At 31.7% G+C, this 144,179-nt stretch overlaps 3 protein-coding genes across 6 annotated transcripts; all 3 read left to right on the top strand.

Moving 5' to 3' along the window:
- The first annotated feature begins 48,120 nt into the window (after positions 1-48,120).
- On the top strand, positions 48,121-70,051 carry LOC127734924 (microtubule-associated protein 9-like). Of its 2 annotated transcripts, none has more exons than XM_052244965.1 (12): positions 48,121-48,231; positions 51,466-51,683; positions 52,510-52,849; positions 53,796-53,896; positions 54,818-55,127; positions 55,960-56,622; positions 57,561-57,677; positions 59,197-59,416; positions 60,242-60,403; positions 60,761-60,906; positions 63,778-63,922; positions 67,651-70,051. In XM_052244965.1, the coding sequence occupies exons 2-12, from the start codon at positions 51,518-51,520 to the stop codon at positions 67,756-67,758; spliced, it is 2,478 nt and encodes an 825-aa protein (XP_052100925.1). In that variant the 5' UTR covers positions 48,121-48,231; positions 51,466-51,517; the 3' UTR covers positions 67,759-70,051. The 2 variants fall into 2 exon arrangements, with proteins under 2 accessions (XP_052100925.1, XP_052100924.1); XM_052244964.1 differs by having other exon boundaries at positions 48,136-48,227.
- Positions 70,052-85,354: 15,303 nt separating this feature from the next.
- Positions 85,355-142,204, top strand: LOC127734932 (arrestin domain-containing protein 3-like). 3 transcript variants are annotated; one of them, XM_052244982.1, is made up of 8 exons: positions 85,355-85,531; positions 88,477-88,623; positions 91,813-92,030; positions 93,414-93,593; positions 94,061-94,243; positions 94,988-95,174; positions 97,272-97,402; positions 142,104-142,204. In XM_052244982.1, exons 1-7 carry the CDS (start codon positions 85,414-85,416, stop codon positions 97,391-97,393), a joined length of 1,155 nt encoding a protein of 384 aa, XP_052100942.1. In that variant the 5' UTR covers positions 85,355-85,413; the 3' UTR covers positions 97,394-97,402; positions 142,104-142,204. The 3 variants fall into 3 exon arrangements, with proteins under 3 accessions (XP_052100942.1, XP_052100940.1, XP_052100939.1); XM_052244980.1 differs by lacking the exons at positions 88,477-88,623; positions 142,104-142,204 and adding an exon at positions 90,952-91,098 and having other exon boundaries at positions 97,272-103,497; XM_052244979.1 differs by lacking the exon at positions 142,104-142,204 and having other exon boundaries at positions 97,272-103,497.
- On the top strand, positions 136,180-140,397 carry LOC127733533 (arrestin domain-containing protein 17-like). Its single transcript, XM_052242883.1, has 4 exons — positions 136,180-136,428; positions 137,408-137,587; positions 138,335-138,521; positions 140,384-140,397. Exons 1-4 carry the CDS (start codon positions 136,180-136,182, stop codon positions 140,395-140,397), a joined length of 630 nt encoding a protein of 209 aa, XP_052098843.1.
- Positions 142,205-144,179: the final 1,975 nt, after the last annotated feature.

Here is a 144,179-nt window from a genome sequence, read left to right as displayed (position 1 = left end):
TTGTGAATTTGAATTTATATTGTAATTTGTATAATTCATAATAAAATATTGTTTACACTAAAGGAAACACGTACAATTGTATATCTTATCATTTTTCCAGCCTCTCTCCCAGAAAAATATCCATTAGGCTCTCAATGTCCTGTACTACATGGGTAGAAATACCAGTCAGTTCATGTCTTCAAATAATGTCTTCATCGACGATCTTCAAATAATGGGTAAGTCAATTATTAGTGAGAATACCTTTTGATATAACTGAAATATCTTACAATTTATCATTCAAATAATAACTTTCAATTATCTAAATCTATCTTTAGCCATTTTCTTTTTGTGTATGTGTATGTGAATAGTTACAAAAATATTGTCATCGTTCTGAACATCTGATTTCTAATCACGCTAATATTTCACGCTTTTGTAAATATGGTTGAATTTTTCATTAAAAAAAAATTTAAAATGTCTTCCATTTTTGGAGACTGTCGAATAGGAAAAAAAACATTCGGTACGAATTTCATGTAGTTTTTGTATTGCAAGCTAATTCGTAACATTTAAAAGTTTGACGTCTATGGTTAAAAAACTTATGGAACTCCTTTATTGTAGAAACCTATAGTATAAAAAAACGTGTTTCTCTCTGTCATGTCTTTTTAATCAGAGAACCAGAACTCGGAAATAGTCTTGAAATTTAAAAAAAAATAAAAAGACCAATATGAAGATTTAATTCATAGAGGCAGAATGTAAGACGTGATCAAACTGGATTTCATTAAAAAGTTTTTTTACTGTTATTTTTCTATTGTCCTTTTTGTTTCGGTCAAGGTTTTGTGTTTATTATCTCTTTTTAGATTTGATTTGTTAATTAGAAATAAAAAAATCCGAATGATGACATGATATTTTTGTATAACCAGTCAAATACAATTAAAGAAAAAAAAATAATGATAAACGATGCTATAGCTAGTTTTTCTTTTGAAAGTTATCACGATTGAAGTTACTTCAATATTTTATTTCTAAATTCTACCATTTAGTTTTCTTTCTATTCACATTATAATACTTTTTCTCTGTATAATCCATACAAAACATTTTTTTTTCACAAGCTGAAGCTTGAAAACAAGCTCGGCGACCTATCACTTTTATTACTAGTATATTTTTGAACATACCACAATATGTACTCCAATACCACCTTAATACATCTAAGTTATTATATTTTCTCTGATCAAAAACTAAATCAATTAAAATAACGATAAAGATAATATTACTACAGTATCAAATTGATAACCTTTAAGAATAAGTTTATTCAAAAGATCAATAAGTTACAATAGAACATATCTAAGTTATGGGCTCTATGAACAACATCACCATTAAAGTTTGGATGTGATATAACGCTTTAATATGGTCTTGTCATGAACAGCCTAACTTCGTAACAAAATATGTGCATCTGTAAAAGAGAGGCGAGACATACCAAAGGAATATTCAAACTCTTAAGTCGAAAACAAACTGACAATGCCATTGCAAAAAAGAAAAACGTCGAAAAGATAAACAGTACACAAAGCACAACATAGGAAACTAAAAACTGAGAAACACGAACCCAACCAAAAGCTGGGGGTGACCTCAAGTGATCCGGAAGGGGAAGCAGATCCTGTTTCACATGTGGCACCCGTCGTGTTGCTTATGTTAGTACAAACCCGGTGATAAGTCTTATTCGATAGGTCACATTCGAGGAAAAGTGAACAGGATTGTATTTACGACAATTGGAACATATCTGATGTCATCTGTGAAACAGATATTCCATTATAGTTATAGTTTTATTTCCTATATAGTTTTAGTTTTATTGTAATTTTTCAATCAAAAATATCATCACAATTATTTGTACACTCTAATTTAAAAAACTGTAATTGTTCTGCTTGACAAATAAAATTGTGGTTGTTGTTGTTGTTGTTGTCATAACGGCCAACCAACTCGCCAAGTCCCTTAAATTTTCGAAGGGAAGACTTTAACTTCACTACTTGCATGACTTGGAACCCTTGGTTGAAAAGCTTTCTTGTAAGCAGCAACCCTCTAGGAAATCATGATAGGAAATGCAAGCGCTGGAATATCGTGTCTACGGGGAGATATATACCCCATATGCAGGCGCTGCTGGAATATTATTACATAGAGCTGAAAACAAATAGGAAGCTGAAATCATCTCTTTTGTCGTAAAGTTTTGTTCTCATCCGACCCTGATTGTCAATTTCTAGATGTATGTCAAGATATGAGGCCGTCGTAACTGTATCCGTATCCTTTATTTCAAGATCGATGGGATAGATGCGTTTAACATAGTCATCAAACTTTGAATTATTTAGTGAGAGGACATCATTTATCTAGTGGAACGTGGAAGTTAATGGATAATGCTAGCTTCTGTTCATTTTCGTAAGAAATAATTCGTCTTTTAAAGGAGAGCCGAAAGATACCAAAGGGATATTCAAACTCATTAATCGAAATTAAACTGACAATGCCATGGCAAAAAATGAAAAACGACGTTAAGACAAACAGTACACAAAACACAACAAAGAAAACTAAAACCCCTATCAAAAACGGGGGGTTATCTCACGGGCCTTGGAAGGGTAAGCGTTTCCTGCTCCACATGTGGCATTTCAGTTTTAATAATTGTGTAAATGGCATTTTAGTTTTGAATGGGAAATAATTGTGTAAAGGGTAGAAAAGTCTTGTTTTAATGCTATTGCAAGAGGAAAGTTGTATGTACTTTAACAACAGATCTTTTGAATCTTTAATTATCAACGTCTGGAACACGCCGACCCTGGAGTAGTTAGTTTCACAATATCTTTTAAGCCAGGCTTTGATTGCTGATAAAATTGATGTTAATAATTTATAAAGAATTCAGTAAAGTTTAAGTAATTTGTGGTAAGAAAATCCTTGACCTAATAATTTACCAGTTATTCTTATATTATGCTGTTACACGACTGTCCAATGTTATGTGGATGGTTTTAAGCGCTCACAAACATGTTTAATCCCGCCTCACTCTTTATGTGCATACCCCGAGCCAGGATCCTTTCGTTCACAGATGACTACGGATATTTTCCAATAGTCGTAGCCACGATCCCCTTAACTTTTCCTCGATTGTAACATCACTGAATTTTCCTTGTGAATAACGATGGGTGCCACGGATTGAAAATTATCTCCTAAAACTACCGGAGCACCTTGGTTCCCGCCCAAAGTTTATAGTGATTCGTGTTGCTCAGTCTTTCGTTTTTATATAGTATTTTTTTACTGCTGTTGGTATTCGTCTTTTATTTGATTTTGCAATGGCATTGTCGATTTTACTTCGTATTTTCTGATTTTCAATTGTCCGTCTGATAATTTCTGTCTCTTTTATCTGCAGACTTTTTTTAACTTTTCATAAGCATATCTGAAATGTCGTTTTAATAATAGGAAATTACTCTGCAAATCTTAAATGATTTTCCAATAATGATTTTCTTATACGTCAAATTAGCGCAATAAAGAAAATAACACTAAATATATTTGGTCCGTCTTAATCGCTTTTCTGGAGTTACCTTCATCATCAGGAACGTTCAAAACCAAAAATGTCAAAGCCAAGATGTATAAATCCTTGAATACATGAAGAGATCATGACTTAAAAGGACCTAACATCAAAAGCCAAATCTTTTACCAACATTGCTTGAGAGGGTTAGTACCGAAATTTTATTTATAAGTTTTAAATTTATAAACGGAGAATTGAAGAAAGGTTTTCTATAGCAGTTTGAAATATTATCGTCTTTGTGTGTTAATAGCTATGAATGAATACATGTATACAGTTTCTAGTGTAAGAAAAAGCTATCAAAAATAGCCTTCCCCTCTAACAGTTTCTAGTGTAAGAAAAAGCTATCAAAATAGCCTTCCCCTCTAACAGCTTCTAATGTAAGAATTAGCTATCAAAATAGCCTTCCCCTCTAACAGCTTCTAATGTAAGAATTAGCTATCAAAATAGCCTTCCCCTCTAACAGCTTCTAATGTAAGAATTAGCTATCAAAATAGCCTTCCCCTCTAACAGCTTCTAATGTAAGAATTAGCTATCAAAATAGCCTTCCCCTCTAACAGCTATATTTTTAATCTAGATTTTTGTTTCTCGAAATGGCCTTCCAGTTTGGTTTTTTTTTTTCGAACTCCACTGATGAGTCTTATGTAGATGAAACGTTTGGCTGGCATATATAATAAAATGCTTAGTATCTTGGTGAGTTAGTTCATCACAGCAGTGCAATGCTTGCTGAAGGGGAGAGGCGAAAGATCCCAAAGGGACATTCAAACTCATAAGTCTGAGTATTTAAAAAAAGAACTTTACGTATGGATTTTTTCTCATTGTTGAAGGCTGTACGGTTCCTATATTTGCTTACATCAACTTCATTCTTCATTTGATCTTTGGTGGATAGTTGTCTCATTGGCAGTCATACTACATCTCCTTAGTTTTATGTTTATAATAACGTTTCATAATCAGTTTAAAACTTGTAAACATTTTGGACTTATTTCTTGTGTTAACTAATTTTCCCGAAAAGCTCTCTCGAAAGTTATTAAGTGTCATTTGCATTTACTAGCAATAGGTTGATGCCACTGCTGCTGGTCTTTTAGCTCCAGGTTATCATCAGCTCTGTAGTCAGTGCTTTGGAGCTAACATGACTTTTAACAATTTCCTCAGGCTAAATTCATCTTAGATGAATTTAGCTATTCATTTTACGCTCCTTTTGGTCATTGAGATTCATATGTTTCTACATAAATATATACGTCTAAACATGTGACAACTTTATGACAGACATTCAATTCTCCAGCGGCTAACACCAATATATATATATAATTCGTCTCAAATTTAGCCAACGATGTTAGATCTGTAAATTTGAGTTTGCATATGTTTGTTCTTCCCTCATCGGGATTTGAACTCTTGCTTCTGTGACATCGTGGCACCTCTGCCTGCACTGTGTCCAGCGCCTTAAATCACTCGACCAACTAGGCTATACAAAATATAGCTTTCGTTAGTCGAGTAATGCCTTTCCTCGTCGGCTTTATTTAGGGCTGTAACACAGTACATGATGTATAGTGGAAGGTAGGATGGTATATCTTTCAGATCAGCTATGTTTTGTCCGTCTTAAAGAATGATAATGTAATTACGATGCCGCAACATCAAATTATAATTTTATTATTGTTATGATATATATATATATATATATATACGTCTAAACATATGACAACTTTCTGACAGCCATTCACAAAGGATAGCCCGTAGTTATACAGCTGTAATTTTACTGACTGTGTCCTATTCCCGATTTTTACATTTAGGGTTTAAGCGGTCTCGATGAAGTTTAATCATGAAAAGCGCTTCCTGTTCCTATAATCTGATTGATTCTTCTATTTGCATGTAATATTGTTTGTAACAACGAAAGAAAATTAAACGACAGAAGTTTACCTATGTTCAAATCTCGTAAATCGGTTAGGTAGAGACAAATCAAGGTAACAAATAGAAACTGAGGGAATTGCATGAACTCTTAACGAAAAAAAGACCGGGTGAGTCTACAGAGTAGCATCTCCTGCTATGCACGAATCGCCCGCCATGCAAATTAACACTCAGTCAAAATGTAAAAATCGGGAATAAGACACAATCAGTAAAATTACAGATCATACAACTATACTTGTATCTAATGCGTTTAAAGCGACATTAGCTGTCAAATTTTGTCCATGGAAGAGCCTCAGACCTTTAATTTGATTTATTAATACTAAAACCTATGATCGAATTACAAAAGTTCCAAAAGAAACCGTGATCGTAAACATCTCATTTAATTAATCATCGACATGACCTCCGATATGTGTTTGAAACTGATATGAATATAAATACATATCTTGCATATATGTAACAATCTGTTCAATGTAAGATATATAAAAGAATAAATAACACGAGCAATAGCAAATGACGATTTGTATGTTTGTTTCATATCATATTAAAAAAATTTGTACAACATCGTCATTTCTTGCCACATATACATGATATATACAAATGTTTTTTGCAGGTCGATTCTGTCAACGAATTAGGTCTTCATGTTCGCTTCCCTACTCTCACTTCACAGCTGACGATTCTGTTCGTTAACTAAAATTCTAAACACATGTGCAATCATTTTCTAACTGAGGTAACATCACAAGTTGCATGCATATGGATCCAAATGAAGTCTCATCATTGCAAAAAGTTAAATCACAAAAATACTGAACTCCGAGGAAAATTCAAAACGGACAGTCCCTAATCAAATGGCAAAATCAAAAGCACAAACACATCAAACGAATGGACAACAACTGTCATATTCCTAACTTGGTACAGGCATTTTCTTATGTAGAAAATGGTGGATTGAACCTGGTTTTGTAGCGCTAAAACTCTCACTTGTATGACAGTCGCATCAAATTCCATTATATTGACAACGATGCGTGAATAAAACAAACAGACATAATAGGTAAAAATGTCAAGATAGGGGTACAGCAGTCAACACCGTGTCACAATCTTAATCACAACAAAAACAAACAAATATTTAACAAAGAAGCACAAAAAACAGCAAGCAAGACAGTTATGCATTTTCGAGGTTTTGGACTGATTTTGACAAAATCAATTCAAACGACGACTGCTAATACGGAACTATTATTCAATATTTCACTCATGTACATAATCAAAACAAACAAAACATACTTTTTTAACTTAAAGTTTCGAAATCGAATCGCCGCTTTAGCATAATCATTTTATCATAATGACTGTTACTGGTTTTAAAGGTCACGAGGTTTATCCGCTTTTGCAATTGTGCATGATTTCCATTAAATATTTTGATTTGTCAGTTTTGAACAATTCGTTCAAAAACCGCAATTACAACTTGTAATTCCCTTCAAATGGTAACTTGAAATCATTTAAAAATGAATGTTGCTCTTTTCAATCATGTCAATAGAAAAATGATTTACTGTTTCGAAAACAAATCAATTATTTTAATTGCATCGACAATCAAAAGGAAATAATGGGGAAATATATAGAACAGTAGTTATGTTTTTGTATCCAAATGATCAAATCAGATGTAGGGATAATTTACACTACCTACGTTTCACTTACAGGGTTAAACTCTCAAAGGTTTTAACCTAATAGTATTCGAGTATAAAAGGGTCTTTATGATATTCTCATATGAATTATCGACAATTTAAAATGTTTCAATCAAATAAATTTTGACATGTTTTTTGTAAAGTTTTTCGTCAAAGGTTGCCTCTAATCAAACAATATTTTAATCTCTTCTTGCCGACTTGTTCCTTTATTCATATGAGGCTGACTTCATACAGGAACTTCTTCGGAAGAAAGAAAAAAGGTTAGCAGTATCCTTTAAGTTTACTTTCCGCTATACAGATGATGTTCTCTCACTTAATAATTAAAAATTTGGTGAATATGTTGAACAGATCTATCCGATCGAAATTGAGATAAAGGATACAACAGATACAGTTAAGTCTCATATCTTGACTTACATCTAGAAATTGACAATAAGGGTCGGTTGAATACAAAACTTTACGACAAAAGAGATGTTTTGAGCTTCCCAATTGTGAACTTTCAATTTCTATGTAGCAACATTCCAACAGCGCCTGCATACGTAGTATATATCTCCTAGTTGATACGATATTCCAGGGCTTGAATTTCCTTTCATGAATTCCTTGATAGAGTGTTGCTGCTCACAATAAAGCTATTAAACCAAGAGTTCCAAGTAGTGAAGTTGAAATCATCCCTTCGTAAGTTTTACGGACGCCATCACGAGTTGGTTGACCGTTATGGAATATCCGTTTCACAGATGACAGCAGATATGTTCCAATTGTCGTAAGTACAATCCCGTTCCCTTTTCTCCGAATGTGACCTACCGAATAAGACGTATTACCGTGTGTGTACTAACATGAGCAACACGACGGGTGCCACGTGTGGAGTAGGATCTGCTTACCCTTTCGGAGCACTTGAGGTCACCCCCATAGTTTTCTATGTTGTGTTTTGTGTACTGTTGTTTGTATGTTTGTCTTTTTCTTTTTTAGCCATGGCGTTGTCAGTTTATTTTTGACTTATGAGTTTGGATGTCCCTTTGGTATCTTTCACCTCTCTTATATAGCTCTACTACTTACATAATTATTGTTTGGGCTTGGGATATTCTGATATTTTTTAGCATAATCACTTAAAATTTGCAAAAAATCTGTAAAACTGAAAGTTTTTAGCATATTTATGTTTAGGCATTAGAAATTTGGCCATATGTTCGAAAATACACCAACATGTTGTAAAAGCCTTAAAGTACACATTTGAATCTATAATACTGACTTTTAGAAAATTGCCCTGGTGTGAAATAAATTCAGAGGAAATTGACCCTACCTCTTTAATTTAAAGTCAAATCCTTCTATTGAGATCTGCCAATCATATCTTCTTCAAATTTTCTTTTCACTTTAGCCTAAATAAAGCTCAAAAATTAGCCAATAGATGTTGACTTGTAGTTATTTAAATTGTATTCTTTACTTTTCAACCAAAATGTCAATGGGCGAGGGGTGGCGCCACATATGAAATCATGAAATAAGGCGGAAAAAGATAATGAATTTCTAGAAAAGTAGACAAAAATGAAATCTATTCCTATTTCAGACTGATATATTTATAATATATGAAGCAATCATACATTTTTTTCTTATTTTGCTTAGAAAAATAATGCATAAGCAATACATACACAGTGGAATTACTCAAACAATTGAAGTTTAAAAAATACACCGTTGCAGGGCCGTTTAATGGGGTTACTGTCTCTACTTCTTCGGTAACATGTTCTGTAAAAGTCTTCAAATGCATTTTTGAAACTATGATACTGTCAATTTCAGAAAATAATTCAAAACTATCACATATCATGAGGGAGATATAAATAATGCGGGAAATAGTTTATAGCAATATATCGTCATCAATTGTCTATCAGAACATGGTATAGGATTTAAAATATTACACTTTACATAACTACAGGTCCTAATTATTAATCTTCCAATAATAAGTGTGGGTGTTAATTAGAGTATATTCAAATGGCAGTGTTCAATACGAGAACCTAGATCAGCTTATATAGGTTGTACGTCTGGATATAAATAGTCTAGCTTATAAGGTCATTCTTTACCATAACGGCTGGTCCTGTCAAGCTTTAAATCTTTTCCAGGTTCACAGGTTAATCTGTTGTAAATTTTATTCTGTAAAAAAAGGGCAGATGGCACCAAAGGGATATTCAAACTCATAGGTCGAAGACAAACTGACAAAGACATGGCAAAAAAACAAAACAAAAAACGACTAAAAGACAAACATTTGGCAACAAAATACAACATATTGAATAAAAGACTGAGAAACACGAAGCCTTCCAAAAACCGGAGTTTATCTCAGGTGCTGCAAAAGGATAGGCAGATCTTGCTCTACATATGGCACCCGTCATGCTGCAAGTACAAATTCGGCGATAAGTCTAATTCGGTGATGTCACATAAGAGGAAAAGAGGACAGATTGTGGTAATTAGTACATATTCGTCGTCATCTGTGAAACAGGTATTCCATAACGGTCAACCAGCAAGTTATGTCGTTATTACAAATTTTCGAATGGGAGACTCAAACTGCACTAACTGGAACCCTTGGTTTTATAGCTTCATTGCAAGCAGTACTCCTATTTTAAGTAAATCATGATAGGAAATGCAAGTTCTGGAATAAAGTACCGACTGGGAGATATATACTCCATATGCAGTCTAATGTATCATTTATTTCAAGTTCAATGGGATAGACGCGTTCAACATAGTCACCAATCTTTTGAATAATGTAGTGAGAGGACATCATCATCTATAAAGCGGAAAGTTAAAGAATAGTGCTAGCTTCTTTTCATTATATCTAAGAAGTTCCTGTTTGAAATCTGCATCATATTGATTAAGGTACAAATCGGGAAGAAGATGACCACAGTTTGGAATGCCGAAAAACAAGTCTTCGAAACGTAACAACAATGTTGTCAATTAAGAATTAAAATACACCTGAATCTTTTGTTCAAACTCTCCATTATTTTTCAGGAATGGAGAGTCATTTGCTATTGTTCATCTTCATTCATCAAGACGTTGTGCCCTTTGGATATTTCCACGGGCACTTTCTTCACCCATGGAAATAATTCTAAAGGACGTAAGGCGATATTGAATGAATATGAAAACGTACACATATTTTTTCTAGGTGGGATCTTAGTAATACATTGAACACCAAACATCTCATTATTAACAAACAGCTTTTATTTGCGAGTCGTAATTCCATCGTATAAAATATAGTATCGTATTCACTAAAGTTCAACAACAATATCTGCAGTTTGTTTTCCGATGCAAAGCTTGGCTGAATTTCTGTCAGGGATAGTATCCAAGCGTGTAAAAACCTAAATTGTCCATTGAGTACCATTCCCCTTCTAAGCATCTACAAGATATTAACTGTGTTAACTCAATTGAATTCTTTCACATTGATATTATTCAATAAAGAAAATGAGAGAAAATATATATTTCACTCTAATGTTTGCTTTTAATTTTACCGTTTAAGATATCATTTCCTTGAAATTTGAAATGTTGTATTTTGATTTTGTACAACAAAATCGTTTGTTGCATTTAAATACATATATTAAAGACAGAAGAATTACCCGGATAGTTTCTGCAACAATATTATGGTTTAATAGAATAAAAACTGAAATGGTCAATATGGCGTATTCAATATAGCACTTAATTGTTTGTTGTCATGTATAATTTGAATATAGTACTAATGAATAGTATTTCAGGGGGGTTGGATAAAATTTATATTAAATAAGGCTTCTGTTAAATATTGGGCGCGGTTAATATTCAATTTTCGACAGAAACGCGTAACATAATCAAATTCATTCACTGTTGTTATATGTCCAGTGGCAAATATAACAGTTATATCGGAAGTGCAAATGACGGTGTGTATCTTGAAATGTTTAAATTAAATTGAAAAGTAGTTTTCCACTTAAGTTAAAGACATAAAAAAAACGGAATCCAGAAATATTTTTAATCATGCGGATTTTTTTTCTAAAACTTTTTTGTTTCCTTTCTGATAATTGAGAAGAACAAAAAATACTTTCAGTTTGCTTGGATTGCTATTTAAGACTCATCTAAAAATGCATAGCATTTTTGTTCCTTGTAATGAGCAAAGAGAAAGCAAATATGTTTATAGTTATGCATGAAACACTGTTTTCTTGTTTAATTTTATTTCATCTTATAGAATGGTTTAAAATATAGAATCACATTTTGTTTCCGTTATGACTTAAAATTGAGGACAACCTTATGGTTAAATAACCTAGACTAAAGTGTTACATACCTGGAAATTTATTCTAGATGTACCATTTCATTTTTCTTAGACGATTCTTATATACATCCAATATTTATCAAACGAAAACTCATAATCCATTAACATATATGCATACTTATTAGGTTTTTTCTCTCCCGAAATGCCATAAAAAGTAAAACAACAAAAATACCGAGCTCCAAGGAAAATTCAAAACGAAAAGTCCCTTTTCAAATGGCAAAATGAAAAGCTCAAACACATCAAACGAATGGAAAACAACTGTCAGATTCCCGACTTTGTACAGGCATTTCCTTGTGTAGAAAATGTTGGATTAAACCTGGTTATATAGCTAGCTACAAAAGACAAATAAATATCCTTTCAATCCCTCTACAAGAAAAACGTGCGAATCCAATGACTTAAAACATAAACCCTGGATGAACTTTATTTAAGATCTTTTCATAGTAATTAATCTACTGTTCATAAATACTTCGTTAAGTGAGTAGATGGTCAGTTTGATATCCAATTTTGCCTGATTAGTGGGTATAACACGGGGAAAATGAAAAGAAAACCTTTACAAAATGAAATATAATTCTTTGAAATGTTATTATCTGATGATTCATTCTTAATATTTAAGGTGTATTTTTAGTTAACGAAAGTCAAAATAACTGTGCATTCCTTGGAAATAATTGGTGTCGGCCCTACGGGCCTCCGCTCAATTATTTTCCAGGAATGGACTTTCTCTATAACTATAACATCAGTTTTAAAGCATTAAAGAGTGTTTATGATTTGTCACTCCATAAACAAAAGATATTTGTATCTACGTAGGCCATTCTTTTTTTATGAAACAAAGTTAGACCAGTTCTTTCAGTTTTGTTTCAAATACAGTCATCTTTATCAATGTCTTCTAAAGAATCTTAGTCTGTCATTTATATTGTGTACGTTTATTTATGAATAGTTAGGTGACAGTATCCAATGAAAAACTACTAGTATATAAATTTATTCTCACTGCGCTTAAAATAAAAGTTCATATTGTAATGCCGCTGTTTAATTGAATATGATTACGATGACAGGAAGTTCGCTGTCATTGCTCAAAGATGCTAGCTTGCCAACTTATTGGATTGAGAGTAGTAACGTAGTTGTATGCCTTCATTTAATATTTTTGATCTTTGGACCTAAAAGCTTAAGAAAAAAATTTACCGCCACCTACTATTCAATATGTTTTGTTACCAAAAGGTGCCAAGGTTAATATTCAATGACAAAACTCAACAATTTTCTAGATCAGTGATTGCAGTCAAAGTTTTCTTTGAAAACAACTGCTATAGTCGATTAAAGAGCTCATTAGAGATCATGTTTCTCAACTATTGTGTACATATATGCCAAATTTAAATAAAATTTACTTACCTGCTTACTTACTGCCATAAATTATGACAAATTCTACCAATACTCTCGTTTCAACATATTGGACATAAGTTGTAATGTATCTTGTGATATGCCAAAAAGAAGTTATTTTGTATAGCTGGTAATGTAACAACTACATTTGTATTTCTATGTAGAATTTTTAGTACTTTGGCAGGATTAAAAAAACATCTAAATAATAGGGTCAAATTTAATCCTTTGCCGTTTTTAGCATACAACTTTGGCATTTTTATTTCTTACTAAATATCGAAAGCTAAAATTTAATTAAGTGAAAATCCATAAAATATCTTAAGTTTCGTATAGAATGTATGTAAAATCTATTCAAAACTTGATGAAAATTTTCTTTGAATACTCCTTTCTCTATACACAGTTCATTAATACTTCTTAACAAATTAATATGCTTTAGCCAGATTTATTTTCGTTTGAATGATGTAAATAAAGGCAACAGTAGTATACCGGTGTTCAAAAGTCATAAATCGATTGAGAGAAAACAAATCCGGGTTACAAACTAATACCGAGGTAAACACATCAACTATAAGAGGAAAACAAAGGAACAACAGGAACACTGAAGTGCAACAAAACCAAACGCCAACATACATAGAAATGACAACACTACGTGACAGAAATACAGAAAAACACGCGCAAGAACACTCATAACAGAGAAACGCACAAACAAATAATATAATAGTCGACACAACATGCAAACTGCAGAACAACAACAAACATCTTCCACCAACGACAGACACCACAGGAAATCACAAACAGTGACGCACTTACGTAACGAACATGCAATCTCGAACTTGATACAATTATTTTCACAATACCAGTCCAAACAATTTTCATTACAATGATGGTATTGAAATAAAATTGAGAATGGAAATGGGGAGTATGTCAAAGAGACAACAACCCGACCATAGAACAGACAACAGCAGAAGGTCACCAACAGGTCTTCAATGCAGCGAGAAATTCCCGCACCCGGAGGCGTCCTTCAGCTGGCCCCTAAACAAATGTATATACTAGTTCAGTGATAATGAACGCCATACTAAACTCCAAATTGTACACAAGAAACTAAAATTAAAAATAATACAAGACTAACAAAGGGTAGAGGCTCCTGACTTGGGACAGGCGCAAAAATGCGGCGGGGTTAAACATGTTTATGAGATCTCAACCCTCCTCCTATACCTCTAGCCAATGTAGAAAAGTAAACGCATAACAATACGCACATTAAAATTCAGTTCAAGAGAAGTCCGAGTCTGATGTCAGAAGATGTAACCAAAGAAAATAAACAAAATGACAATAATACATAAATAACAACAGACTACTAGCAGTTAACTGACATGCCATTTTATAATTATTTGGACTACAAACGATAAGACGTAACACATTATCTAACCGAAACCATAACAGAAACATCAAAAATAAATACATGAATGTTGGATGTACAAAATACCGAGACACGTCGTACAGCAATGTAAATTCACACTCGGTATAACAGTCATATTAGGGAATAGGTCACGTTCGGTACTTAGCAGACAGACGACATAGATGTCAAACAATGATAGAGTCGCCGGCTTCAATTTTTGGATATACATCAGTCACAGTAAGAGTACTATTCTCGGTGAACAAAATGCCTCGACACGTCGAAATAAGCGTACCTTAGTTATGTTGTAGAGTAATAAAAAGTTACTTTTCGATTCGACGTTTTACTACCAAAACTAAAACAGGTTGGTAAATAAATCAAAACGAAGTCGGTGATTTTTATTATTTTATATCAATCAAATAATAATTTGTGTAGCAAAAGCATATCAATTTTGAAGAGAAATCTACGCATTTTTTTGGGAATGAATGATTTTGAGACCATTTAAAGAACGTTTTCGACCAATTCTAATTGCTTTTTATACAAATCCTCATCTATTTTGAAAAAAAAATCAATAAAATAATAATTCAGAAATAAATAAGGATAATAAATTTCTTTTTTATATGTTTAGCATACTGTAGTTGTGTTCAACATTAAATAAAAAAAAACTGTGACATGACCCATTTTATGTAACTTTGCTTCAAACTGCTAATGTGTTAATATGCCGTTTTACACTCTAACATCGATGAATTGAATTCATACGCTCATCAAAAGAGCAACTTCATAGACAATACCAGGAAGACAATGAATAGAACAAATTGTACAATATTAAAAAAAAAAAACGTTTTAAAAATTTATGAAATATCCCTTTTATCACATTCCTGCATGTTAAATCATTCTTCAACAATAAAATCCTATGTTTTTGATGAAATTACAGAATTAATTTACCAATAAATGATATATTTATTCGAGCTATAAATATGTTTAGTAATGAAAACATTCATTGAATTATATAAACCTTCAACGATAACTCACGAAATATTTCAAAACATAAATGGCATAGCCAGATTTAGCAAAACGATTTATAACTGTTGGTTTTCAATGATTTTCAATCTCGTTATCACTGTATTGTTTCGATGTCACACTGATGTATCGTCTTTACCCGAAACGCGTGTCTGGCATTCTAAATTATAACCCAAATATCTTTGAAAATTTAAGACCTAAATCGAAAGGTATTTTGTTTTCATGCTCATACACTTTTTATGTATTCAGGTTCTGGAGCATACCCTCTAAAGAGTATGGTCTGATGTAATTTTCTGATGTAAATAATATCATTAAATAAGGGTGAATGTATATAACAAATTGATATATTACTTTCTTTTATACTTATTACGATACTCCTTATTAAATTTAAGAAAAAAGTAATTCTTTTGTTGTGGTAGGATGGAATATCTTGCCATGTCAGTAACTTTTATAGCTGAATGTGGTATGGGTTTTGCATATTTTTGAAGGCAATTAATGACATTTGTCTAGAAAATGCACGTCAATAGGAAGCTAATGGATTGTTGTTGGCTTGGCAACCACATTTGCTTATTGTCACATTTTCTTCTTTCTAAACAAAATTTCAATCTTTAAAACCGTGTTTTATAAAAGAGAGGCGAAAGGTACCAACGGGACATTCAAACTCATAAGTCGAAAACAAACTGACAACGCTATAGCAAAAAACGAAAAACGACCAAAAGACAAACAACAGTATACAAAATACAACATAGAAACACGCATTTTATCAACATCCGGGGGTGATCTCTGTTGATCCGTTGTGATGCTCATGAAAGTACAAACTCGGAGATAAGTCTAATTCGGTAGGTCACATTCGAGAAAAAGAGGACGGAATAGTGGCTTCTACAATTTGAACATATCCGTCGTCATCTGTGAAATAGATAAAGAAAGATAACTTTGAGAATTTTGTTTTGTAAGGCTTGTGCCATGTAAAACGATTGATTAATTGATTGTTGGTAGCTTAACGCAGGTAAAGCAAAATGAGTACAAGGTACCAGTATTTCTTTTTTATTTCCTGAAAGCGCTTTATAATATCTCTCTTCTTTTCTCATATTTTACTTCCAAACTGTACTATTTATCATTTTCATGTGTATAACTTACAATTTTCCACAACCGATTAAACAAGCTAGGTGACCTATACTATTTTTGGAAGAAAGCATTATCTACACAACAGTTTTGGCAAACAAAGTATGACTTAATCGATTTCTTTTGGTTTATTGAACTACCCTCCCACCTTGAGTTTGAAATTAAGATGTGTTGAACGGAATATACACTATCTCGGTTTTAAGGTTCATGAGATTTAGATAAAACATTTGTGATATAACAAACGCTTGCGGCTTTTATTTAAGATATATTTAACGCATACTTCTCCTTTTGAGCTATTTACCTGAAATTGTATACCTCATTTACTTGTCGCAAGGCCATATAGCAAGAAACAGAAAGAGAGCAGCGTAGGATTTTGCTTGTTATTAATGGGATTGGTTCTAAATATTGGATGTCAAGTTAACGTCTAGTTGATGCTTAAGGACAGATTTCGATTTATATAAAATAATTGTAATCTTATCCTTATTTGAATAGGCGGATAGTCAATGAACGGTTTTTGCGTAGTTAAAAATATGACCAAAATGCCCTGTGGTGTAATAATCTTGTTATATTGGTTCATATGTGTTTTTTTAATATTTGATTTCCGTCTTATTCCAATTAATGTATTATAAGAAAGAATATATATTCAGTGACTGTTCTTTTCATTAATATATATGTTGAATTGCAATATATGGTCTGCTCTTGTCGTGATTGGTTTCTGTCCAGTTTTCTAGTTTTATTTCGGAATAATTTTACCTTATACAATTTGTTTTGAAATAAATTGAACTAAGTTAACTCAACGAGTAATAAACACTTTTCTATCAGTTTGAGTGTTTTCTTGTTTCATAATGAAAACTAGTAATCTAGGTCACCTAAAAAAACCAAAACAGCAAAGCGATCAATGGGAGGAAACTTTAGAAAATTAAGCTAAAATATATTGAATTTTCAAAATTAAGGAGGACTTCTTTCTTTTTTTCCGGGGGCCAATTGAGTCACTACAGAACTTTTATTGATATACTTTAAACTGTCATCTTGCCATCTTCTGTAGATTTTGCACTGATTTCTTGTCAAGGCTTGGATTGACCATTGGTCCTTTTTGTTTTTATCAGCACTTTATTATGTTTTTGATTATAAATTATGTAGCCTCGTGCATCACTAAAGAGGCATTAATAGTCAAAATGCGCATCTGGTGCAGTAAAATTGGTACTGTTAATGAGTTTTTTCTTTAGTTTTGGTCCATTTTGATTTTATCAGCCCTTCAAAGTTTTTATCATATTTTGTATTTTTTTAATATTTGGCCTTGAGCATCACTGAAGCGACAATGAATTGTCGAAATGTGCATCGCATCTGATGCAATAAAATTGTTTCCGTTAATATTGTTTGTACAGATCGAATAAGAACATTCCGCAACATCATGGTTGTATACTCGTTAACGCTAATGGATTGTAGCATTCTTAAATTAATTTTTGTTTTATTTAGAATTACAGCTACTGGTCCATGTGTCATCGTGTAAGAAAGCATGATTTTGTTTATAGATTTAACAAATTTGAACTTGACTTCAACAGCTGATAATTGGTATCACATAGTACTGCTTGTATTCAGTTGTAGTTTGATCGCCTGTAGTACCAGTTATATACCTGCATGTGCATATGAACATTAGCTTTTGGTTTTCGTCTAATCAATATAAACGAGAGGTTTGTCGGGTGCCACATGTGATGCAGGATCTGCTTACCCTTCTGGAGTACCTGCTCAGGTTTTAGTTTTCTATGTTGTGTTTTGTATACTGTTGTTTGTTTTTTGATCGTTTTTTTTCAAATATTGCCATGGCGTAGTTATTTGTTTTCGACTTACGAATTTGAATGTCCTTTTGGTATCTTTCGCCTTTCTTGTGTGCTCATAGAAATTTTAAGAACAACGGGACGACTTTTCTACTCCATTATTGTTATGTTCTGTTTGCTCCCTCTTATTGGATGTACATTTAAAGATACTTGCGTGTTTGGAAAGATGTCTCAAATTGCAATGAGAGTTATAGTTTTATGACTGAAAACTTTAAGAACAGGACTAATGAAAGCATAAATTGGTTAAAAAGGTCTGCTGTCACAAATAGTGAGATTTATTTGGCAAGAATTATTTTACTTGTTTTTATATAAAAAGTTTGAAACAAGACTAAATATTTCTTTTGTTATTTTTCCTACATTGCAATTCTGTACAAACATAATCAGATTATTGCACAAGATCGCATCTACTAGTATCTGTACTTTTTATGACGTTACTGTTAACTATATATATTCAGAACTTGCGCTTTCCACTTTAATCCGTAGTTTCGCTTGCTTTCCCATTTCAGAAACGATTCTTTCGTATCTTGCAGATCATCTTGCCCCAAGAAATAATAAAAATATCAAGTTTCGTGAATGAAATTTAAGTTGATGGTATCCAGTTTCATAATTTATGGTGACTTATCGGAGGATAAATAAAAGTGAGTTGTTTTTACCAGAACTGCGTTAACGCGCATCCCTGAATTTTAATAATCTCATACACAAGTTTTTTTCTCTACACAGTATTTTGAAAAAGGATTGATAAATCAGTTTTCGAGAGAACCATCAGCCCAGTAGTAGGCACTCTTGTGCTGACATAAAATAGCGTTGATATGATCATTATCTGTAAATCTACTGTTTATAAAATGTTGAAATATCATAACAAAATCCCAAGTTAGAACACACAATAGATATAAGAAGATGTGGTATGAGTGCCAATGAGACAACTCTCCATCCAAGTCAAAATTTATAAAAGTAAACCATTATAGGTCAAAGTACGGTCTTCAACAAGGAGCCTAAGCTCACACCGAACAGCAAGCTATAAAGGGCCCCAAAAATTACTAGTGTAAAACCATTCAAACGGGAAAACCAACGGTCTAATCTATATAAAAAACGAGAAACGAGAAACACTTATGAACCACATCAACAAACGACAACTAATGAACATCAGATTCCTGACTTAAGACAGGTGCAAACAATTCCAGCGGAAGTCCATTGCCAAAAATAATAACGATGAAAAGACAAACAACAATAACAAAACATAACATAGAACTATTGCTATCGTTAATTCTATTACTGCCACTGGGTCGATGCCTTTGTTGGTGGACTGTTAGTCCCCGAGGGTATCACCAGCCAAGTAGCCAGTAGTTTGGAACTGGCATGAAAATACTTTTTTTGTTTTATTGAAATTTGATGTTACAGAATTTTAGAAATTATTTTAAATCAAATGGTTTATCTCCTTCGTGTAAAGCTCTAATTCCTTTTCCAACTTTGGCTATAATTTTTTGTCCTTTTTGGTTTTATCAGGTTTTCAATTTTTAAATACGTTTTTGAATTTCTAATATTTTGGCCTCGAGCATCACTGAATAGACATTAATTGTCAAAATACACATCTGGTGCAATAAAACTTGTACCCGTTAATGTTATAGAAAACTAAAGACTGAGTAACACGAACCACTAAACACCGGGTTGAACTCAGCATACTTATATATATTTCATTGAAGAAAATCTTTCCATTACTTCTTATAACAAGGTAAACAGGACTATAGAGATCTCAATGTTTTCTGAATACAAGTTTATTCATAAATAAACTTTTAGTTCGTTTACAATGATTGAAGCTTACTTTTCTTGACATAACGCATTTTCAAAAGAAATAGAGGAAATGTGTATGGAAGTTTGGTGTGAACCAGAAAAATTCCATCCAATTTAATAATGTAATTATATTTCGTATGACTATGTTTGAATTTTATTTGAGGCGAATCCACGTTTTTAAGGGGATGGACAAGGGCATAGCAAACTACTGTCTTTTAATGTTTAAAAACAAATATCGACTGCAAAAATTATAAATGTCCTAAACACCTTGTAGCCCATGAATCTTATCTCTTTTTGAAAATTTTAAAGATCTTCATTTTATACCTATGATAAAATTCAATTCATTACTTTATTCTTTTTTTTTGCATATACTTAATTTAAATGTTATTGGTATTGTATTGTAAATTCACATAAGCCAGCATTCCACCTTGCATTTTCCTTAGAAAAAAATTGTAAATCGCAACATTATGCGTTTAGTTCATCAACCAGCTTTCGGAATAGATAAAGAACTTTTTATATTTAGAATTGACATTTGGAAATAACAGTCTTGCTTTTGAAACATAAAAATCATGACCAAAAAGAAAAGTAGCGAAAACAACCAACAGTCTACAAAATACTTAACAGAAAAGAAACCTTATGACTGAGTAATACGAACCCCACCAAAAGTCCGGGGCGATCTTGGGAGCTCCGGTAGGGTAAGCAGATCTTGCTCCACTAATGGCACCCGCCTTGTTATAAGTCTTTTTCAGTATATTCAATGTAAAAATCACAATTAACATACTACTTTGACTTGTTTCTTTTGCATGCTTAGAAAACAAATGTCGTATGAAAATGAAAAGTAGGAGATATGGGTACTATTTTCAAGTTCGTTTGGATAATAATTGACATTCAGTATAAAAGTAAGAATTACGTTGAGATTTGCATTGGCTATCCGAAAAAGTAGCGTCAATTCAAGAAACAGTGCGTTTTCTTTCTGGTCGTGCACTGTGTTTTCAACCTCGGCAATTATTTCGCATTGCCAATACTACTACCATTAACATAATTTGTTAAATAGTGTATTAGAGTCTTATGCTTTCATGGCATTGTTGAAATATATAACGTTCAATACAAGTTATGGAAGTGTGATACATTAATACATTATTCGGTAATATTTTTGTTTACGCAATTAAAACTACACATAACAAATTATAAAATAAAACCATAGGTGCAACATTTCACAATCCTTATAGAATACGGAATGTTTGAATTTCGATTTATTTTTCGCTCGAATTATTACCATTAAACTAAAAAGAAGATACCTATAGGAAATGAAATAGCATAGTCAAAGAATAACGGACAATATGATTTTGCCCAAAAAAAACGTATTCGACTTTTTCGAAAATAATAGAAGGACAGAGAGAACCATAAAGGCGTTGGGAATATATTTTAAGATCTAAAATGCAACGGCAACACAAGAAATCAGAAAAACATAATTAACGATCGGAATAAAAGAAACTTAACAATGAAAGGAAAGATAACTCTTTGTCAAATCATTAAATCCTACTGAATATCACTTATGTTGCATCAGTAAAGATACTGATATAGAATACCTGGCAAAATTTAAAAAATAATTTCTAGTTTTATATGGAATAATAAAACTTAAAAAGTAAAAAGAACAATTTAAAGTTAAGATTGTTGTGTTAGCGGGCTCAAGTAAATCGATGAAGACAAATATATTGAATCTATTTATATCAATTGGGTAGGAAATATAACTGATAATGAAGACTCATCATCTTATTGGAAAGTCAAAGCAAATTTTACTTTAATGAATACGAAAAAGAATTATTTTTTTTATCTTCAGAATGAGTTTTGGCAATGTTAATTTAGTTAATGAATTAAAAAAAAATGTTCCAAAATTTTATATAAAAATAATCAAAACCTAGTTAAATTCAAAGTCTGAAAAAGAACTAAATCAATTATAATATTAGCATATTCGACAGCTCCTTCGGGGAAATAAATACATCCAAATAAAGAGAATATGACTTTTCTTAAAAAATTGGATAACAAATGAGGTTCAATTTGTCAATTATATAATTAATGATAAAGGAAAAATTAACCAATATACTGTATAGGATAAATATAGTTTCTTATATTGGTACCAGTGGATAAATTATCGAATTGTAAAGTCCGAGCCTCGGATTTAAATGTCGAAATTGGATAAATCCGATAATCCAAGAGTAACTATATAAGAATCTGTTTCCCTAATGTTTATCAAATAAATTTTCATTTTTGAAAAAACGAAAATCCCTTCGAGTGTCTTCCACATTACAAAGAGTTGTCAATTTCACTAACACCTGTTAGCACATTTTGACTCATTTAGTGAACTGATAAAGGTTTTTATTTTTGGCCATGGCGTTGTCATTTTGTTTTCGATCTATGAGTTTGACTGTCCCTCTGGTATCTTTCGTCCCTCTCTTTTTTAAACTCATCCAATCATCTTCTGAGATCATCGGCAACCACACGTTGATTACTTTTTTTATACAATGGATCCGGAAAGGGTTTAAATTTCCAAAAGAATTAGAGAAAATTCTCATGTTAATAGGTTTCATAATACCATCAGTTAGTGAAAGCAGTACAAAAAACAGTGTTTGCATGAGAATCAATTAAAAAAAAGTTGCGACTGATTCTAATTTTGATTTTTTAAATCGGGAAGGAAAAAGGTACCGATTCAATATTTATTTTCTAGAGACATTTATCTTTCCATCTTGACCAGATATTATGAAAAAGAAATAGGACAGACAGATTACTTCAGATGACCAACCAAAGAAAACAGAACAAATGCTCAATTTTATTTTCAATCATTAACATGAAAATATATTGAATTTTGTTTGAAATAAAAGATATATTTCAAAAACGGGGGATATTACCCTCCAAACAACTACTATTGTCCTGAAAAATAGAACAAAAGTTGTTAATGGCATATATGTAATGTTATGGAAGATTATGAACATTATTTTTTAACATAAAAATATTTGAAATTTTTATAGGGATAAGATATAACTGTTACTTGGTACAATTAGAATAGGACATCATATTATATCAATAAATAATCTTTTGTATTGATACAAGATAAATGATAAAAAAAATCATGGATGTAATTGCTTTCTGTCTATTTGACTTTTTAATTTGTAGAAAGTCTATTGTGTGTCTGAACAGAAATCAAAACAAATTGATGTATTTGAAACTGATAAAAAAGAGCTTAATGAAATAAAAGAACAACGATTCAACTGGCAAACATACACGCGACTTAATATTAATCGTACAGAAAACTTTAAGTACATATTTTTGACACAGATTACTTTTGCACTATTTATTAAGGTCGAATGGTTGGTTTTTTTAGTTAAAAACATGGACATGAAACGGCCGGGTATTTTCTATATTTACATTATAATTTTGAAACTTAGTTAAATTGACTTTTTCAATTTTCGAAGGTATTTTCAAAATAAATTATAATATAAAACCTAATATGTATAGGCTTATCATTCATAAACTTAGACGACTGTTTCGTCTACATAATGAAAATAACACTATTTAAATTATGTGCGCCCGAGGCGTTTTTTTTTTTTTTTGATTTATCTTAATCATAGATGTATGAATTGATGAGAAGCTACGAGACCAAAAAGGGTCCTTTAATAAATAACCAAATCTACTTTATGTCAACTATGTCTGAAGGAGTTTGCATCTCAAGCTGATGAGGAATAATCCTGAAAAGCGCAGCGGACACACGAAATTTTTAGCACTGTTATTTTCATTTAGTTTCGTAATCATTTCTAAATCTATAAATGGAGAATTTAAAAAGGGTATGTTATAAATCATGTCAGTACCGATGCACACGACTGATCAATGACGATCAACTCTAACAAATTAAATGGCAAAATCAATACGGAAGTTGAAGAGTATCAAAACTAATCTTAATTTGTAGATACATCATGGGCATACTCTGAAAATTTTTATGTGTCTGTCCAAAGGCAGAAGCCTGTAATTCATTGATTGTCGTTTGTTGCTATATCATATTTGTTTTTCGTTTATTGTTTTGTTCATGAATCAGGCCGCTAGATTTTTCATTTTAATTGTTTTACATTTGTCATTTCGGTGCCTTTTTACAGCTTGCTATGCGGTATGGGTTTTGCTGAAGGCCGTATGGTGACCTATAGTTATTGACTTCTACGTCTTTGGTCTCTTGTAAAGGGTTGTTTCATTGGCAATCATACCACATTTTCATGTTTTGATTATAATACATAAAAAGGAAAACAGGAATTACCAGAAATTATCAACAGAGCAACAGATAACGCCAACTACCAACGCCAGGTTTTGATCAATAAAATCGTAGTTTTAAGTAAAGATTTAATCTGCTATTAAAATCTCTGCTTTATTTTTCCAGGTAACAAATTCTTTAAATTGAGACTTATCATTGAATTTATACTCACAAGAGCAACACGATGGGTGTCACTGAATTTACACTTACAACAATAACACGATAGGAGACACGTGGAGCAGAATCCGCTTTCCCTTCCAAAGCACCTGATATCACCCCTGGTTTTTTGGTGGAGTTCGTGTTGCCAAGTCTATGATTTGAAATGTGTTCGTTTTTAGTTTTTTGCCATTCCGTTGTGAGTTTGTCTTCGACTTTTCAGTTTGAATATTACATTGCTCTTTAACTTCGTACTTTATTTGGCCCTTTTAAATTTTTTGATTCGAGCTTTACTGAGGAGTCTTTTATAGACGAAACGCGCGTCTTTCGTACAATATTTTAATCCTTGTATATATGATGAGTTAATTGTATCTGCAGCCTCTTTTTCATGAAAATTTATTTCTCACCCATATGCATGTATTTGGTTATATATGCAATTAAATAAACTATTCAACAACATAAGTGTAAAAGCCCATGTGAGAAGAACAAATCGTAACTTCTATAAATTTTAACAAAAAATAGTAATTTGAGTCTCTTCCAAATCATCTTTAAAATAAAGTTGGAATTATCAATTATAATTTCCCATTGACGTAGTTAATATATAAACATTGATGAATTTTCATTTTGTCTATATCAGCAACTGTCTTATCCAAATGAATCAATATCATTGAAAATCACAACTAATTGTCCGTTTGTTACTAATGCTGTATATTTATTAGATAATATAATAAGTCAGTAGTTGCATTATTAACATGATTGTGAACAGCACCATGCCTTTGTCAAATTAGAAGAAGAGTCTGTGAACAACATATTAATGAATTGTAATTTATAACAAAGGTATATCAGGTGCTTTCATTCACCAAAACATATTTATTGCTAAACATATATATTAAACTATTGCCGTGACGTCAGTCTATTCATTTACCGTGGATTCTTTTTCCTTAAACCGTTGCATTGACGTCAGCCTACTCATGAACCATGGATTCTTTTTCGTTATATACCTATATGGAGTTATTTTCTTTTAGAACGACAGGTCTTTCTTTGAAGAATCAACCCGGACGATACCAAGTTTCAATATAATTTTTTTCAAGGCATAAGGCATTACCTGTGTAAGGTCATTATTTTCCTTGATTAAAATGCAAACTATAATTTACTTAAACATTAAATTCGTTTGATAGTTATCGTGTGTTGTTGATTAAGGCAGAAACAATCCTGTCCTCCGTTTATTAGAATGAAATACAAAAATACATTTTAATTTTCGAAACAAATAATATGAAGTTTTGTTAATTTATCGTTACAATAAAGGAACATTATTTGAAATGAATTTGATAATGCACAATTTTTCATAACACTTTTAAATCAAGACAGATTTAACACTTTAGTGTGTAGGATTTTGAAAATTTTATTAATTCACACTGTATTGGAAATCATACTTTGACCTATGGATATTCGTTTTTCGTGTTATATGAACATGTATCACGATTTCGTGCTCTATTCGTGTCAGTTCTTAACTTTTCACTATCTATATATATATATATATACCCTTTACTCTATCAAATGATCAATTGACCAAATATTTCTAATTCTATAGAATAACAGCCACTTACTTTATGATAGGGTTTGGGAGGGGGTATAAAATTTAATTCTGATTAAGTTCTCTGTTTCAAAAAAATGTATTCCATTCAAAAGCGAAGAAAACAATTACTCTGAACAGTTTGTTAAAAATTGTTGAAAAAATTATCTGCTTTTCCGCGATGAAAATGTTATGAAAAAGAAGGAAACATAGCTTCCCCCTTTCATAAACTAATTTGATACAAAACATTACTTACAACGTGACTTGTATTGTTCATACACCGTAACAGTTCATTTGCATCTTGCTTCATGCAGCTACAGTGATATTTCTATTGTAAATGGATAATGCTTGCTAACGTTTACATCTAGATTAATTAGTAAGTTTTATTTCACATTACAAATGAGCCAAAGGGCGTATTAATATCTGAACGCATCAGAAAAGAACATCCCACTTTAGTTTGGTCGGTAAAATAGGATGCAAATCCTGCATATTTTAGCAGCAAATAATAATAAGCAGATAATGCATATTTTAAGGTTTTTCTTGTCGTATAACACACCGAGGGGTGTCAGGGTTGATCAAATGAAAGACCGACCGTAGGGAGGTCTTTCTTTTGGCAATCATGACACCCTCTGTGTGTTATACGGAAGAAAAACATTAAAATATGCAAAATCTATAACAGAATCAACGCTTCCTAAAAATGTCGCTGAAATGGACTCACCAAATTATATTCGATTGTTTCCTTTGTGTACCTAATTTCATTAAGTTTGAATTGGCTTATTTACTGATTTCTGTTCACTAATGGACTTACCTTTAATTTTTGTAATTTTTATATGCCTTCACTGGGAATCGAACCACATCTTGAAATCTGTTATGTGTGACTGACATCATTACATCGACGAAACCTCTCGGTTACCAAAGGGTTGCAATTTAGATTTCTATTTTATATATATAAATGAACATATGATGCACCTCGGTACAATGGACACACAGGGCTTGCACCTTTATATATACATAATAGAAATCCTATAGTTTAAGTTGGTAGCCGCGAGTTTAAGATCAATGAGTAATAGAGTCAAGTTAGAAGTAGGAACTTGTCGGTTTAGGTTAGAATCCCTGTTTTCTCTTTGTTGTCCCTATTCTTAAGTTTTTACGTTTTTCTTTTTTTGTATGTTATTGGTGATATTTTTGTTATAATAGCGGGTTTTCCCGTTTTTTGTTTTTGATTACATTCAATCTGTCCATTTTTGTTTTTTAAATATAGTTTGATTTCATCAGTTTTACTTCGTATCTTTACGCATGAAATTAATACTGTGTTGTTTACATTTTTTACAGCACTGGGTCGATACCTCTGATGGTGGACTATCAGTCCACGAGGGTAGCATCAGATAAGAAGTCAGTACTTCGGTACTGACTTGATTTCATAAATTTTTATAAATTTTGAAATTATAAAGGAAAATAAGGTTTCAACTCCCTCAGGCAAGGTTGACCTTAGATGAAATTTATAGGTACTTTTTGGACATAAAGCTCTTCAACTGTTTCGGTTCTAATACATCCTCGGCTTTCAAATATTTGGTTTGAACGTTCCTGATGAAGGTAAATCTAGAGAAGCGCTTCGGAAGCATGAAATTAATAAAGTGTTGTTTACATTTTTTTACAAATGTGTATCGTGAAAAGTAAAACGTGATGTGCCTAAAACTAGGTTTCTTGCTAGAAATTTCGGTAACATACTTATCATACATACTTAGAAATATTTTCCAATTTATCCTATTTCGTAAATTACGGATAATATTCAGATGCATAATAATTTAAAGAAAGACGTATTATGCTATATTTGTATTTCTCTAACCAATTAATTGTGAACTTAAGGCTCCGTGTTGAAGGCCGTACTTTGACCTATAATGGTTTACTTTTACAAATTGTGACTTAAGTGGAGACTTGTCTAATTGGCACTCATACCACATCTTCTTATATCTATTTGTTTAAATAATACATCGTTGAATATAATAACATGGTTATTTAAACTCACTAACAATACCTTCTAAATAAGAAAAGACTTTAGTTTGAAAAGATATCAATACAAAAGTTTGAGTTAGAGACACAATGGATAAGCGTTGTTTTATGAAACACAAACAGAATCAAAGCTTATCCATTGTATCTTTAATTCATAATGACGTCAATTACTAATTAAATAAACTATTCGTATACGTAAACACTTGATTTTCTTAACTGCTTAATGAGGATTTGTTTTGACTGCATATCCAATATATTATATCTGTCGATGAATATTTGTATCTTTTACAACTTGTTCATGTGTTCTTAAATACGTAAATTAATTTATTATTCATAATTCGATATAATACATTATAGTTTATAAATCAAATTATAATTTACACAGAACAAAACCGGATAAACAAAAATCTATGATTTCCCCCTGAATTTTACAACATAATGGGATATTTCGAAACATGTGTTCAAATAAAATAACTTAAATAAACTGCAATTTTGGTTGTCAATCCTCTTCAACTTTATCATTGATTTAGATTCCAACTGTTTGAATTCGAGTTCCACTGATGAGACTAATGTAGTCGGGGGGGGGGGGAAATTATGAGCCTGGTATCTTTAGGGAATTTTCACAACCACTTGGTCAATGTTAATAATGGTAAACGCTTCGTTCAGGAGGATATCATCCGCTCAAAAGCAAGCATATTTGAAAACTTACTGTTCGTAAAATATTAGAGTAATTCGTAACATTAATAATTTCCAATCTCTAGACATAGATAGTTTTAATAAAAACTTTTGAAATTTGAAAAACTAAAATTCTTTTTTTTAATTTAAATTCTCACGGAATTAGATATCTATGCATCTTTGACTTTCAAAGTTTTGGGTTTGAACGTTCCGAATGAATGTAAACTTAGAAAAGCGATTCGTACTTACTAAATTTATGACGTGATATTCATATTTTTAATAATGTTGGGTTTTAAATGCTCTTTAGCTTCTTCGTTTATTTGATTTTCAAACTGTTGTTTGTTGGAAGTCAATAAAGTATCAGATCTAAACACGGTAAGAGATATACGACCAATGGGATCTAAACAAAAATAGCATAAACGACTGTCTATTTTAATTGCTGACCATAAACCAAGGGAAATTCCAAAGAGTGATGTATCCATACGGTTTATATCTTTATTTAGGCATCGGAAAAGTTAAAGAATGTAAAATATAAATTAAAATTTAATACATATATTATTGATTCTGCGGTTGCTCAGAAAGAAATCAATTATGCTAGACATGTTTTATTAACAGGATTAGGCAATTATAAGCTATAAAAAAAAACTATTTTTCTAAAAAGAATAATTATATGTGCTTCAGATTTTGCATGTATGGTATTTTTAATGTCGGCTTTGGTTTAGGTTAAAATGAAGTAATTATTTACATAGGCGACAATGTAGCCTTATTTGGTTCTGCGTTTTCACTAAAAAAAAATCAGTTGAAAAAACTGTCAAATTCTGAATTTTCAACACTTTTGGCTGTGCAAAAAACTGCAAAACACATATGGTGCCGCAATTTTTTTGTTAAAAAATGGCATTTCTTAAGGGTACTTTATGGTTCTGGAATTTTCGAAATGGTATGAATGAAGAACACCCCTTGTTTAATTTTTAGCGGAACATTTTATTCATCACAGAGTGTTTCCTCCAAATTTCTCGCTATTTCTTCAACAATATCCAAAACTCATTTCTCACTATTTCAATTTTCTTTTTTTTCTAATTAACAGGGCAGCAGAAAATGAAATTACTTTTACCTTTTATCTTGGATGTAAAAACTAAGTGACGGAAATCATCTTTAATATCTTCCTTTTAACCTAAAGATTAAATTTTTTTAAAGTAATCATATATTTTCTCTCAGAGAAAATTCAAAATATTGAAAAGAAAGTAAATTTTGGGAAAAAAATTTTAAAATGCAAATTTTAGAAAAATAAATGCGAAAAACGAAATATGAAGCAAAACTGTTATTTATGGTTACAATTTCTTAAATGTACGAGCTCTGGTTAAGTTTATTTTTATGTAATGTTCTAATTATAAGTATTGATAGGAAGGGAATATTTGGATTAAATATGTGATTTCTAGCAGTATATGCGAAAAATAAAAAAAAGAAGAAAAACTCGATTATTCATGTGTAAGACTTTTGATAGGTAATTTTCTCAAAGATAGAGCTTATTATCATATCATATATAATGTATTCCTCTAGCTATAAGTATTGATTTAAAGATAAATTTTGGATAAAATATGTGATTTTGGGATATGCTAGTGTAAAACTAGGATGGAAAAAAAACAGTGGCTGATTTGGTAAAAAAGTAAAACAAAAATACCGAAGTCCAAGACAATTTCAAAAAGGGGAAGTCCATAGAAACTGACAAAATTAAACGATATCAATCAACGGAATACGTAAAATACAACTGTCATAAACCTTTCTTTTTCACGAATGTGACATACCGAATAACACTATTTACCGGATTTGTAATAACGTAAGCAACACGACGGGTGCCACATGTGGAGCAGGATCTGCTTACCCTTCCGGAGCGCCTGCGAGCACCCCCAGTTTTTGGTGGGGTTCGTGTTGCTTAGTCTTCAGTTTTCTATGTTGTGTCATCTGTACTATTATTTGTCTGTTGATCTTTTTATTTTTGGCCATGGCGTTGTCAGTTTGTTTTCTTGTCCCTCAAGTATCTTTCGTCCCTCTTTTGGAACAGGCATTTTCCAAAGAAAATGGTTGGTAAAGGTATTTTTGATGTAATCTTTATCAAAAGTTTGACATTTTATCGCATGTTTAAGTGATGTATTTTTTTCTTCAATGTTATGTATTGTATGTCTAGTAATATATCAAAGACTTATAAAACTTAATAAGTCTTTAGGTAGTTTGTGTTATCTTTTTCGACTGACAATGTCGCATTTTATAGTATATAGCTTAACCGGAATTGGTAGATGTGCATTTTACAAATACTGTCACAATTATAAAATAATTGAATTGATTTAGATGAAATCATTACAGACAGTTTATCATCTCGTTCTCAATGATAACATCATGGGAATTTATGACATATCAAGAACCGGTTATGTTAACATTTTGGATATAGTTTCTAAAATTGTACGTAAAAACCGTTCTTATGGTCGTAGAATAAATCGCAGTAAGAGAAAATTCTGTACTAACAATACAAATATTTCGGACGTAATAACTTTTTCTTCCAAAAAAAAAGCGGCAAACATCATTATTACGTGGAATGAGTGTCGTAACATCATCCATGACCCACTCCATACTTACTGTATAAAATGAATAAAATGAGAAAAAGCTGACAAAAAAATCCTTAAATTCTTTTTTCATTTTATTAATGAAATGGTTGATATTCTTATTAAACATTTGAAAAAACGATTTTTGTCTGAAGGTGTTGGAATCTCAAGCTGATGAGGCAAAATCACGAAAAGCGCTTCGGACGGAAAAAAATGTTAATGTGTTAATTTTATTTAGTTTTGTGATCATTTCGAAATCTATCAACGGAGAATCAAAACAAGAGACATGTCAGTACCGAAGCACACGACTGTCAAAACGCTCGAATCGAAAAATTTAAAAGGTCAAATCAATACGGAAGTTGAAGAGTATCAAAGCAAAAATTTGAAAATGTTGAGCAAGATCTGACTATCGCTATTCATTTGTAGTATGACCATAGCTTCCTGAATGATTTTCGCATTTTAGGAATAGTGAATTTACAGAAAAATTACTGAAGCTATGGTATTTTATTCCGGTATATGTGTTGGTAAATACTTTTGGGAACAGAATGCCCGTCAGCAGTGGCAATGACATAGTGAATGTGAAAACTCAATAAGGTACTACTCATATAAAAGAGGTGCTCGAATAAAATCAGTTTAAATGGGAGCTAAATAATGAAGTTGAAGAGAGAGAATTTTAAAAACACTTTAAATGTGAGATATATAATAAAGTTGAAGAGACTTTAAGACCATAATAATTATTGTTGGGCCGAATCTGACTAAGAGGTCATCTAAGCTTCAGGGTAGCAAAAATTAATATTTTCAAATAATGTAAAACATTTATTAACAGTTGATTTACAGAAAATGACATTACTAATGATTTTCGTGTAAAAAAAAAAAGAGCTTGGCGCTGGTGATCAAACAGTAGAAACATCAACCCAGTGGTTATAAGATACTAGGCTAATAGTTATGTAAACCCGACGCTCAATGCAAATCAATGGGAGGTCCACATCTATAATGAGGATAAAACCATTAAAATAAAAAAACAAAATATAACTTTTGATTGACATTATTGTTTGGGTGGACATTGATTATCTATTAGTTGAAATTGAACTTTGAACTAGCTTTCAGTAACTACGAATATTCTTAGATCGGTACTTTTGTTTTTGGTCTTTCGTTGTTTTTGTATTTGGCACCGAACTGATGAAGTAAGCTTTTTCAAACTGATTTGTACAGTTTGTTCTGTTGTGTTGTTACACCACTTTTCCAAATTAGGGGAGGATTAAGCGCTAACTAACATCCTAAGCTCCGCCATATTCTTTATGTTTCTGTCTTATGCCAGGAACCAGTAACTCAAGGGTTGTCGGTGGTTGTTGTCTGTCGAATTTGCTTTTCGTTCATTGTTGCATAAATATTATCGGTGGTTTTCTCCATTGATCTTTTTTTTTACTATTTTGTAATACTAGGGCCTTTTATAGAATACTAATCGGTAAGGGTTTTGCTCATTGTTTAAGGCAGTACGATGACCTGTTTGTACTTAATGGAAAGCGGTCTCTTTGGAAATCATATCACTTCTCCATATCTTTCATTTCAATTTCAGCACATTTTATGAAATTCATCCATCAATGCAATTTCTTTTTGTATGACGTTTTATGAAATTCGACATGGCCATTCCAATGGCGTACGGTATTCGTCGGGACGTCGTTCATTTCCCTGTATTTTTGTACTATATAAAAGGAGGGACTGTAACATTTGAATTGCATATATAGTAAAATGCAAATTATAAGGGTGCAGTCCCTTTGCAGCCCCGGATTTGCCACTGAAAATTTTGATAATGTAAAGGAACTGCATACTGTAAATGATTTTCAATTCATCAGTTTATTTTAAAAATGAATAAAATTGAGAATGGAAATGGGGAATGTGTCAAAGAGACAACAACCCGACCACAGAACAGACAACAGCAGAAGGCCACCAACAGGTCTTCAATGCAGCGAGAAATTCCCGCACCCGGAGGCGTCCTTCAGCTGGCCCCTAAACAAATATATATACTAGTTCAGTGATAATGAACGCCATACTAAACTCCAAATTGTACACAAGAAACTAAAATTAAAAATAATACAAGACTAACAAAGGCTAGTGGCTCCTGACTTGGGACAGGCGCAAAAATGCGGCGGGGTTAAACATGTTTATGAGATCTCAACCCTCCCCCTTATACCTCTAGCCAATGTAGAAAAGTAAACGCCCATATATATCGGTTATTTTCCAGAATTTTGACTTTTTATGATAGAGGAGTGAAATATTGTGATAAATGTTCTTAATTAAACATAGTTCAGTTTATCTACTTTTTGCCTCTAGCTAACCTGGTCAAGGTTAATCTCAACACACGTGTTGTGCACACTAATATATGTAGCATATTTTGAAAGAATCTTGAAAGAATCGTGCTCAATACATACCAATTACCGGATATACCCCTTAATCTTAGAATATTTTAGAGAAAAGAATACAGATATCCGCCTCCAATTTATAACTTCATTTGGTGGCTGAATGACGACAAAATACGAATATGCCTTAACTAAATGACCTTTGTTATAGTTGATTGTAAACTTCACACCGTACTGTAAAATACATTTCTGACGCAATAAATATATAAATTGTTATTTTCATTAGCGTTCAATAAGTGATTGTCTTTATTACTAGTAAAAATATGAAATTAAATTATTAAAATTGTTTTTATTTTATAGATTTTAAATTAAAAAAAGATATGTTCCCAGTCAAACTTAAAGGTTTTAGCCATTTAAAACCAGCGGGAAACATAACCGTATCAACTATGTGCGCTTTATGAGAACTTTTTCGAAATTTTACTAAATAGTTATTTGAAATGATTTACTTTATGGATATGAACTCATTTTATTATAATCAGAACAAAATTAGATATAAAATCATGTATTTAAAAAAGTAGATTTATGGTTTTTTATTTCCTTAATCATTGAAATACTTTGTAAATATTCAGTTTTTCTTTTTATAGTAAAATACTCTGAGGAACTCATACTTTTTATTTTGTACATAAATCATTGACATTATCTGTACATACTCTGAAAAATTCTTTGTGTCTGTCTCCAGTCAGAAGCCTGTAATTCTGCGGTTGTCGTTTGTTGCTGTATATCATATTTGTTTTTCTTTTTATTGTTTTGTTCATATATCAGGCCGTTAGTTTTTTGGTTTGAATTGTTTTACATTTGTCATTCCGATGCCTTTTTAGCCTGTTGTGCGGTATGGGTTTTGATCATTGTTGAAGGCAGTACGTTGACCTATGGGTCTTAACGTCTCTAATGGAGTGTTGTCTCATTGGCCACCATACCACATATTATTTTGATATTAATACATAAAAAGATAACCAGAAATTATTGTCAGAACAAAAAATACTAGGAACACTAACCACCAACACCTCATGTTTATCAATAAAATCGTAGTTTTAAGTATCGACTTAATCTGTTATTCAAATCTCTGATTTTTTTTCACGTAATAAATTCTTCAGATTGAGACTTATCATTCAGTTTATACTCACAAGAGCAATACGATGGGTGTCACAGAATGTGTACTCACAAGACCAACACAATGGGTGTCACATGTGGATCAGTATCTGGTTATCCTTGTAGAGCACCTGATATCACCGCTGGTTTTTTTTTTTTTGGTAAAGTTCGTTGTGCTCAGTCTTTGAGTTTTTATGTCGTGTTCGTTTTTTGGTTCTGCCATGGCGTTGTGAGTTTGTCTTTGACTTATCAGTTTGAATATCCTTTTTGTATCTTCCACCTCTCTTTTGTGAAAATTTATTTCTTACTCATATACATGTACTTGGTGAGATATGCATTCAGATAAAATATTCAACAACATAAGTATAAAAAAACCATGTGAAAAGAACAAAATTAACTTGTTCTAATAAAAGAATGTTGGAATTTTTCAATTATGGTGTCGCATTGACGTAATCTATATGTAAACATTATTGATTTTTATTTTGTCTATATGAGCAACTGTCTTAGTCCAATGAATCAATATCATTGAAAATCACAACCAATCTTCCGTTAGTTACTAATGCCGAATAGTTATTACAAGCTTCAGATACCCTGAGATAATATGTCGATAAATGCGAAACATTATATGAACAGTACCATGCATATGTCAAATTATAAGAAAAGTCTGTGAACACTACTACTAAATAGAGTTTAACAACACATTAATGAATTGTAATTTATGACAAAGGTATATCAGGTGCGTTCATTCAACGGAAAATACTATTGCTAGAACATATATCATAATGACGTCAATTATTATTAAGATAAACTATTCGTTTACGTAAACACTTGATTTTCTTAACTGCTTAAATAGGCTTTAATTTGACTGTATATCTCATTTATTATATCTGTAAATGAATATTTGGTTCTTCTACAATCTGTTCATTTGTTCTTAAATACGTAAATAAATTTATTATTCATAATTCGATATAATACATTATAGTTTATAAATCAAGTTATAATCAACACGGAATAAACCCAGATAAAGAAGAAACCATAGTTTTCCCTAACTTTATTCCATAACAGGGTCATTTGCAATTTGTTTCTCCAAACTTTTTCTTTTGAAAAGTATCATTAATCAACGAAAAGCCAAGGCAATTATGTAACTGAGACGATAGAGGATGTTTGTAATATATCACATACTATTTCTCTAAATGCAATTCATCGTCAATTGTTTATTCAAGAATCCTCATATTTTAAACTACTACGTTTTAATTCTAAATTCAAAGCTGATTTATTAAGCACCATTTTTTTAATAAAAAGTGTCAACACATATACCAGTTCCTTGTCTTACAGACATGTTCTTACTTTGGTAGGGACCACTCTTGTTCGAGTGAAAACGTTAACAACTGAACCATGCTTCATTAAATTGACGAATTGTATCATTTTAAAATTACATCCACCAAATCAGATGGATATTCAAGCATAGAATTTCACACTAAAGACAATTTTGTAAAAAAAGACAGAATGTACTAAGCGGCCAGTAAAATAATAAGAATAATAAAAAATCAGGCAACACAGTGGTTTACCAGAAAAACGATGAAAACAAAAAGTCTACAAAACACGACACAGAAAACTAGACTCAGCTACAAAAACCCCAAAACAGGGGTTGATTTCATGTGCTTCCAATAGTGAAACTCGCCATGTTACTTTTGTTTAAACAGTAGTCATGATAGTATTCCTACCAGGTGATTTAACATCATATAATGGCAAATTCGTGCATATCTCTTGTTTAACAATTGACACAAGAAAATTGTCTAGCCCTAAACTTTTTCCAAATCCGTAAATTTGAGGAAAACAACAAAATAAAGAAATATTTGCCTAATGTATAATACTTACATTGATGTAGAGTTGAGATTTGGTTTGCAATGTATTGTATTTCATATAATAAGTGATAAATATTTCAAAATACTAAAGATATAGCAATTTTTTGTAAAGTGCAGTGCTTTTCCGAATTCCACTTCAGCAGGAGATTGACAAAAAATGAACGAAATTTTTGCATAGTGAAGTTAGCCATCTTGATTTGCAACTTTCTTAACATTTATACATCACGTCTTAATATAAATCTACAGAACACACAAATGTATTAAAAAGTAAAATAACAAAAAACCGAACTCCAAGGAAAATTCAAAACAGAAAGTCCCTCATCAAATGTCAAAATCAAAAGCTCAAACAAATGGAAAACAACTGTCATATTTCTGATCTGTTACAGGCATTTCCTTGTCTAGCTAAACCTCTCACTTGTATGACAGTCGCATAGAATTCCATTATATTGACAACAATGTGTGAGCAAAAACAAACAGACACAATAGGTAAAAATGTCAAAAACTGGGTTACAGCAGTCAACATTGTGCTATAATCTTAATCACTATAAAAACAAATAACTATTTCAACAAAGAAAAACAAAATGGCATATGGACACTCCACAGACAAAGTTCATAAGCAAAAATGAAAGACAAGAATACAAAAAATTACATAGCACAACAACACAATGGCGGGATGTATAAATACCGAGCCACGCCAAAAGTATATTACCAAAAATGGACTAAATAGCAAAGGTTAAAAATATACAAAGACAAATAAAAAGAACACTATAACACGCAATTAAGATGATAAACAATGTCAGTACCTATAATCTATACTTCAAGACCATCATGTATCATTTGTGAAGTTGATACGGAATATTTATCTAGAAGGTCTTGGTATCGTCCGATGAACTTCTTTCAAAAAAAGGACGAGACGCTCCCTGAAATAACCCTAGTATATCAACTTTCTGCTCAGACACTGGTGACGTTTTATAAAGTCTGAGTAGAAGCTGCAAGCTCTTGAATACCAAATGAGTTGGGAAATGTATATCCAATATACAGGTGAAGTTGGTATATTGCTGCTAAGTTAAAACAGCGATGTCTTTATGAATTTATACAAAACTTTTAAGATTGTGTCATATATCAACAATCATGTTTAAAACTGTCGTTAGTTCTCCAAATGATTCTTTGTACGTGAAGCTATGACAGGTAAGTGGTATATTTGCTTCATATACATAAGATATGAAATTAAAGTATTACTAGTTTTTTTTTTTTAATATAATGAAGAATGTTATTCATGCCTAAGTCCTTAGTTGTGAGACCAATGATTAAATCAGGTAGTACATAAACGCATCATAGATACCAGGCCTACAAAAGAGTGGCGAAAGATATCAAAGGGACATTCAAACTCATAAGTCAAAAATAAACTGACAACGCCATTGCTAAAAAATAAAAAGACAAACAGACAAACAATAGTACATAAAACACAAAACACAACATAGATAACTAAAGACTGAGCAACACTAACCCCATCAAAAACTGTTGGTAATCTAAGGTGCTCCAGAAGGGTAGGCAGATCCTGCTCCACATGTGGCACCCGTCGTGTTGCTCATGTTTATACAATTGTGTATGCCAGACAAAAGTTTCGTCAACAAAAACACTCTGAAAGTATTAGACGTTTTAGCTTGGTACCGTGCATTCAATTTCATTATATAGTAAAAACACTGCCTTGTATCGTTTTGTTTATTGACTAGTCTATATATATGTATACACAAAACTAGATTGTGTTATATTAACAGTGTCTTTTTCAGTAGAAATAAACTCATCAAAGATACCAGGCTTATAATTTTGTACGCCAGTTTCGCGTTTCTATATTACCTTGAGATAAATGTAATGAATTATAGTTTGCTTTTAAGAGATAATTGTCTGTTGTATTTATTTTCCTTCTTTTAAGTGTTTGATTTTTCTTAATCTTCCAAATTTAGTCTTACCTTATATAGCTCATTCACTAAAATGATTATTGTTGTACGTAAATATTGTTTAGTAATTGGAGTATCTTTGAAGTCAATATATTTATAGATATATTAATCTTGTCTGAAAAGTTCAATGCATTATCTGAATTAGAAAAAATATATTCTAAAAAAAATGGAAAATAAAAAAGAAGCAATTAATCAGCTAACGCACCTGGTAAAATTTGATAGAACAAAATCTGGATACTTCAGTACAGCAATGTCATTTGTAATGTCATTTTGATTTTGTAAAAACTCATTAAAGATACCAGGTTAATAATTTGTTACGCCAGACGCGCTTTTTATCTACATAACACTTATCAATGGCACTCGAATCAAAACAGTTGGAAGGAGTTGTTTCGAGTGCCACTGAAAATGAAATACGAAGTCAAAGAGCATTTAAACCGAATCCCAAAAGTTTTGCCAAATACGGATTAGGCAATATATGCCTGTGGAATATAAAACCCTCAGGATTTCGAGTATTTTAACATTTTTTAAACATCATATTTACCGAAAATAGACATTTCAAGGATATTTCCTGTTAACACAAAAGTGTACTGAGCTGGTGCAATCTTCGGGGTTCAAAATGTTCACCAGCAGTGGCATCGACCCAGTGGTTGTAAGAAACTCATCAAAAATACCAGGCTACTAGGTACGCAAGACGCGCGTAAGCTCGAATGTAAACAGTTGAAAGGTCAAATCAAATACGAAGTAGAACAGCTTAAACCAAATTTTGGAAAGTTTTGCCCAATACGGCTTAGGCCGTAAAGATGATATATTCGACCTTAAATGATAATTTTACACCATATTATTGGGAAAATGAAATATGAGCCACAGCCATGTCTAAGCAGATTTTGTTTAGCATTGAAAGTGAATTAAGAGCATGGGAATAATTTCAATGGAGTTTTAGTATCACTTAGACATAAACGCGCATGATAGACTATCAGTTCCCTAGGCTACCAACCGCCCTGAAGTATTCTTAATTATTGTCATGATGTAAAGAATACATTTTGTCCGTAAATTTCAAGTTTATGAAATTATTTAATTGATATAAATCTATAGATTATGCTATATTTATCGTTGATGCGCGAATTTACAACACCCCCCCCCCCCCTTTCCCCCTCGAATCGAGGTTTGTGCATTTACATCGTGAAAATGTTTCGCACAAAAGTTTACGTTTTAGTTATGTTCGGTCATAACCTTATTAGCCACTTGTTGTTTCTGAAAATATGGATGTGCTGTTCTGAATTTCAGTTTTATTCTTTTGTTTCACTATTCAGATGATCGTTGTTCCGTGGTCCTTCTGTGTGATAATAATTCCACGTACTGTGTTTTTATCTTTCGTTAATCCATGTGTCAGTCACATAATATGTCAGCTTAGTATATGCAGCTCTGTGTGGTTCTAATTCCAAAATTTTATAAGAGGTTACCCAGCTTGTCGAGTTATTTTTGATAATTTTTCCATGTATCCTTTGCATAGCGGAATAAATTGCAAGAAGCACATTCAAAGTCAAAGTAACTCATCCTAGGGAGAATTAAGGTGGTATCGCTTTAGTGAGAAAAGTCTGATGTAGGTTTCTGTGTATCTCTGAGACAGTTCTAAACACACCAACAAAGGTATGGGTAATGAAGATAATATCGATCTTTGGTAGTGATGTGTGTGACTATACCACCAGAGAGTATTCTTTCAGCGTTACAAAACTGTTGAAGGTTTCTCTGCAGTTTTAAAGAGAGTATCTTGTCACCTTCTCCATCATCCCCTTGTATGAACTCATATAAGATACCATGCTCATAATATATTACGCAAGATGTGCATTTAGTCTGTCTGCATAAGAATCATCATTAGAACTCGAATGAGGCAGCTGGAAGACCAAATCATTTAAGTTGAAGACCAGTGATAAAAACAAAAAATTATAAAAATAAAATTGTGCTACATCTGGTTAAAGCAATGTATGCCTGAGGGTAGGAATGTCAGTTATTCAAGTGTAAAAGAGAGGCAAAGGATACCAAAGTGACATTCAAACTCATAAGTCGAAAATAAACGAATAACGCCATGGCTAAAAAAGAAAAAGACAAACAACAGTACACAAAACACAACATAGAAAACCAAAGACTGAGCAAGACGAACCCCATCAAAAACTGGGGGTGATCTCAGGTGCTCCGGAAGGGTAAGCAGATCCTGCTTCACATGTGGCACCCGTCGTGTTGTTCATGTTAGTACAAACTCAGGGATAAGTCTAATTCGGTAGGTCACATTCGGGCAAAAGGGGACGGGATTGTAGTTACGACAATTGGAACATATCCGTTGTCATCTGTGAAACGGACATTCTATAGCGGTCAAACAACTCGTGATAGCGTCCGTAAAATTTACGAATGGATGATTTTAACTTCACCACTTGGAATTCTTGGTTTAATAGCTACTTTTTGAGCAGCATCCCTCTAAGGAAATCATGAAAGGAAATACAAGCCCTGGTATATCGTGTCAAATGGGAGATATATACTCCGTATCACTATGCAGAAATGCTTTCTTCTGGTTATTTTGTCTGGTTTTCCTGAATTGTATACCAGTAGATAATCTGGTGGTATTCAAATACTTATACATCCACAAAAATTTGCATTTGAGCGTTCCTAGTAAAAAATAAATCCTGGAGAGCGTTTCGGACGCACCAAATTTATAAAGTTATTTTGATTAGTCTTGTGGTAGTTACTGGAGGAAGTAATTTCTGTCTGTTTCAGTAGTCTGACGAACTTGTGGAGTCAAATATTAGAAACTTTAAAGCAATCCCTATGGTATGATTATCACTGAAACTAGCAATTTCCCCTGAAATAAACAATAGTCGTCAACTTAATTTTAGGCAGGTGATTGTGTCCTTGACCTAATTTAGTTTTGTATATCTTGGCTTTTTAGTTTTTTGGTCTCCAGAGGAAATCTAATAACACTTGTTGAGCGATCATATCATATTTGTTTACCCACATTCGCAAAATCTTTTTGGAGCAATGCTGTGGCTCTAAACTACTAGTACATGACATGATTTCAAAAAGAATCAATTTTGGCAGTTTTAGTATTTCGCCACATCGTATTGCGTATACATATATCTCAGTTAATATCTTACGCTCGTATATGGACTTCATTAACAGGAGGTGTGCTTCTGCAAAAAACACTGTTCTAGCAGAGTTATGAGGAAACACTACTAAAATCGACACTGCATGAGTTTTACAGTCACCATCACGAATTAATTGACCGATACGAAGTTACTGTGTTTCAACATTTTATCGGTTATTTGTTTGCGGTCTTAGATCTTTAGATACCAGAAAATTATAAACGTCAGTAAACTACTGATGTCTAGAACATTTAAGTAGTCCTAGTCTTTCTGAAAGGGGTAGTGTAGTAGATCATTTCGATTTGTTTTGTTTTTATGCACTATCTTAAATTTTCTTTTTCTTCTAAACACCAAATGTAATGCTCGTGAAATACGTTCATTTACCGGTCCTCTCGTGTGAAAATTTAGAACGGTAGTCTTTTATTTACTACTGCTTTTAAGAAGACAAGACAAGCCAAGTCTATTTGAACAAATTATCGTGTCCATTGTCTTAGCGGAACAAATGAATTATAGTTAACAAGAATACACATGATTATCATGATTGATATCAAAGACAATATTAAATATTGAATGATAAATGCATCAATTACATGCAATATCTCCTTACTGAGACCCGGATTGTTGATTCATTGTTGGTGTTAATTCCACTTTAAGCACTGTTATCTATATCATGGCGGCCATTATTTATTAGTGGAGGAAGGCGGAATAACAGTTTAGAACCACCCACTTTCGGCGGGAAAACTGACAATTCTCGCAACCTAAGTGTTGACAGGCTAGTGATACAGTAGATGAACTACTTACACCACTTGGCATCTTGGATCCCGAGAATTACGTAACAAAGTAATAGAATAAGGAGATTTTGTATGTTTGCAAACTATCCACCAAAGAGCAAAAAAACAGGATGAATAGATCTACATGCAGGTCATCGTGTGGTCGTAAAAAAATACCAAAAACCAAAACCGTATAGTAAGATATAAAAAGCCCACAGGCACTTGTCTCTGAAAAAAATTGCCTATATACTTTGTAATTTATTTTTTTCAGAGACAATGCTTGTGAAAAAACCCCTTAGATTACGAAATGTGAAACCATCCATATGAAGGGGAAAAGGCCTGATTCATACTACAATAATTAACTCAAAACAATCAGGTCAATCAACCACAACCATTTGAACACAGGTTCACGGCGTAGGACAGGCATATGAATAATTGGCGGGATTAAATACGACTATGGATGATTTATCCTCCTCCTAACTTGGGACAGTAGCATAACAGTACAACATAAAAATAAATAGTAAAAATGTGAAACCATCCATATGAAGGGGAAAAGGCCTGATTCATACTACAATAATTAACTCAAAACAATCAGGTCAATCAACCACAACCATTTGAACACAGGTTCACGGCGTAGGACAGGCATATGAATAATTGGCGGGATTAAATACGACTATGGATGATTTATCCTCCTCCTAACTTGGGACAGTAGCATAACAGTACAACATAAAAATAAATAGTAAAAAAACAGTTAAAAAGACCAGACTCATCAGCTAGGTACTAAGCATTATTTAAATAACACAAACTTATTTGTTGTAATAGACTTGAGAATTTAAGTGATTATCAAACTTGTGATACTTCTATTCAATTACATAATAAAAGTGAGTTCTACTATCTCGTTTTATGTTCTGATTGTTACATTATGGTGGCTTGAATCGTATCTTTTTAATGTGTGTTACTATAAAACAGCAGCCAGGTGAGCATAATATCCGGTAATTAGATATAAGCAAACAGGATGAAATATGAATACAAAAAAACGTGTGATTTTACAAGACGGCTACTTCAGTTTGAATTCTAAGATAAACAAAAATATCATGAATTTATACGGAAACGTTGTTTTTCGAACTCTTTTAACTTAATAAACTTGCACAAATTCAAGAAATGTGCCGATCTTGACGTCATATTAGTCACGATAGCAAGATTTTTTGTTATGTCTAGCATATAACTAATTTTACAATTAAACACCACGTGACTTCATTTGTCTGACATGATGATAAAATTGTAACTTTATATTTTGTTGTTTAATTAAATTCAGAACCTTCGGAGTAACCACTAAGCAAATTTCAATGATCGCTGTCAAAGGATTTCATATGTTGCGTCTTAAAATTACAAAGAGCTTGCAGATGGACACGGGGGAAAACCCTGACATCGTGTTCAAATGAAATATAAGGTTATATCCATTGATCATATTTATTAGAAAGCATTTCGAATACTGGCCTTGACTTTATAATCAATTTTCACTAAATTGTTCACGACGTGAACATGACATGATCAGTCGCTGTATCATGTTGCAATGGAAATGGAGCTTAAAGCTTTCACAAGTGAGAATTAAATATCGCTTGATACCAACTCGATTTGTTTAATTTCAGTATAATAATAAACAAGCCTTTTGCGAATTAAAATTATGATTGAAATTAGGTAACGAAGGTTGAAGGCACATAAAGTAAAAGTAATGTTTTATGGGTAATATTTGGTATAAGTTTTGACAAATATATTTTGTGGACAATCTGCAATAAACTTATCGGTTATAAAGGGAGCCGATCTGGTTGGAGGTCTTCATAAGTACGTTAGAAGATATTTTACATTAAAAAAAAGTTCTCTGGTAAATATTTGACTAATGATGCAATAGTTCACGTATTTTTTTGTTATTTCATTTACATACTGAGAAATTCCTAAACTGTTACAAGAGCCCTTACCATCTAACTCCATATTGAATCAGCATAAAATTAATTACATGTCCTGTCCTGATATAAAAATTGTCTATAATAAACTAAACATGTACAGAATGTGGCGAGGTTAAACTAATCTGCTGGCGTCAAACCCTCCCCTTAACCTGGGACAGTGGTGTAACAGTACAACATAAGAACTCATTGGTATTTGCTTCATACCAGTATTGTTTTCGAAAGGCTTTTGAATCTTTACTTAATCATAGTCACAGTATCGATATTCTATTCGTGCATTTGTGATTTCTAAAGAAAAACGTAATAAAATGCATTTATGAATACGTGACTAAATTAGGAATGCCTAAAGATGGTTAAAAATTGCAATTTTTATAGATCATGCTAAACTGCTTTTGCTGTCTATTCAAATAACGAATTAGAGGGACAAGTTTTTATCCAAAACCAAGATTAGATCGCAAGTAGAGGTATGTATTGTATAACAGATGTAAATTATTTCATTTGTATATATATATATATCTGTTATGTATGTTTTTCGTTGCAACTATTAAAAACATGAACAATGTGCAATTGTGTATCAAAAAGTGTGCATGTGAAGCGCTTAATAACAAATGTGGAATTGTCATGTAAAATTCGTCTCTCTAAATTCTAGGGGGTTAAAAAATTTAACAACTTTCTAATTTGGCCCTATATATATATATGAGTGTATTAAATGTAATGGAAATTAGGGCCTACGGGGTATGTTTTGTCACATGATTTTGCAGAGCTGAGCATGCCTAGTTTTACAATTGTTTGCTGAACTGGGCATGCATTGTATTATAATTTTCATACGATCTGTACACAATGAACAATTCACCTTAGAAATTGCACAAGTGAGCAGTTCATATATACATGTATATAACATAAGGCATCTATATACAAAGTATGAAGGACCCAGTTCTTCTACCTTATGAATATTAAGCTTTTTAGTAGTTTGTTAACGCTGCTGCCGCCGCCGGATCACTATCCCTATGTCTCGCTTTCTGCAACAGAAGTTGCAGGCTTGACAAAAACCATTTCTCATCATAATGCAACTTATATTTGCAAAATTCAAAGCTTAATTTAAACTGACTGTAATGTATGACTTTAAAAAAAATAATTGAAATTCAATTTCTGACTACAGAAACATAAAATTTCAATATCAAGATGAATTTTGGTTGATTTTGTCGTGTTTTTCCTACTGCTGTAAAGTCTTTTTATAACTTTTATATTGAGTTTAGTAAAAAAAAATCATAGGTAATGAAGTGTCAAGAAATATTGACCCCCCTTTTTTCATCAGTTACCAGTAATGGACCATTAATTGATCAATAATACATTTATGGTCATGAGACATTTTTCATTTACTATAAGTCAATAGTATTTAAGGACTTTAAGGTAGAAAACTTTTATTTGAGACAATTTATTAAGGTATCTAACACGTGTGCGGCATGCTTGATTCCTTAGACTGTTGGTATTTAAAATATTTTGCAGTCCATGCATATTATCATTGATATTTTTAAGTAATAGAATGGCAATAAACAACATCGTCTAGTTGGGCCGGTTCCCTTTAAAAAGACAAATAGATAACTATAAATAAAATACATGTTTACCACCCCCCTTTTCCCTCCTTCCCCCTTCCCGATTCACACTATATACTCCCAAGTACAGACAAACACCAAACTTGTGTATCTTGAAAGGTTTTCTCGCAGGACAGAACAGAAAATTGAACACTTTTCTGGATTATGACGTGCATTTTTTTTCAAATCTGCGGAGAAAGGTTAAATAAACTATAGACACATGAATTTCACTTGTTACCGTCCAATCAGTTGCAAAGTTTAAATCGCCCATTGTCAAGTTGTGTAGATATCTATTGTCCACATTTTGTCAATTACAATGATACAAAGAATAAGTCTATACTACAATTATTACACGCAGATCGATCGTTCCCAACATATATAAAAATGATGTGGTATGATTGTCAATGAGGGAACCATCCACCAGAGTTAAAATGAAGTGTTAGTAAGCAATTAGAGGCTACCTTTCGTCCTTCAACAATGAGAAAACCTATACCGTATAGTCGGCTATAAAAGGCCCCGACATGAAAAGTGTGAAATAGTTCAAACGAGAAACTATAACGGCCTAATTTACAACAAAACAATTCTACGAAAGACAAATATGACAAACATGAACCAACGACAACCAGTGTACTACTACAGGGTCATGTTTTTTTTGTTCTTCGGTAGTGAGTCAGAAGAGGTCCATTTCTGTTTTTTTTTTTTTTTTTTTTTTTTTTTTTTTTTGCATTGGGAAGATCTTCTCTTCTCCCTCTTCCTTATAGATAGGTAGTTTAGACAGCAGAGTCACATAACAAACATGGCGTCGCTTACTCTAAATGACATTAATAAATTTATGAAAGCATATATAATGCCCGGTAGAATGTGAGCTGTGTGATAAACGTTTTTATGGTATGGAAGCCTTAGTAGGACATCCAAGTACAATACGGACAATAACTGTCAGGGGACGACTATTTGATATTCTGGGGAGGGGAGGGGAGGGGGCAGGAGGATTTTTTTGCGGATTTATAATTCATTTTAATTTGCCGCTAATCATGCTTATTTTTTCAGCTCTGACCAGGCCACCATATTCATATATTTAACGTCCAGTGACAAATATTTCATGCATGTTCAGGAAAACACGGGTTTAAATGTCAGGTATAAATATAAAAATAAGGAGATATGGTATGATTGCCAATGAGGCAACTTTCCACCGGAGTTCAAATGAAGTGGATGTAAGCAATTATAGGCAACCGTACGTCCTTCAACAATGACAAAACCCCATACCGTATAGTCGGCTATAAAAGGCCCCGACATGAAAATGTGAAACAATTGAAACAAAAAACTAACGGCCTAATTATATATACTAGTCAACAAAAGTAACGATACACTGTGACAAGTTTGAATTCTAATTTATCATAAAATATAATAAATAGGAAAAACTGTTAAATTATCCAATGGAAGACATTCATTTGCTATGATTAAAACAATCTGTCCGAATTGGAAAGTGAGAAAATACTGTGTTATTGAACACAGGGGTCAAATTTATTTTGCGGAAAATAATGAAAAAAGTCGGCACTTAATTTCGAAGATGAGAATTAAGTATTCAAATATCTGCAAAGGCCGTGATTTAAAATTTTACGCAGATTTCAAACTGTAATTGATTTGAACCACCATCTAGCAAATCCAAGTTAGCTTAAACGTACGATACCCCGCTTGAACTTCTAGATTGAACGCGGTCAAGGATTTGTATAGTGTATACAGAAATCCTTGACGAGGTTTATTTACAGCCGAAAAAAAAAAACCCAAAAATAATAAAAGAAAAATCTTCGACTCTGTTTATTTATATCTTTATTTAATATTATTCATCTTAAACAAATGAAGATGATTCAGCATGGCTTAAAACAAGATTTGGTAGTAACAGAGGGGGAAATCACCGGAAAATTACATTGTTACTGTCTGCCTAACTCATTCCGCTTCTCCACATGATACGGGTACCAGGTAAAAAGCACCTGTCAAATCCTTTTTAGAAAGCGAATTTAAATTAACAGTGAGTAGGGCAATAAAATGGGTTAAATCATATAAAATTAACTTATTTGTATATATTTATATCTTTAAGATATATAGTACAAGCATCGGGGTAAAAATAGCTTTGTGGTAAATATTTAACATTAAAGTTCGTTTCCTAAAAAAGTTGATTGACCTTAGTAACGTATGAAAATGGAGTCGGACAGATATTTTCTCGATATCTGAATACTTCAAATTTAATTAGCTGACAAGTATTTTAGAAGCATATGTAGGTAAATCTCTTAGAATTGAGGAAATGTATAGATTTACTTGTAGAAATAATATGTGCTTTAGGGAATTATCACGTTTTCTTACCAATTTTGTACATTGTTTACTTTTAAATTTGCACAGACATGTTTCCAGTATTTGCAAATAAGATTAACTTACAGGGTGTCGATGGTCAGAATAATTTGATTATATTGCAAAGTGTAGATTTTTCATCAAGAAGAAGGAACATTCAAAACCAAAATCAATACATTGTGCAGACAGTGAGGCCTTTCAACCTGTATCTTACCTCCCCTTGCATTCCCCTACTCCAGTCTCCAGTTAATGTATAAAAAATAATAAATTGTTATAAACTGGTTTGAAAACCGATTGGCATTTTGGCATATTTAATGAGACAGCTGGCACAAGGAACTTGTCACTATTTTAGAATAAAAAAAAAATGTACAGAGCAGTCCAGTTGGACTGTAATTTGGTCAATGTTGGTAAACTCGTAAAACTAATTATCAGATAATGTTTTATGAACAAATTCAAGACATTTTTAATTTAATCTCATGAAAGATTAAGGAATTCAATATTTGGATTTTGTGTAAACATGGTAAAGTGTGTCTTAAATTAAGGAAACCCCTAGGCCTGTTTTGACAGTTATTCAGATATCTTGTGATTCCTTGCATGCCTTCTAAAAATATTTAATTTTGAATGGAGGAAAAATTTATACTACAAAAAATAGTTCAGTTTAAACTAAACAGACTGTCAAGAATGCAAAGCAGAATATTTCATTTGATTAAATTTGCCTTAAACATGTTAAAATGAAACATTTTTTTCTGAACATGCTAAAGATGTCGTTAATTTGAATGGAAAATGGTTAAACCTGGGATTGCAATTGTAAATAATGCTTGACCTTACCAATTTAAAACTTTTCTGTTCCTTTAGAAGACTAAAACAAGAACAGTTTTATTTATGTCACATTTTCGATATGACGAAATCAGGTAATTCATAATATCAACATGGGATTCCACTGTAATACTTTTGTTTTTACAATGTACACTTGAAGAAATAATCTCATTGTGAGGACTTTTCAGTAACAATGGATACATATGACATGTATAATAAACATATTTTTAAAAATGTTTGAATTTGTAGTATTTTTGGGAAAAGGAGAGTAAGGTTTTTAGCATGATTATAAAAAACCAACGGCTTTAATATGCTATTCTGAATATTTGAAGTAATCCCTCTTAGGATTCTGTGTAAGGAGCGATTTTCTGATTTGGCTGTCCTCAGAATCCATTATTAAGCCTTATAAAATCTATTTGGGAAAATATTTACCAACCACCCCTGGAACTTATGCCTGTTACACCAACAGCAGCAATGATTGGCTCATTAACTGCATTTACTAATTTACAATGATTATAAAACAATAATTAAGCCATAATCAATAAATAAGCACCTATTTGATATATATGAGTGATTTCATTTTGTAATTGTAAAGAAAACACATTTACAAAAGTGCAAAGATAGAAATCACCAATGCGTTTTACCATTTCAAACAGAAGATTTCGTGGAGTTTTAAATGGAGATTTAGCATTTATAAACCTACCATTGCATACGAAAGAAAACAAATTTTATGAAAAGAATGATACAATGTTCTAAAAGGAAATCGATTTCTGGATTATCATTTTGATATTCGAAACTTGGTACAGCTGCTACTCAGACTTTATAAAATGTTACCAGAGTCTGAGTAAAAAAGTCAATAAACCAGAGTTATGTCAAAGAACGTCTCATCCTTTTTCTAAAAAAGTTCATAGAAAGATACCAAGACCTTGTTGATAAATATTTCGTATCAACTTCATAAATAATACATTATAGTGTTTGAAGTTTAGATTCTAGGTACTGACGTTGTTTATCATCTTAATGACATGTTATAGAGTTCTATTTATTTGTCTTTGTTTATACATTGATATTATTAACCTGTACTGTTTAGTCCATTTTTGTTAATATACTTTTGGCATGGCTCAGTAAATATACATCCTGCCATTGTGTTATTGTGCTATGTTCATTTTTTATTCTTGTCTTTCTTTTTTGCTTATGTACTTTGCCTATAGAGTGTCTTTATGCCATTTTGTTTTTCTTTGTTGAAATAGTTATTTGTTTTTATAGTGATTAAGATTAAAACACAATGTTGACTGCTGTACCCCTATTTTTGACATTTTTACCTATTATATCTTTTTGTTTTGTTCACACATTGTCAATATAATGGAATTCTATGCGACTGTCATACAAGTGAGAGGTTTAGCAAGCTATAAAACCATGTTTAATCCACCATTTTTTACATTAGGAAATGCCTGTACCAAGTCATGTACATGTATAGTACGCTCTATAAAAAAACCCTGGCATGACAAAATGTAAAACAATTCAATCAAGAAAACCTATAGCCTGATCTAATTTGTGCCTGAAAAAAAACAAAACAAATATGGCATTTGGTTTATGTACATGTATATACATCATGTACATGTGTGAATGTATTAAGGGAGCTACCATTTGATTTTTACGGGGAGCTAGGATGAAATTTGAAAAAAATAGGCAGGACAGGAGTTTTGAGTAAAAAAAAAGGCAGGATGAGATTATTTGCCAAAAAAAAAGGCAGGATGACAATTTATGTAAAAAAAACCAGGATAAACAAAAAAAAGGCAGGACCGAATAGAGTGAAAAATAAAAAGGCAGGACCGAATAGAGGGAAAAATAAATAGGCAGGACAAATTTTTTCATGCTAGCCCCTTATAAAAATCAAATGGTAGCTCCCTAAGTTATTCAAAATATGAAGTTTTTATGGCAATCTGTGAGGGTTCATATTGTGAACAAGCTGACTTCTCATTCTGCTTATAATAAATGCTTTTTAATTTATTGTTTTCTAAACATAGAAATAAGAAGATGTGATATGAGTGCCCATGAGACAACTCTCCATCCAAGTCACAATGTGTAAAGAGTAAACAATTATAGGTCAAAGTATATTTGTTTTGAGGTTTTGAATTTGCTTTGATACATTTAACAGTGGGCTAGTAAATTAGGACATCATAGTCATCAGTCAGGTTAAAATATTCAAAATTTTTACTTTGAGGGAAAAAACAGAAGAAGTAGTTTATTTTATTTTGGTTACATGGTTATGAAAAAAAAAGAATATCTTTTCGCTTTATAAAAATATTTGAATGAAGATGCATAATATGTTTGATGAGAATGATATTTTGTAGATAAGATAAAACATTCCACACCTGTTGTTAGCAGAAGATATTCTTCACCAGTATGACTGATGTACTTGATGGACCATTAGGGTCCTTGAAAAAGCGAGCTGATCCCCATGTGTCAGAACTGCAAGCCAAACTACGGGAGAGAAAAAAGCTAGGATTGACCCATGATTTGAGTGATAGTGATGTTCTGGAGGACAATGATGATGGAGATAGTGAAGATGGTTTGTTTCTGTTTAATACTAAAAATGTAGTTTGTCTTTACTAACTCCATGGATATTATTTTAATCCCACTTATACATGTAGTATGAGTGGTACTAAAATGTAACCATTATCATTTTTCACCATTTTCGGCATATTGATAAGTACATTGAAGTATGAAATATCAGCTGCAAGTCACAATATGAAGCTTGCTGTCAAGTGAGTGCTATTTAAAAAGGCTGCAAATTGTGTCAATGTTTGATCATATCATTCAAAAAATTAAAGTAATCTATGAAAGACCCCAACATAACAAGATGCATAGCAATTTAAATTCTCAAAAACAAAAACTAAAACCATAAAGTAGAAATGCAAACACCACCAAGCCTGGGGCACATTTTACTGCATACACACAGCATGAGCAGCAGGCACAGATGTCGTTTAACTAATTTTAAAACATAATTTTTCTTTCAGTTGCATTAGGATAGAGTCAACAGTATTGTATTTGATTATGAGAAGGCATGTTTGATTTGATGATCCAAAAATGATGCTACAAATGTTCAAATACTAATATATTATCTCCTTAATGGCAGGTTTAGGAGCAAAAATATAATTAGGATGAACAAATAAAAGGACACGTAGGTTAATGTCAATCAGACAGCAACCTAATGCTACTAACACATACATGTCAACATATAGTCTTCATAATCCATTTGAGAAAATAGGTTTCAATGCATATGGGTAAAGACAAAATGTTGTGAGGGGCCAAACGGAGTAAGATGGGGTCAAGACTCAAGAGTTTATTAAACCATAGAAAAATTGTTATTGATAAATGTATGTTATTTTTTCTAGATATCCTGAACCAATATAGAATAGAATCTAGTAGCCACAGGAGAACTGATCGTCCTAGTTCAGCAAAAAGGAGGTCACCTGTATCAACTGGTGCCTATGATAGTGGAATTTCATTAGGTGATACACTAAGGCCAGGACAGGGAAACAGATTCATGAAATCATCAAGAAGTACAACCCTGAGTTCTTCTCCTTCATCACAACGTAAATCAGAAATGCCATCAATTGCTTCCCCAAAACAGTCTCCAAAAGATAAACAAAGTTTGCTCTCTGACAGTTTGTCATATGAACAGAAAGAGGCTATCATCATGAATAGAAAAACTCCAACTAAAGATCTACAGCAGTAAGTAGTGATGGGATGATAGAACATTAAATCTACACTACAGCACAAGTGAATTTCCTTATTGCTTCCTGGCCACCATGGGAGGTCCACTCAAATTTTATTTTATATTTTGTAGAAATATTGAATGTTCAAATTTTTTAATGGCACTACATGGATAAAACCAGAAGATTCCAAATATCTGAGAAAGGTCAAAAACAAGAGGAGCAAACATCCTTAAAAGTCAATGTCAAGGCCATGCATCATAGATTTTTATAAATTTTACCTTCTGTCAGAAAGCAATATAATTCACCTACAATGTAGATGGAAATTTTTAGTGCAAAATTTCAAAGATGAACTCTTTTTTTTAAATGTGAATCTTTGCTACAACACAATCTGTGTTTGGAGAGAGAGACAGTAAATCTTCTCTCTGTGTAATGCATGCTTATATATATAGCACATTATATGTTTATTTTGCAAAATCCTTTAGATGTAAATTTTAAATAAAGTTACTTTAACACTTATTTGATATCAATATTTATTTAAAATTATTAATTTTAATTATGCTGTTATTTTACATAAATTTGTATTAATTAATATAATGTGTTGAATAAAAATATAATGAAAAGATATACATTTTGTAGTGTCACCTTTAATGAACTCATTCTATTGCTAATTAAACTGAATGCATAAGTTGCAAAAGGTCAGTTGTCATTAGATTAATTCATTTACTCTGGCATTATTATTCTTCATTTAAAACTGTTTTGTCTCAAATTTCAGCATGTCATTTGCCAATCAATCTATTCACTCAGGTAATGAAACACTTTCATATTTTCTTTAAATCAGATAAAATGTATCAAATATGGGAAAAGGTTGGAAGTAATTTATATAAAACAATGAAATTGTAATTATTTATACATAGCAATGCATGTATTTAAATATTATGGTCTTAAAAACAATCATTTTACAGAAGACAGAGCCCTGTTGACCTTTCCAAACCATGGCAGCCTCCATCCTACAGAAAAGTTAGTGCAACACCAGAAGATGACATAGGTGACACTGCAAGTTCAGGTATGTATTAGGTTTATATTTGTTCCCAGGCGTCTTGAAAATCCAGTCCCACAGGGAACAGGCCAAGGTAACAGTTGTTTAAAAGCAAATGAACTGGATGCTGATATAGCGATAAAAAAATTTCAGAACTTTTACACATTATAACTTCTTTATTTTCCCCCAAAATGCTGTAAAACAAAATATTATTTTTTTTCAATCCTTGTTCATAACAAGCATAAATAGTATAAAAAAAGCAAATGAAAGTATATTGAAATGTGATGGGATAATTTGTTTCTGGTCTTTAAAAATATGACTAAAATAGGAATAATATACTACATAAAAGTTAAAAAATATCATTTAGGGTTAAATATTTTATTTTTACATTTTGAAATTAGAAGTCACTTAGGTCAAATTATCAGATTTTTTTGTTCATTTTCTGAAACAATAATCCTTAAAATTCTTCTCCAGAAGCACCTTAGTTTGTGCAGTATAATTGAAACATGTCTTGTTACATAATTTAAACACCAATCCTAAATTTTTTTTCTAAAAGCACCTCAGTATTGCAGTTTGCACATCCATTTCATAAGAATTTTTAGAATGCACAGAGAAAATTATTAAGACGCATATTTCATCATATTTTAGAAAATTCAATTTGTATATCACCTATAAAAAAAGCGACAAGTGTATACAACAGAAAGATTACACATAAAATTGCTGATTAAATTCATTTTTCAAAGGTATAATTATCTTCATATTCAAACTGCACTAAATGAAGAAAAAAAATGACATGAATACACTTTGTATTAATTAGCAATAAATCAGTATAAATTATCCAGTTGAATTCATTATAAAAGCAAAAAGAAAATTTACCACTAGAAACTGTATGTTCTTACATAAGTATATTTGCAACACTCAAATTATAAATGTTTCAAAACATTTCAGGTTTAATGAGAGGAAGAAAAACTCCACAAGACCCATTACTTGAATCCATCAGTGAGACACCATCTCCTAGGTACAGGAAACAGAGTCCCAATTCTGACAAAAAGATGCCTTCTATGCCAGGGTTGGACGGGAAAAGTCCTGGACTGGACAGAAAAAGTCCTAAACTAGACAGAAAAAGTCCTGGTTTAGACAGGAAAAGTCCTGGTTTAGATAGAAGAAGTCCTGGTTTAGATAGAAGAAGTCCTGGTTTAGATAGAAAAAGTCCTGGTTTAGAAAGAAGAAGTCCTGGCACAGATAGAAAATCACCCAAGTATGTTATTACTCACATTTGTTAACATCTGCCAAGTTTTTATGTAATTTTGGTAATAAGCAGTATTTAGTTATAGATTTTTTCTTCGCCAGAAAAAAAATTCTAGATATATAAATGTATAAGAAATATTACCATTGTCCTTGTACTTACGTGTGATGAAATAGGGTCATTGCATGGATATTTGTTAAAGTGTCCTGAGTAGATTTTTATATTGCCCAAGCTCGTGAGTTCAATATATGTTCTAGGAGGGATAATAATCACCAATATTCATGCAATAACCCTTCTATTGTATAACAAATTTTGAAAAACATTTAACATGTGTTTGTCACTAATGATGTCACTAATTTGAAGCTTTAATGTGGAGTGATGTAATATGATATGTTATTGCATGCTAACGTTTGGATATGTTCTGTATGAAATATGTTTTTCCTATACAATAAATTACATTACTGCGCTGGTATATCTTTCATTCATCATTATTGTCTGACATCTGTTCAACATACTTTTACAATGAAAATCGACGATTTGAAATGGAATGAGCTAAAAAAAGATACCCATTGAAGCTTTACAATGTCTTACCTTCCAGCAAATCTAAATAGATAACTAAAATGAGAAAGCAAAAGTAAACAATAATGATGTGTCTGATTTTATTCATGACCTACATTTTTTAAGATGTTTTATTTTGGTTTGACTTTTTTGAAGAAAAATATTAGATGTATCCAAATTTTGCACTTTTCAAGAAAAATATAAAGATATACTTACAAAAAATTGAAGGAAAATGTAGAGGATGGTAGACTAAGGATAATTAAGGATAATTTTCTCTGCTTTACAGGGCATTAAACTTAGATGATCCTCTGATGTCTGTTAAAGGTGCCACACCACGACCAAAACTTAAGACAGATGTTTTTGGAAGCTCCTCAGCTATGGATGCATCCCTAGATGAAGAGCCTACACCAAAACCTAGAAAGTCAAGATTTTCTAGTGCAGGACAGAAAACAGAAAGTGATAGAATTCCTGGGAGAAAAACTCCCACAGAAAAAGATAGATTTGGTGGTCGGAAAACACCAACGGACAAAGATAGATTTACAGGTCGTAAAACTCCAACATTTGGCAAAAAGTTTGAAAAAGAAGAAAATGAAAAAGCCAAGGAAAAAAGTGAAAGAAAGCAGGAGCCAAGTTTAATGGATTTTTTAACTGGTGATGTTACTGAAAAAGAAACACAGAAAAAAGGAAAGAAAAATGGACTTTTTGATGAAGATGATAGTGACGAGGAAGAGGGAAGAAAACAAAAGGTCAAACCTAGACGACCACAACATGAAATTCAAAAGGAGGAGGAGCCAGAGGTAGACAGTTTTCAAGCTCTTTTAGCCAAGAAAAGTTATCAAAAAGGAAGGAAACCACAAGCAGATGAAAGTTCTATTTGTGAAGAATATGAATTTGAACCAGGCCTGAAAAAAACTACAGATTTGCATATGGAACAGAGCCAAACACTCAGGTAAAAAGAACATAATATTGAATATTGTTACAAATTTATCGTGTTATTATCAAATATGAAATGTAAATATGATTCTCATATTTTTACCAAAAAATCTATAATGCAGCAGATTTAACTGTATACTCCTGTTTTTTCCATTGTATTATTCAAAAAATCAAGACCATATATAGCTTGAATCTATTATGTGAATAATTTCGTTAGGTCAAAACCACAATTCCTGTTAATTTTATGAAAATGTCTTGAGAAATAATTAATATTATACTAACCTAGAAAAAAATGCAAGTATTTTTTACAGTTAAAAAATGTGAAGAGAACCCTTATTTTTGTCATTTTTGTCTTGCCCATGACAAATACTATGGAAGCAAGACTCAGCGGTTTCAACAATTGTAGAAATCTGTGATTAGCTATCAGTCACACACTCAAGTCATATCTCCGTGTCAACAGTTTATTCAAGCATGTAATTTCAATATTTTTTGTTAATTGTGTATATAATTTCTCTTACATTTAATATTTTAAGTCAAGAGGAATCCCCTATAGTATACATGGACAATGCATGAAATGGATTTGGTACAATTGAAGAAAAAAACAGATCTGAGAAATTTATAACTATCAAATCAAACAAAATTTCAAAACAAAACTATGAAATTAAACAGTGAAATTTTTCTGGTTTGAATTGTTTTACATTTGTCATTATGGCCTTTTAAAGCTGACAATGCGAAATGGGTTTTGCTAGTGTTGAAGGCCATACGGTGACCTATAGTTGTTAATTTCTGTGTCATTTGGTCTCTTGTGGAGAGTTGTCTCATTGGCAATTATACCACATCTTATTTTTATAAGCTACATATATAAGTGAAAAATTCTAAAAATCTTTATTTAAATCAGAAAAAAATGCAATGCACCAATGGTATGTATAAATGTACATTGAATTATAATTAAAGGTCATACAACAAACAGAGGTCAGATAAACAGCAAGCTGAAGATGCAATAGATATGGTGGCAGGTCAACAGAGAACTCAACAAATGAAGCCAATAGAACGCCCAGATAGTTCTAAAAAGTAGGTCACTTTATACAAAAAAAATCCAACAACAAAAAACATACTTTGGAGAAAGATCTGATCAGATTCTTCTTTTGTTGAAATGTTTTATAAATGTGCTCATTTATATTCCATAGATCAACAAATAAAAAAAAAGTTGTCAAAATCTGAAGTTTCTGGCTGCTTTCTCAAATATTTATTGATGGTACACTGTAGCTTACACACTTATAGCAAGAAAGAATTAATTAATGCAGTTTAATATCCAATTAAATTTGTATGTGTCACAGTGTCATAGAACTGAACCGCTCTAAAATTATAAATATTCTGAAGCCTTTGATATAACTGTAGAATTTAAGAAATTTTTGGTAGATTTGATATTTGTCTTTTCTTTGTTGGATTATCATGTAAATGGGTATAGTTGTGAATTCATAAAAAAATTTATTTGGAAACTTGAACACAAATATCAAGAAAAAGTTGCTGCAGTTTGCCTGAGTATCCATAGAAGGTTGTGTTTTTGCTGATTTTTTGTCTCGCCCTGACAGAGTCAAAAAGTGTAACATACATGTAGGTATGCTGTTTCCAGCAGCAGCGGCATCAACAATGTATTAGTTTGTGATTAGGTCTAGTTTATGGTGACCCACTAGTGGTAGGTCAATGATATTTGGTATGCAGTTGTATTAGCATTGGCACATCTCATTACCATGGAGATTATTTATCCCTGCCCCCTTACTCATGGTCTATTGACTTTGAAACTTTGCTTAGTTTTAAATACATGTATTAGTTTGTGATTAGGTCAGTTTATGGGGAACCACTAATGGTAGGTCAATGATAATTGGTATGCAGTTGTATAGGCAATAGCACATCTAATTTCATGGAGAATATTTGGTCCTTACCCCTCAGTCATGGTCTATTGACTTTGAAACTTTTGCTTAGTTTACTTGTATTAGTTTGTGATTAGGTCAGTTTAAGATGAACCACTAATGTTAAGTTAATGATATTTCGTATGCAAATAATACATTTGCAAGTTTCATTTCCATGGAGATTATATAACACCACCCCCTCATTATGGTTCATTGACTTTGAAACTTTTACATAGTTTACAAGTTAATGTTTGTGTTTAGGTTTATTTAAAGGGAACGACTTATGAAAAGTCAATGGTATTTGATATGCAGTTGTATAAGCATTGGCACATCTCATTTCCATGGAGACTGTTTATAAACCTGTACCTTCAGTCTTGGTTTATTGACTTGGAAATTTGCATAACTTACATCTTAAAGTATTGCTATTTTAATTTCAACATTTGCATTATCAAAATAACAAATAGGCGAGACATATCTCTGTCTTAACAGTTTATGTGTTCTTTTTTCTCTGTCTTTTTTTATTTTGTTGTTGTGTAAAAATTTGTCTACTTAGTGAACATGATTTTTTATTATAATAGTAAATATTCTTTTACTGAAGAGCTCTTGAGATTATATTGGTGTCTTAGGTTGAAACAGGTGTGATATTGAAAAAGTCATATGATATTCTCTATTTATTTTAGAACAACCACAAGCAGTAAAATTGTGAAGCCAAAACCTCGACATTCCCTACCTGGTACCCCTACTCCTTCTTTAACCCTGTCTGAGACAGAATTTAATGATACCAAATCTCTGAGGGAAGCTATCTTTAATGACTGGAAGAAAGAAAGACTGAATTCTGCTCGACAAAAACAATCTGAAGAAAAGAAGAAAAAAGAAGAAGAGGAAAAGAAAAAGAAACAGGTATTGTAAATTTGAATGAAATGAGAGTTGCGGTAAACATCAATGAGACAGCCACCGAACTGTACAAATTATCATTGCAGACAGTACCTTTAAAATATTTATACAAATGGGGACATGTGATGGTCTGAATTTGGGAGCAGAGTTTTAAAATAATTTATTAAGTCTATCATTTTTTTTGTCTTTTTTTTTCAGGCTGAAGTTTTTGTCTGTTTTTTAAACAAAGGTCTTATAATGCCTTTTTTGTGACTGTCTGTTTTTTGGTAGTAGTTATGATTATAAAAGTCCTTTGTCAGCTATAATTGTAAGAATTTTAAGGAATTTAAGACTGTTTACTTTATGAACTAACAAATTAAAAAATCCAGCTCAGCATGTCGGTTTTGTACAAAGCAGGGTAAATATTCATATTACATTAACATGTTCTCTTCCTGAATATGCATATTAATTTGCTGCTGGACGTTAAGCAGCCATCCATCGTCATCATCCTACAAAAATATGCACATTGTAAGAGATATCAGTGAATGTATAATGAGTATATCCATGTCGTCAGTAGGCGTCTGTCTTGATCCTACTTTAAGCAGCTGTTGAGATGGAAAAAAGCAATTAAAAGATGTTAATATGATAAAATGCTAATTAATGAAAAAATGTCTCTCACCGTATATTATGAGCATATATCTATGTCTTGTTGGTTTTTTTTAACAAGTCAAAAAAATATAATTGTCTGTATATGTTGAAAAACCAGTATGTACCTATAAAAGTAGGTTTATTTAGTTTGATGTAAGAAGTATTTGCTTAAACAGTATTTATTTTTATTTTTATTTTTCAAAGGATTTACAAAATAAAAGATTAGAGAATGAGGCAGCATATAGAACTTGGAAAGAACAAAGAGAACCAGTAATTAAAGATAAAATGAAGGAAAAACATAGAGAAGAAAAGAAAAAGAAATTAGAGGAAGAGGAAAAATTAAAGAAAAAGAAAGATGCAGAAAAGGTATGTTAAATGTTTTTATTTCCATGTCTGATTATTGCCCTAGTCAATTATTATCCATACAGGGGTTCTAGTCAGTATGAGTTAGAGGTATGGGATCTTTCATTTCTCTGAGGGAACTTTCTGAATAACAAAAGTCAGTGACCTCCCATCTTTGATATTGTTCCTCTAAAAAAGGACCTATGCTTTTTTAAGGAGGGCCTTTATTTGATAATACAAATGCCCATGAACTTTTCGTTCTTTAAAGAAAATTTGAATCCCTGCCATAACAGACATTTCATTATAAATCAGTACCAAAAAAATAGCATGTTTCCGTGCACCTAGGACAATATTTTAAAATGTGAAAATTGATTTTTAAAGGAATTCAAGAAATGGAAAGAATTAAATGATGAAAAGTTGATTGAAAAGCAAAAAGAAAAGAAACGAGCTGAGAGAAGAAAAGAAGAAGAAGAAAAAAAAAAGCAAAGAGATCGAGAAAAAGATAATGAAAGTGCTCTCAGAGTCTGGTAGGTATTATTTACCTAGAAAGATTGTACTTTACTGGTTTTTTCACAGTACAGTAGTAACCTTCAAATCAAAGGCACTTCATGCAAATTTTATTCTATGAATTTTATCTTGTAAATATTGAAAGGCTAGGTCCAATTAAATACACCTGTCTATTATTGAATGATGCCAAGCTTCTAAGTTTGTAAGACATAGATTAAGACCATGATAAGTAATTTTAATGGGGTGCTAACTTTTTGCTTATTTTTAAGTTGGATCAAATAGGTTGGTAATTAGTACTATTTCACATATATTTGACAATTTACACACAAACTCATGCAAATCAATTCATTCTAATTTTTGTTTGTTAATGACTGACTTGTCTATCATTATAAACATTTCTAATGACACACCACTGTTTTTGATTATCCCAAGCTCACATTTCATTCTAAGTTATAAGAGGGTTAAGATAAGAATTAGTTTATTAAAGTGTCATAAAAGTCAACGATATAATTTAAATATGCATACAAAACAATAATTTTTCAGCCATTGATACGATATAATTGACACTATATAACTAACAAAATTTATAAACATAATTAAAAAATACTTTAAAATTTTCTAAAAATTTATCACTTAAGATTTCATAATTCAAATTACAATATCAGCTTTGTCAAATGGTATTCAAAACTTCCTTAAATATTATCTAATCAGAGCAAAATAAAACTGTTAAAATTTATTGAGATTTATATAAGAAGACTTAAAAAAAAATCAATGCCAGAAAAATGTATGTAGCAATATGCAGAGATAATACATGTACTACATATAAAGACAGTTTAAAATTTCCATAATTTACTGTCTTCATTTAGACTATGAAGCTTTTCAATGAATTTTGAATACTTATTGCGAACCAAATGATACAAATGTACTTTTCCACAGATTCACATAATTCAAGCTTAAATACGAAAAATCTATCAAATATGCCACAAAATGTCACTTTTCAGATGGGTTTTGTCTAAAATGGAAATGGCCACATTTGTGTTTAGTCTCAACCTTTATATATGTTATGTATTATCATCAAATACAACATATATTTAAATATTAAGGATGTATTCTTCTGATGTTTCAGTCTTGTTGAAATCTCGTTCTGGAACTATTTCCAAAACATGTGATACAAGTGGAAATTATCAATGAATTTAAAAAATATTATAATCAAACTTAACTCTGTGAAAAAATTGTGTATTTATAATAAGTAGTTTTTGAGTAATAAAATTTTCAAATTTGATAACCAATCAAGTCAGTCTTATTAGCTAAAAAGCTCAGAAAATGGGTGAGGGGTACAAGAAAAGATTTTACCAAATACATGTACATCCCATATCAAATTTTCTTTTCAAATTTCTTAGATATGTATTTTTTCAATCATTTATAGCAAAGAAGTTGAAATAATATGCTTTTTGTTCTAAAAAAAGAGAAAAATCCCAAATTGACAAAATTGACAACATGGTAAATTTGACACGAAAAAGCAACAAAATTTTATAAAACTTTCTTATATTAACACCTACCCATAGTTTTTTAAGGTTAAATTTATTCAGATTGGTCCACTTCATCTTTAGGGAAAGTATGAAAAAAAGTTTAATTGTGAAACTGTCATTTTTCTCATGATAATAGCCCAAAAATGGGTAAAAATTGATGAAAAATGGGGTACTTTCAAATGGCTGTAGCGAAAAAAGAAGTGCACCATCATATGATTTTTTCTTCACCAATTATTTTTTTACAGTCATATAAACCCACAAATCAGGTTAAGAAAAAAAGTTTGATTCTAGAAATTTTTGGCTCCTCAGAGGTGTACATCCTTAAGGCTGAACACAAGTGCGGTCACTTCCATTTTAGACAAAAACCATCTAAAAATAAGCACAAATGATAAAGTTGTGAAGATTTCAGTAATTTTGCATGAATTAATTATGCTAGTACCTGATGCATGTGCAGTGTAATGTCAAAAACAGCCCATATGTATGTAACAAAAGTATTCTTCTTTCAAATTAATAGCTAAAAGTTTACATTTTTAACAAATTTTAGAAATGCTATATTTTGGGGCCAAAAGGGGGTCTTACCGGGCCTACTCCTTTAGCCACAAGCATCCTGGGGGTATTTATTTAAAACAATGTATCTGATGATTCTGCCAGCAAACTAGCATGGAGGCCAGTGCTAGATATTGAACATAGGGGTCAAAAGTGAGTTATTGCTAATATCTTGAAAATCATTATAGTTAAGATATTCTTGTAAGGGCAAAATGTTTAAAATATCAATTTTTACCTATTGTCCATTGAAATACATTATGGGAGTTATTGCCTTGAAATGGAGATTTTTACCATTATTTGGCACTCTTTGCTATTATCTGGGAGAGTATTATAGAAAAATAGAAATTTTTACAGCAAAAATTATCAATATGACAATATCTACAAATAAGTCGAATGGCCAAAGTTGTCAGTTGACTACTTATATTAGTTATTAAACTTATAGGTATCTTTGCATTCAGATCATGATATTTTACCAATAATTTGTTTTTGCCTTATATATATAATAGAAACTTTAATTGACTGAACTTTGAACAGCAAAAATGACACTAGTAATATTACCCAATGTCTGTTCTTTCAGTCTCCATTCAACTCAAATAATTTTGTTGCATTGTTTGAAATTTTTTGCAAAAATACCAGTTCAGGTGAGCATATCACCTGATTTCATTACTTAAGAGAAAATATATTTCATAGTTGAATTGGTATTTTTATCTATAAATCAGGAATTGTTGAATTATATTTTGGAATTTTTTAGTTTTACATTAGTCATAGCAAGCTCTTGATAAGTAGTACAAATGTATAATGAAACTTATTTTACAGGAAAGAGAAGAAGGAAGATGTTATTAAGGAAAAAACCAAAGAAGAAAAAGATAAAATGAAACAAACAAAGAGATTTATGGATGCAGAAAAACGAAAACAGGAAGAGGAAGCCAGACAAAAATATGAGAAATGGCTGTCAAGGAAGGTACGTCCTACAATCATATCTGTAATTTCCAATGCTAGGGGGCCTCGGTGGCCGAGTGGTCTAAGTAGTCGAACTACTGTATCACTAGCCAGTCAATACTGAGGTTATGAGTTTGAATCCTGCACGGGGCAGGTGCATTCGACTCCAATCTTAATTGACTAGGATTGTCAGTTTTTGTCGAGCCTGCGACTTTTGTCGCAGAAAGCTGGACATAGGGATAGTGATCCGGCGGCGGCGGCGGCGTTAGCTAACTTCTTAAAAGCTTTATATTTTAGAAGGTGGAAGACCTGGATGCTTCATACTTTGTATATAGATGCCTCATGTTACGAAGTTTCCGTCAGTCACATGTCCAATGTCCTTGACCTCATTTTCATGGTTCAGTGACTACTTGAAAAAAAAGTTAACATTTTTTGTAATGTTAAATTCTCTCTTATTATAAGTAGTAGGATAACTATATTTGGTATGTGCGTACCTTGCAAGGTCCTCATGCCCGTCAGACAGTTTTCACTTGACCTCGACCTCATTTCATGGATCAGTGAACAAGGTTAAGTTTTGGTGGTCAAGTCCATATCTCAGATACTATAAGCAATAGGTCAAGTATATTCGGTGTATGGAAGGACTGTAAGGTGTACATGTCCAACTGGCAGGTGTCAACTGACCTTGACCTCATTTTCATGGTTCAGTGGTTATAGTTAAGTTTTTGTGTTTTGGTCTGTTTTTCTTATACTGTATGCAATAGGTCTACTATATTTGGTGTATGGAATGATTGTAAGGTGTACATGTCTAGCTGGCAGGTGTCATTTGACCTTGACCTCATTTTCATGGTTCAGTGGTCAAAGTTAAGATTTTGAGTTTTGGTCTTTTTTTCTAATACTATATGCAATAGGTCAACTATATTTGGTGTATGGAAATATTTTATGATCTATATGTCAGTCGCGCAGGTTTTATTTGACCTTGACCTCATTTTCACAGTTCATTGCTCAGTGTTAAGTTTTTGTGTTTTGGTCTGTTTTTCTTAAACTATAAGCAGTAATTCAACTATATTTGTTGTATGGAAGAATTGTTAGCTGTACATGCCTGCCTGGCATGGTTCATCTGACCTTGACCTCATTTTCATGGTTTATTGGTCAATGTTTAGTTTTCTGGGTAATGTTAAGTTTATGTGACAGTTGTAATAAAGCTTTATGTTTAGAACTATCAACATAATATCAGTGATTAGTAAAGAAGGCGAGACATTTCAGCATGTGCACTCTTGTCCTACCAAAGGTTGGTGGCTTTCTCTGGGCACTCCGGCTTCCTCCACCAATAAAAACTGACCACACGAAATAGCACAATAGTGTTGAAAGTGGCGTTAAACACCAATCAATCAATCAATCAATCCAATGCAAGGACAAAAAGGTTGTCTTGTATACATGTAGGTCTTTTGATACTTTGAAATTCATTATTCATCTCCCAAATTATGTCCACATATGTTAGTTCAATTTTTGTTATAATCCTCATATAGTCTTGTCACTTTAGTTATTTAGTTAAGATATTATCTCAGAAGTGATAAGTACTGAGAAAATGTTAAGAGGGCTATTGTCAATTGGCAGTTTCAGAATCTAAAGGACTATGGGTAATTTTATTCTTCATATCCCAAAATGAAAATAACATCACATCATTGGTAGAATTTCAGTTGTTTAGAACGTTTTCAACCAATCACAATTTTTTGGTGTATACTTTTGAAATTTTACCAAGAATGCATTAGATTCAGAAAAAGCAAATTGTTTGCAGTTTTTGTCTTGCTTTGACGGAGTCAAAAAGCGAGACATAGGTATGCTGTTATCGGCGATGGCGTCAACAATGTATTAGTTTGTGATTAGGTCTAGTTCATGGTTAAACCACTAGTGGTAGGTCAATGATATTTGGTATGCAGTTGTATGGCACATCTCATTACCATGGAGATTATTTGGCCCCGCCCCCTCAGTCAAGGTCTATTGCTTAGTTTACATGTATTAGTTTGTGATTAGGTCAGTTTATGGGGAACCACTGGTGGTAGGTCAATGATATTTGGTATGCAGTTGTATAAGCATTGGCATATCTCATTTCCATGGAGATCATTTGGCCCTGCCCCCTCATTCATGGTCTATTGACTTTGAAACTTTTGCTTAGTTTTCATGTATTAGTTTGTGATTAGGTCAGTTTAAGGGGAACCGTTAGTGGTAGGTCAATGATATTTGGTATGCAGTTGTATAAGCATTGGCATATCTCATTTCCATGGAGAATATTTGGTCCCTACCCCTGAGTCATTGTCTATTGACTTTGAAACTTTTGCTTAGTTTACATGTATTAGTTTGTGATTAGTTCAGTTTAAGATGAACCACTAATGTTAAGTCAATGATATTCGGTATAGAAATGTATTGGCATTTGCAAGTTTCATTTCCATGGAGATTATATAACCCCACCCCCTAATTATGGTTCATTGACTTTGTAACTTTTACATAGTTTACATGCTAATGTTTGTGTTTAGGTTTGTTTAAAGGAAACGACTTATGAAAAGTCAATGGTATTTGGTTTGCAGTTGTATTAGCATTGGCACATCTCATTTCCATGGAGATTGTTTAGCCCTGTACATTCAGTCATGGTTCATTGAGTTTGAATATTTGCATAACTTATTTCAACATTTGCATTATCAAAATAACAAATAGGCGAGACATATCTCTGTGTTAACAGTTTATTTTCATGCCTGCAACACGTTTTGCTACATGCCAAACATTATCATATGTATGTCTATAAGGTTTCTAATTTTTTCAGTTGTCATTCTCCCATTTTCCATGGTTAACTGACTTAAATTAATTCAATGTTGTCATAATCAGGTGATTTTTCACTTAGAAAAAAGTATAGGTAATTGGGTCATATTTTCAGCTGGTCCCAGTGGTATAATATGTAATTGTTGTAAATTTTTTCCAGTTCAAAATATAGAGGCTTCCCAAGCTTTTATAATCAGTAAAACTCATTCCACCCTTCCAGCTAGGTGAAAATAAATCATACTCTCTATGATAAGACCACCCGCATCCTTTTCCAACTTTATTGCCAAATTTAATTTTCCTTTGCAATTGCTGTTATAAAAATGTAACCAATACTGCAATGAATATGTATCAAGCTATGGTGTTAAAAAGCATGTCATTTTTGTAGTACACGCATTTTAGAGTGTTATGCCATTTCATGACGCTTTCTCATTGCCAGAGGTTTGCAACTATGGTTATGTCGGCAAGGCAAAGAGGCATTTTTGAAAGATGACCTTGGACTTGAATTTTATTTGATTTTCATCAAGTATAATTATTATATGTTGGTTGATGTAGAAAGGCCAAAATTTGCTTTCAGTTGTGGTCCACCTTCAGAACTTATAACTTACTTCTTGTTCTATTTTTTGTATGCCCCACCTACAATAGTAGTGAGAGCATTATGTTTTCTGGTCTGTGCGTCCGTTCGTTCGTCCATCCATCAGTCCCCGCTTCAGGTTAAAGTTTTTTGTCAAGGTAGTTTTTGATGAAGTTGAAGTCCAATCAACTTAAAACTTAGTACATATGTTCCCTATGATATGATCTTTCAAATTTTAATGCCAATTTCACGGTCCACTGAACATAGAAAAATGATAGTGCGAGTGGGGCATCCCTGTACTATGGACACATTCTTGTTTTTAATAAATGTTAATGTCTTTAATTTGATTATGATTTATATATTATTAGGACAAACAGAAAGTTGTTGATAGGAAGATAAGGTACAGTTCTACAGAAAGTATAGAGGAACGACCAGCTTGGAGCCCAGCTAGTAGAACAATTCCTCATGGTCGATGATAGCCAAAAGCTTGTGGTAGTGAATTTAAGAACTTGAAAAAATACAGGAATAAGTTTGATGTTGAATCCTTCATTGGGGATTATAGCTTTGTACATTTAACCAATTGTAGAACATAGGTAGCTAAGACATTTTATCTTGCTTACATGAAGTAAAATAAAACTATTTTTGTTCTGCTGCTTGTAGATTAACATCAGCATCAGTTGACATTAGTGATATTTATCCAAGCATCATTTGAATATTCTGTTAATGTAAAGTCTAAATGAATAGTTCATATTTGTTTCAAGATTCTTTATTTCCTGATGTTAAAAATGCTTTCACACGTAACATAACCCTACATGTGTATCAAAACTAACAGAATTTGTTTTTAAAGATATTTAATATATTTCATACCTTCTTTTCCTATTTTTTGAACTCTGAATTTTTAGATTTGTTTACTGATTTCTTTGGTTGTAGTAGTCATACTGATGTTGATATTGTTGTGGAAATTCCTCTTTCAGAGGCAGCTATTGTGAAAGTATGATTGCTGGTGGATTCATATGTTTTTTTATTGTCTCAAAATCATTCCACTCTAGATTTTCCTGTTTCATACCGAATCAAGTGGACAATATGCTCTTTTTGTTGTTCAAATTCCTATCATTAACAGACCACAGACTAGAACAACAGTACTCCAAAAAGAAAGTCATCTTATAAACAGTATAAATATATTTTTATTATTCTTTTGTAGCCTTAGGCCAAAAAAAAATATATGTCTGTTTAAGGTTGCATACTTTAAAAAAATAGGGTAGGTAGGTCAGTATTTCCATTTTATTTTATTTTTTCATTTTATTCTTTGGGACATGATTTTGAGTCATGCCGTTTCGTCTTGTCGTGGTCCGAGTTGATCATGGGTCGAGTTTACCCGTATTTTTAATGATTGGATTATTTCCCTTGGTAATTGGTTGGAAAAAATGGCGGCAAACTGTTTATTTCATCACACGAGTTGCGAATTTCCTTAAAACAGCTGTCATATTCATGATTGTGAACATTGGGATGTATCAGGCAATTGATTTATATCATTTGCAACACTAACTTCGCTTTTGACACGAGTTCAGTTTATTTTTCACTTTACGACGGAAATAAAAAAACACTTGTTGTTTAAGTTCTTTGAATTTCACTGCAGAAAACATTTAGATCATAAAACAAGAGTTATGTTTTCAGATTGTTTATGGACTTTAAAATCAAGTTTTCCTATAATTTTATCAGTTTTAAAGAAGAAAGCTACAAGTTTCCATAGAAATTAAGTTCAAGGGAGGAAACAGTATTTCCTAATGCTTAAAAACTCATGGAAAAAGTGTTGGACAATGTTTGTGGTTCACATTTAACAATTGACATGGTATTGATAAGACTAGAACAGTATAAGATACAGAAAATTACAATTTATACCTCTTCTTTTTTGAAAATAGTGAACATTATGGTTTATTTACAGATGTGCATGAATTCATCAATTTATTGAATTGTTTAATATAAATTCATCAATTAAAACATATCCATGATGTAATACTTGTTCCAGTTTTAATTTTTTTCCTGTACATTATAAATTTCTGAATATTTTTATGATAAATTTGTATGTATGTTTCATTGTCAGTGAAGTAAAAGTAGATTGTTTATTTTAGTGCTTTTAGATATTAATTATGTTTTACATATGACCTTTTTTGTTGAAAAATATTCCGTCCTAATGTGATATGTAATGTCTGATGTAGATATGTTTTATTTTTCATTTTTATTTAGTAAATGTAATTTCATGGATTTTAAACTAAAAAGGCCATTTTGATCTGAACTGAACTTAAAAGACCTCATTCTTTCAGTCACTTTTCAGAGCTATTGATTGCAATAAATTCAGTACTGTTCAGACATTTGGCTTGCCATCAAATTAAGGGGTGTTGTGTTTTTGGTATGAAGGAAAGTGAACATGCCTAACAATTCAAACTGAATACCCAATTTTTTGGCTATAAGGATATAAAAGTTTGTTGAAACATTATCAACAGAACCATACATTTAAACATGCTTGGCAAGCGTCACATTTTTAAGATTTAATTGTCTCAAGTGGGGAAATATGATATCTAACTCAACAAATTGGTAGAATGTATATTTAAGCTTTAGATTATTACTATTTTAGTTTAAGACTTAATAATAGCAGCAGTTCAGTCTATATTGTTTTAGTTATTTGTGTAGTACTACTTGATGTTTAGGTCTTCATCTTATCTGTGATATGTTTCTATTAAAAATCATGAGAATTAAACATCTTAAAACAAATTTAGTTCGAGTGTTTAACTTTACCAATTATTGACTTTGTCAGTATAGCAGATTTTGATAAGAGTGCATTTCTTTTGAGTTTGAAAGGGCACTTGCAGTGCTTTTGTAGTATTTCCAACAAAAAGAGCATGAACAATAGTCAATACATAAAATAATAATTATCTTTACAAAAGAAGGTTTGGACGGGTTGTTGTCTCTTTGACACATTCCCCATTTCCATTCTCAATTTTATTAACTAATGCACATATAGGTTAGAGTTAAAAACTTTGTTGTGGATTCTCTGATGCTCCTCTAAAAGTATCCCTTCCCCATCTGAATAGTTTGTTTTATTGAAATTGCTGTTATAAAATTTTCCAAGTCCTTTAAGATTAAGGAAAGTATCTCTCCCTCATGCATATCTCTGATTCCTTGTCCATGTTTTGCTGTACATTTGGTCCTTTTTGGTTAAATCAGCTCTTCAACGTCTGTATCAAGATTTGGAATTTCGCAAACATCTTGGCTTCGAGCACCAGTGAAGATACATTAATTGTTGAAATGAGCATCTGTTGTAGTAAAGTTGGAACGGTTTATGTTACATGGTACCTGAACATTGAACTGTGACTTAAAACTTGCCCTTTATTACCGAAGCATAAAATAAATTCAGAAGGTAGAGAAAAGCTATTGGTAACCCTTTTGGTTCATTATTAATCCAAGAAACATGATTGAATATTAAATAAGGAGATGTGGTGTCCAATAAAGACCACAGGACAAAGATGTGAACAATTACAGTTCATCATAAAGCCTTTAACAATGAGCAAAACCAATACGGTATAGAAAACTTTAAAAGGCCCTCATCTATGCTTCAACAATAAACTTGCAACAAATATGGCAGACCACCAAAAACAACCACTGGATTACAAGTTATATTGTAGTCTTTTTGTTAATGTCTTCTTCTTCTTGCATGCACACAAACGTGACAATAGATTTATAGTAAACATCGTCTCCTTGTATACTACTTTAATGTTCAATTATGAGAGCTCGTCGAGGTAAGCAATATCATAGTCTGAGATTGTGTCTTAAAAAACTGCTTGACATATTAACACAAGTACTGATGATATATTTATTACCATAATTTGGGTGTTTTGCAGTATAATTAGAATCGTTTATGATATTAAAGTAAAGGGACTTTCTTTAAATAAAGTACTTAAAAACAAGGTTACTCATTAGGACCATCTTCTTGGCTGTATGACCTGAATGACTGAATACTCAAATTGTACAGCAGAATAAATGTTGAATAAAAAAGTTGATTGAATGTTCAATGAACTGACAAAGGCATCTTTTCCCCTATCTTCCTCCGGGTTGGTATATATGTAGTAAATGTGAAAACATGCCAATGGCAATTCTAATATTGTGTATAATACAGTCATTATGACAACAGACTGTAGAAAACGGATATTCCTTGTAATGATTGCTGAGTCCAAACTACTTTGTCTGCACCAACGAATCATTTGTAGCATCTTAATAATCAAACATAAATCCACAAAAAACATACAAGCGTACAACAATAATCCCATTACTGGTTTTGCAACAAGTGTCATCACATCTTGAGAAATATGCACATTGATCCATTCCATATAGGCACATGACTGAACCGGTTTATGATGGTCTGTATACGAATGAAAGTAGGTAAATTCTTACTTCATCGAAATTAAATTAATTGTCAAAGCACTCATGCTTACTAAAATTATAATGCTAGTAAAGGCATTCATATACGGACTAGTTTTTTGGCAACCAATGAATATGTTACATGAATAAACCGTCGAAAGGTCATTAGAGTCTGTAATATTGTTTTTAATTAAAATACATAATTGGTGAGCAAAGATAAACACATAAAGCATAAGCCAGGCCAAATGGTTCAAATATTCAATACAGTCATCAATAAAGACAACTTTGATCAAAGTCGATGTAGAATAGACAAATGAAATGAAATCCATTAAGAATATAATATACGTCAATGAGACTCCATTGCAGACAAAGGCTGTGTTTGGATATACGCCTAAGGCAGCCTATGGTTACCCATAGGTATCTTTGGGTACCCATGGTTTGATATTTTGATATATAGAATATCAAACCAAAGGTACCTATGGATAACCATAGGCCACCTCTGGCGTATATCTAAACACAGCCAAAGTCTTTCTTTTTATATCGGATTATGATAAAAAAAAATAATCGACAATATTGTTAAAATAGCAATCGGGAATATGAAGTATTCATAACCAAGAAAAAAATCTTTTGGTTTGAATATCTACAAGACGAATGGGAGGCAAACAATATTGATGCCATTGTTTCATGCAAAATGAGTATTAAGATTTATATCTATAACATATGTATCCTTCTTTTTTCTAGTTATCTGTTCTCTATCTATCATCTTTATTCTCATTCGTGTCCTCCTTAAAACAAAACCAAACCAAAATGACGTTCGTTACAGCTTCATCGTGACGTGTAAAACAATAGTTCGCTTTCATAATATCAATCATTCCACACGCATGGTGTTTTATTAATTCATATATTATCCATACTATTATTTCATCATCTCACCATGGATGTTTTAATTCTATCATAAATCTTAGTTAATACAAATTACAAATTAAACAAGTTGCTTTCTTTAAAAAAAAGAAATGCAATCGTGAACCTAAATGCCTGTTTGGCATGAACGATCAGATAATTGGTACATTATAATAAAGAAGCATAATATTACCCTTTTTTAATATAAAATGAAGAAAAACTGATATGGGTTCTTATAGAAGCTGCTTTTCTATGTGGGGTATAATTTTCTTGTTAAAGAAATAATTTCTCTCTCTCTCTACCATCCCTCTCTCTTCCGATAGATAACATAACAGCATGCAACCTGATTAAAATTCAGATTTATCTTAACTCGCATGCTCGTACATATAAGCATACGAGGAAAACGAAAACACATCTCTATATTATGATTAGATTGTACAACATGCTACCACTCACGGTTTGTTCCATTCTGAGGCCAGAGCTATTTTGGAAATTAGAGGTAGCGTCCTGGCTAAAGTCGAAATGTAAATGTGAAAACAGTCTTTGTTTTGAAGAAGTTTTTGAAATGAATCATGATTATTTGTTTGTAGCCAGTTTGAAAATAGTTCAAAACCCTAAGCTATATTCGTATTTGTTAATTGATTATTCCGAACTAAGACCGTTTTGGAAAATCAATTACACTGGTTTATATGGGTTGGTCATTGGCTATCATATTCGAGATATTCTTGATCTCAATTTATTTATACCCCAGCTTGTATTTCAGAAACCTTAACATATGCGACTCTTAATTTTTTTAGCTATTGATGTACGATATCAATCAGTCTCGATGAACACTTATCTCTATAGAAACTGTTGGACGCTAATACATATTCATTAGATTCATTACCTTTTACGCAGGTAGCCATATAAAAGAACTGATGTATTCCGAAAAGACAGTAGGCATTTCCGGTATTCCGAAAGACTACAGCATCAATTAAGGGACGACATCAAAAGATCAATGTAGGATAAAAAACTTAAATCAAATAGTTTGGGGGTGGGGGGTTAAAATTGCTGCAAGTTTTGTTTATCCAAAATCGATTTTACATATACTAGTATCAATATTGGTCAATCAATTTTTCCCAAATTAAGTTAAGAGGGGGGGGGGGGGGGGGGTCAGTGAAAAAAACTATGTGAATTAAGTTTTTTATCCTACATTGAACTTTTGATGTCGTCCCTAATATAATAAATATCAACCGCTCGTAGATAAAAGTTACCCTACAAAGACCCCCTGGGGAACAGACAGGAAGTATGTTGAATGCATAATAATACATAACTATTTTACCATTTGTGAAATATTCGTCTGGGGAACACTTAATGAAAGTGCGCATTTAGTGAAGTGTTCTTCAAGGGAATGTGCCTCTGGAAAACACAAATCAAAAGTTACCATTTAGTGAAATGAACTGTTCCCCTAGGGCACATATTTCAAACGTTACCATTAGTGAAATTAATCCTGAAACGCTGGACATATTTTTTAATCATATCATTATATTACCAATTTCAACAGTTCTTTGAATTGAAATTCCCATCGAAGGAAAATTAAACATTTAAAAAACAACAGTCCATTTTTGATTTTCTCAAAAGAGAAACATCATATAAAATTGAAAAGTATATGATACTCAAACTTATCCAACCCTAAGACAGTGTTTCACATGATACCAAAACCTTCTCGAACTGTTCCCCTAGAGCACACATTTTATAAGTTACCATTAGTGAAATATACCCTGAAACGTTGGACATATTTTTTTATCATATCATTATATAACCAATTTCAACAGTTCTTTGAATTGAAATCCCCATTGAAGGGAAATTAAACATTTAAAAAACAACAGATCATTTTTTATTTTTTTTAAAAAAGAAACGTCATATAAAACTGACAAGTATATGATGTAAGTGGCAGTTTAAACATGTGACAAACACTCAAATCTATCCAACCCTGAAACAGTGTTTCACATGATACCAAAACATCTTAGGTTCTTTAATTAAACATCACGCAAATAGAAGCCTTAAATAGTATTTTTCGCATACCTGGATTTGTGCCCAAACCTATAAAACCTAAGTCATCTTCTTTATTTCAGATGCAATTGCCATAAATTTTTCATTGCATTTCAAAGTAGATAAGTAATTATTAGTTACTACTGGTTGTGGTCGTAGTGCCATGTATTCTAAACATTAAGGGACATCAGACTCGGACTTCTCTTGAACTGAATTTTAATGTGCGTATTGTTATGCGTTTACTTTTCTACATTGGCTAGAGGTATAGGGGGAGGGTTGAGATCTCATAAACATGTTTAACCCCGCCGCATTTTTGCGCCTGTCCCAAGTCAGGAGCCTCTAGCCTTTGTTAGTCTTGTAGTGTTTTTAATTTTAGTTTCTTGTGTACAATTTGGAGTTTAGTATGGCGTTCATTATCACTGAACTAGTATATATATTTGTTTAGGGGCCAGCTGAAGGACGCCTCCGGGTGCGGGAATTTCTCGCTGCATTGAAGACCTGTTAGTGACCTTCTGCTGTTGTCTGTTCTATGGTCGGGTTGTTGTCTCTTTGACACATTCCCCATTTCCATTCTCAATTTTATTATTCTATCCCCAGGCACAGATAACTTCAGCCAGGTTTTGCACTACTTTTTGGATTTTTTGTTTTTCAACTTTTCAACTTCGAAAAGCATTTTTGCCTTCCGACTGTTTTGATTCTAGTACCACTGAAGAGTAACGCGCATCTGGTTTCTTTGATTGGATCAGAGATGCCCTTAGAACTCAGGGGGATGCTTTCTACGTTGTATTGTGATCTTTCTTGTGAGGCCACTAGCTGACTTCCCAATGCCGTACTGACAGCAGGTCCGATAATATTGATCACCGGTGCATATGCGCCACTAACGAATCGGGGGCTGCCACTGTCCTTGAAATGGATGCATTATATACATGGTCTCTGTACATCCATGGCCGTTGACGGCGATCCTCTTGTTGATGGCAAATGATCAAAAAGTCTCGATTTGCTGTTTTTTGGATTTCATGTCTGGTTCTGGCTGTTGAGATTTCTTTATTTGAGGATCATGATGACGATGCCTTTTCGGTGGTTCCATAGATAAATGAAGGCGTAGTTTTGTTACACTTTTTAGAACTTTCGTTTGTGTCTTGGTTATATTTAAAGCTCTGAATCAGATTCTAGAGGCACATTGGAATTTTCTTTGTTGGTATATGTCAAAGATGGGACACTTTTATCAAAAGCTATAGGTTGGAAACATTTTACAAAACCTAATACAGGTATCATGTTCTATATATAGCTTGGTACAGAATCAGTTCATACCATACACTTTGTTTTGTTTTGTTTAAGATAATAGCATTGACCATAAATCTTTACACAATTAAAAATCAGATCCCACATTATTTGGTTAAATCGACTCAAAATTTTTTTTAGTTCTTTCGAATTGCTTGTTTTAACTTTTTCTGAAGAGTAAAAAATCGAAGCAAAAACATCTCATGTTTATTAGTATAGTCACATTCATTGATAATTGCTAAATTAGACGCAACAGTACTTTCCGATGCTCAAATTTCATTAATCTACTAGTATTAGAAAGATACAAATCAAGGTAACACAAATCTGACCGAATCGTATGAACTCCTAAAAAAAGCAAAAGCATCAACAGATTAAGGGTCTCCTGCTATGTATGAATGCTTCATCCGCATGAGAATTTTAAATCAGTAAAAATTCATAATCGGGAATAGGAAACAATCGATAAATTTACAGTTCGATGACTTTTCTGGTTTTCAAATATATTAGAGCGCGAAAACATGTGGCTAGTGAGTTGATACACAGACACATCGTATCGGTCAATCAATTCGTCATGGTGACGGTAAAACTTGTGTACAAAGTGTTGATAATTTCTGAAGTTTTTGTGTCCGGAGCAAAAACGTATTAACTATTAACTCCAAGGTAAATTTAAAAAGGGGGAAATCCATGGCAAACCTGACAAAATCAAACGCTCGACTATATCAACCAACAGATCGAATGACTTGGTACATGCATTTTCCGAAGATAATTGTGGTTTAAACCTGGTTTGATAGCTAGCGAAACCCCCAACCTGTATGACAGTTGTTTATAGTTCCTTTGCAAGACATCTTTGGGAAATTGGATCAAAACTTTTCAGTGTCATTGAGAGAGAGAGATCAAGGATAGTTATATCATTGGCAATCGTACCACATCTCACTATTTTATGTTGCGGAAGATAAACGCTATGGCGTCCATTCTAGTGCAGTAGGATGAATGATATATTTATCTCATTATCTTGGAGAAGCGCACTATTGCTACATATATATTTCCTATATAACTTGCATCATTTGTAGTGTCGTCTAAAGATATCCATTCCGTCTAAAGAAAGACTTTATAACTCCGCACATCATTGTTTTATTTACAAACTCATGCATGAATTCTGTAATTCATTTTGCACGAGATGAAATAATGTAATGCCATATTAATACTATGAAAAACACCAATTAGATGAAACAACAGAAAAAATTATACAGCTGCCGAGTCAAGCGTGCAAGAAACGTTCAATATGCCAAGAAATATGTTAACTGTAATGAAAAAAGGTAATTTTAGTTTTCCGACAAAACTTAGTTAAAAATGTTAACATCTTTGGACGATAGTTAACGAAACATATATCTCCATTTTCCCAGTTCGTAGAAAAACGTGTTGAACCGCACAATTGCACTACACTGAATTTTTCACCAGATAATCTGCTGTCATAATATGCATGAAGACAAAATTGTTACAAAAATAGGATCTTAGTACTGCTTAATATAAAAATGATTGAACTGACTTAAACATGCAAATCAACATGTCGATGACAGTACACCAAATGTAACACATAGATCGCCATTAAGCTGTCAAAGAATAAAGCACACGATACATCCATTTATTATAATAAAATCATAAGTTATTGATGTTCGTATTGAAATCCAGATACATATTAAGCCACCGGTCTTTGTAAATTTTTATTAACTATATTGTCATTAATGCAAAGTTCCATAATTGACGAAACGACGTTTTAATGAGCGCTATTAGTGGTTCTCGTCGATTATATATATTGGTAATTCTTCTTCTCTGAATTCATTGAGATGAAATATATGACGCCTTGGACTATATGTTAAGATTGTGTCCAATCGTTCTCTTTCATAAATATGTTTTAATTTGTATTTCACCGTAGAGAAATATAGGAAGCCCATTTCTAAAAATGGAAACTTGAAATATTAAAGCTTCTGTTACATCTCCTTTATTATATATATACAACGAATAAAAAAAAGACTTAGTGATTATCAAACTTGCCGAGACAACAATTTAAGGGGGAAGGCGTGAGTATCATCATATTTTTGTCTGCTGGTTCCATTTCCTTGTTTTTACACAATTGAACGAGCAGGGGTCCATACATACATGATCTGTCAAAATATTGTGGAAATTCCTAGTTTCATTTCATGTATAGGACATATTGAATATGATCAGTTTTGGGGTACTGTTAAAAACAGTTGAAAACACACAAGTAGGCATACTTTGATTTAAGCTTTGCACATGCTCTCGCTAAGAAAAGCCATGAATGGATAAATGCACAGTATAAACATGCTCAAAATAAAATCTGAAGTCATGGTATTTTGTTTGTGTGATTAAGTGAAAATGCAAACCTGTCGTTTTAAATTAACATTAACCTTTATGATAATATAACATCAAACTATCTTAGCCTTATACACAATGAACTTTCAACGTATAGTTTCAAGTCAACGTTATTGTATGATAAGACTGCTGTGATACTATATAGTGATTTGATATATGATGCCATCTTAGCTAACATCATGTACTTTCAAGCTATCATCGTGATGTGTCAAGTCAACAGATTTTATTATGAGCCTATCATGCCATTATAATGAAGTAACATCGTGCTACTTTAGCTGAGTATTTATTTATGATAAGACAACATCATAAAGCTTAACCCATTATATTTTTTTATAATAGGAATCGAAGTGGACGACTTACCATTATTAAGTTGCAAGTAAACATCGTGTAATGTGAACTTAACATCGTATAGTTTCAACTCCACGTAATGTCTCATAAGCACACCATCATAACGCAGTTGCTTACCATTATGCTTTCACAACTTCAACACGTGTGTCAACATAACTTAAACTTAACATATTGTTGTTTTAAGTAGGTTAATGACTCGATTCATAATCATGCTATCTTAACTTTACACTAAACCGTTCAGCATAACGTTTCGTCAGACACGTGAAATCTTAAAGGATGCGCGAAATGGATATTTATTTTGGTATAATACGTAAATATCGTTCAATAATGTCATGGTGTCATACAGTTTGTCATAATAATGAAAATGCACACATAATGAATGACTACATTTTATCAGAGCTAACATGCTTTGCTAAACCAAACATTGAAATAAATCAAAACAATATTTACATCTGCATGGTTACTTAGGAAGAAAGAAAAGAAGTTAGCAATATTCTTTAACTTCACTTTCCCCTATCATAGATGATGTTCTTTCACTAAATAACTCAAAAGTTGGTGACTATATTGAACGCATCTATCACATCGAACTTGAGATATAGAATACAACAGATACAGTAAAGTCTGCCTCATATCTTGACTTACATCTAGAAATTATACGGAGTCATGATATATTTCCCAGTTGATACGATATTCCAGGGCTTGTATTTCCTATCATGATTTCCTTGATAGGGGGTTGCTGCTCACAAGGAAGCTATTAAACCAAGAGTTCCAATTGGTGAAGTTGAAATCATCCCTTCGTAAATTTAACGGACGCCATCACGAGTTGTTTGGCCGTTATGGAATATCCGTTTCACAGATGACAACGGGTATGTTTCAGTTGTCGTTACTACAATCCCGTCCCCTTTTGCCCAAATGTGACCTACCGAATTAGACTTATCACCAGGTTTGTACTAACATGAGCAATACAACGTGTGTCACATGTGGAGCAGGATCTGCTTACCCTTCCTGAGCACCTGAGATCACCCCCAGTTTTTGGTTGGGTTCGCCGTCTTGCTCAGTCTTTAGTTTTCTATGTTGTGTTTTGTGTACAACGCAATCAAAGTAAGAGACATTGTCTTTAATCCCAAAACATATTCATAGAAAATTATAAACAAATACATCATAAGACAGGAAACATGGTCCAAATATTCATTACTGTCATCTATGAAGAACAGCTTTATAAAAGTCGGTACGGAATAGACAGATTGAACCATCCGTGACGGAAATAGCGTACATAAATGTGTCTCCAGTTCTGAAAGAGCATTCCCCTATACATCGGATTATCAAAAACAAATTAGTCGAAACTAAAGCTGCAAAAGCAATGGGGAATATGACGTATTTATAACCCACAGAATATCTTTACTATAAAATCTACAAGACTCAAAGGTTACCATGTTATCTTTTCCACTTTCATCCTCTGTCAGAGTAAGAAGCAAGATAATATCATTAGTTACATATTGTGCTAGTGACCCAATACATTATATATGGGGTCAGTAAATTCCATATGGGGCGAGAGCGAATATGACCCCATGCATATATTCCGTATTAGGTCACTAGCACACTGTGTAACGAATATATCTTACCGACTATCTTAACATGTGGTATTTAGACTAGTCGCCTATCAAAGAGATCAAATCTTCAATATTAAGAACCTACTTCCATTGGTCTATACAAAAACAAATAACAACTTGTTAGCTTTTAATGTGTTTTCTGCATTTATTTCAATCGTTCATCATCAATTTCTTCGTCCGTTGAAAACTTTCAGGGAAATTATTCATGAATAACAATCGAAATTGTAGTTTTTTCAAGGAACTGTTGTCTGTTTCTTTAAACAAAGGATATTCTTGTTTGTAATTTACTTCAAACGTTATTCATATATGATGTAGGAAAGATGCAGAGATTTGTCAATATGATTTAGTACTTCTTATTTACCTCAACTATACGCCACTGGTTTAGTATGTCATTTGAGAGGATAATTACAAACGAATATTACATAACTGATCCGCGAGAAGACGATATTTCCTTTTGTCGAGACATTAATGAAAAATAAAATTGAGAATGGAAATGGGGAATGTGTCAAAGAGACAACAACCCGACCATAGAACAGACAACAGCAGAAGGTCACCAACAGGTCTTCAATGCAGCGAGAAATTCCCGCACCCGGAGGCGTCCTTCAGCTGGCCCCTAAACAAATATATATACTAGTTCAGTGATAATGAACGCCATACTAAACTCCAAATTGTACACAAGAAACTAAAATTAAAAATAATACAAGACTAACAAAGGCTAGAGGCTCCTGACTTGGGACAGGCGCAAAAATGCGGCGGGGTTAAACATGTTTATGAGATCTCAACCCTCCCCCTATACCTCTAGCCAATGTAGAAAAGTAAACGCATAACAATACGCACATTAAAATTCAGTTCAAGAGAAGTCCGAGTCTGATGTCAGAAGATGTAACCAAAGAAAATAAACAAAATGACAATAATACATAAATAACAACAGACTACTAGCAGTTAACTGACATGCCAGCTCCAGACTTCAACTAAACTGATTGAAAGATTATGTCTTCATCATATGAATATCAGGCACAATCCTTCCCGTTAGGGGTTTAGTATCATACCATCATAACATATATGAGAAGAACATAACCCGTGTCATGCCAACAACTGGTTTTTAAATAAATGTGTTTAGTGCCGATGCAAAGACCCTATAAGTGAATCAATATTAACGCCAAAATATGCAATCTTTAATGACCTGACAACAGTATCGTAACTATATCCCTTCTTAATAAGTCTATTTAAAGGTTTTGTTAGCTTCAGAGGTGAATACTGACATTTTTGTGCTTTATAAAGAATATTTCCATAAAAAATTGGATGTGAAATACCTGAACGTATAAGAAGTCTGCATGTTGAGCTATATTTACGAATGATGTCCTTATACCGATGATAAAATTTAGTAAATGTTTTGACTAGTTTGTGATATCGAAAACCCTGGTGTAATAATTTTTCAGTAATACATAAATTTCTCTCGTTAAAATCTAAAATATTGTTACATACACGAGCGAATCGTACAAGTTGAGATATATAAACACCGTAAGATGGTGACAAGGGAACGTTACCATCTAAAAATGGATAATTAACGATAGGAAATGAAAAATCATCTCTTTTATCATATATTTTAGTATTAAGCTTTCCGTTAATGATATAGATATCAAGATCGAGGAAAGGGCGGTGGTCATTGTTAGTATTAACTTTATTTAAAGTAAGTTCAACATGATAAATTTCTTTAGTATACTGAAGTCGTCATTATTGAGAGCCAAAATATCATCCAAATATCTAAAAGTATTATTATGTATCAGATGTTGTTTCGATGGGTCTTTGCTGATTTTTGTCATAAATTGTAACTCATAGCAATACAAAAAAAGGTCCGCAATAAGTGGTGCACAGTTAGTTCCCATTGGAATTCCGATAACCTGACGATATACGGAATCTCCAAAGCGAACAAAAATGTTATCAAGTAAAAATTCAAGGGCATATATAGTATCAAAGCATGTCCAATTGACATAGTTTTTTTGTTTATTGCTACTAAAAAATGACCTAAAAGAGTTTGAACATATATATTCACATTCTGACTTTTTAAATGCCCATTTAATTAGGTGTGTGATATTTTCTTAATGGGAATGTGAGGCAATGTGGTATATAGGGTAGAAAAATCAAAACTTTGAACAGATTCAAAATCACCAATATATGCATGTAATTTATCAAGTACTTCCAACGAGTTCTTGACACTCCAAAAGTAATTAATTCCACTATTTTCAAAGGCCTTATTTGAACAATTTATTATCAGGTTTTTGATTGTACCAAGTGTACTGGTAAGAAGAATAGACAATTTAGTAGTGGAACAATGGCTTGAAGACGAAATGAATCTATATTTGTAAGGTGTTTTGTGTAGCTTCGGAAGCCAATACATAGTTGGGACTTTCATTATATTTGGTTCTGCATGTAAAGCGGTAGCTAAAAGTTTATGTTTGTTACAGATGTCGTTTTCTGAAAATGGAGTCAGTTGGAATGTTGGTGAATTGGTGATTTCTTTTTTCAGAACCTCAATGTAAAATTTACGTCAAACAATAATAATATTATCAGCAGCTTTATCGGCCGGGACAAAAACAAATTCCTTGGCTAGTTCTTTTAGTTTATGTTTGATACGAGAAATAGGTTTATTGTGGTTATTGTTAAGAGTAAAATGTTCTTTAAAATGTTGAATACGTATATCAACTATGTTCATTACTGAATTAAAAAAGGAGTCCAAAGATTTTTTGTCAGCTTTTTCCCGTTTTATCCATTTCAAACAGTAAGTATGGAGTGAGTCGTGGATGATATTAAGACACTCATTCCAATTAATAATTGACGGGGGACGATATTTAGGTCCTTTACTGAGGAATGATTTTAACTCTCGGTCTTGAACGATGTTAAGATCTCCTGTTATAACATGGGAAATGGGTCCATAAATGTATTCTGAATTACTGCAATTACATGAAGTAGGTGTATTTTCACTGATATTAACATCTTTACACAATTGGCTATAATTAAACACAAATTTCCGGGTAGATTTCTTGTAAATATAACAAATAAGAGGGAGCTCAGTATTATCAAAATATCCCGGAATTTGTTCTTTAACAGAATGGTCGTTAAAAATACCGGCAATATTTACAAAATCAAAACCTTTATTGACATACTTTATTTTAATAAACTGTTTTTTATGATCTTCAGGGCGATCAATTTTGGGAAACAGTTTAGAATAACAATATGCCATTATAATTTGAACGATTTCATACTTAGGACTGCTATATGAAATTGTGTTGCAATCCTCTAAAATTTTATTTAACTTATTAACCGGTAATGAACAGAGCTTTGTTAACAGATAATGTCTGCCGTTGTTTTTTGAAATAGAAATAAGGTCCGAAATATTGGTATGATTGGTCCGAAATTTTCTTTGATTGCGATGTATACATCAGAGTTTCTTGTTTAATTGTAAAATGAGGATTTCTGGGAAAACAAAATTCTACTTTCCCCCAGATACAATGTATAGGAAATGCATAGAAATCAACTTTTTTGGGGGGGAGGGGGAGGGGTTTAAATTGTCATCCATGATCCATGCATTATTTTCCTTGAAAGGAGACATCAATTTTTTTCTTGGGAAACAATACATATTAATCCATTGACCCTGACTAGTTTCCGCAGAGAACAAACAAACAAAAGATCACCCGGAGACATTATATCATGAGATGTCTTTATTCAAAAGCATAATTTTGTTTAGCCTTTACATTAATGACAACTACAAACGATAGAGCATCTTTTTCTTGGGGGCGGGGGGAGGTAAGAGTTATTAGAAAATTATCCAGGACAAATATAGCAGATAACATTATCTGGGTAAAAAAAAAACAATTAAGAATGATGTGATTGTTATTCAAGTAAGACTACAAAAAGTTCAAATCATGATTTAGCATTGCTACTGAAATGCAGCTGACTCTATCGGAATAATTCATCATATCAGGGGAATACAAAAAAAATTGTATGTTATATCAAACTGGAAATAAGTGATAGAAACCTTTAAAATATATGCACAAGTGAACTACTTTTTTGTTGATGATAAAATGAATAATGTTTTGTTTGGGAAACAACAGACGTTCGACTTTCTTCCATATACAATGTAAGAAAAATAATATAGATTTCTAAACATAATGCAATATTACTTATTGGAATCGTCCGTTTACTTTACAAGATTAATTTCAAAGGATTACACGAACAATTAATTAGATTTGAAAGTGATACAAAAAGGAATGTCTCATAAAGCATTTTTTTTTTATGAAAAGGTAAAGCCAAAAAGAAATTAATCTTTTTTACACTGAAAATTGATAATTTCCATAGGAAACAGACAACAAAAATATTTCCATGGGGAAACTATACATAATCATATTCAACTGGTGTTCTTGAAAAGTTATTTTCAGGGGGAAAAAAGTAAGATGATACTATTTTACGTATATATTTCTGATATTTTGCACCAGAAATCTTATAGTTTCCCAAGAAACTTAAGTCAGCTGTGCATCATTCTTCATTAATATTAATTAGGATTTGACAGTCTTCCGTAAACATTTATTTTGGCTGATTAAACGTGAAGGTTTAGGACGCTTTCGGTGGCTTATTAAACTGATTGATGAAGGTTATAAAATTGAGAATGGAAATGGGGAATGTGTCAAAGAGACAACAACCCGACCATAGAACAGACAACAGCAGAAGGTCACCAACAGGTCTTACACTAAAGTATTTATATATGCTTTTTTTAATTACTGGGTCTAGTATTTTGTTGAATAATCATCATTTGAAGCTATTCTAAATTGGTTTTTTTTGTTTTTGTTTATTTCTGCATCATTCTTTTTCAGTTTTTAAACGCTCATTTTTTCCCCTTACTATATTTGAAATCATCTATGAAGAACAGCAGCTGATATAGAATGCAGGCTATCTTGATGGTATTTTAGTAGGTAAAGTACTTTGAGGTTGCTGTCAGTTACTACGCCTGACTTCGAATAAATAGTAGTCTGCTAAACTGCCGGAATGCCTTCATAAGCATACCGGTTGTTATCTGGATTTTAACTTTCATTTACCGATTACCTCCCTTACTTTGGGTTGGGAAACTGATCAGGATATCAGGAGTCAACTAAACAACTAGTAAAAATGGGCAAGCTCAATACATTTATGATTCAGCTTCAAAATCAGAATGCAATATTTTACCCAGGACAACCCGTAAACGGACAGGTCTATGTTGATTTGAATGCAGACATGAAAATGAGAGGTATATAAGTTTTCATTACTTCTAAAATAACTGATGATTATGGTAATTTCGCAATACTTTTAAAATGTTATTATTTCGCAATACATATAATATATTTTTATTTCGACTCCTTTATGATAACCCTCATTATGTAGTCAAGTTCATGAAACACCTTCAAGTTGTAGATCTATATATTTTCCACCTAATGATTTTATGATGATAATGTGAATTTCACTTACTAGCATACTATGACCCCATTGTCTAAAACTGAGCTCACTTTTCAATTTCTGAAGCAAAGTTTTCCCGTGGATGGGTAGCCAATTGAAAAAAATGCTGTGGATCAGTGTTTAATTTTTATGAGTACGAAATAGAATTAAAAGTATTGGTCACCGACAGAGTTCGGAATTTTGATCACATTTCAGTACTAAGCAAACATACAAAAATGTACATACAGTTCATTTCCTGTATATACTTGCAGGAAAGGAAACAATAATGAAAAGAATCGTTAAAATTATATATTGCTTTTCTGTGGCATCATATTATTTTTGCCATTGGTCAGATTGAATAAAAAAATTGCACTGGTTATAATAAATTCAAAAGCATTTAGACCATTATTATTCTAATAAGATACAATGTATGCATGTCCTAGCAAAATATATGGCTGCTTTCTCTCTTGAGAGCCCTGTGAACATCATTGAACATGTTGAAGTTTCGTTTAAGAAATGCTGAAGGCTTATCTTCCCTACTTTCACTTTGGCCAAATCACTTCTTTCACTTTCAAGAATCAATTCTTTCCACATGCATGACATGTTTTACTTGTTTAACAATATTGAACTTATAGGACCACTAGCTTTAGTTAAATTGTAAACTTTTCAAGGCAAACAGTCGCATGAAAAATCAGGAAGAAAATGATTTCCCAGTGTGGTAACAGATGGATCACATCACAGTGACACGTCTACATGTACTTAAATGTAATAACTTATGTGTGGTCAAAATTATGGCAAGCCGTTGTGGAATTTATTCCCTATTTATTAATATTAATAAATCGAATTTTTAATATTTAGAATTCCTATCATTATCATGTTCATGTCATTTTTTAATATTAATAAATGAATTTCTAATATTAGAAAATGAATTTCTAATATTAGAAAATGAATTTTTAATATTAAAAAATCATGTAATAATATTAAATATTCAATGGGATTTATCAATATTAATAAATGATTTCTAATATTAAAAAATATCCTGATTTATTAATATTAAAAAATCAACATCTATGTTACCTTAGGTTTAAGATAAGACAAAATAATCATGATCTGCCAAACGCTCTTGTGATGGATTGGATAAGTGTCAAATCTGCCCGTCTATAATGTCAACCCACATAAAGTATCAAAAGAAAGTTTGGATTATTTAATGATTAAATGTTCTATTTCACATAAAAGTATCCTTTAATATTACATATTTAATGTTTACATATATATATAGGTATAGGTACATGTTATATTTACACGTGTGCAATCAGTCTTGATGGTTATGTTGATTCTCACCATTTAATTTGTTTCTTACACCAATATTTTATTTCATTAAATGTAGTAATAGACATAAAGACTGTAGTACATCATAATACAATTTCTACAACACTATTACGTGGTGAAATATACAGAAAAAAAAACAACTAATTTTTGTCTCACCTGTTGCAGAAATGTGAGACATAGTGGTTACTATCTGCTGCGGGCAACAACATAAACTATTTGTATAAAGCTTTATATTTCAGAAGGTAGAAGACCTGGATGCTTCATACCTCATATGCAGATGCCTTATGTTATGAAGTTTCCGTCTGTCATACGTCCATTGTCCTTGACCTCATTTTAATGATTCAGCGACTGCTTGAAAAAAATGTATGTTTTTTTGTCATAGGATAACAATAATTAGTATATGGGATCCTTGCAAGGTCTACATGTCCTTCAGACAGGGTTCACCTAACCTTACCTAATTTCATGGATCAGTGACCAATGTTAAATTTTTTGTGGTCAAGTCCCTATGATCTCAGTTACCATAAATAGGTCAATTATATTTGATGTATGGAGTAATTGTAAGCTGTACATGTCAGACTGGCAGGTGTCAATTGACCTTGATTCATTGGACAGTGTTTAGTTTTTGTGGTTAGGTCTGTTTCTCAGATACTATAAGCAATAAAGCAGCTATATTTGTTGTAAGGTGAACATGTCTGTCTGGCAGGTTTCATCTGACCTTGACCTTTTTCATGGTTCATTGGACAATGTTAAAGTTTTGTTGTTTGGTCTATTTCTCAGACATGTCAGATACTATAAGCAATAGGGCCACTATAGGTCAACTATATTTGGTGTATACTATAAAATGCTTGTAAGGTGTACTTGTCTGTCTTGCGTGTTCATCTGTCATCTGCTCTTGACCTCATTTTTATGGTTCATTTGTCAGTGAGTTATTTTCATGGTTATGTCTGTTTTTTTCAGATATTATAAGCAACAGATCAACTATATTTGGTGTATGGATTGATTGCATGGTGTACATGTCTGTCAGGGTTCATCTGTCTTTGACCTCATTTTTATGGTTCATTGGCCATGGTTAGTCCAGTTTTGAAATAAGGTCTGTTTCTCAGATGATATGAGCAATAGGCTAACTATATTTGATGTAAGTTATGATTGTAAGGTGTACATGTCTGTCTGGCAGAGTTCATCAGACCTTGACCTCATTTGCATGTGGACAATGTTAAGTTTTTGTGATACTTGTAGTATAACCTTCATATTATAGACTTTCAGCTTATGTTAATTCATACTAAGTTAAGCAGGCAAGATATTTCAGTGTGTGTACTTTTGTTAAATATGAAATTCATTGATGTTTTCCTGTCATTTGACCCATAAATTTATTTTTCTCCTATCAATGTGTACAACTTTCATTCAACTTTTTTTGTTCATATTTTCTTACAGAAGTTCGACTAAAATTTGAAGGATATGGCAATGTTCATTGGACAGAGAGACACTCATCAGGGTCAGGAAAGAATCGTCATACCAGAACTGTACATTACAGTGCTCGGGAAACCTACTTTGATATAACTGTCGCTGTATACGGACAGTGTAAGAAGAATAAGTGTTGATAAAATAGTAGCCTTATAAAAATAAGGAGATTAGGTATGATTGCCCATGAGACAACTATCCACCATAGTTCAAACAAATAGGATGTAATCAATTATAGGCAACCATATGGCCTTCAACAATGAGAAAAACCCATACCATACAGTCGGCGATAAAAAGGCCCCAACATCAAAAATATGAAACAATTCAATTGAGAAAATTAACGGCCTAATTTATAACAAAACAATTAACGAAAAACAAGTATGACATGAACCAACGACAACCACTGAACTACAGGCTCCTGACATGTGACAGGCACATAAAGAATGTGGCGGGGTTAAACATGTTTGTGAGCACTCAACCCTCCCCATAACCTGGGACAGTGATGTAACAGCACAACACAAAAACAAACTACAAAAATCAGTTGAAAAAGGCCTTGTTTATTTTGTTGACCTTTATGTATACCTGGTATTAATTTTTCATGGGTACCAAATTTCGTGGTTAAAGAAAAACATGCGTTTTTGTGGATATTTGATTTCGTGTTTTTACCATAGTCTCTATACAAGCCTATAAAAAATTTGGACTTCATTGAACATTGAAACTCATGTTTCACCTGAACCCACGAAATCAACGAAAATCAGTATCCCATGAATAATAATGATTCCACAGTAGATGAAAGATCTCTCTAAATAGCCCCAAAAATTTATAGCTTCCGTTAGGTACATCTTTGATTAAAAAAATCAACAAAATCAGAGGTAAATACTAATTGAAGAATTGAAAATGTACTAAGGGGCCACAGCAAACCCCATGATCACTATCAGTCCATATCAATATATTTTTGTATAATATTTGTATAGTTTTTATTTAGGATATTCTGTCGAATAATAAATTCAAGAATCTAAATAAAGAAAAATATTCAATGAGTGAACAAACAATACATTAATTCACAAATGCCATAACACATGAGGTAATTGTAAGTGTAATGACTAAATGTCCCTCAAAAGGGGGAGGATTGAAATCTCAAAAAATAAGTTGAACCCCTCCACAACTTTACATTCATATACCTTGTCCTAACCCAGGAACCTCTTCAGTGGTTGTCTTATGATTAGTCATATATGAGGGTCTGGATGGAGTTTACAGAATATAGCTTAAAGGACAAAAAGTGCAGAATAAAAGGTAAAAAAATAAAGAAAAGAGAAAATAGGTGCCAAAAAAATTAGAATAGAGAAAATAGGCGAAAAAAAATTAATAATAGAGAATAATGGTCAAAATAAAGAATAGAGAATAATGGTCAAAATAAATAAAGAATAGAGAATAATAATCAATATAAATAAAGAATAGAGAAAAATAATGGTCAGAATAGATAAAGAATAGAGAAAAATTGTCAATATAAATAAAGAATAGAGAAAAATAGTTTAAATAATTAAAGAATAGAAAATAATGGTCAATATGAATTAAGAATAGAGAAAAAAGGTCAAAAACGTTAATGGACTCCAAATGTTTGTGTTTTTTTTTATGGAATTGGGTGTCTGTCTCATTGTATTATAATCCATCCTACTTTTATTCATATCTAGAAAACTTTTTTACTCGTATAATACACATATTTTTATACCCCCACTCCAAGGGAGGGGCTGTATTGTTTTACCTCTGTCCATTCCATAAAATTTTAATCACATTTTTCCCAGGAGATCAGAGATTCATGAAGTTTAGTATCAAGCTTCCTGTATTTTCTATCCTTCATTGTTATTCCTGTCGGAAACAAACATGAAAAAAAGACTAAATCTTGTTGAAATGCACATTTTATATGTATATGACCAAACATTGGATGGAATTCAGCTAGAAACAAAACACAAATTTAAACAAAATTAAGCAAAACTTTCAGCAAGTTCTAATATTTATTTATTGGGAAAATTAATACATGATCATGTATTAGGGACCCTAAGTATGCTCTCCTGGGATACTAAAGTAATTGTAATTAAGTATTTGAAATAAATTGTATTGAATTAAAAAAAGAAAATACATTATCATGTACACAATGGTATTGAATAATGAATGACTTTGGTGTCAAATTTGATATTTCATAGTTATTACAATTATTGATCTGAAACAAGGTAGTTTCTCGAGCACTGTATATGATAATGGTATATTTTTTATTGATTCTGATTATGATCAAATTCAAATTTTACAGTAAATTATTGATGGGTTTGAAAATAGGTTTAGAGGAATGAGGTGAGAGGGGTGGTTATTTTTATATTGAAATAGATTCTGTGATGCAAAGTTTTATGTTTCGACCTTAGTTTTGAAAGTCTTTGAATATTTGCATTATTTCAGAAATTCGTCTGAGATATCAAGGCTATGCTAATGTTCATTGGACTGAGACACGCGAGACAGGGACAGGGGATGATAGAAGAACAGAAACAGATACATACAGTGCTCATGAAACATACTTTGATATTACCATTGCCTTGTATGGCACATGTAAGGCTATATTTTATGGCACATGTAAGGCTATGTCTTTATGGCACATGTAAGGCTATATTTTATGGCACATGTAGGGCTATGTCTTTATGGCACATGCAAGGCTATATTTTATGGCACATGTAAGGCTATATTTTTATGGCACATGCAAGGCTATATTTTTATGGCACATGCAAGGCTATATTTTTATGGCAAATGTAAGGCTATATTTTTATGGCACATGCAAGGCTATATTTTTTGGCACATATAAGGTTATATTTTTGTATAAATTTTACCAGCAAAATACAATCACGTGATTGAACAGATGATAAGAAATATGGATTTCATAGAGCTTGAATCATGGCCATGCCCAACATCAATGTTAAGCTTATTTTAATGAAATATGTTATGGGATTAAAACATTTACATTTGCTTGAGAAATGTTTAAAGTGTTATTTTAAATATAAATTAAGATTAGATGTTTTGTTTAAGTTTAGGAATATTAAAGAATATCTTGTATGGAACAGTATTTCATTAAACATTTTCAGCATATTCAGTCCTGCTACAAACATTTCTACCTCTGAATTTATAAACGGAATGTATTTCATTTTTTTGGACATCAAAACAAATAATTTTAAAGATTTCTGGCTATACACCAAGTCTTTTATAAAGAAATTTGTGATTTTTATTATTTTTTGCACAGAATGTTATTCATAGGTTATATTTCTATGTTAGCTTTAGGACATGGTGACAAGCTGCCCAGTGGACAACATAACTTTCCTTTCCAGTTTATGCTGCCACCCACCTTACCATCTTCCTTTGAACACATGTATGGACAGGTCAGATACTTGTTAAAGGCCACCATTGACAAGCCTTGGAAATTCGATCACCACACTAAACTGCCATTTACAGTTGTTTCTCTGCTAGATTTGAATGCCATTCCAGAAGCTCCGGTAACACTTTTATATATCTTTTAAATACTATTGATTCATTTATTTTCGAGGGTACTAAATTTTGTGAATTGAGACAAAGTTGCATTTTTATGGATTCTTAATTTCGTGGTTTCGACATAGTCAGCACATAAGCTTTTAAGAAACTGTATTTCACTGATCAATACAATTCATGGTTCACCTATACCAATGCCATTCATTAAGATTGGTGCAATACAAATAATAATGTTGAATCCACAGTATTTTTAGTCTGAATAGTTTACATAACTGAATTAAATTCAGAAATTATTGCGTGCATTTATTATTGCGATTTTGTCATTTTAGACTAAAATGCGATTTTAATTTTTGCTATATTGAGAAAAATCGTGTTTAATTCATATAAAAAATTTCAAAGTGCAAGTTTAAATTATTGCGATTATAACCCTGTCGCATTTTTCGCAATAATAAAAACATTGCAATAATTTCTGAATTTACAGTAGCAAAACATGATTAATTTTCTTAAAAGTTCATTTTCTTATTGGCATAATTAAATAAAATAAAGGTATCGAGTATTTGATGCAGTTTCTGTTGGGAAACAAACCAAGAAGTTTAATCAACAACCCTACATGTAAAAGGTAGATGAGATAACATTATATATAGTAGCTAACAAATAAACAAATTTGATCAACCAGAACTAAGTTTCATTTCAGCAAATCAAGCTAACGTCATTTACCCAAATTGCACCGAGTACCCAAATTGCACCTAGTTAGCAAAAATAGCAGCGAAATTTCTTACAAGTTTTCTTAGGGACTAACCAATTTATGTTTTTTTATCATTTGACATTATGCACGTCTTTCAAATAGGTAAATATATTTAAATATTCACAGAACGTTCACAGTATATATCAACAGATGAAGTGTTTACTGGAAAAAGTAAAATCTACGAAAACGTCGCCATGCGACGTCCATAAAAAGTCATCTTTTAAAAATGAGCAAAAACAATATGTTACAGGCATCCATTTCTTAAAAAATGAATAATAAGCATGGACTATTGTCAAATTGTTCTAAATATTTGAAGAAATAATATAAAACATCAGTTATTAGATTTTTACGGAAGTGAATTTAAGCATGGATGCAATTTGGGTACTCCTCATTACAGAATCATGGGTCGTTTGGAGGTCAGTTCAAACCCATTTTTCTAGGATTCAATATATGGATTAAAAATTAAATTGGTGGGACTATATAGTAAATAAGGATACATCTACAAAATAAACACAAAATGGAAACTTTTGTCTGGATCATAAAAAAAACGTAGGTGAAAAAACTGTCAAAATAGGTGCAATTTGGGTACCCCCACGTTAGAATTCTAGTCACATCATTCTTATATATAAAATTTCTATAATTGTAGAGACCAATGCAGAATCAGGTAGCAAAGACTCTATGTTGTTTATGTTGTGAATCGGGACCAATAACTGGTGTTATACGAGTAGACAAATCTGGATATGTTCCAGGGGAAGCTATCTACCTTCAGGGTGAAATACAGAATTTGTCAGATACAGCATGTTCTGTAGAAGTCAAGCTTAATCTGGTAACTAGTGACCTTATCATACCATCTCCTTTCATGATTTTTATGAACTTGAAGAGGACTTGATAATATTTTGTAATTGACTTTTAATATTCTGATTTTAAGGTGAATATATTATGTGTTCATGGTTCTGAAGAAGATAAATTCAATAAGTTTTTGGCCTTGTATTTAGTTAAACACATTCAAAAAGTCACATATTTAAAATTTGTTTTTGATCATGGCATGTATTACCATGTGAGTGGTTCAGGCTCCTAGGAGCCTCTTTTTGTAGATTATCTTTACTTATAACTTTCATAGTAATCAGTACAAGCAAGTCAAATTAGCTTGTATGTCAAATGACCTATTTAAGTCAACATGCTTTGTGGCTTTAGATTAAAAGCACAGAAATATAAAATATGCAAAATTATGATTCTGAATCATATTTCTGAAGACCATTTTTATGCAACTTTGATTATTTCATATCTTTTTAGCACATGCTGTTCCATGCGACATCAAAAACAAAGTCAGTTCCCCAGGAGGTGACAAAACTAGTTTTAGACCAGTCCAACCCTGGTGAAACACAAAGCTTATCAGGCAAAAGGATAGTTATTCCTCCTGTTGCACCATCTTTTCTGGCTGGATGTACCATCATAGACATAAGATATCATTTAGAGGTAGTTAGCTCATTACTGTGCATGAATCATTATTATTTGTGAAAAACCAACTTTTATGGTTTTGATGGGTACAGGTACACCACAAATTGAAATGTTCAGCAACGTACACATTTTTGTAGTTTTGCCAATTTTTATACAAAGCTTGAGATAATTCATCAAACTAACGGTACTCTCTCGTATACACTACAACTAATTATATCCCAGATATGCTCAATTGATGATTTATCTCAAGATTTGTACCAGGAATGGCAAAAACTACAACAAAAACAAATTAAACGTTTAAACCATGGAATGAGAAGATGGTCAGCAAATATGATTTCAATTCATATTAACATTGTCATGTTCATTGTAACGACTTAAACATATTCTCTTTTTCCACAATCTTTACTATTGTGTTTAATAGATGAACTCATAGGACAGACAAAATTTGAAGCCAACATTGTTTATCTTTTATAAATTAATGAATAAAAAGCTACTTTTATAAATTAATGAATAAAAAGCTACTATCTCAATTTTACCTTTTGAGTGAAAATTAGAGAGGATATACCATAATCTTTTAGCATATGAATATTTTGCTATGTCTCTAACAGAGCCATAATTTGAAACTCAATTTGACATTCAGCAAGCTTCCATCTTTAGGCTATTCATGAAAACATAAAGTCTTGAAACACTCACCAAAAAATTGTTTATGAGTGTTCTTTTCTTTCGTACAGTTAATTTTCATGATATTACTTTTTATTTCAGTTACACGTCAACCCATCTAGTGTGTCAAAACGTTTAGTAGTTCCCGTTGATATCATCATTGGATCAATACCATTAAGAAGTTCATTTCAAAGTATAATGCAACCTCAGCCAGCTATTGCACCACATGACATAAATATTAATGTAGTAGGTCAAGGTCCAGGAGCATTTCCATCAGCACCAGAATTAGGTAAGTATTATTTTATTTTTAGGAAAGACTGTATGGCAATCTTTTTCGTAGAGCATCACATTACTGATAGATGTTCCTATTTCCCATTTTTAGTCAAGTTTGCAACATTTTTGTATTTGAAGCGAGATTTAGCTATACAACATTCTGTTGGCACACCAGCAGCATCAAAATTTAGGTTCAGTCTGTTGTTAAACTTTTTTTTTAAGACATTGAAAATTTGGTCAAACCTTCAAGACATTTCATGGAACTTGGACAGAAGCTTTTCTTATGATCAAAAGACAATATCCAGAGGAAAATTTAGCAAATTCTTTTTTTTCTATTTTCCATTTTTAACCGGATTTTCGAAGGAAAAAATCAGTTATTGATTTGGGGATGTATGGCGGGTGGCTGCCACACAGTGTCTGTTCATTAACATGCAAAGGCTTTGACGAAATTTTTTCAAATTTAGATATGTTGTTTCCTGTGACTAAATGAAGGTCAAGTTCAATTTTTACGATTTTAGCTTTTCTCGTTGTTGAGCTTTCAACCTTTTAGTTAGTAAGTTATACTATTATATGTATGATTGAGTTATTTCCCTTTGAACAGAAATTTTGATTTGCAAATATCATTTTCATTAGATAATAATCTATTTTTATTAAAGGATATATTTCATTACATTACATTGTGCAGATAGAATTGTTGATATTGATAGATAAGTTGCAGATCTATATTAATTTGTAACAAATGAAAGAAAAATATTGGGAACTATTAATTATATATATAAAGTTTGATTACACTAAGTGTTTTTAAATAATTTTCACCTGTATTCAGATAACAAAGCATAAATATGAATGGTAAATATCTTATCATATGATTATAATTGGAGTGGCAGATTTATTTGAAAACTTTCTGTTTCCTGATAAGATCTGTAGGGCTGTATAAATAAAGTTTGAAATTTACTGTTCATCATTAGACATTTTGAAGATAATTACAGATAAGTTTTATAGATTTTTGATAGATATTGTATTAATGATAAATGACATTTTGGATTTTTTTCTTCTTTTCTTTGATAAATTGTTTAAAGAATTTTGTGGTAGGTTTGTTTGTTATTCTGTATAAACTTGTTTTCTGAATGCTATATATATATATATATATATATATATTTACTTTTATGAAGCAAACTCCTTTAAAATCTAAGCTTATTTTGTCTATTAATAAACATGTATTTAGATTTCTGATTTTGGCCCCAATTTTCAAGTTGGTCCAAATTGGGGTCCATAATTATACTGTGTTTGATTTCAACATAAATTGAATATAAATATGGTTCTTTGAAATGCTGAATCAAAACCTGTAATTATTTTCATTATTAATGAGATAATACCACATTGAGGTCCAAAGGGTCCTAAATTAAAATTTTGTTTAATTTCATCAAAAATTGAATTCTTGGGGTTCTTTGATATGCTGATTCTAACAATGAACTTAGATTTTGGATATTGGAATATAATAGGTAAATGTCCAATTTCAAAATTTTCTTTGACCGCATTCATTTTGTGTCACAAACCTATGCTGTGTCAAACATTCATTCACAATCCAAATTCAGAGCTGTTTTAAGCTTAAATGTAGTGTCCATATTTGCTCAACTGTTCAGGGTTCGATCTCCGCAGGAAATCCGGTTTTCTGTCACTCTGACAGGCTCTTGTTACTGATAAATTGATTGATATTTTGGCAGTCAACATAACACCTCTGTACTGACAGCAGCAGTCATAGGAAAGACACAGGGTTCTGCAGAATTCTTTTCGTTTTATTTTTTTATAGAATCTAAGATATATTTCCTAATAATCACAATCCATCATTTCAATAGACAAACATTAATCATGAAGTTGTTTTTAAATGATGTTTAGTCTCACTATGTTGACTACATGTGCTCTCCAAGACAATATTTCAACAATGCATAGTATTAAATTTTCAAATCAAAACAACTAAAAAGCTCAATTTAACTCTTCTATTCTTATTTTTGCATTAAAATATAATTATATTCCTTAAATGATATTGTATCACTCTGGATGAAGCTGCATAATCTTCATTTTATGCTAAACTATTGTTTTATATATTTTTTAGCTCCACCATCTTATGCAGAATGTGTTTTTGGAAAGTCAGACATGCATGAAGAAGGGGACAATGAACATACAAAAGGTCAAATGTCATATGCACCTGCATATCCATACTACAACTTCTCATGAAAATCAAAGGTCCGAACTCATATATAATGTAACCTGCATACATCAATTTAGTGATAAGATAAAGTTATACCGGTATATGTAAATGTATATCTTACTGTGAACTTGTTATAAAGTTTGAATGTCATCGTTGTGATTGTTTAAGAAAAATATTTAATCCCATTTTTGACTAAATGTGAGTTGTCTCCTACTTATGTAAGAGTTATTCTTCTTTGTTATGTATTACCCATGACATTTTAGATATATTAAGATAATAGTTATTTTTAAATCTTATCAAAAGGTAATAGTAAATTACACTTGAATTTCAAGTATTACAAACTTGGATATTTTCAAAGAAAAAATGTTAAAATTTGCTGTATAAACTATATAGAAACATTATAACAAATTGGAGATAACTTTTAACAAAATTGCTCCAATGAAACAGGGACACTTCAACTTGTATTAAAAATTGAATACCATGAATATTCATATACTAGTTGTTATAAGATTAAAGGCCAAACAATGTAATTTGTCTTCTGCTGAACATTTAAAGAGACTCTTTGAAATATTAACTCCTGTAATTTAAAGAGTTGGGTATTATTTTATATAGATATATATATTTTGTAATTATGTTTTGACAATCATGTATTAATTCTGTAGAATGCCTTGTTAATAAAGAATGAAGGGAGATAACTCTATAATTTTCAGAAATTAAAATGAATGGAAACTCTTAGACATTTTATATGTTAATTTTTTTCCGTGAACAGTGGATAATGAATAAAAAATTATCTACTTCAAAACTTTTGCAAATTATAACTGAACTGCAAAATACAAGGAATATAGTATATATAAATCAACCCTCTCTTTAAAAAAAAAAGAATTCCAGAATCATTACCTGAATATTATTTTGAGTTTTCAAAAAGAATGCAGCAAAAAGAGAACATTTATTTTGAATGTCCTATGAAACAATTTTTCACAAGTCTAACAGGTACAACATTGTACAAGGTGAATATCTCTTTTTGGCTTAAAATGTTACATATAAGATGTTACATATAAAATGTTACATATAAGATGTTACATATAAAATGTTGCATACAAATGTTACATATAAAATGATGCTTACAAATACTAGATGTAAAATGTTACTAACAAATACTACATGTAAAATGTTACTAACAAATGTTAAATGTTACATATAAAATTATACATTACAAGTAATCAACATGCATGCCGACTAGATGTGCAATTAAGTACTATGAATGCATAATTTTGCTATAAAAGTTATAGTTCTTTTAATAATTTGATATTTAGTTGTTATAATAAATTTATGTTTAGATGTTATAATAATTTGATGATTAACAATTAGACAGTTGTTGTTGTTAGTGAAACTGGTTGTTGTCAGATGATATTCATTAGCATTTTAATAAGGGCTATTCCATTAAAATGTATGTGGGGGGTAGGAAGGGAAGTTTAATTATTGAATGTGGGTCATGGCTCTTTTTTCAGAATGCGTCTATTACCATTATGCAAAATTATCTAAAAAATGGTTCTTGGTTGTAGGGATATTTTGAAAGACCCTTCCTACACTCCCACATACATTTTAATGGAATAGCCCTAATACTAATTATTTTCTAATTGCTAAATTGGGATTTTACTTATTTCTGTTTTGTGTAAGTGAATTTCTAGTTCAAGTTTAAAATGAAACAATTAGATTTTAATAAATATTTAATTTGCAAGAAGCATATAATGAAAACCATGACAATCAAACAGACATACATAAACTTATATTATAACAATATTTGTGATCCAATTTTCCAAGCTGCTTTTAAATAATTGCATAGTTTGACAGTAAGAGATTTACATTAAAATTTGAATAAGTTATCTTACTTGTACTGATTTGGCCTTGAACATTACTGTTTCAATAACAGATCTGTATGCTGGACAAGTTAAAACAAAGTGTTATTCGTCCTCTAAAGCACTCATATTGCAACATATTAAAAATCTATTATCTCTTTGTGTATTTTGTTAATGAATAGCTTTAATATTTGATTTAAGTGTGCCACTTCCAAATTTAGTTTACAGTAACACATTACAATTCAAATCTAAATAATTAATAATATAATACCAAATACTAATTTATATTGTCTATAAATATAGTTAAATACATTCTTGTAACACTATTGTGCAACTTTGTAATAGTTACAAATATAGGGGCCTCGGTAGCTGAGTGGTTTAAGTAGTCCAACTACTGTATCACTAGCCTGTCAACACAGATTGTGAGTTCAAACCCTGCACTTGGCAGGTGCCTTTGACTCTAATCTCTATTGACTAGCTTTGTTAGTTTTCCTGACAATGGTTGGTGGTTCTCTCCGGGGACTCCATCTTCCTCAACCAATGAAAACGGATCACCTCGAAATAGCCAATAGTGCTGAAAGTGGTGTTAAACACCAATCAATCAATCTTTAATATGTTTTAAAGCAATCAATTGATATTGTACCAGGATCTTATGTAATCCAGACATTGTTAATTCCAAGATAATAAAATTATTTTTTACGTTAGACATCCAATTAATTATTTAGTATTAGTTGCATCTTCATATACAAACAATTTATAAACTTTGTAAACAATAAGAGGTTTATTAGTAACTATATGAATCCAATATCTCAGAGTTTTATGTTTTCTCAAAATATACTTTACAGTTCTCTAGTTATGTCCCTTTATAATATTATATGCAAGTGGGGCATCATCTCCTCCAACACTTTTTTATGTCAAAACCTTTATGCTATGTAGGATGATAGAACATATACTAAAGGTGTGTATTTTATAAGAATTTTAATTTTCTTAATATTTTCCACCAATGATGGGTTGTTGAAATGTCATTTTTGTAATTTACATTCACATTTTATAGTCTTGTAAAATTTGCTAAAATGTAGTAATCAATTTAGAAATGAACAACAAATATTCATAAATTCTCCCACAAAATGGATTAAATTTTAATTATTGCGAGGGTATCAAATGTGTCCTTCAATAACACTGTTACTAAAGCCAACGGTGGCATCATCTTTGTCTAGTTTAATAATATGAACTCCTTTAAGCCATAAAAAAGGAAAACTGTTTTCTCAATGTTCAATTTCAGTTTCATTGGTAATGTTTTATGAAAATAAAATGATTCAAATGCAATTCAAGTAATAAATTTAGATTGAAAATAGCTTATTTTTAAGTCTTTTTTTTTGCAAATTTTCAATGTTTTTACATGATATTTTGAATTTTTTAAAAATTGTTGTTTTGTTTAAAAATATGAAAAAAAGGGATTAAGCTCTTGTCAAACAGAGTTATATATTTAAAAATTTGTGTTTATATTCATACTGAGATGTTTTGAACAAACCACTTACAGTAGCAATTTTAAAGTGCCTACTCTTGTGACATACTTTGTTTTGATTAAACACTTCATACTATATATTTTATTCAATTTAAATATTCTGTTTTTAAATTGCCTGAACGAGAATTCATGTCCAAAACTGAAATAATCTGAAAGATTGTGTTTTTTTTGTTCGTTGTTCTTAGTATACTGGGTGTATTTATGATGTCAAAACATATATTTGTTTCTTATTTTAGCTTACCTCTCTAAAAGAAGCATATGATCAATTGACATCCATTGGTATCTGTTGTATGTCTTCTATTGCTGTCTTCTTTTTAATGTTTTTTTCCCCTGAAATCAGGAAATGGATGAACCAATGGGGGTATAGTGTCAAATTTGGGCCAAAATTTTCAACCAATATAAACAAAATGCCATTACAGAACAAAATCTTTCTTTGGGATTAATTCTTCTGAAAGTATTTTGATGGGCCAAATGCCACCAAACGTTTGGGAGATGATACAATATGATCTTCAACCAAATTTTGAGGAAATTATGCAATTGTTATCCTCATAAAGAACTGTTTGGTATTGCCTGAACCATTTTTACATTTTTACCATGTGAACAATGATCAGAAAACTGGGCAAATTTATTTGAAAATTCATTAAAATTTTGTTACGGGATAAATGGCAAAATCTTCTGGTAATTGATACAGTTTTTATCACCTTCAAAAATTGGCAAGTGATCTCAGTCTCCATCAGACATTGCAGTTTCATTTACAGAAATCAAAACATAAAATGGAAAAAAACAAATGAAACTCACTGTGAAGATAATACCCTCTTACGCTTTTTATTTATCAATTCTCCTGTGAGAAGGAGATTTTGGAACCAGAAGACATTTTTATAAATACACGGATTTCTTTGAAAAATGTCTTAACTATCTCAGGAATGCTCGTTTTTTTTTACAGTTGTTCTTGTAGTATAACTGATTGATTTTCACATTATCTTTGTTGTTAATATTGTTTATGATATAATATTTGTATTTATGCATGCATAGTTTTTATACGACCGCAAAAAATTTTTGCGGTCATATATTGGTATGACGTTGGTGTCGTCATCGTCGCCGATGTCCGGCGTCGTCGTCGTCCGAAGACACATTGGTTTTCGCACAATAACTTAAGTTTAAGTGAATAGATCTCTATGAAATTTTACCATAAGGTTCAATACTACAAAAGGAAGGTTGGGATTGATTTTGGGAGTTATGGTACCAACAGTTAAGGAATTAAGGGCCAAAAAGGGGCAAAAAATAAGCATTTTTGTAACTTCCAGACAATAACTTGTGTGTTAGTGTATGGATCTCTCTGACATTGTACCACAAGGTTCCATATCACAAAGGGAATGTTGGGATTGATTTTGGGGCTAATTGCCTCAAAATTTTAGGAATTAGGGGCCAAAAAAGGGGCAAAAAACAAGCATTTTTCTAGTTTCATGACAATAACTTGTGTGTAAGTGTATGGATCTTTCTGAAATTGTACTACAAGGTTCCATATCACAAAGGGAAAGCTGGGTTTGAGTTTGGGGGTAATTGCCCAAAACGTTTAGGAAAAAGGGGCCAAAAAGGGGCTAAAAATAAGCATTTTTCTAGTTTCCAGACAATAACTTGTGTTCAAGTGTATGGATCTCTCTGAATTTGTACTGCAAGGTACCATGCCACAAAGGGAAGGCTGGGATTGAGTTTGGGGGTGATGAATCATAAGGGGGTTAAAAAAATTGGGAGGGTTTTTTTTTTTCCTTTTTTCCTTTTTTTTTTCTTTAAAATTTTCCATTTTAAGTTGGTTATTTTTTATTTATATATAAAAGCAAATAATAATGATATGGTTTGATTTCATCAAAATTGAAATATTGGGGTTCTTTGATATGCTGAATTTAACCGTGTATTTAGATTCTTAATTTTTGGTCCTGTTTTCAAATTGGTCTACATTAAGGTCCAAAGGGTCCAAAATTAAACTTAGTTTGATTTTTAACAAAAATTTAATTCTTGGTGTTCTTTGATATGCTGAATCTAACCGTGTATGTATTTAGATTTTGGATATTGGACTATAATAGGTAAATTAAATTTTTTTAAGTTCTTTGACCACATTCATTCTGTGTCAGAAACCTATGCTGTGTCAAATATTTAATCACAATCCAAATTCAGAGCTGTATCAAGCTTGAATGTTGTGTCCATACTTGCCCCAACTGTTCAGGGTTCGACCTCTGCGGTCGTATCAAGCTGCGCCCAGCGGAGCATTTTATTATAATTGATATATTCTTTCACTAGTCAGATTATATTGTTGTCATTTTATTTGATTTCCATCTTTTGCTGCATTATTTTGACATGATATTATGGTATCTTTTTTATTCTTTTTATATCTATTTACAATTGAGGTTCATCTCGGTCTTGTTTTCCAATTTTTTTACTTTTCTGGTTTCTATTTTGCCATATTGCAGACAAAACCCTGAAAGAAATGCTGATTCTTATGTCTTTTCATTACTGTTAACTAATTTTTTTTCACAAACGTCAATAATGTAGAATTTGGAAAAGTATTGATGTTTTACTATTTTTGGTTTGAAATTAAACATGTTGTTGTAAACAAATGTGTGTTATGTATACAGTACATACAAGTGATCAAAATTACATATATACCCAGTAAAAGTTGATGTTTTAAATTATTGCGAGTTCAAATAGGTCATACAGATACAATTCAACATAATAAATACCATCAAATACTTTTTTCATTGTTTGTTTTGAATACCTTCAAGTATTTATAGAAGGTATTGCTTTCAAATAAAGGTCAATCATTATTTTTCAATATGAAATGTATTTCAAATGTATATTTGAAATAACCTCATTTTATTGGTGCTTAAAGAATGATATGTGCTATCTTGTATGAACATTTGCTTTATATTCATAACTGCTAATTTCTATTTTTTCTTGGATAAATTTTTATTGGTTCTGTAATAGTTACTTTTTTAAATGATAAAAAATCTTGCTTTTATTTTTATCTTGCTCCTAGCAAGGATTGACTTAGCTAGACTTGACACAACTTTTTGGAATTTTAGGTTTTTAATATCTTCAACTTCACGATTTAATTGGGGGGGAGCCTCGGTGGCCAAGTAGTCTAAGTAGTTACTACTGTAATCACTAGCCAGTCAACACTGAGGTTGTGAGTTTGGAACCCCGCTCGTGCAGGTGCACTCGACTCCAATCTTAATTGACTAGGATTGTCAGTTTTCCTATCGAAGGTTGGTGGTTTTCTGCGGGCACTACGGCTTCCTCCACCAATAAAATCTGGCCGCCATGAAATAGCCCAAAAGCGGTGCTTAAAAGTGGCGTTAAAAACACAAAAAATCAAAAAATCAAATCAATGATTTAATTGGCTTTCAAACTGTTTTGATAAAGCACTGCTGATGAGTCTGTTGTAGAAATGGCACACAGATTATAAACCTGGTATGTTTAATGAGTTTTTATAATGAACATTAATGACTTACTGTAGGTTTTAAGATGACTCCTAAATGCATGACATTTGACAATCAGCTGAATATGATGCGTTCACAGTGGTACTAATACTGTTGCTGTATTAACGTGAACGTCAAAGATTTGATTTAAAATGAGTAAATTCAAATATGTTCTGCAGTGCACCAAAAGAGAGTAAATTTAAAATTAATCCCTTTTCTATTTTAGTGAATATTTGAAAACAGATAATAATGCTATAACTATTACATAATTATTATTATAGCTATATACTAACATTAGTATATGTTGTAGTATAATAATCTAGGAAATTTCTTAACAAAAATATATTTAACAATGCAGTGTTCATTATGTAAGGGTTTTATAAAATCATGACATGAATTTTTGAATATATAGTTTGCAGTTAAAGTGGTCCAACATATTTTGTAAATAAAACTTTCTGATTCATAGCATTCAATATATTTTTTTTTGTTCTTAAACTGAAAAATTTCTGAATTTAATGCAAAAATATTTTTACACATTTATGTGGCCTTTCTGAAATGTTTTGGCAATGTTTTTTACCAAGACAAATTTATGATCTAAAGATGCTCAAAGGAAAGATATATGATCTCAAAAATCAATGTAAGTAAGTAATTAATGTTTCCAAAATGAAAATGCATTTAAAATTAGCCTAAAATTGGTTGTACAACATAAACAAAATCCAAAAAAAATGTTCAATCAGATATGTCCCTGAGTCCTGAAAAATAGTTATTTGGTACCAGAATTCGTAGTCATTATATATCAAGGTAATTTTAAACCTAATCCTTTCTTATCTTTAACTTTAATTTATTTCATTGTTATTGTTTAATTTGAAATTTTATGTTATATAAGCAATTTATCAACTGTACGTGCTATTACATAATTATGTATTAGTTGTTTTTATTTGATTAAACTAGAGAATAACCAAACCAAAATCAGTTTTGATACATTGTTCATGTGCCATTTTAAGTCAGAAACTATTCAGTCGTCTTTAGGTTTAAGTTATATATTCTTGTTTTTTGTTTTTGTTTTTTTTAAATTTGATTATGATTGAAGATCTTTGATTCACTGGGATAGCACTTTCATTTTTCATCTGATCGTCTTCATATCTGCATTTTACTAATCAAAACCTTGGATGCTTTCAATGAACAGAAATTTCTAACAAGAAGACCCTTTTTTCGGAAGATAGACGTAAAAATATCATATATTAGTTCAGTATGTGATTTTTTTCACCAAAGGTATTTTGTCTCGCAACCCCAATGAATGACTGGATATAGCAATATGGCCATCCGTTGATCTTCTTCCGACCGGGAGTAAAATGCTTAATAAAGTAGGGCGTTCATTTGGCTATGAGTGACATATAAATTCGCAGCCACATCCAGTCAGAATTGGGATGTTAAATACGACGCATCGTGTAGAGGGAGTGTCATGCTCTCTGCAAGTTAAGAACCCTTGTAACAACTCATTAGGTCGCTTGTTGCAATGCTACATGCCCATTTCCAACAAAGCCTCATTTTCCAGCCGCATTCCAATTTTTCACCTTTTATCTGGATTGACCCCATGACAGAACCTACTTTTGTTTAATTTTTAATTTGTTCATGGACATGCATGACTTATTTTCCACTGGACGTTAAGCAAACAACAATTGATCAATCAATATTTGAGATATAGGAGAAAAGACTTCGGCGTGTTGTTTCTAGCTGAGGTCGGTAATAAAAAACGAAACGCAGAATGAACCTGGAACATAATGAAATCATATAACAATTTAACAAGGTTGACCAGATAGTTAATTGATCCCAGATTCATTGAATACCGAAAGATATGTTACAGATAAAGCTTAGTATTAAATAATAAACTGCCTCGGTGTACTTTTGGTAGTGAACTCGTTGCAAGTGCAGGGGATAGTAGGTTTCGATCCACGTCCTGGACAAAAGAAAGACTTGAAAATTGGTATTTGTTCCTTATCCGCTAAACCACGACATGAAAGAGCAAGACTAAGACAGGTCAGCTCGTAATCGAAATAATGTCACCATGAGTCTCATGCGTTCCTCTGGACTGTTACCTTGTGAAATAGCACGTTAAGTATCCGAATTGTGTGTATTTAGTACAAAGCAAGATTCATTCATATTTTGATCAAATCAACATTTGTTTTCCATTTATGCATATAATATTTGCCACTGGACCATAGCTGTACCACCTGTTTTGGGTTAAATTTGTAAGTTAAATCCTCTTGTAAAAGTTGACATTTCAATAGTATAATTTGCTGTTTAGAACTAAAACAAATTTGTTCAGCAACAATGGAGTTAATTCAACCTACGATTCATGCTTGAGTAGCAGGATAAACTTCAGTGGTTGTCGTTTGCTGCAATATATTATATTTACTGTTGCATTATCTGTTTTCGTTTATTGTTCTGTACATTAATCAGGCCTTTTCTCTTTTGAATTGTTTTACATTTGTCATTTCTGGACCTTTTAAAGCTTGCTATGCGGTATGGGTTTTGCTCATTATTGAAGGCTGTACGGTGACCTATAATTGTTAAAACTTCTATGTGAGTTGGTCTCTGGTGAAGAGTTGTCTGATTGGCAATCATTCCACATCTTCTTATTCTTATATTTGCTGCAAACTTTGAATAGGTGATATCAAATTTTACCAGAAATGCCATAAAATAGGTGCTACCATTTCGAAAACTCTTCTGCCAACAAACAGAAAAGAAAGTAAAAGTGTTAACCACAAACAGAAGTCTTTATTTTTACTACAAAGCCTACAAGGGTCAAACGTTCCTGAAATGTTCTATGGTAAGTAGCATCATTACTATAACTGATAATATAACTAAGTTCTTCAAACTTTTGTGTTCATCAGAAGCCAAGGCAGCAATATAGGATGCTCTAGAGTATGCCCAACGTCTCGAAATAAATGACAGATACAGGAACGATATATATTTGACGTCGGCTCAAAAGGTTTGTGCAAGCTTATTTTTTTTTACTCAACAGCAATACTGGACACGCTGTTAAGAATAACTCTACTGAGACAGCTATCTCAATGCAGTTCTCTATTTCATTAACACCAGAAGATCAGGGAATCTTCAGGTAGATCAACTGAATATTGTTAGTCATTTACAAAAATATTATAACATCAATACATAAATAATTTCATTATTTTAATGTATTTATCAAGCTTATTATTATTATACATGTATGTTGTATTGTTTTTTATCTTTACGACTTTAAAAAGGCGTATTTTATTTGTTTGAATTGATGCCTTGAATGAATTCACATTTAGTGAAAGTATTTTGTTGCAAACAATTCTGTACTGGCTTGTGTTCATTGTTGGAGAACATTTGGTGTCATTCGTTTCTTCAATTTTCTTTCCCTTTTGTCTTTGATGGGCAACAGTCTCAATCTCCAGAACATCAAAATGATTAATTTCAAGTAAAAGTAAGATCTAACTCCTTATAGCGTCAATGACCTACATAGTTTCTTTTGCTACTCTTTGAGCTGTTTATATTATAGGGTTATTGCAATTATGTTAAGAAATATTATCACAAGCAGTATATCATATTGCACGAGCTTGATCTTGCGAGCGAAATATGATATACTGCGAGGGACAATATCCTTTGATATTATTGGAATTACCCGTGTATTATATAGTACCAAATATTTCAGTTAATAAATGATTCTTCGTCAAATTTCTCTATTAGATGCAGTAAGGACGTTATGTTAATCTTGTGAATCCCTCGCTGCTTGCGGACAAATATTAGTTTCTAGGAACTTATGTTGTGCGGATCAAGCATAAACAAGATATTAGGGAATGAAATATCGGTCAAGATGTAATATTTATAACTCATCGGAAATGTTCTACTTAATAGGCATAATTAAATATATCGGCCTATTGCATTTTTATTTGCACGAAAACATAAAATATTTGATACTATTAGATATACCATTTATATATATAGTTAAATGATAAAAAGATCTTCAGATAAACAAAAGTTAAACAAAATCAGTTATAGGCAAACAACAAATTAATGTCAATATGTTAACAACAGAGCAAATTTTGTCTAAATTCTCTAATTCTTATCGTGTAAACTATCGGATCAATTATCCAAGCTATGCGCTGCAATACAAAAGCTATGAGCATAAACCCGAAATGTCTTATTTCAGTAACATGGATATCCCCCCTTTGTTTCAATATAACAACTGTGACAATAAAAGTAGGATATACAGAGAATAACTGAACAAAAACTAAAAGCGTGATTGTCAACATTGCATGTACGTTTTGCAAATGGCGCTTCTTGGTTGTTTTAATCTGGTTGGTACCTGATCTTTGGCCTTGACTGCTGATTTCACTTTGATTCATTCCTATAACTTTTCGTCCCTGCCTCCGTAATTTTATTATGGTTGCTACGCAAACGGGAAAAATTATTACTGTTATTTCAAAAACAGCTATTCCGTGAATAGAGGCGACTTGACGTAGATAAGCACAAGAATGAGAATTTGCTCCAAACATGATAATCAAACTGATAATTAGAGTAATCAGTATGCATAAAATGTTGATTTTGCGGAGAACTTGACTACGTTCCACTGTTACAGATGTCAAACTAGGAAATGTTGCCATGTATCGGTCGACACAAATGAAAACGTTTTGTGTAGTTGAGATTAAATCAAGCGGAACAGAAATACCGAACGAATAACAGAAAATAACCGTTCCATAAATGTTTTGAGATGTTACAATGTTAACTACAAGTAGACACAATTGGTCTATTACCTGTATTAAGTGAGTAAAACATAACAAAGAAATGAAACTTAAATGAACATTTTGCCTCAAAGTCGGAGTCTTGATAAATACAAATAAAGAAATTCCATTTACTGTTAATGCAAAAACTTGGAAAATACCATCTAGTATCATCACAATATTTGTAATTTCATTTGATCCAAGATCTGCAATAGCATTGCCAGAGGTATTCATTGCCAGTCTACCGAAATTTAACACGTGAAAAATATTTACGTCGTCTGTCTAACTAATTATATTAGAAATTCAATATTGTTGTCGCATTAGGGTAAATAATCAGCAAGTCGTTCAACCATTGCCTAGATATCACAAGTTTTTCTAACCTGAAACGGGTTACCTTTATTTCCAAATCTGAAATGATGCATCGTTACCTTTATTTCCAAATCTGAGGAAAGAGTTTATGACTACGCGCATCATCTCTTGGGTGAATTCCAAATTAAAGCACGTTTATGAAATGGAATCATTGGACATTCACATAACATACAGTCAAAGTCGCCATACATTCATCTGAACAAATTCAAAGTGTCAGAGTTCGGATATCTATTCGACAAGAAACATTAATTCTTACTACATAGCCAATCTGGTACATACTGTTCACAATGGCAATATAATATAATATAAGTTCACAAATACTGGTGGTTCAATATTTATACGTTGTTCAATATGATGTTAATACATCACTTAGTGATCTTATTTGAATAGATTAAGGTGTTGCGTGCTAAATTTGTTTACCCTTTTCACAGTCCGGATTGTGACCAGTTGTCATTAATTGACGGACAAAGACTGCTTTTGTAGGTTGAATTTAGTTTAATCATTGTAATATACAACAGCAGCAATTTATATTTATGAATCAATTTTGTCTTAATGCATACGTTGACATCCGATTGGTGACAAAGTTCAGTCCAGTGTTAACGTACTGTAAAAGTAAAATTCTTCATTACTACTATACAGATAATTTTTCTACGATATGAAAAGATGTACATATGTAGATAATAGGCCATCCTATTATGTTGATTCGAGCGCCACTGATGAGTCGTATGTAGAAGACATGGACCTCTCGGATACTAAGCAATAAACCTGGTATCACTAATGTTTTTTTTTAACTACTTGGGAGATGACCCTGCTGGGTAACGTTTCGTCAACGAGAGTATCGGTAGTCCGCATTGACTCCTGTGCTGAGATGGAATATCATTGGTGCTGTCTTTTTCTGTAAATTTAATATGTTAAATAATTTGAAACGCTGGGCTTTCTATCCCAGACAAAAATTGCCTTAGCTAGAGATTTATCACAACGTTTTGGACTTTTGAGTTTTTTATGATGCTTCTCAACTTTGTAATTGATTTGGTCGTACCATTGTTTTGATTCGAGCGCTAATGATGAGTCGTATCTAAACAAAATGCACGTCTGTCGTACTAAATTCTATATTTACAAAAGTTAGCAAAGATCATGATCGCCTAACAAAAAAGAAAACTAAACTTTGTAAACGAATCGTACACTCAAATAATTCTACTATGAGCTGTAAATTAGTTTTCTATTAGTTCCCAAAGGTTTCTTGCTGCTTTTATTCAGAGTTTTTGCATTACTTACAAATACATTTTCACAACTTATGCAAAAGAAAATAATCTTCTGTAAGTTTTCTCCTATAAAGCTCATAACGCATTTTGCATCTTTGGAGATAACTTTGTGATGCTTTATGATGAGGTTACAGGTTTGATACCACCAAATTATAGTATGTCACATCCGGTTTCATACAAAAAAGGATCGATAATGATGAGTCGTATCTAAACAAAATGCACGTCTGTCGTACTAAATTCTATATTTACAAAAGTTAGCAAAGATCATGATCGCCTAACAAAAAAGAAAACTAAACTTTGTAAACGAAGCGCACACTCAAATAATTCTACTATGAGCAGTAAATTAGTTTTCTATTAGTTCCCAAAGGTTTCTTGCTGCTTTTATTCAGAGTTTTTGCATTACTTACAAATACATTTTCACAACTTATGCAAAAGAAAATTATCTTCTGTAAGTTTTCTCCTATAAAGCTCATAACGCATTTTGCATCTTTGGAGATAACTTTGTGATGCTTTATGATGAGGTTACAGGTTTGATACCACCAAATTATAGTATGTCACATCCGGTTTCATACAAAAAAGGATCGATAAAAATATTCTCTTGAATTTGACAGTAGTAGGAAATTAATCATACATTTCATTGCAGTAAAAATTTCTGAGTCATGAACATATATCTTGTGTGCTTCAAAACACCATTCTTATTTTATGTGGTGTTTCTATAAAATATTTTGGAAACTTGAGGTTACATGGTTACTAAAGCTTGTAAACAGAAAAAAAGGGGTGAACTTTGATTGGTCAAATTCCAGTGATGGTTATTATCTTATATGCAATGAAATGTTATGTGAAATTTTGTCTGTAGTACTGGACAGGATAAAACTTTACTCATGCCAAGTATTTCTTTATTTGAAACAAAGGTAAATTCTGCAAAGTGCCAATTTAACAGAGGCTAATAGGGGAAAAACAATGGTGGTATTACTCCTACACAAGATTCAACACATTTCAGTTGAAAAGTAAAATAAAATGAAAATGTTATACAATGTATACATCGATACTAACTGCCAGGACAAAGACCAAAAATACATGCGCTTTTTTTCTGTGTGTTGGTCTTTTTCTTGTAATTTATGAATATTTTTCTGATATTTATCTACCAGATATATATCCCCATATTCGGTTTCTTCGGAAGTTTGAAAAATAAGCATACTTTGTAATGGTTTTTTGGTGTTCTGTTAAGGCAATTCTTGTCTTCCATGGGACTTTAATATAAATTGTACTTTTAATGCGTATCTAACGTGACTTCATTTTATTAATCAGTCATTCATGTTTTTTTTCATTTACATAAAAACATTGCCTAAAATTTTAAGTATGAGGTAAGCAATTATAGTGTTTCAGCATATTTGTAAATGAGGTAAGCAATTATAGTAAGTATTTGTAAATGAACCCTTCTGATTTTTTACATTCAATTTAACTTTTTTTCTCTTCAACTGGATAACATTCGTGATTTTATGAAAAGCTTATTTCACACATCTATGCCACTATTTCTGACAACTTATGATCTCAAGATAGATAGGGAAAGGGACATATTATTTTTAAAGAAATTATCTCATTAAGCATATAATGTTTACAAATACAAGTCATTTATATGTAACTCGAAAGTTTAGGTGTGCAATTTCCAGCGGTGGAGATATGATAACACCTTAATTGAGAGGGGAAGGATACCAAAAGGATTTCCAAACTCATGCCAAAAACAAACTTACAATTCCAAGATCAGCAACAATAATTTCACGATACTTTCATTGCAATTCTACCAAAATTAACATGTGATAATTATTTCTGTCATTTGCCTAATCAATATAATTTGATATCCAATATTGTTGTCGCATTAGGGTTAATAATCACCAAATCGCCCAATCTATGCTTAGATATTTCAAGTTTTTCTACCAAGAAACGGGTTTCCTTTATCTCCAAATCAGAAGAAGATGTCTATGCACATCATTTCTAAGGTAAATTCCAACTTAAAGTTTATTCATACAATGAAACCATTGAATATTTACATTATATATAGTCATAGACGTCATACATTTCATGACAATTAATTCAAACGACCTGTATTTCTGATATCTAATTCAAAAAACCATTAGCGCTAACTTCATAACCTACCTGACATATATGGAACAACACTATACAGTTTGATATAAGTTCACAAAGACTGATGGTTTAAAATTATAACGTTGTTGTTTAAAATGATAATATATCACTAAATGATTTATAAGAATATATTAAGATGTTGCGTGCTATATTATTTTGCTCTTTTTACATTCCGGATTGCGATCAATGCCTTGTCATTAATTGACAGACACAGACTGCATTTGTACATGTAAGTCAGTTCAATAATTGTCACGTACAACAGCAACAAGACTATCTTTATCATCAATTATGTCCTAATGCATATTCAATAGCAGATTAGTGACAGTTCAGTCCATTGCTAACGTACTGTTCAAAGTAAAACTATGTATCAATATTACAAAGATAATTATGTCCTAACGTTTTGGGAATTTTTGTTAGTACATGCTCTTCGTACTTAATTTGGCTTTTCCAATGTTTTGATTCGATCGCCATTGATTAGTCTATAGTAGAGGAGACGAACTTCTATCATAATTAATTATTACCATGGTGTTACTAATGAGTTTTAACAAACTCCGTCGATACCAATGCTGATTTACGTTTTGTCCTGAAATGTATCACTTCCTCCCCAGTAGACTGCACTCCAGTGCTGACAAAAGATATCATTAAAGCAGTCCGTTTCTGCAAATTGACTGTTCATGAAATGTTAAATTCACTAGTGCTTACTACCAAGGCATAGATGGCTTTAGCCAGATTTGTCACAACTTTAAGAATTTTTGTTTTTTCAATGCTTTTAAACTTTCTGATTGATTTTGGCCTTTACAAAGATCATTGAAGTTAATATAAAAATAAGACGATGTGGTATGATTGCCAATGAGACAACTCTCCACCAGAGACCAAATGATATAGAAGTTAACAACCATAGCTCACCGTAAGGCCTTCAACAATGAGCAAAACCCATTCAATAAAATCAGCTATAAAAGGCCCCGAAATGACAAATGTGAAACAATTCAAATGAGAAAACTAACGGCCTGATTAATGTACAAAACAATTCACGAAAAACAAAAATGATATACAGCAACAAATGACAACCACTGAATTACAAGCTCCTGACTTCAGATAGACATGGGGCGGGGTTAAACATGGCGCCCATGACTCCCCCTTATCTGGGAAAATGGTGTAACAGCACAACATATGAATAAACTATAAAAATCAGTTGAAAAGGGATTAAGTCATCAGATTCATACAAATTAGAAAAACAATAACAAAAACAAAGATTGTTTGTTCTTAAATGGACAATGAAATCAATATCAATAACATCTGTTGTTTAACAGTTATAACAGTTATCACTAGCCAATTAAAATTGGACGGGTAACCAAAAGATGATTTGTCATCAGTTCCTCTTCATACTTACATTTATGTTTTTACTCATCCAAACCTTGGATGAGTTCGATATAGAAAATAGGAATAGACGACCATTTGTTCGGGAGATATCCCATATTGATTCTGTATGTGAGCTTACTCACAACTGAAACATTTGGTGGCTTCGAACAGAGTTGGTAACGGTGGCGCGGTGTCAACAATTTAGGTTAGTTTAAAGGGAATAACAAATGATGGATAAGTAAATAAATGTTAAATCGATTTATTATCATTTGGACATCAGTCATGGTTTATTGACTTGGAAACTTTTGCATAATTTACATGAGTTAGTAATTTGGACAGTTTAAATGGAACAACTTTGATTAACGTTCTACGTTTTTTATACACTCCTACCTTTTAATTGTTTATGTTTTTGGCGTTCCTGGTGAAGGTGTTTTCGGAAATGAGCTTCGTATACGCACGAAATGTATGAAGACTAAGTTTCATTTGCTAGCACTGGGTCGATTAACCTGCTAGCCGCTGTTCATCCCCAATGCTATCATAAAATCAGTAGTCAGTACATCGGTCCTGATATGATTTAAAACATACTTTTCTCAAATTACTCGATAGTAAATTCAGATATTGTTAAAAACTAAGGTTACAACTCCCTCAGGTAAAAATTCTTTAGATGAAATTGGCTATTCATTTAATGTTCCTTTTGGCCATTTAGCTCCTTTATGAAATAAACAACTTTTAAATTTTGTCTGGGGAGCTTATCTGGATTTACATTCATCAGAAACGCTCCTGGTAAATTACGAAAAGCAAACGGACGAGCGAAATTTATTAAGTGTTATTTACATTTCCAATGAGTCAATATTATTTGGTATGCAGTTGAAACAGTATTGACATATCTCGTTTCCTCGTTGATTGTTTGACCCTGCATCCTCAGTCATGTTTCACTGAATTTGAAAGTTTGGCATAATTAAATGTTAAAGTGTTGCACATTTATAATTTCAACTTTTGCATTATACTATCAAAATTAAATAAAAACCAAACATATCTCTTTGTCAACAGTTTTTTTTTTCAATCAGTACATACCTTTTCATTATATAATATGACAACAGAATACGTATTACTAAAATCCAACAATAACTATTGGATGCAGAGGTCAACACAAGTCTCTCAACAATGATTATGTGCCTATAACGTAGCAAAATTTGATATGTTTATATGTTTAACTGTGATGAAAATTTAAAATAAGCTCAGATTGGTTTCTTGAACACAATGACATAGCTTAACAATTCAATCAAGATGATCAGGCAATGAATTGATTTAAATTACTTTGAATAGCAAAATACATGTTCCAGATATGTTTTTGAATAACAGAAAACACATTTCTACAACGCATACAAAGTACAACGCATTTAGGGGTAAGGCCAAAGATGGGTTATCTAAAAAAACTGCATGGACGATTGGTGCCCAATTTTAGGAACTGTCACTTAGAATTGTTTGGTCATCATTACTGTTATCAAACTTGTTACTAAAATAGAACTAAAGACTACAAGGAGCCTGTATGACTCACCTGGCGTTTTTGCATAGCATTGGTACAATCCAATAAGAATATTTCCGATCGTTCCCAGCAAAACCGCATAAAATAGGTAAAAATCATATTTCAAGGGCACTATTAGGAGTCTACGGATAATTTCGGCCATTGAACTTTTCTACAAATCTTATCTTGCTGTATAATTTGAGGTAACCACAATCCCGTCATCTTTCCTCGAGTGTGACCTACCGAATTAGACTTATAATCGGATTTGTACTTTCATGAGCAACACGACGGCTGGATGCCACATGTGGAGTTTGATCTGCTTACCCTTCCAAAGCACCTGAGATTATTTCCGGTGTTTGGTTGGGTTCGTGTTGCTCAATCTTGAGTTTTTTATGTTGTGTTACCGGTACTATTGTTTGTCTTTTGATTATTTTTCGTTTTTGCCATGACATTGTCGTTTTTTTTTTTATTTTTATGAGTTTGAATATTCTTTTGATATCTTTCGCCTTTCAATCAAAAACCCAACCATATTCCTATAACACTGGATTAACCACATAAATGCGCAGGCGTACACAATTCAGTTGAAAAAGAAAACGTGTTTACCAAAACAACATGGAATCGTGGTGGACCGACAACTTTGACGAATTCGGCTTAAAATAAGAGATATTTTAGAAGTGTTATCGAGATATGCCAGGACCATGATAAATATAGGAGAACAGTGTTACGGGTAGACCAGATTTAAGGCCTCATTGAACTTAAATTGGTAGCGAGTTGCAAAAGCCCTATCTGAACGTATGCAACGGATTATTTACTAGCATGTACATTACCGATTAAAATCTCTAAAGACACGATGAAATACATGATATTGTGAGTGTGTAGTAGAAGTCATATTCATGATTTTAGCAATGTTGTAATACAAAACACAAGAAAGAAAAGAGCGGAGAATGATATTTTACGGGAAAATAATTCACTTTAAACAAATGTGGTCAGACGAGAGGACAAAAAAAGTTACAGAAAAACGTAGAAATGATAAAAAATAAACATTAAAAAAGCATAAGAAATAGCTACAACAGGCATACAAAATGCATACATTAAACCAACTATTTTATATTACTGATCAATTATTTATTAATTATCAATGATTTTCTTTCCAGACGAAAACATTGAACATTTGTTAGGTATTTCAAATAATTATAACAACAGTCGCCCCTTTCTTGCCTCATCAACTCTAAATAGATCCTTAGCGATTTACATACGTTAATTTTAAAATGTAATACTTCTACTTATTCTACTAATAACACTAATAACACTAACATTAACAGTACAAATTTTACTGCACCAGATGCATATTTCAACAATTATTGTGTCTTCAGCGATGCTCGAAGCCAAAATATTGAAAGTTCAAAATCTAATACAGACGATGAAGGGATGATAAAGCCAAAAGAGGATCAAAAGTAAAGCGAAACCCAGATAAGAAATTAGAGCTATGCTAGAGGGAAACAAATTCCTTAATTTCAAATCATTTCGAAGTTTAATAACAGCAATCGCCCATTAAAAATCTTCAGGAAAATGAAATGAATTCAATTCGAATACTGAAGTGAATTTCAAGTTATTATCACTTTTCCTAGTCGTGAACATGTACTTCAAGAGGGTCTAGGTCATCGTTCGTGACGTTAATATACATACATGTAGAATTAAAGAGCTCTGGTCTAACAGATGACAAAAAATAGGAGTTTTGCACTTATTTACGTTTACTGGAGTCCTAAAAATGAAACATATTTTTCATCAATTTCTATAAAAATATCCGCATGTTCATCGCATTTCAGTTTTCTTCTGAGAACATGACTTAAGTAGATGCTATCTCTTTAATATCAATGTGGTTTCCATACGAAGATCTATTATACATTACAAAATGGTTAAATAATCAAAATAGATTGAAATGTTGCATGCTATATCCTTTTACCAATTACGACATATCATTGACACCTGTTTGAACTTAACTACGACCTATCATTGATTTACCGACATGGACAAAAGATGCGTGCATTTGTACATTTAGGTCAGTTCTTCAGCAGCAACGAGATCATATGTATATGAATAATTTTCCACAAACTGCAGGATAGAGATATCATCGTCGATCGTCAATTACTGTTAACATTTTTATTTAAATTTGATAGAAAACCTGTTTAAGTTTTCTCACTTAACACACTACGTAAACGGTTTCCTCTATGAAATGTGCCTTCGTGTTTTCGGTGTACTGTGAATTCAATTTTGCAACACCAAATAACAACAGTACATTCAACTTGCTATGTTTATTTCGTTTTCTATATTGATTCTTCACTTTTAATCAACATGATATATTACAGAATGAATTTGGCAAACATTAATGGCATATTTACATACAAATAAAAATACAACTTAAAAGTTTTTGGGTGTATTGTCTGAACGTTCGATGGCGTTCCAAGATTTTTGAAAATATTGCTACAAACACCAAAGCATGAATCAAACCCCTCTCAAAATAATCTATCTTTGATATGTAACAAGCATGATCCTTAATATTGCTGTATACTTTTACATGGAATGAAAATACAAAGTCGGTTTAGTTTGCAAGTGTTCTGTTACTTCGCGTTCATAATCTGTAAGACGGTACTGTGCCTTCACGTTTTTGAGTACAGTGACTTCGTGTAGTGTTAACATATATCAACCTCAGCTATCAGTTTTCATATCCTATAATGCATATTGGTATGTAAATTTTAACTTTACCATATCCTAACCGCGCAAACTTTGTATGAAATTATTATGTATACGTTTTGTCTATCCTTTGACATAAAACAGTCGAATATTCTTGTTACTTGTCATTCTCTGACAAAACATCCAGAACTCCGGATAAGCACACATGGTTGAATTGGGTTTGCATGTGTAAAGTATCTCCTCTTGCAAACTACTTATCGAACTTTTGCACCAGGCTGCAGACTAATCCAATGTCATCGACTGTTTCCATACAGTCATCCAAAGTCTCATCCATTTGACACAAACTGGTATGGACACCACTTATCACTAAGGCATATATAGAATATCTCGAGTTGAAGCAGCTTATATCTTTTAGCTCCCTTAAGGCTAAGATTTTTTTTACTTTTTTTATTGAAATTTCAAAATCTAATACAAACGATGAAGGGATGATAAAGCCAAAAGAGGATCAAAAGTAAAGCGAAACCCAGATAAGAAATTAGAGCTATGCTAGAGGGGAACAAATTCCTTAATTTCAAATCATTTCGAAATTTTATAACAGCAATCGCCCATTAAAAATCTTCAGGAAAATGAAATGAATTCAATTCGAATACTGAAGTGAAATTCAAGTTATTATCACTTTTCCTAGTCGTGAACATGTGCTTCAAGAGGGTCTAGGTCATCTTTCGTGACGTTAATATACATACATGCAGAATTAAAGAGCTCTGGTCTAACAGATGACAAAAAATAGGGGTTTTGCACTTAATTACGTTTACTGGAGTCCTAAAAATGAAACATATTTTTCATCAATTTCTATAAAAATATCCGCATGTTCATCGCATTTCAGTTTTCTTCTGAAAACATGACTTAAGTAGATGCTATCTCTTTAATATCAATGTGGTTTCCATACGAAGATCTATTATACATTACAAAATGGTTAAATAATCAAAATAGATTGAAATGTTGCATGCTATATCCTTTTACCAATTACGACATATCATTGACACCTGTTTGAACTTAACTACGACCTATCATTGATTTACCGACATGGACAAAAGATGCGTGCATTTGTACATTTAGGTCAGTTCTTCAGCAGCAGCAACGAGATCATATGTATATGAACAATTTTCCACAAACTGCAGGTTAGAGATATCATCGTCGATCGTCAATTACTCTTAACATTTTTATTTAAATTTGATAGAAAACCTGTTTAAGTTTTCTCACTTAACATACTACGTAAACGGTTTCCTCTATGAAATGTGCCATCGTGTTTTCGGTGTACTGTGAATTCAATTTTGCAACACCAAATAACAACAGTACATTCAACTTGCTATGTTTATTTCGTTTTCTATATTGATTCTTCACTTTTAATCAACATGATATATTACAGAATGAACTTGGCAAACATTAATGGCATATTTACATACAAATAAAAATACAACTTAAAAGTTTTAGGGTGTATTGTCTGAACGTTCGATGGCGTTCCAAGATTTTTGAAAATATTGCTACAAACACCAAAGCATGAATCAAACCCCTCTCAAAATAATCTATCTTTGATATGTTACAAGCATGACCCTTAATATTGCTATATACTTTTACATGGAATGAAAATACAAAGTCGGTTTAGTTTGCAAGTGTTCTGTTACTTCGCGTTCATAATCTGTAAGACGGTACTGTGCCTTCACGTTTTTGAGTACAGTGACTTCGTGTAGTGTTAACATATATCAACCTCAGCTATCAGTTTTTATATCCTATAGTGCATATTGGTATGTAAATTTTAACTTTACCATATCCTAACCGCGCAAACTTTGTATGAAATTATTATGTATACGTTTTGTCTATCCTTTGACATAAAACAGTCGAATATTCTTGTTACTTGTCATTCTCTGACAAAACATCCAGAACTCCGGATAAGCACACATGGTTGAATTGGGTTTGCATGTGTAAAGTATCTCCTCTTGCAAACTACTTATCGAACTTTTGCACCAGGCTGCAGACTAATCCAATGTCATCGACTGTTTCCATACAGTCATCCAAAGTCTCATCCATTTGACACAAACTGGTATGGACACCACTTATCACTAAGGCATATATAGAATATCTCGAGTTGAAGCAGCTTATATCTTTTAGCTCCCTTAAGGCTAAGAATTTTTTTACTTTTTTTATTGAAAGTTCAAAATCTAATACAAACGATGAAGGGATGAAAAAGCCAAAAGAGGATCAAAAGTAAAGCGAAACCCAGATAAGAAATTAGAGCTATGCTAGAGGGGAACAAATTCCTTAATTTCAAATCATTTCGAAATTTTATAACAGCAATCGCCCATTAAAAATCTTCAGGAAAATGAAATGAATTCAATTGGAATACTGAAGTGAAATTCAAGTTATTATCACTTTTCCTAGTCGTGAACATGTGCTTCAAGAGGGTCTAGGTCATCTTTCGTGACGTTAATATACATACATGCAGAATTAAAGAGCTCTGGTCTAACAGATGACAAAAAATAGGGGTTTTGCACTTAATTACGTTTACTGGAGTCCTAAAAATGAAACATATTTTTCATCAATTTCTATAAAAATATCCGCATGTTCATCGCATTTCAGTTTTCTTCTGAGAACATGACTTAAGTAGATGCTATCTCTTTAATATCAATGTGGTTTCCATACGAAGATCTATTATACATTACAAAATGGTTAAATAATCAAAATAGATTGAAATGTTGCATGCTATATCCTTTTACCAATTACGACATATCATTGACACCTGTCCTGTTTGAACTTAACTACGACCTATCATTAATTTACCGACATGGACAAAAGATGCGTGCATTTGTACATTTAGGTAAATTTTTCAGCAGCAACGAGATCATATGTATATGAATAATTTTCCACAAACTGCAGGATAGAGATATCATCGTCGATCGTCAATTACTCTTAACATTTTTTTTAAATTTGATAGAAAACCTGTTTAAGTTTTCTCACTTAACATACTACGTAAACGGTTTCCTCTATGAAATGTGCCTTCGTGTTTTCGGTGTACTGCGAATTCAATTTTGCAACACCAAATAACAAAAGTACATTCAATTTGCTATGTTTATTCCGTTTTCTATTCCGATTCTTCACTTTTAAACAACATGATATATTACAGAATGAATTTGGCATACATTAATTGCATATTTACATACAAATAAAAATACAACTTAAAAGTTTTTGGGTGTATTGTCTGAACGTTCGATGGCGTTCCAAGATTTTTGAAAATATTGCTACAAACGCCAAAGCATGAATCAAACCCCTCTCAAAATAATTTATATTTGATATGTAACAAGCATGATCCTTAATATTGCTGTATACTTTTACATAGAATGAAAATACAAAGTCGGTTTAGTTTGCAAGTGTTCTGTTACTTCGCGTTCATAATCTGTAAGACGGTACTGTGCCTTCACGTTTTTGAGTACTGTGACTTCGTGTTGTGTTAACATATATCAACCTCAAATATCAGTTTTCATATCCTATAGTACATATTGGTGTGTAAATTTTAACTTTACCATATCCTAACCGCGCAAACTTTGTATGAAATTATTATGTATACGTTTTGTCTATCCTTTGACATAAAACAGTCGAATATTCTTGTTACTTGTCATTCTCTGACAAAACATCCAGAACTCCGGATAAGCATACATGGTTGAATTGGGTTTGCATGTGTAAAGTATCTCCTCTTGCAAACTACTTATCGAACTTTTGCACCAGGCTGCAGACTAATCCAATGCCATCGACTGTTTCCATACAGTCATCCAAAGTCTCATCCATATGACACAAACTTGTATGGACACCACTTATCACTAAGGCATATATAGAATATCTCGAGTTGAAGCCACTTATATCTTTCAGCTCCCTTAAGGCTAAGAATTTTTTTACTTTTTTTACGAAAATTGGTTTGGTGGAAAAGTTTTGCCTTGGATCATTAAAAAAATCTGTTATAGTTACAAGTTGTTCTATTTCCTTCAAGGAAAATACGACATATAGTAAAAGTTTGATAATAATGTGCATATCATCATATTCATCACCGTTATCGTCATTACTAAATGTATAGACATAAAGCTCATCAATATATTTTAAGATATAGTCGGAATCGGGAAAACTTTCGAACATATTCTGTTTATACCTCTCATTGCAGTAAAAATAACTGAATAGGACCTTCGTACAGTGGACTCGCCAAAACGAACATTTGAAAAATTTAATACACTTAAAAGGTACAATGAATGCTACACGTCAAAACATACAAACTTCTTCGTAAAACTATACTAAAGGTCAAATGAGAGCGACCCCATATAAAGGCCCGGAGATACCAAAAATGGAACGATTTTAATGGACTTACATTACAGTCTATTTGTTGAACATGAAGTCACAATACATTTACAATCGCTTTGTACAAGAAGTCACAGCACACTGGACAGAAATGAACGCAAAGTCACAGCACACTTGCAAACAAAACCGGCTATGTATATTCATTCCATGTAAAATTATACAGCAAAATTAAGGATCATTCTTATTATCTATCAAAAATAAATGATTTTGAAAAACGATTTAGAGAAGTGTTTTGGTATTTGTAACAATATTTTCTAACTAGATTGTCAAAAATCTTGGTACGCCATCGAACGTTTAGACAATACACCCAAATTCTTTTTAATTGTATTATCATTTTTTATATAAATATGCAAATAATGTATGCCACATTTATTCTGTAATACATCATGTTATTAAAAAGTGAAGAATCAATATAGAAAATAAAATAAACATAGCAAACTGAATGTACTGTAACAGTTGTTTTTTTTTGGTGTTGCAAAATGGAAGTCACAATAGTGTGCTTAAGGTTGACTCGGTGTCTTTTTCTGAGCTTCCCTTCTGGGGTTGTTTCTAAAATATTTTTTATGGTTTTTAAACATATTTTACCAAGTATCATTCATTATACAACAGAAACATCTGAAACTTGAAATTTAAAGATTAAGCGATAAAACAAACTAAGTGTTGCTAAGTGTATTTACATTTTTTTTGAAATAATCCTTTTAGAAGCAAGGTCAGATAATTATACTGAATTTGATAGGAAAATTCGTGCTTTTCTTATTTTTCAAGAAAGTAAGTCCCGTGACCCCATTATTTTATTTGATTTTACCGAAGCATTTATGAAAAGCAGTTCTTAAATGGAATTTTAACTAATTCTATGGTTTAATGTTTCCTAAATAAAGAAAATATAATTTCTCCTATATAACCCATAAAAAATAACAGTGATTTCTTTAATTTCAATATATTTTAACGAAAAAACAAGGTCCGTGGCCCCCAGTTTTTATATTGAAATTTGAAAGAACATTGACCCAGAAGTCTTTTACAGAAGTTTTGGAAAATTCTATCGTCGAACATTTAGACACCCCAGCTACCTTAATACTCTTTATTGCTTATCGATCGTCTTACAAAAAAATAATTGTTTCTATATGTACAAAAGCTAATCAAGAATTCGTGATTTACCTAATAAACAAGCACAATTAATTTTTGCACTCTCAAATAGTTCAGAAGAAAGCAGTAAATCAATTTATACCCTTGAATTTCATATTGACGGTATATCCCAGGAGAAAGAAATATTCTGGGATATATATTCGAGAATTTCGAAAAGAACTAAATCGGGAAATGTCTTTATGTATGAAATAACAGTGTTTTTTTTTCATAGTCCTCGGGTAACAAAACACGAGCTAAATTATTTTCCCCTTAAAAAGGCAACGGTCAATGTTTTAAAACATTGGATTTAGAATGGGATTGAGTTTGATAAATTTCATTTGTATATTCAGTCAAATCTAGATTGTTTACAGAGAATTCATCATTTAAATATCTGCAGATATAGATGCAAATATTTATCAAGTGGTGTTTCATAAGGTCTTATAAAGTTTGGCCATAAGATATGGTTCGGAAAGTAAATGGATATATCTGCAATACGAGAGGGACCAGTAATTATCCAATGGCATACCAATTTGTTAACAGTATACTTAATCTCCAAAAATTCTTTCTTTGTATGTGCAATAAGTGTAACATTTTGTAAATGTTATTACTAAAAAGGAAATTATAACGACAACAAAAGTTGAAATTACACCAAGTTTTAACGGAAATACAGTAGCGTAAAGGAGACTGAAATCACACTAGCAATAGATACAGATTAACCATCAAACAAATGTAGCTTTTCAAGACCTCTCAGTCTCGATCATCTAGCCGCTCCATAAACCACATACAGAGACGTTATTGTTCGCAGTAAGAACGATAAAACTGGTAGAACAAAACTATAAAGACTTCTGAGAGTTTTAAACGTGCTCTCTACAAAAGTTAATAACACAGTTTACATTACCTTTGTAATATTCGCCAAGTTTTATAATGATTGTAAATCGTTAGATGAAAATATACGGTATGCAGGTCACAAGGTTGCATGTGTAATAATAGAATCCGAAACACATATTCGGAACCTTGTGATGTTGTGTAGCATCATTTAGTTCAGTTTTTTTTTTTCAAATGTGTTTATCTAAGATCTATTCTTCAGAAAAAGTAGTTGGCATAAGTCTTTTAGAATTTGTGATCTCAGTTTTGAGAATTTCAGTATAGATTCACCCATTTTCAGGAGAAAGAATCCAATATGTTTTACCTGCTTTTTTTCTTCTGCTTCGAGATTTTCAGGAAGAGGAGTGGGAATTGGGAATGGAGTTTGCTGACATGTTTTATTTTAAATATTCTTAAAATGCGGACGATATTTCGTTCCCTTTTTTAATTTTGTTTACAACATTCATTACCTCTTGGTCTAGGGGGATTGTAAGGACACTCTGTAACAAAATGACCACAAGAAGAAAATATATTCAAACCTCGAATGTTCAATGTCTAAGGAAAAACCAAGGTATGTTGTTTTCAATATCAATGTTTGAAGTCATATGCATGTAGTTAAAAATCAAATTTCTGCTAGGCTCTTTGAAAGCGTAGGCTATAATAGTGGAGGGGATTCGGTATGGTCTAAGTAAGTAAGTAAATAAGTAAGTTAGTAGGTAATTTTTATTGAAATAAAGTCCTAACATTGAACTATCATCTATTACAAAATGAACTGATACGTGTGTATGAAGGCAAAAGTTTTCGACAATTACACTCATTTAATATACTAGTAGATAAATTGATAACGTCAAGACATCAACTATCATATTTGAGTGTCAGAAAATGATGTTTGGAGGATAATCTTCAGTCAGTTCTAGATGATCAATCGTTGTAATTTTGAAAAATATTTTATTTAATCAAAATATCAATCCTATGAATTGTCTTGGTTCATCAAACCTTCCGTCATATCCTTAGTGCCTCATTTAGTACTTCGCCAAACTTAATTGACGCCGTATCTACTGTCAATCAATTTAATACTGCAATCGGTCTATTGAGCAGTCGAAATGCGTTTACTGGTCGAAATGTGATATGCAGTCACTGTTCTTTAAATCCTTGCTTTGAAACTATTTTTAATTTTAAAATGTACATACTTCAGAGTGGCAAGCAACGAAATCGACTCATTTTGCCTACAAAATGAAAAAAATAATAATGTTCTTGTTTTTTATATATAAAATTGTATAAATTATTACAAATATTTCTGGTAGTTGTGTTTTTCCTCAGTAACCTGTTGTACTCTTTCACATGATTGATTTCTACAAAGTAAACTTTGCATAGTAAATATTTTACTCCGTCAATGTATTACGCTTCTAAAGGGTGAATCTTTAAAAGCAACTTAAATTTTTTTTATAACAAAACACAATTATAATACTAAAATGGTTATAACATGTATAACAATGATTAAGATTGTATAATTGCAACAATAGCGTATTGAGGTGACTTAATAACGATATAAGGATTCAACATTGTCGAAGCCCAATCCTTATATCGTTGTAATGTCAAGATGATAAACTATTATTGTCTTTTCAAAAAGTCAGACAGATTCAATATAATTATCATTAGAAACTTATTGAATTTGAATTGGGATTTTTTTACTTCTAAAAATAAATTATTAATTAGTTTAAATTTAAGATAACAGGGATGCTTAAAGCTTGAATGATTAATATCTAAAAATGGCGATGTTTCAAATTGGAGGGAATTGTTTACAACAATATTATGTCAGTTTTAAAAAATGTATGGCGATCGAAAGTTTTATTTTCAAAATAGGTCTACCGGTAATGTTCATCACACTGTGTAAACTGTTAATATATGAAGAGAAAATTGACATACTTCAGATTTCTAAATGGTATCTTCTATTTGTATTTGTGGTCTTATCGTGTCAGTGGTTACCAGTTAATTTTGGAGATTATCTTAGAATCAGAAAGAACATACTTGTTTATGGAGTATTTCTGCCTTTCTTTTGGTTAGGCATTTATCTTACATGACATAAATATATTGAGGGAACAATAGAAAAGGGTGAACGATTCGCAAAATGTTTTGACAATGTTTTCTATTATTTGGGTTTAGATGTAACAAATAAATGTTTAAATGGCAGTATCCGCAGGTGGTACATTCAAATAAGGTATGGTATTCCAAAATTTATTTACAACTTGATAATTTGGATTCTGTTGCTATTTATTTTGTATCAACTAAAGTACTGCACCAGTAGTGTAACACGAAGACTTGTAATAGAGAGCAATAAATACAACACGTTAGCTTCACTACTAAAAGAGTATAACGAAAGCAAAAAGCTAGTAAATACACACCATGTAAATGCATCATATGAAGCTATTCTCAAACCCAAATACATAAAGAGGGTTATTTTGCATCATGGAAGGTACCGAGTTTTGTTTTTTGAAACTTCTCCAGCTTATGAAATACGATATTATCGCTTTCTGGGCGAAGATATTAAATTGGAATGTGCATGGGAACTGGTTAAACGTAAAACTTCTAACTTTAAGGTTGCGGAAAGGAGATATACAAAATGGACAATGGTTGGGCTTGAAAATATTGTAAAACGACTTAAATCACACAAGAAACATAAAGTCGACAGAACATTATCAAACCGACAGTTTTTCTAGAATTCTCAAAAAACCAGAAGATTTTGGTGTATATTATGTATGGTACTCCAAGATATATGAAGATGTAATGCATTCTCATTTAGTATGTAAATTTGAGTTGAAAAAGTCAGAAGTTATGACAGAATATATTCAAGTTACAGTTGGAAGCTTTTTGAAACTTGGAAATCATGTTTTTCATACATTTGTCAACAGATCGGATTTAACTGTCATTTACAATGTCCAAAGCGAAGCATTAGGGGAAATAAACTTAACTACCAATGCAATATCTTTAGAATGCTCATAATTGACAGATATTTATAAGGATTACAAAACAAACAATTTTTACCTCGGCTGATAATGTAGAGGGACAACTTGTAGTAGTCAGTAGTGGAACTTGCGTTTCTTCCGAATTATACGGAATACATTACCTCAGTGTTGTGCGAAAATTATATAAGGAAACATCAACAAATAGGCGTTTTATTGGCGAAGAAGAAGTTAAGTTAAGACACCGATATTTTGTTGTCCCTGATCGGATGTTGATCGACTTCCTTTATAAAGAAGAATCAAAGCAATTTTCCGAAAACGAATTTCCTTCTATTTCGGATATAATTGACGAAGAAAGGATATGGACTATTCGTTATGGAATTGAATGTACCTTTATATTATTTTTGGTTATCAGTGTTCCAAAACTGTACGATTGCGTTTTTGGTTCAGCTTTTATGATCTTTTTCAGCAAGGTAGATATAGTAGAAGTGGAACATTTTTTTGATTTCGTAGATCATATTGAATTCTTTAAAGAAATTGACCGCCCTTTGATATCAGCTGAAAACGAAAGACTATACAATAAACTTATATCGTCTTGTCTGGAAGGAGAGAATTTAAAAGTATGTATACCAGATAGAGATTTTGATGTAAACGGACAATCCATCAAACTTTATTCACAAGCTATAAGTACGGCATTATCTTTTGTCATAATATGTTCTACAGATTTATTACATGACCCTTTTCTTAATACATATGTCATAACAGACATGATTTTAAATCGACTAAAAGATAAAACTTTTAGGGAGAAAAATATTTTAATTATCCAAACAGAGAGTCAAAGACTTCCAACTTCGATGCTAGAACTCAAGCAGGTGCAATATTTAGATTTCTCGAAAAAATTTCTTAATGAGTCCAATAAAAAAGATATGATATTAAACTGGGCATGCTCAAAATTTACTGTAAAACTTACGTTCTACGCAATATTTTCCCGATTTTTCAAATGGTTGGAAAGAAAGTTACTTCAATTTTGTTTACGCCACAAATCAATAGCTAGATGTTTATTTGTAATTCATTTTTGTTTTACCGTCTATATGACTTTGCGTCTCTTTACTTAAAATCGTTGAATTTCCCAATATTTAATCGTTCAATCAAAGTCTTGACTTATAACTGTTACACATTTGAAAATGTAGTATCAATGTATTCTGATATTTTTTCAAATTGTATAATTTCATTTTTCATCTTTGAAATATATAAGATCAGATGTCTGTATGATTATCGAAATAATTTCTCTTCCTCGTATGCATAACTCTACTTCACCTATGATGGTCTTATTCAGTATGTGCATGATTTCCGATTGTTATATAAACAAAAGAAACCTCCATTGCAACTAAAACCTGTAATGTTGACTTTAGACGAATTTGGGTGGTCCACTAAATTCTTTTTTGGTATTGATTCTATGGACTCATCCGGCTAATTGTGAATAGTTTCATGGAAACGCTGAAAGCACTGACGACCCTACTTTTCCCCATTCAGATTGGACTTTGCTGTGTATTAATACTACCCAGAAGTCAATGATCATGTCCTTAGTTAGTGTTCCGAAACACAGAAGTCCTGGTGTAACACTATTTACAAAAGTCTGTATATCTATTGTATATCAAAATCTTTTTTATAGCTTTTTTCCCTGTTTTTTGTGTGGCTATTAATCAGAGCCCCAAAAATTTACAATTGTATATAATAAGGAACAAAGTTTAATCGCTTTAGACCATTAAAGTTTTGAAGAAAAGTAACTGACCTTGTTATTTTGTTTAGTATTAAAAGTCTATAAGTCCCAAAGTTAATGCATTTTCAGGCATTGAAAACCCAATTTTTCAGAGGTAACATGCATATGATTTACACACTCTATACTCAAATTATGGACTTTGTATGCCTTTATTTATCAAATGAACTTTGAGAAATTAGGTTCATAGATTTGACAGTAAAAAAAAGCTATTTTGTATATTCAAATTGTAACGTTTAAGCGAATGAGGTCATTAAAACTACAGCTATTTGTTACATTCATATTATGTAAAAGTTAACTTGTCGTAGGTACTTGACATTACCGATAACGCTGTGCCTTTGATGGCTTGTAGAAATATATATATATATATATATATATATACAGTAGGTGTTCAATTCATATAAATGCTGATCGTTTATTGTCTGAAAGACGAGTCATTTGATTCCGTCGGATGTTTTCATTTCGTATGAAGGTAATCATTCCGTATGCAAACAACCCATGCCGTATGAAAACAACCCAAGTCTATAGAATTATTGGCTCCGCTTACTGATTAATTAAGAACATTTTTTGCATTGTTCGTGTACTTCGTGCAAACGATTATGCTTTTAAAAAAATCACAAATTTTATTAATTTGAAAAAAAGTAGTTGACAAAATATCTTGGAAATATGGATATTTGATATAAAGACAATAGTATTAACTATTGATTTACATGTACAATAACGATAGAAATTGATAAATATTTACGAGCCATCTACTTTAAAGTCTTTACAATTGACATCTTCATTTGCCAATGTCAGCTATATGACGTACTATAATTGATTTCACGTGGAATGATCTCCAGTTGCAGACTGTTTTTTAATGTCCCATCGGTTATCTTGTTTCATATCCGAGTGGTTTTTTTTATTATTAAGGAATAAAGGTTAACCGCAAATTTTAGTACACAGTGCTCTATGTAGACTTGAGCTATTTATTGTTTGACTGAAAAAATATAGTACTAGACTATATTTTAAGACTGTATGTCTTTGTAATTAGTTGTGTGTTTGTGTTTTTTTTATGTCTTTGACTCAGAGTCCCCATCTCTTTTGATACTTTGAGAAGGATTTTTGAGGTGACCAGTTTGCAAGTAGCAAATCAATTCAAAAAATTTAAACTCCCATAAAAGTCAGATAATTGTTCATCACCCGGTCATTTGGGGTATGATATTGGTACCATTACCTCTTCATACTATTTTAATTCCTATTTTAAACAAACCATGTACTAGTTCTGAATTACAAATATATATTACATCATAAAAAACGAATCAATGCATATAACATAGGTCAAGAATTAAGAGACCATATCGAGTTAACCGAAACGTCCTTAATATATTCTTGCCAGTAGAGTATGTCTCAACGATTGGATTTTTTCTTCTCATCATAAATTGCATTAATCACACAAAGAAAGAAATATTCTATTTGCTGAACATACGCTAGTGTTATAAGTAAAATGTCCTCGAGGTAAAAGGGAAGTCCCTAAAATGTTTGAATTTTTTTTCCGAATACAAGAGTGATTTATGAGGGCAACGTGCATGTGCGTGTAAGTAATGTGTTGACTTACGTTACGTTACGTGTAGTTTATAGAAAGTTCATTCACATAAACTTGTTTGGCAACGTAACGTTTTTAAGAAGAAGGAAAAAAACAACATCTTAGCGATCAAAGGGTTTTAGGGGTAGGGGCAATAATACACTTATTTGTCCAAATATAAGTGCAAATTAAAAGTTACCATATATTTTCTTAAATTTTTTCTGGCATATTAGGTACAAGGTGTTATGAAGAAGAAAAAAAATCACATTTACTAGTAACCATGGCAACATTCCATGACGAAATATGTATTTTTGTAAATTGTCTTAGTTTTTCATCAACATAATTTGGATTGGAAAAGTATATGTTAGCACCAACGAAACAACTTTATATTTGATGAGATTATGTAAATAGCTATAATCGAAAAAGAAAATAACGTCTAACGCGCTTTTTTTTTACTTACCTTCATCAGGAACGTTAAATGCAGAATGTTTGAAAGCCAAGGATGCATAAGAACCATACTTTTGAAGAGCTATATGACCTAAAAGGACCTAAAGATAATAGCCAAATCTATCTAAGTTCAACTTTGCCTCAGGGATAAAGCTTCTATAAAATTTATTTTGTTGTTTCTTCACTGCACAAGATGTTTGTTCCCAAGAAATATAGACGAAAAACTCAATGAATACAGCCGTTCTCTTGTTTACATAAAAAGGTTCATATAATGACGTAATTGTGATCTTTTGACATAAAACATCTTGTTATTCATTTATATTTCTTGACCTTATACATTTAAAAATAAGGTGCAAATTTGAAAATTCTCAAAAGCTTTATTGTCTTGGGCCAAAAACGGGCCTTAAAGCCCTTATTCCTTTTGACTAAATACACAAGGACATCATATGTTTTCAATAGTATACCCGTACTAACCCTAGACATCAATATAATCCCAACAGCTCTGCTCGAGGGATTATATTGTTTAAGGGTGTTTGATATTGAAGGGCCATATCGTATACACTTTATTGTACCTCAAGGAGATATGTATAGATTATTACTTGGCATTTTTATATTAGACCCTTTATCGGCACTAGGTAATGATATCAGCCCAAGAGCAGAAAGACTGGTATGAAGAAGAGTGCACACGCTGAAATGGCTCGCCTGCTGTACTGATCATAATTGATTCAATGTTGAAAGTCTTAAAGATAAAGTTTTACTGCAAGTATCATCTAAGCTTAACTTTATCAATGATTGATGACAATAAGGTCAAGGTCAGATAAACCCTGACAGACATACATATACACATCAAAATTATTTCATACACCAAATATAGTTGAACTTTTGCTGATAGTATCAAAGAAACAAACCAAACTGTGAAAACTTTACATTGACCAATGAACCATGAAAATGAGGTCAAGGTCAGATGAACATGACAGACAGATATGTACAACTAACAATCATTCCATGCACCAAATATAGCTTATAATATCTAAACTAAACTAGGCTTAACCAGGAAAACTAAATATTGACCAATGAACCATGAAAAAGAGGTCAAGGCTAGATGAATCCTGCCAGGCAGACATGTAAAAGCTACAATCATTCTATACACGAATATAGTTGACCTATTACTTACAGTATCTGAGAAGAGGACCAAACTACAGAGACTTAACATTGACCAATGAACCATGAAAATGAGGTCAAGAATAAACGAGACCTGCCAGACAGACATGAACACCTCACTAGCATTCCATACACCAAAAATAGTTAACCTATTGCTTATAGTTTTTGAACAACAGACCAAAACACGAAAACTTAACATTGACCAATGAAGCATGAAAATGAGGTCAAGAATAAACGAAACCAGCCAGACAGACATGAACACTTTACTAGCATACCATACACCAAAATAGTTAACCTATTGCTTATAGTTTTTGAACAACAGACCAAAACACGAAAACTTAACATTGACCAATGAACCATAAAAATGAGGTCAAGGTCAGATGAAACCTACCAGACTGACATGTATCCATCACAATAATGCCATACACCACATATAGTTGACCAACTACGTATAGTAGCTGAGATGCGGACCTAATCATGTAACCTGTTCCATGAAATGAGGTCGAGGTTAGGTAAACACTGTCTGACGGACATGTAGACATTGCAGATATAGTTATCCTATTACTCATAATAAGTGAAAAATTCATATTACAAAAAAACAATAATTTTTTTTCAAGCAGTCGCTGAACCATAAAAATGAGATCAAGGACCATGGACATATGCCAGATGGAAACTTCGTAACATAAGGTATATGCATTCAAGGTATGAAGCTTCCAGGTCTTCTACCTTCTGAAAGCTTTATACAAATAGTTTACATTGCCTATTACTATCCGCCTCCACCATCGGATAGTAATACCTATGTCTTCGCAGGCTAGACAAAAATGGCATGTAAAAGATCTTTTCATCATTTACTTCAGCAGAAGAAATACAGACAAGAACTATTTTTCAAACTTTGAAAAAATGCATTTATTGTATTATTTGTTTTATATTTATCATAATATATTTTCCTGTTTTTCAATAGTTGTATTTTTATCCTTCTTGGGTTTTTTCACTGAAAACGTACCTTGAGGTGTTTTTTCCAGAATTTGCCAATTTACGTCAAAATGCCATGCAAATGTTATGGAAAGGCATGCAATGATAACCAGAAGCAGTTAATAAATTTTCATATCAGCCCGCTAAGCACCATTTCAGAAAATTTGGAATTCACTTAAATATCATCATACTGTAAAAATTATAAGTTATTTATAAACTAGTATACATTATTGTTTAGGGGCCTGCTGATGCCCGCCTCTGTTTGAGGGATTTTCTCGCTGTGTTCAAGATAATCTATATTTTGATATTTTATAAATTTTGAAATATTTACCAGGTATGCACCAGAGTAAACATCTGTGTGTTGCTGGTTTTCTGTAACCGAAGAAGTGAACAAGAGATGCTTTTCATGTTATACATTGTGTTTGATAATGCCTTTGCAACCGTGACCAATATTGATGATGTGACGGCATACAGACTAGGTATTTGAAGTAAGCATTAGGTAATCACTCAAGCTACATTCATTACAAGTAATTGAATGTGAGAGTACATCAGTATTTTAGCCAATCAAATAAATGTTTGGTCTTTATTTACTAATTTATTTATAGTGTTGTGCCATTCTATGGAATGGCTTCTCAATAACGCATCATTACAGATAACAGTATTATATTATGAAAGGACATATTGCTTATTGGGTTGGTCAATAGTATGGTGTTCTATAAAAATGGAACTTATTGTCCGACTAATGAAACAAAATTGTCTAAATACTTCACATATGGCCATGATGTAAATGCTGGACAGATATATATATATTCATTATGCCACCCAAAGGGGGTCCAATATATTGTGCAATATCTCCTGCAAAAATGTGAATGTCATTGGTGGTGAATCAAAGCAGTCAATCCACAAACACCTCACTGGGAACAAACACATCGTGACATAGGCCATATTTCAAAGTGAGCTAACTTTATCAGACTGTCTGACCATAACCACATAAAAGAGCTTGTGATTGAGTAATTACTGAAACGATACCAGCTTTGAGGATTGATAATGATTTTGATAAAGGATCTTAATCTTATCTACCAATAAATCATTAACAGGAAGAAATTTATGATTATTATGGGTTATCTACTTTTCCCTGTCTGCCATCACCATACTATAAGCAGGTATTCCCACTATGTCTAAGGCTTGATCTTTTAACTTTTATATCCAACATTTTGTTGCTTGACTAAACATGCGTTAAGAAACATATGAAGCAAACACATAGATGTTTTTTTTTACAATGTACCATAACTATGTTTAAAATGAACTATGATAAAGCTGTTAAACCATGCAAATTTGATTCATGAAACCAAAAATCTGTATTTAGAAAATAGTCAGGAAAGTGTTATTCAAACGCCTCTAATTTGGAATATTTTAACAAAAAGGCAACAAGGAGACAATATTTTTATACATGACTTTAATGTTCTACATGTCAAGACATGGTACAATGATAACACGATAAATCTGTGACCAATATGAGATAAGTAGTGTATCATATTCAACTACATTTATATGTGATATGTGATAAGAAATGTATCATATTCAACTACATATATATGTGATATGTGATAATGAACAGATATGTCCAAAATTCGTGGCAGCAGTTGAGCTTTTGAAAAAAACAACCATCAATCAATGAAATATCAATAAAAATATAAAAGATGTGGTAATATGTTTTCTGCTTTTTTTCATTTAAAAAAAAATCAAAATCAAAATCAAATATAAACAGTTTGGAAATTCAATCTTACATCATTTGCATAAAACAATATCCTTAAATTCTTTAACTAATAAAAAAAAAACTTAAACTTTTCTGACACATTTTTGGTTTGTTTATTTCAAATACTACTTCATGCTATTATTATTACACCTTTGATCTGGTCATGTCATAACAGTTAGTTGCTTAACCAACTATTCTAATGCTCATAACCAGAACTATTTGCATTTTTGTGTTTACAATATATCATACAAGTCTATGTACATGTAGAAATTAGCACTCAAGAATACAGAAATCAGAAAGACAGACAAAGAAAGGAAATATCGAAGCACAAAGTGGAACATTTATATCATTTATACCAAATATATCATTATTTAAAAGGTTGTTTTCATTTGTACCAATTACAAGGATCTTTAACATCAAATTTCATCCTTTATGGAATGGTTTTGAAGTATCTTACCAAATTTTGACTCATCTAATATTTCTAATCCCTATTTAGAATTAAATTTTAATAATTATTGACGTAATGTTTGGATTCTATTAAAACAGTTTTGTGTTCCCCTCTATGCTTTATTGAGTAATTTTTTTGTCAGAAAAATTGGGCACTAGACTCTGACTGGTTTTTAAAAAACCATTTTTACATGTTTTTGTTATAGTGTAGGAATATTTAAGAATATCTTGTATGGAACGGAATCTCATTTTCAGCATGTTCAGTCTTGGCACAAACATTTCTACCTCTGAATTTATAAATGGAATGTATTTCATTTTTTTGGACATCAAAACAAATAATTTTAAAGACATTTGAGATTTTTATTTTTTTTTGCACAGAATGTTATTCATAGCTTATATTTCTATGTTAGCTTTAGGACATGGTGACAAGCTGCCTAGTGGACAACATAACTTTCCTTTCCAGTTTATGCTGCCACCCACCTTACCATCTTCATTTGAACACCAGTATGGACAGGTCAGATACTTGTTGAAGGCCACCCTTGACAAGCCTTTGAAATTCTATCACCACACTAAACTGCCATTTACAGTTGTTTCTCTGCTAGATTTGAATGCCATTCCAGAAGCTTCGGTTACACATTCATATATCTTTTAAATACTATTGATTCATTTATTGTCAAGGGTACCAGCTTTTGTGAATTGAGGCAAAGTTGCATTTATATGGATTCTTAATTTCGTGGTTTCGACATAGTCAGCACATAAGCTTTTAAGAAACTGTATTTCATTGATCAATACAAGTCATGGTTCACCTATAGCAATGCAATTCATGAAAATTGGTGCAATACACATAATAATATTGAATCCACAGTATTTTTAGTTTATGAATAGTTTACATAACTGAATTAAGAGTATGATTCTTTAGATTAACAAAACATGATTAATTTTCTCAAAAGTTCATTTTCTTATTGGCATAATCAAATAAAATAAAGGTGGAGAGTACTTGATGCAGTTTCTGTTGGGAAACAAACCAAGAAGTTTAATCAACAACCCTACATGTAAAAGGTAGATAAAATAGCATTATCTAGTAGCTAACAAATAAACAAATTTGATCAACAAGAACTAAGTTTCTCTAATTTTTGCATTATATTCACATTTCCCAGACAATTGTGAAAAATTGTTCTCATCACTATTGAAATAACTGTTCTCGGCAAATGATTGGTCAAAATTTAATTATGATGTAAAATTTTCTTGGTTTCTTCTGAATTCCCTATTGTGACGTCATGAAAAAAGGCGACCATGCCTAATGACGTCACATATAAAGAATACAACTTTCTGCAAATCTTTGAGAAGGAAGGATAAAATCATTAGAGAAACAGATTCCACCACTATAACTCGTGTATTACGATTTTTCTCCACTCTCAACGTTAAATTTTAATTATCTAAAAAGCTTGGCAAGCCTCACGCTTTAAAACATAAAATTTAACTGTCGCCAGTGGAGAAATATTGTAACACTCTTGTTGCAGTGGTGGAATCTATATTCTAGATTTTAAGTCACATCTTACGTATATATGATATATAAATTCTATAATATATAAATTCTATAATTGTAGCGACCAATGCAGAATCAGGTAGCAAAGACTCTATGTTGTTTATGTTGCGAATCAGGACCAATAACTGGCGTTTTACGAGTAGACAAATCTGGATATGTTCCAGGGGAAGCTATCTACCTTCAGGGTGAAATACAGAATTTGTCAGATACAGCATGTTCTGTAGAAGTCAAGCTTAATCTGGTAATTATTAGTTTTAAAAATTGTATTTAATTTTTAGCTCAGTTGATACATAAGGCTAGAGTGAGTCCTTGCCATTGCTTGAAGTTTGTTGTCTACACACTTAATACATGTATTTTGATTATCTTTAAATTCTTGGCCAATGTGGGTTAAACAGGAAATGTAAACTTAGTCTACTTCACCCCTAGTCTAGAAAAATAGTGGATAAATCTTTTGACAGAAATATTTTATCCTATGTTTCAATTAAAGCAAACAAATACATTGCTGATACATGTATAAATAAGAAGATGAGTGCCAAAGAGACAACTCTCCATCCAAGTCACAATGTACATGTATTAAGGGGTTTGCATTATTTATATGTTATATTTAGGAATATTTCCTTCTGTTAAGCAACTTAGGGAAATGCTATTTAGTAAAACAAATAACAGGAACTACAGGCATGTGTCAATGAGGGATCAACCGAACGCCCTCCATTAATAGACATCTTAATGAATAAGGGGTATCTCAATTACCTTTTGAGTAAAAACTAGAAGAGAGGATACCCCTTTATCTTTTAGCATATGAATATTTTAATATGTCTCTTAGAGAGGCAAAATTTAGAAATTCAATTTGACCTGTAGCGAGTGGTTACTAAAGCTTCCATCTTTAGGCTATTCATGAAAACATTAGATCTTGAAACACTCACCAAAAATTTGTTTATGAGTGCTCTTTTCTTACAGTTGATTTTCATGATATTACTTTTTATTTCAGTTACACGTCAACCCGTCTAGTGTGTCAACACGTTTAGTAGTTCCCGTCGATATCATCATTGGATCAATACCATTGAGAAGTTCATTTCAAAGTATCATGCAACCTCAACCAGCTATTGCACCACATGCCATAAATATTAATGTAAAAGGTCAAGGTCCAGGAGCATTTCCATCAGCACCAGAATTACGTAAGTATAATTTTATTTTTAAGAAAGACTGTATGGCAATATTTTTTTTAGAGGATCATATTACTGATAGATGTTCCTATTTCCCATTTTTAGTCAAGCTTGCAACATTTTTGTATTTGAAGCGAGATTTAGCTATACAGCATTCTGTTGGCACACCAGCAGCATCAAAAGTTAGGTTCAGACTGTCGTTAAACTTTTTTTTAAGACATTGAAAATTTTGTCAAACCTTCAAGACATTTCATGGAACTTGGACAGAAGCTTTTCTTTTTTCTTTTTTTTCTTTTTTTTTTTTTTAAATTCTATATAATTTTATTTGAAATTTACATTTGTTAGAGATACATAAAGTACCGATATCTTATCCCGGCCTCGTTTACGTTAGTATATAGCATTTCAGTGATAAAGTTAGTACTTGTTAGTACACAATATACAGTTTTGCTAATAAATAATGTGTAACAGAATAAAAAGAAATTAATATGATATATTATAAATCTTAATTAAGAAGATAAATTAATTTTTTCGGCAACCAAATTGTTGAAGTTTTTATATTTGCCTTGTTTATTTGTCAATATTTCGTAATGTTGGAGAAGTTCATTTTTAAAACTTTCAAACACATTAATTTGTTTTGTTTTCTGCTCGGATATATAATATACTTTATATATAGTAAAAAGTATGATTGTTAGAAAATCGTTAATATTAAAATAATTTGTATCGTTTATCTTGTATCCATACAAAAGTGATGCAAGTGATATTATATGATGTCCTATTTTAAGTTTGTCTAGTATTAGTTTTATTTGATCCCAAAATGATTTCAGATATTTGCATGTCAAAAAGTAATGTTCATAATCTTCAATGACATTACACATATTACATAAAGGAGTTTTAGTTATTTTCCAAGAGAAAAGTAATTGTTTGGTTGGTAAAATGTAATGTAGAAAATTCCATCTTAACATTCTCAATTTATTATCTTGGATATAGTTAAAGATAAAGTACAACATTTGTTCTCTTTTCCTTGTATTGGTATCTAAATTAAGAATTATGTCCCATATTTGATATCCTATTGCTTTCTCATAATATCTATTTAAAAGCGAGATGTAGATATCTTTGAAGGAAAATGTTTTTATTGGTACCATTTTTCCTTCTCTATCTTGGAATTTAAATTCGGAGTCGGTAGCGAATTTTGTTTTAATTGATTCTTCTTTTATTAGCTCTTGTAACCACTGTATTGGTATTGCTTTCATCAATTTAGTATATTCCGAAAACCAATTAGCATGGCAAGATAGTTTATCTAAAATATTATTTTGATTAATTTTTCCTTTATCATCAATTATGTCATTCACAAATAAAATTTTACTGTTTATCCAATTTTTGAAAATAAGACATTTACCATTTAATTTGATATGCTTATTGCCCCGTATTAGTTGCTGTCTGATTTGCTTATATGTTAGTCGATCTGATTCTTTTTCAGATTTTGAATTTATCCATGATATGATTATTTGTAAGTAGAATTCTTGAACAATTTCTTTTAGTTTATCAATCAAATTAATATTGTTATTAAAGTCCATTTTAGATATAAGGAATTCTTGTCCAAACTTGTCTATGTCAAATTTTGGTAAGACTTTCCAATTGGGTGATGAATCTTCATTATCAATGTCTTTTTACCCAATTAATATTTATGGATTCTATATATTTATCTATGTCTATCATTTTGAGTCCACCAGCTTGATAATTTTTACTTATTATAGCTCTTTTAACTTTTTCTGGTTTATTATTCCATATAAAACTATATATTATTTTTTTTTTAATTTTGCGAGGTATTCTTTATCAATTTCTGTTACTGATGCAACATTGGTTATATTTTGTAGGTTTAGTGATTTAACAAGAGTTATTTTACCTAACAAAGTTATTTTTCTTTTATTCCAATCTTTAATTATTTTTCCGATTTTTCGAATTGTCTTTGCAAGTTTAATTTTTTACACTCATTTTTATTACGTCCAAAATATATTCCTAATACTTTTATCGGTTCTTGTGTCCACTTAATGTTTTCAACTTTATCTTTACAGGACTTTAGATTTCCGAGCCTTATCCCCTCTGTTTTATTTCGATTAAGCTTTAGGCCTGAAAGTGATCCGTAAATTTCGATAATGTTCAAAGTTAATGAAACTTCTTGTTTTGAATTTAAAAATAAAGTGGTGTCATCTGCAAGCTGACTTAACTTTAGAGTATGGGTTTTATTATCTAGTTTGATTTGAAAACCTTTAAATTTTTTATCTTGTCTTAATCTACAGGCTTAAATTTCAACAGCAATAACGAAAATTATAGAACTCGTGGGACACCCTTGACGGATACCGCGCTCAATGCTGAAGGGTCTTGAAATCCACCCGTTATTTAATATGCAACCCTTTATATCTGTATATTAAGTATTTATCCACTTCAGTAAAGATTTCTGAAAGCCAAATTTCTTTAATGAACAATACATAAATTCCCATTCTAACGAGTCGAAAGCCTTTGAAAATCTAAAAAAAGGATTGCCCCGTCTACGTTGAATTTTTCTGAATAGTCTATAATATCTTGGATATGTCTAATATTAAACCCAATATATCTGTTTTTTTTCATATCCGTTTTGATCACTGTGAATGATTTTATGCAATACTGGTTTAAGTCTTTGTGCAAGAGAATATGCTATAATTTTGGTATCTACATTTAATAAAGTAATTGGTCTATAATTGTCTAAATTTAAAGGGTCATTTTTCTTGTAAATAAGGGTAATTAATCCTAGTTTCTGTGAATTTGTCAATTCTTTTTTCTCATAACAATGATTAAAGACATCTACAGCAAAATATTGTAAGTTGGACCAGAAAGATCTATAAAATTCAATTGGAAGACCATCAATACCCGGTGATTTGTTAAGTTTCATTTTAAAAACAGAATTTGTACATTCCTCTAGTGTCAGCTTCCTTTCAGAAGCTTTTCTTATGATCAAAAGACAATATCCAGCGGATAATTTTGCAAATTCTTTGTTTTACTTTTTTTCTATTTTTACTGATAAATTGACTGGGATTTTGGCAGTCAACATAACACCTCTGTAATGAAAGCAGCAGTCATAGGAAAGACACAGGATTCTGCATAATTCTTTTCCTTTTTTTATGAACCTTTAGAATCTAAGACATATTTCCTAATAATCACAAGACTTCCATCATTTCAATAGACAAACATAAATCATGAAGTGTTTTAAATGATGTTTAGTGTCACTATGATGACCACATGTTCTCTCCAAGACAATATTTCAACAATGCATAGTATTAAACACTCAAATCAAAACAACTAAAAAGCTCAATTTAACTCTTCTTTTCTTATTTTTGCATTAAAATATAATTATCTTCCTTAAATGATATCGTATCACTCTGGATGAAGCTGCATAATATGCTAAACTATTATTTTATATATTTGTTAGCTCCACCATCTTATGCAGAATGTGTTTATGGAAAATCAGACATGCATGAAGAAGGGGACAATGAACATACAAAAGGTCAAATGTCATATGCAACTGCATATCCATACTACAACTTCTCATGAAAATCAAAGTTCCGAACTCATATATTATAGTATCTGCTTACAACAATTTAGTGATAAGATAAAGTAATACCGGTATATGTAAATGTATATCTTACTGTGAACTTGTTATAAAGTTTAAATGTCATCGTTGTGATTGTTTAAAAAAAATATTAAATCCCATTTTTGACTAAATGTGAGTTGTCTCCTACTTATGTAAGAGTTATTCTTCTTTGTTATGTATTACCCATGACATTTTAGATATATTAAGATAATAGTTATTTGTAAATCTTATCAAAAGGTTATAGAAAATTACACTTGAATTTCAAGTATTACAAACTTGGATATTTTCAAAGAAAAAATGTTAAAATTTGCTGTATAAACTTTATAGAAACATTATAACAAATTGGAGATAACTTTTAACAAAAATTGCTCCAATGAAATAGGCAGGGACACTTCATCTTGTATTAAAAATTGAATACCATGAATAGTCATATACTAGTTGTTTTACGTTTAAAGGCCAAACAATGTAATTTGTCTTCTGCTGAACATTTAAGAAACTCTGTGAAATATTAACTCCTGTAATATAAAGAGTTAGGTATTTTTTTTATAGTAATATATATTTTGTAATTATGTTTTGACAATCATATATTAATTCTGTTAAAATAGAATGAAGGGAGATAACTCTATAATTTTCAGAAATCAAAATTAACGGAAATTCTTAGACATTTTATATGTGCATTTTTTTCCGTGAACAGTGGTTTATGAATAAATAATTATCTATTTCAAAACTTTTGCCAATTATAACTGAATTGCAAAATACAAAGAATGTAGTATAATCAACCCTCTCTTTAAAAAAAAAGAATTCCAGAATCATTACCTGAATATTATTTTGAGTTTTAAAAAAGAATGCAGCAAATAGAGAACATTTATTTTGAATGGCCTATGAAACTATTTTTCACAAGTCTAACAGGTACAACATTGTAGAAGGTGAATATCTCTTTTTGTCTTAAAATGTTACATGTAAGATGTTACATATAAAATGTTACATGTAAGATGTTACATATAAAATGTTACATGTAAGATGTTATATATAAAATGTTGCATACAAATTTTACATATAAAATGTTACTAACAAATGCTACATATAAAATGTTACTAACAAATGCTACATGCAAAATGTTACTAACAAATGTTACATGTTAAATGTTACATATAAAATTATACATTATAAGTAATCAACATGCATGCCAACTATATGTGTAATTAAGTGCTATGAATGCATAATTTTGCTATAAAAGTTATAGTTCTTTTGATAAAACAAAGTTACTCATTTAGAAATGTGTGTTTGTATCCATACTGAAAAGGTGTTTTAAATGAACCACTTAAGGTTGCATTTCTGTAAATATTGACAATGCAATTTCCCATAGGAACTCCTTTTACGGCTTAAACTGTACCACTTTTACTATCGAGTTTTGAAAAAAATCATATCCTAGAATGGAAAGTTCATATGCACTACTATTTTTTTCAAAGCTCAAAATATAGGATTGTGCGGCATATTTTCAACGTTTATATGCCCCGAACTTCAAAGAGTTTAAACTAACAATAAATTTCTTAACTGCCCCTACCTTAACTGTAGGATTACCACAGATTTCAATATAAACAATATGCATATGTATATTTACTGGTAACATTCCCAAGTAATCTCTCTATGAGATGAAACATAGAGATCATAACTGGGAACCAGTATGTAAACAAAATTAATTATCTATGAATATTCTATATCTCCCCAAAAGAGGCGTGGTTTGAGAAACAGCTGTATTTACATAGTGCAACCTATACAGCCTTTTATTCAAATAGAAAACTCTAAAAAAACACTTTTTCGCACATTAATACTTATTTATCAGAATTATCAGCTTAAAGAAATCACTGCATATACTCTAAGTTTTCATTTACTGTACATTTTATACCCCCTCCCCTGTTTCAGTATTATAAAGAATTTGAAAACAAGACTTTAATTATTGCCAGCTTACCCTATTTGCATGTTTTCTGACATGAAATGCCTAGAACCTGTTTAAAACTGTTCTGATAACAAATTGAAAGCATTTC

Source organism: Mytilus californianus, unplaced genomic scaffold, assembly GCF_021869535.1.
Source record: "Mytilus californianus isolate M0D057914Y unplaced genomic scaffold, xbMytCali1.0.p SCAF_3, whole genome shotgun sequence".
NCBI lineage: Eukaryota > Metazoa > Mollusca > Bivalvia > Mytilida > Mytilidae > Mytilus > Mytilus californianus.
Note: the sequence above shows the minus strand (reverse complement) of the source record. Positions and strands in the feature narration are given on the sequence as shown.

Coding starts and splice junctions, on each gene's coding strand:
- LOC127734924 (XM_052244965.1), top strand. CDS start 51,518: ATGACTGATGTACTTGATGGACCATTAGGGTCCTTGAAAAAGCGAGCT. Junction 55,128..55,959: donor ACAGATAGAAAATCACCCAA/GTATGTTATTAC, acceptor TCTGCTTTACAG/GGCATTAAACTTAGATGATC. Junction 56,623..57,560: donor GAACAGAGCCAAACACTCAG/GTAAAAAGAACA, acceptor TTATAATTAAAG/GTCATACAACAAACAGAGGT.
- LOC127733533 (XM_052242883.1), top strand. CDS start 136,180: ATGTTATTCATAGCTTATATTTCTATGTTAGCTTTAGGACATGGTGAC. Junction 136,429..137,407: donor ATGCCATTCCAGAAGCTTCG/GTTACACATTCA, acceptor CTATAATTGTAG/CGACCAATGCAGAATCAGGT. Junction 137,588..138,334: donor TAGAAGTCAAGCTTAATCTG/GTAATTATTAGT, acceptor TTTTTATTTCAG/TTACACGTCAACCCGTCTAG.
- LOC127734932 (XM_052244982.1), top strand. CDS start 85,414: ATGGGCAAGCTCAATACATTTATGATTCAGCTTCAAAATCAGAATGCA. Junction 94,244..94,987: donor ACATAAGATATCATTTAGAG/GTAGTTAGCTCA, acceptor TTTTTATTTCAG/TTACACGTCAACCCATCTAG. Junction 95,175..97,271: donor TCCATCAGCACCAGAATTAG/GTAAGTATTATT, acceptor TATATTTTTTAG/CTCCACCATCTTATGCAGAA.